This window comes from Melozone crissalis, unplaced genomic scaffold, assembly GCF_028551555.1.
Source record: "Melozone crissalis strain CALT ecotype California unplaced genomic scaffold, PUWL_Pcris_2 ptg000006l_1, whole genome shotgun sequence".
NCBI lineage: Eukaryota > Metazoa > Chordata > Aves > Passeriformes > Passerellidae > Melozone > Melozone crissalis.
This window is the reverse complement of record NW_026535784.1, coordinates 51,165,475-51,309,653: the sequence shown is the minus strand read 5'-3', so window position 1 is coordinate 51,309,653 and position 144,179 is coordinate 51,165,475. Positions and strand designations below refer to the sequence as shown.

The window sequence follows — 144,179 nt, the reverse complement described above, 5'->3', positions numbered from 1 at the left end:
TGGTCTGTGATATAGTCACTATTTTGTGAGAAGCTCTATTTTTCTTAGAGCTACAGTTTGCTATCGTTGCATTATATGGGTGTTTTCAGCTAATACAGACATATTTTTCTGTATTATTAATTATATGTAATAATGATTTTTGCAGCTGAGATTTCTGTAAGAGTATATATTCTATGTCTATATTTGAACTACAATCCTTTGACCAATGGGAATATGCTAGAAAAACTGTGAAAATTATAGCACAGCTGCTCAGTTCAGTACAGTATGTTTAATTTAGTAAAGAGATGATCAATATACATCAAGAAAACCATTAAATGCTTTTGGAAATCCAAATTAAATGGATTTTCCTGACACTTTTATTGCAGTGATTAGAGGAGTTTAACAGATTCACTTATTATTTAGGAATGTTATCTATTATAATCAAGAGGTTATTGAGAGATGAACAGTTAAAAAATTCTGAAGCACCTGAGTGACTTAAAAAAAAAAAATCATGTGTAACCCTGGTTCTTTAGTGCAACAGAAAGACTTGTGAATTTGGTTTCTGTTGTTTTTTAAGGAGTCCTCTGGCCATAAATGCCCTTATTTTAAAAGAGACTCTAGAGAAGGATTTACTAATGGCTTCCAGAAGAAGAAGAAGACAGTAAGTTGAAGTTGTGTTGTTTTTTTGCAGTTTAAAATTCTCTGACACATAGCTGTTCACAACTTGCTGGGAAAGTTTCTTGTCCTCTGGGTTAAGGAGTTGTCTTCTTCCAAATGTAGTTTTGGTGAAAAGTCTTAACTCAAGTTGAAATAACTCTTCAAATAGTGTGAAGGATTTTGGATGTGGCTCTCAAGGCCTTTCATTTGTCTGTATTCAACAGAAAGCTGGTGAACAGAGAAGCATCCTTGGTGAGGTTTCAGATCTGGTTTTATTATCTTCTAGCACAGCAGTTTCAGTGACAATAGCTGAGATCAGTGCCTGAGAATTTTTCCATCTCCCCATGCATTTTCTCTTCAGAACAGTCCTTACCCTGAAGATCCTGTAACAAAAAAAGGGGATCTTATAATGTACAGAGGAGGAATTTGGGATCAAAGGATTTTCCAAAGGCCATAAACAAGTGAGGGAAGATATTCTGTCCTTCACAGAGGTGATTTTCCAACAGCAAAGTCTAAGTGCATCACTGGGCAGCCAACAGAGGAATTTCTAACACTGGACATTTTTCATCTGCATCCATTTTTCAGACTAACACATCATGAAATCATTACTCCCTGTGGATCAATGGGTATGCTGCCACTGATTTAAGTGGAACCAAGATTTCTATCTAGAACTGTTAGTCTTGTCCCAGCTTTAAAAATAGAAGTAACTGCTTTAACAAAAAATTGGGTTCCTTAAACATTCTTTATTTCTTCCTGCACATTAGGACAACTGATTGATTTTTACAGAAGGGGTAACTGCAGCCAGCCAGTTGCACTGATAGGTAACTCAGTTTTTAATGGCCTGAAGCTCTTGGTAACCTAACCTCAGTCAGAAAGCTGCAGAATCATGAAGGATCAGTGCAACTTTCCAGTAAGGTTATACTTTCACTAGTAGTTTATTTTCTGCTTGGTGGAACACAACAGTAAATCTAGGGCATGGGGGGAGGTTTTTGGTTTTTTTTTTAATTAAAAAATATAACAGGTCAATAATATCGTGGAATAAGTAATGCTTTTCTTCAATACCTCTGTCAAGTGAAATGAGTGATACTTTACCGGCAGTTTAGATGAGTAACTGCTAGGACAGGATCAGTGTCTTGTGCTTTAAAAATAAACTTCTTTGCTCTGAGTCAACATCTGTTTTGCCTTGGCCTTCATTTAGCAGCAGGAGACCATTATCCTGTGATGACTTTCTATTCCACTGACATCTCATCTGGTGCACCGATATTCTTAGAATTTTACTCCCCTGCTGTGCCCCTTCCCCTCAGCCACACACACACAAACACTCTTTATCTCAAGCCTGTAGTATGCTGTGTTCTGCTGTTTCCATGAATAGGAGATTGCACATAATGTAATCAATCAGTTGCTTCTACCACTAAGGAAAAGTGTGTCCCTCCAATTAACTTCTTACATCCCAATAACACAAACAACTGTCCTGGATAGGTGCCTAAAATCAGGAACATTTATTTAAACTGCCCTGACATTCAGAATCTAAGGTGGTGGACTAGGCCATCTGAGAAGGCAATCTTGCAAAAGTTCTGGCCTTTCAGATCTGGTCTGATCATTGCCAGGGTTAAGAAAATGAAAAATAATTATGGAATAAACCAACTAAATTTTTACAAAGACTTTGCTTGTTTTGGTTTTGGGGCAAATATTTGGAATCAAACTAGTTTCCCCTGACTTACATGAGATAAATTGCTATTCAGAGTCACTAAATCTTTTAAGTTTATTGTTTTGGGACAGTTAATTCCTAATGCTGTGTCCTTTACTGTAAGAGAATACATCAAAGCGGGAATTTCTTCACTTGATGCAGCCGGGTTTTTTCCTCCAGAAAGGGAAAGAGAAGAACATAAAATCAAAATGTGGAAATGCTTGTATTGGAGCACTCCAGAGGTCTATTTAACCCAAGATGTCAACAGAAGATGCAAAGGGTTGTGTGATTCTACAGCTTTCCTGCTTTTACGATGGTGCAAGGACTGGATGAACCCTGGGGGCAGGGCAGGGAGGGAAATTGCTGTTATGGTTTGCAGAGCTTCTGGAAGCACTCAGTGCCTAATGGGGTGAGAAGTTTCCTCCTCCTGTGTCTTTTTCCCTGTCTCCTACACAGCCATGCATGTCCACACATGCACTAATGTAATCGAGGACCAATATGTGATGGGAGCAAGGGCATGATTTTCTTTAAGTTGGTTTTTAGGATGCACCCAGAAAACCTTCTGGATGAGTCAATCAAATTCATCCTATTTCCCGTATGTCCTTTTCAAGTGCCTGCAGGGAGTACCAAAGCCAAAACCTATCCTTCAGTATTATTATTTTAAATCTAAGTAGGACTAAAAGAGGATGTGTTATATGATGGGTTTACAGGCATGGTTTGAACCTGTCACCAGCAGCAAATTACATCTCTCACATTAGAATAATACCTCCTCAGTACTGTTTATTATACCTGAGTGTAAGCTGATTGTGATGGACCACGATTGTCAACTGATGCAAGGAAGCAAGACAAAGATGGCTTTGTCCAGTTTTCTTTTTTTCTGTGAGAAGTTTAAGCTAATGTGTCTGTATGTGGCCAACTGAAAACCTTCTCCATTTACTTTTCTCAATGTGAAAGTATGATCTGTACGTTTTCTCTTCTATCCTACCATCTTAAAGGAATGACTGTGGGAACTTGGAAGATAAAGCTGCTATTGCTGCCTACTGCTTCAGATTATGTAGTGCACACTGCAGAACCACTGTGTGTATTTTTCTTGTTCATGGGTTGTTTCACTGCCTCATACCCAAACAACTAGAATGAACTGGAATTCAGGGTTAGTAACTTATTCTAGGTGAAGTTAACCTACAAGTCTTTGCAGTAATTTTGACGAGTTTCCTTTGAAACGGCATTTTCCTAGTTCAGGTTTTTGACTGTATTGTAGATTCCTACTTTTCATCTATTGGCAATTGTAATTTATACTTTTGCAAAGGCAATTAAATGGGAAAGGGGGGAAAAAGTACAGGCTTTAGTACATTTCTCACAAATGTGTCCTGGATTTGTTTGAAATGTTTTCAGAAATGGTATTTTCATCTCGTGCTCGAGTAACTTGTAGTTCAGGATGTTTGCAGTCGTGCCATGGTGCATGTTCTGCCACATTAAGTGACCACATCAGGAGGAAGATGACCCTTTCTTATCCCTTTTTATGCTGTACCTTGTGGTAGATGTACATGGTATCTTTTGAGATACAGGGAAAACTGTTGAAAAGTGCTGATTTAAAGACAACTGAAGCAATTGAATCAAAGTCTATATTAGAACTCCATGTGGAATGCCCTAATTTTTGAATAATTTAAGAAAATCCCAATGAAAGTATTATTTCTGATAGTTGTCAGTGGGAAAAGGGTACTCTAAATTTGGACTGAATTTGAACATATTGTCTTGCAGTTCATTGCCATGTTGAACACATTTTCTGAGCTTAACCTACATGTTTCAGAGAAGTGAGCTCCTTGAATTCATCTTGGGATGAAGTTCTAATACTTACTGCTCAGTCATCTGATTCATAGGGCTCCCAGCTTTCACCTCTACTGGAGTTTTCCATACAAATACCAAGCATTGGTAAAGTGTATGTGGCAAGTATTTGATTCAGGACACAGCAAAGACTTGCACATGAGTAAATCTAATGTGTTTGAGAAGCAACTTTTTATCCTCAAATATTTAGGTGCTAGCGTATTTCATTAGGTACGTGAGTCTATACTGTTCTTTTTGAAAGTAAGATTTAATATAACCTTTGATATATTCATTATTCATGGACTTGCCTAATCCTTCCCTTTCTTGAATTCCCTGAGAATGTGGTTATTTTAATTAAGCAATGTTGCTTTTTAAGAAGGAGGACATCTTGAAAAACTCCAGCAAGCTCTTTTTCTTTAAACTTGGGATGGGACAGTCAGTGTAGGAAGTGTTAAAAATACCAGACCTGTGAATCCTTAATTTCAAAATGTATCTGCATAGAAAAGATATATTTAAGGACCCCACAGTTCAAGGAATCAGGCCCATAAAGTTCAGGGTCCCATAGCCACAGTATTCCTTGTCAGATGTGTTTCAATAGCTCTGTTAATGCCTTTGACCTTGAATTTGGGAATGAGGAAGACCTTGCCAAGTCAATAAAGCACTGGATACCCATTATTGTTCTTTGAATGCTCCAATGAGGCTACAGTTCTCTCCCAACAAGTAGTAAGCCTGCAAGTATGGAAGGTGAAAAAGTCATCAATATTCACAAACTTGCAGTCTTTCCTGACATGCTTTATAAACATAGTTATTGCATCTTACCTGTTATGTAACTGTAACTTCCAATCACAAACTTCAAAGGTATTATTGTGTGTTTCATTCTATGTAATAGTCTCAAAAATATTAATGGAGAAATTTTCTTCTCTCTGCAAATGCAAGTAATTTTCATTATTTAGAGTGTGAATGGTGAGGTAAACCAAATACCACCTAAAGCACTTTGTGGTTTTATTCAAATGGCTGTTTGTAAATACTTCTTGCAAAGGGTTTCTTTACCCTGTATTTGCTCAGCATTAATCCTTGAAAAAAAAATCTTGTGTGGTCAATGAAGACATTCAGTTGAAAATTGATCTGCTGAAGTACTTCTCTCAGAATGAAATTTGCTTATATGACATGCTTCTTTAAACTCTTTTTTCTTAAAATCATGCAAACCTCATATGTAATTTATTCATACAACTTCTCTGCTATCTTCCATGCTTTTATTTATCTGCCTAGTTTGTTTTCTCTGCCCATTTTTGCCTTCATGTTTTTTTCCATGCTGCTGGTTGAACGCAGGATATCAGCTAATTCATGTGCAGTTGCTGTGCCCTAGCTCAGCACTACGTAACATGCATCGAAAAACGTATTTTCCCAGTATTTTCCTGCGCAGATTCTTTTCCAATGTTGACAGTATGCTAAAGGATGTGTGTAAGCAACAGCTCTGCTGGGACATTTAATGGCCTGTCTGGCTACAGCTCTGTCACACACACAGACACACTCACACACGGCCAGCAATCACTCACAGAAGTTTTAGTCTTCTTCAGCAGTCGTCCTTTGATGGGTCTGGAATGCAAAGGATTCATTTCTAGTCCACACAAGATATATTGCAGAGTATATAGATGTACGGAAATCGGAGCTTAGCTAGCTGTTTTTTGGGACTGCCAAAGTTTCACTGTAAACACAACTTCAAACAGAGCTGCTTTCTCTAGACTTAGGTTTATCCTGAAATTCGCAGCTTGTTTTCATTGTGAGTGTGCTTGTGGGAAAAGTCTGTTATACTGTAGATAATTTGCACGGCTGCCCAGAAATCACTGCTGTACAGCTTGGTACGAGAAGGCTGTTTGGGCAACACAGGCTGTTCTCTCTGGATTTTATTTGAATATGTTGGCACTGGAATGGAGCCTGGAAGGTAAACTTGATGGTTGGTGTTATAAAGGCCTGTTCCTGCTTTTGCTGAGGTTGCAGCTGAATAACTGTAGTAGTCTGTAAACTATTGAAACTTTTAGCAGTTCCAACTCCTGGATCCCTGGGTTTGCTACCCAAAAAGTTCTTCCCAGCATAGGAAGAGCAGCATTCTTCCAGAGCCTGGGCTGCCGTGTCGCTAGCTTGAAGCCACCCGGATTTGTGGAAGTCCTGCCTCTGTCACTCAGCATCACCAATCTTTGCTCAGAATGCCCTTCTCTGACCTAAATTTCTCTCTAGTTTGTCATGCTATGGTTTTCATTGAGACTCAGGTAAAAGCAATCCTTTCAACAGCTTGAATTCTTTGACTTTTTGCAGAAAGGGTAAACAGAGACAGCAGGCTGAAGATAGTTTTGGGTTGATATGCCGAATACACCTGTATTCCAGGGAGCTCAGAATCTTCTGATTGATTAACAACCATCATTAATCTTGATAAAACCCCTAATGGACCTAGTAATACTTGAATTTTGTCCAATCCTATTACTCAGATAGCTGCCTACAGTCAGACAGTACTGTGTTATCCCAGAATTAACAGATAAATCTTCTCCATGCGCTAATGCCTAAGTAGCTGGAGTTTTAACAGAACAGTTAATGTGACAAGTCTTATGATGTTAATTGGGGCAGAAAATGAAATATTTCTACTTGGTAGAAAAGAACAAATATCCCAATTTAAGATGCAGACAGATTTCTGAACTTGCCAGCAACTTAAAAAGAAATGCATATGGTCATCTTTACTGTTGTGTGTGTCTTAAGCTTGCACTGTGCAAGTTGTCAAAACTGTTTTTCTCAGCATGGTTTTTAAAGGAGGGGAAATAATAATTACCAAGAAAGATTTTGCCTCACACAGTATTAATTTATCTGAGCAGCTTACACATGCATTGGATGATCTGTTCTTCTAAAAAGAATCTGTGATTCTAAATATGATCCTTCTTGCTCAACCATGGATTTGAATTCCTTGCCCAAATATGCATGTGAATGTCAGAACCTAAAGTGCATTCATGTAGCATGTAATTTTCTGTTGATGAGCAGTGACGACTCCACAGTAAAAATCCATATATACAATTTTTTGTAATATATATGTGCATTTGTAAAGCTTTTTAAACCATGAATTCTTTTAAATGAAACAAGAAAAAAAACATTTTGCTTTTAAGCTAAGTAATCTTCAGAACTGGAGGTGCTGATAGAGTAATTATGTTTATTCTTCCAGTTTCACAATTTCTGTCTTATAAACATTGTTTTGCATTATTGGGCTCCACATTTCCCCTTCTCATCTGATGTTTTACAAATATTTTTCTAATTGCTTGAGACAGTGTGGTCCAATAAAATTACATCGACTTTCTGCTGAACTTGTTTGTCTGATCCACTGCCAAAAGTTGTAGGCAGCTAGGCAGAACACTTGGTCTCACTTTCTTTCACTGCCCCTCCTCTAGGGCAATGCTCTCAGTCAGCCCTCTACCCTTAAAAGAACATGCATGTGAAGGTTTAGCATTGTGAACTGTGCATTTTACACTTCTAAGCCATTAAAATGTTTCAGCAGGGCACTACATCCTAGCAGATTTTCGGGACTGAAACAGAATCTCTTTCTCTCTCTGTAGATTGTTACATGATGAAGTTAATAGAGATAAATCATATGTGATATTTTAAACAGAAGTACCAGTTTTGGCTCTGTGCCTATTTAGGCTTCAGCATGGGAACTATCTCAGCCTCTATTCAGTATTTCTTCATCTGATAAAGAACAAATTACAGCTTGAAGTGTCCAGAAAGTGAGGTACTGTACTGCCTTATCATCCTGAGAGCCCACATAAAGAAGGTACAAGGGGATATAACAGCTGACATACATAGCTGTAAAGCATTCTATATTTTTATGGTGACAGGGATACTCAGAGGAGAAGTGCAATCGTGTGGTTCTGAGTGTCTGAAAGAGCTAACAGAACAATGAACTATTATTCTTGGGTCTTGATAACTGAGTGCCTTACAATGAGGGATGAATTGTAACTAGCTGTGAACTGAAAATAGACCCTTCCCTTTCATTGTCATGAGCATGTTGCTGTTTATGATCAGTTTGGCAGACACTTTCTTCATGACATTACATCTCTTCTGGTTTGTTTTTTTTTTTTTTTTTTTGCTCTCATAACGAGATGAGACTGTAATTTCTTTATTTGCAGTACATAGATTTGTTGGGTTTTCTTTTCAAAGGACAACATGCGTATCATACACCTCATTTCAGGTGCATTTTTGAGTGTTTGCTCAGTGTGCCACATTTTGTGTAATAGAACATGATCAGGTCTGAGATCCCTTAAAATAACTGACTGCTTGATATTTGGAATAACTTTTTTAAGTACCTTGAGGAAGAAAAACAAAGCAAATAAGGCTGGTTTGCCACAGTGGAACAGATACGGTATGTGATCAGTTAGCTGCAGCCCTCAGATAAACACAGACAGACAAGCTTGCAAGCATCAACAGAAACCACATTATTGTCCCACTTAGACTTCTGGCCTCATGTTTGTTAAGTGATCTCTAGAGTCTGAAAAGCAAACCAAAAATTTTCAAGTACAGAGAGCTGAATTTGACATTATTTGATATTAGGCGTCTATGGTTCTTTTAATCTTTAGCATCAGTCATTTTTTTAGTTGTCTTTCTCTCCACTTAGTTAATAAATACATCGACTGTATAATGGATGGTATTTATTAAGGCAACCTCATTTAATTTTTTAAGAGCTGCATAAAGCATAAACATAATATCTCTGGCTTGGGCAAATTACTTGACATCCTTAGTAACATAAGAATAGCTAATAGTAATTTCAGAGAGTTTGTTGAAGCCTCCAGATGTCAGGGGCTATGGAAGTGTAAAGTATTATTACAGATGTTTCTCATAATAATAATACATCTGATAGCAGGGCAGAAAAAGGAATTAAGGGCCAAGTACTTCAGTCATTAACTGAGCTGAACTCCCACTAAGGTCTATGTGAGTTTTGTTCAAATAAGGATTACAGAATTCAAATGTAAGTAATTATTTCCAATATGGAATGATTTATACTGCTTTTCCAGCCTTGTCTTTCTACAATCTTGAAAACAGAGTCAGAGTATATTGACTCACTGTACACAGAAAGAAAGTTTGCCAGTGTGGGGCTTGGTAGCACGAGGAAAGTTTGACTCAGCCACAGATACACAAAATCAAGGGGGGTGACTTATGTCTGCAGAGCAAGCAGGAGTGTGCCTGCGGCAGAAGGAGTCATAGCCACAGCCCCACGGGGTTACAGAGGAGCCCTGTGCTGCAGTCCTGGCTGCTCACAAGGTGGGGGCTCCAGCTCAGCAGTGCCTAACAACCTCAGGCTGCAGCACGGGCTCAGCTGCCCTTACAGACCCCCCAAAGAACCCATGGGGAGGGAAGCTGCTGTCCTGGTTGATGGAGGGAATTTTTTCACTGAGTGCTTTCTTCTTGGGCTGCGAGTTCTAGGTTGTTTGTTTGGGTTTTTTAAAAGTTGTTTATGAAGTAAGTAGCGTTAAATAGCCTGTGTATTTGTGGGAAACCACTGCCAGTAAGTGCTTTGTTGCAGAGAGCAGGTACTGTAGCAGTGCTAAACACATTCAGATGCAGTTTGGTCCTACAGTATGGACAGCTCTGACCTTGTTCAAATGATGGCCCTGAAATTCTGATAAAATGCAGATGTTTAGAATTGGTCTGAAACTTAAAATACGATTAGGTACATGTTCACTGTAGAACTTGTAAGTGTGCCATCTTTCTTGAGCAGTCAAATCCTGCAAAATCTGGATTTTTCTTCTACTACACAAGGAGAAAGTTGCTGTGCATATGGTACACAAGTCTTCAGAAACACTGGTGTGCAGGATGATAGGTGGAACACTATTTTTGGCAACCCTCAACTTTTTGAAAGCCTCCATATTGCTCCACATCTGTGTCTGGGACACAAAATTGTAGTTGTTTAGTGCTGGTATATCTGTTTATACACATGGAGAACAAAAAGAGGACTGGCATAAACAAAATGTCATATACATTCAAATTTTGATTACAATAAAATAATCATTCTGACATCATCACAAAAACGGAGTGCCAAAAATAGTAATCTGCCAGCTCATGAAGGGCAAGCCTCAGATTTCTGTGGTTTGGTTCATTTAAGCACTAAGAAATTTAAGCATGTTCACAAAACTTCTCTGTTCCTACTTCTTTGCCAAGTGCTAGAGGCTTAAATCATCATGTTCCTTTCTGTCCCCCTGTAGCTCCAACTCTGGTATCCTATGTAGGATTCACCTTGGTTAACTGGACATCAGCAGTATAAGACCAATATAATAACTAGTCATTAAACTTACTAAAATCAGTTTAAAAAAAAAATAGAGCATTTTGAAACCCTGATTCATCAAGCCCATGTAGCCTTGGAATGTGATGTCTCACACCTTAATAGTCCTGATTTTTCTCCCCAGGCTTAGAAGGGATTCTTGAACTGTCTCACACGTGACAGTCTAAGTCCCACTCATCTGCTGTCTGTCTTTCAATACTCTCAGATTCAGCAGCCCAATAGTTGACTTTCTCTCAGTTTTGCCTTGAAATTTTTACTGTTATAGTGGTGATGATCAGCAACAGTGAAGCAATTTGAATTTTAACATCACTGCTGGAATGATTTTTTTTCCTAATGTTCTAATATTCTCAAATATTTAATGACATTTTGAATTTTTATTCTTTTCCACCCTAAGTACTCCATGCCCCGTGTCATTCAGTGTAAAAAATAAATAGCCTAGCATTGTGATATTGTGCATTTTGACAGATATATAAATAAATATATTGGTTTGTATATTCAGATATTTATTATATCAGATATTGATATGCTTCTAGTTAAATAGATGAAGATTTTTGCCTGATCAACTAGAAGGCATTTTTTGTCCAAATAGTAGGATTTGCACTCTTTCTTTTTGGAGGTAATCTGCTCAAAAGCAAGCCAGCAGAGACTCAAAAATTTACTGGAATGGTGATGCAAGTTGGAGGATTCTTAATGATCAAAACTTTGAAGTACTTTGAAGCAAGACTCAATTCCCCAATAATGTTATGATATAAGTCAGATGACAAGACCAAAGAGATGTACTTGGTTGTTTCATGAGCAGTGCTGAAAGAAGCTGTCATTAGTTCAGGAATGGCAAAATTACCCAAAACACACAATCTGAGCAGAACTTGCTGTGTCTGAATTACTTCATGGGTTTTGCTAAATTAACTCAACAATATAAAAGTGAAATATGAAGCTAGAATATTGACAGCTGTGATGTTTGATAATATTTGTGAAAAGAAAGTGGTGATATTTAGGCAAGATTTGATATGGGGGAGCAGAACTAGCACTCTTCACTGAAGAAACATCTGGAAATTTCAGCTACTTTCATGAGAAATTCTGGCAACCCTAAAGAAAACACCAGTCATAGGTATAATAGAAAACTCAGTGGAAATTTTGGTTCCTCAACTTCTAGCAGCTGAAGGATCATAATTTGTCAGAGAGCTATATGGAGTCAAAAATGAAGATTTCTAATTGTAGCTCTTGAGTGATCTAATATATCTGTAGTATATTTTCATTTTACTCAGTTTCAGATTATTTTTGTGTTTCAAATGCTCACACTGAATGGTAGCATGTGTCTTATTTTAATAAGTATACTCATAAAATGAAAATTGCCAACAAAATGAAATTTTCTTGATGGAAGATGTTGGACCATGTAAAGAAATTTGGATGACAAAGTAATTTACAATCATTAAAAGAAAGAAATCATCTTTTATCAAAATATTTTAAAACAGGTTTTGTTAAACACTGCAAAATACACTAATTTCATTTAGATTTCCATATGTAGCATCTGTAAGGTAGGTAGTTTAGCTAGGTGCTAATGTTTCTTAAGTGAGAGCATTGGCCTCAGGATTCTTATAATATTTAAGAATAAGTTAATTTTCTGAGAATTACTATTTTCTAAAGTAAAAATTGCGTTTTCAGTGAAATATGAAGAGTTTTACAAAAACCTTTTTGAAGGCTATGTTTCAGTTTTTTATATTTCACCAATAATTTCAGGAGAACAGCTCACTCAGAAAATCTGAGGTCTTCTGTGAGATTTTTCCCCGTACCCTAATTCACTGCTGGTTTTAACCTGGATAGCTATTTTGCCTGTTTGTTGACACTTTCTCTTCCTTTTTGACTTCCAAATGCAGAACCTTGGGTAACTGTGTCACCCCTCAGATTGTCCAGATTTTGTTTCCCACTGTAAATAACTTTTGTTACATGAACATGCCACTCTTAGAGGTTTTTCTGCATATCAGAAAATGTTCTCAGAGCAGATTTCACTGAGTCTTTGGGAATGTCTGTAAGCATTTTTAAACTAATCAAATGAAGTCCTTTTATTTGTTCTGCTCCCTGGCAAAGGAAGGGACCACCCCTCAGTAAGTTGTAACTGTTTTTTATATTTGGTGCAATGAAATTAAGATTAGATTCCAGACAAAACTGTTTTACTCAACAGAAATAAAACTGTGATCGTTATATACAGAGAAGTCTGTATTTGTAACTTGACTGGAAATCAGACTAAGGCTTTGAGTCTTCTTCAACTGGCACTTGAAAGACTGTGTACAGCTGAAATTAAATAAGAAATTGAAAGTATTTTTAATATATTTTTGTGGTTTATTGTACCTCTATTGCTCACAGCACTCAGAATTTGGTTGCATTCCTTAATGCTATGGATACTGGAGAACCAGGGCTTTTGATATCTGTTTAAAAACAGTGCTCCAGAGAATCTCCTTCTCCAAAACGTGCAAGGCCAAGTGGGAACTAGGTGGTCCATGGCAGCCTTTTCTAACTCCTGCAGGCTGCAGTGGCACTCCCTCAGCTGTCACTGTGCCCTTCCACAGCAGGCACAGAGCCCAGTCAGTCTGAGCAGAAGGCACTGTGAGCACTGTTTGTGCCCTCCATTGGTCCTCTGGGGGTTTGATGCTGTAATGAAAAGAAAGAAAATGCTTGCTCTTCTTTTGTGGGAAATAAGATGATGAAACTGTAAAAATCCCACTGTAAATATGTAAATATCCTCACTCTGGAGATAAAAATGAGGAAGAATTTTCATTCATTCTATATTAACAAGTTTAACGGTATTAAAATACTGCTTTTCCTCTGACTGGCTTCCTGAGTATAGTTGCCCTGTATAATTTATGTCCTGGAAAATTATATGAGTGGTCAGGGAGAGCATCTTTGATAGAATTGCTCCTGTTTATGGATTATGGTACCCATAATATATTTCTCTTAAGCTAGACTTGGTAATTTCCTGTTTCTTCTTGTGTTATTTCCTCTGAAATGTAAAGAAATTGAAAACTTACTTTTCATATATTACAGTATTCAAGTAAAATGTTTCACAACAAATCACAACTTTAGAATGTCACTATATTTGTAATTTTGTCTCCCCAAATAAACTTCTTGTGACTTTACATTTTTCTGCTCTTAAGAAAGTACTTTGTCCCATGGGGAGAATCTGCAGAATGTAAATCTCAGAGTGAGATTCACATTTGATGGTTTCATTTTACTTTTGGGCAAGAGCTTGAAACCTTCCTTGAGGACAAACTTTTTAAACTGTCATTTTCACAGAATCATGGAATAATTTAGGTTGGAAAAGACTTCCAAAGTCATCGAGTCCAATCTTCCACTGAAGACCACCACAGCAACTAAACCACAGCAGTAAGTGCCATGTCCAGTCATTTCTTGAACACATCCAGGGATGATGACTCCACCACCTCCATGGGCAGCCAGTGCTTAACCATCCTTTCAGTGAAAAAACTCTTTCTGATGTCCAACCTGAGCCTCCCTTGGCTTCAGGCCATTTCCACTTGTCCTGTTGCTGGTTACCTGAAGGAAGAGACTGACCACTTTGCCACTACCTGCTTTCAGGTAGTTTTAGGGAATGATAATGGCTCTCCTGAGCTTCCTTTTCTCCAGACTAAACACCCTCAGCTCCCCCAGCTGCTCCTAATGTGACTTTGTCTTTAGACCCCTCACCAGCTCTGTTGCCCTTCTGTAGACTCACTCTAGCACCTCAATGTCTTTCTTGAAGTAAGGGGCCCAGAACTCTTCTATTCCCCTATTCAGGCTTTCAGGAAAGTTTCAGAAAACCTGTCTAAAGGGGAGAAGGCTAAAAATACAAGTGATTTTTAATTCCTATTCATTGAAGATGGGACTTGAACATAATTCTTGTTACACACAGGAACATAAGAATCAAAGCCAAACCTTGAAATCATGCTTAAGGCAGAGCAGCAAAGTGAACTCTGCATTATTTGCTATATCTAGGAGCAGAATTTGCTAGTAAAGAACAACTGAAGATTTCCTTCTAGAATGCTGTAACTGACATTTGTGACAAATGTCATTTTACAGATACAGAAATACATGCCCACGCACATAACTTTCCTTGACAGTGGGGAATTTATCAGGATCCTATTTCCATGCTTTCACTAGATCTTTTAAAACTAGACAAGGAAACCTACAGAAACATGCCAAGGCATAGCTGGCTTCATGCTCTTCAAGAGGGATAATATGTTAGCAATATAATACAGAGGATCTCTGCCACATGATCCAGGAATTCAGAACACAAACCATCCGGCCCACAGGAGAGGTTTGTTTTATCCGAACTTGGAAGAAATGGGCCTATGGAAACAAACCAATCCAAATGATCAGCTGGAGGGATTCTTCAGCAAAAGACTAGAAACAGATGTTGATGCCTTTTCTCAGGAACTGCAGGCCAGTCAGTTCAGTTTCCAGTTTTCTTCCTGTATGATAAAGCTTCAGGTTCTCATGCAGGTCAGGCAAAGGAAAGCCTTGAAGTAATTTGACACACCTTTGGCTTTTGTCCTTCCTGAAGATGCTGAAGGAGTTACCAGTCATCTTTATGTGGCATGAATTTACAGTATTTCCAGTAAATTCTCTCATGAGGAAATATTTTCTTCCTCTGCAAAAAGAACCTTTCCCCACAGAGATTTGAGAATTACATTCCATGGAGGGTAACAGTCTCTGGCACAAATGTGTCTTATAGAGGATCATAATCCGTATGGCATGTAATATATTACTTGGGTTTACAATGGAAGACTTTAACTTCTAGACTTCAGACCTTCAGTCTCTATTACTGTGTTAATGCACTGGCTTTTCACCTTTTAAAAATTTGGTTAAAACTTATTTCACTGAAAAGTGAAAATGAGTTTAGCAGGCTGGACTGGCTCTGTTTTCTCTATTACACCATGTAGCACAATGAGCACAACTGGCAAGGCAACAGTGGAGAAAAAATTTGGAGACTGGAGCAACCTCTTCCCTTCAGAAGAAGTGCCAAAAACCACTCCTTGGTATTTAAAAGTGAGCAACAAAGGGAAGAGATACTTGATGCAATTTCAACTGCATGAAGAGCTGAAGTTTTACTAGTGTCAGTTCATTATCTTGATCCTCAGTTCTACAAGTGTATAATCCTTGTTGTGGAACACAGATTCCAAACAACAAAATGGCTCTTCATAAATAGCTCTTCAAAAATTGGTCACAACTCTGGTTCTTGATGTTTTGCATAGGAAAAGACTTTCTGTTTTAAAAACTGGTAAGGTAAAAAGACATTCCTTAAATCTTTTACTTGTTGTAATAACTAAGCTTTAGTTTAATGTGCTTCCAGTGAGTATTTTTAAAGTATTGGTGTCCAAAGTAAATTTTAAGAAAGAAACTTTTATCCCTGAGAGATACTAGGAACACATTAAATTAGTAGGAAATACTGGCATTTTATTCAGTGGTCTGATTCACATGTACTTCTTATGATTCTAATCATAGAGAGAAAGGCAGTGGAACAACAAAAATGTTTGTGTTGTAATTGTCAGGTTTGAATATTGGCAGAGAAAGAAATGCAGATTTTTATTAGTGTACAAAAATCTACCAAATTCTAGAATTTGTTTTATAAAATGTATGTACCATGAAATACATGGAAAGAAGAATACATTTTCATGTGTAGATCACTAAATACTCTGAAAAGGCAGGAAAGCACTTTTGAAAACTCCTCCTGTGAGGCACAAATTGGGGTAGTTTTCTAAGATCATAGATGACCATTGGGTATCCAGCAGCAGAATCACCCTAGGTCCAGTGCAGTACTCAGTGAACTCTTGTGGGAATTTTGTTGGAGTGAACAGAGTGTATTACATTAGCAGGATACAACGCTGATCTTTATTTCATTAAGGATGTGCAAAAATTGCTGTAGTCTAGGAAGAAATATTTTTACTTGCTCTACTTTTGAGTCTGTGGGTGGGCCACTGAGGATCCACAATTATTTTCAGGTTTTGGGCACATTGCTACAGGAGATCTATCTGGTTTTCTGTCTTTATTTTGTTCAAAACTAGTACAGTATCTGTGACAGCTTGTAACCTCTTTAGAATCATCTTGAAGTGGCAAATGATGAGAAATGTTTTCTGCAAGGTTTTTCAGAGATAAAAAAAATTGGCCAAGTGATTTTTCTTTTGTCTTTAAGGCTTCAAACAACTTAGTATCTTCAAGTTTTCTGTGTTCTCTTTTTAGTGGAAACATGCTTAGTATTTTGATAGATTCAGAAGGAAAATAATAGTCTTTCAACACCTTTGGTTTTATCTTCCGCTGTGGTCATTGGCTAAGTTCAGTGGCTTTACTGTCACTCTTTAAGTCTTAATTGCTGCAGATTTTGTCTGAAACAAATGCCTCATCTAGCATATTGTATTTTGAGGAGTCCTTGATGCCATATGAACAGCAAATCAAATATATATTAATGTCCAAGTATGATATTATCATATAAATGAAAGAGGAAAGCAACAACGAAAATCTAGAAATATTTGTTTCCTGTGGAAATGAACAGAAGTCCCCTAAGGCTTTAATTCTTGGAGAAATGCTCTGGAGAAGGCAAAGCTACCCAAGCATCTCTCTGTACAGTTGGATTCCCCTGGAGTAGGTTGGAAATGACAGACAGACAGCCTGTAGGGGCGTCCCCTGAGCCCAAGAGGAGCACAGAGACACAGACACAGAGAGCTCTGGCGGAACTGTTTTGTCTGGTGAGCTAAAATCCAGCCTAGGAGGGAATGAAGAAACTCAACACTGAAAGGAAATTAAGGAAAAGCTGTTATTTCCCAGAGCTCATCTGTAAATGGGTCTTCACCAAGTCCCAGCTAGGGACTCCCCAGAGGAGTTTTGCCAGATGGCACAGGGAATGCAGTGGCTGACATTTTTTCTCTCTCTGTTCTTGTGTCCTCCCCCAGATATTCCTGGATTGTTTCTCCTTTGCTGTCCTCTCTGTCCTAATCACTGGCTCATCTGTGAAAGAGCTGGAAGAAGTGCTGGGATGTTATTTAGTTAGGAGCCTGTCATGTGAAATGTCCTCAGCAGGGAGCTGGGGTGCTTATTTAGGAAGAGTTAGAGATGTGAAGGAGTGTAGGAGAGCAGCAGCAGAAGAATGGGATAAACAGCACTTCTCTGTCTCTACCACCAAGCAAATCTCTGGTTTGTCAAGAATTTTGTGCCCACAGCCAATTTTAATAGAAATTAAAATAGGTATAATGTGTTTCCAAAGAAATCCATCCTCCCCTGCTTATGACCACTGTTGTTTACTGGAGATCTAAAATGAGCTGGCCAATAGATTTGTCATCAGTTTAGATTTCCTGTGCTAATAGAAAAAAAAATTAATGAAAAAATTTCTCAGGTGCTGTGTTGCTCTGCTTCTATGCTTTTACTTGGCTCAAGTTTCACAAACACAGGTCTTGCTCAGCAAATGGTGTTTGCCATTTTATACCTCACAAATAGGTTTCTTGGTGAAAACTTTCAATTTTGGATGTTGCTGTAATACAGTAAACTACATAATCACTGTAGACCTGACACTGGCCATCTTCAGAACTGAGAATGTCATTCTTATTTTCTGTTCCAATACACCTTATGAATCAAGATGGTTCTTTCAGAGAAGCTGTGGGTGCCCCATCACTGGAAGAGCTCAAAGCCAGGTTGGATGGGGTCTGAGCAACCTGGTCTAGTGAAAGGTATCCCTGCCCATGGCTGGGAGGTTTTAACTGGAGGATCTTTAAGTTTTTTAAAACCCAAGCCTTTCTATGATTCTGTGATTGTATGATTTAAATCACCTATTCAAAGAGTTGATCAATATGAACAATTAACTTATCAGAATTCACCAGCTGAGGCATATAAATTTATGCATACATTCATGAAAATTATGGAATTCATGACATCTTTGCTACCATGACTTCTCTATTAGAAATCCTAAGGGCTGTCAAGTACCAGCATAGGAAGGTGGGTTTTGGCTAGCTTTGAAGTAGTGCAGTAATTTATCTAATTATAAACTAACTGTCATGTTCTGAAACATATTTTCCAGTGCAAATAGTAAATGGAGATGATTAAAAAATCTGAATTTTTCAATTTTATGAGTAGAAGATTAATTATTTGGGGAAAAATAGTCACCTTTCCCTAATTAATTCAGGGGGAAAAAAAGAAGTAATATTAAAAGTGAATCAATAGAAATCTTTTGGGTAAGTATATTTCCCATTTAGTTGTTTACAATTAGTGATCATGATCAGATCTTACAATTTTTGTGCTCAGCTTGTTTTAATTAGACTCAAAATGGAAAAAATATTTCATATAAGAATTCTGCCTTCCTTTCTGATTAATTAATACCACACAGTTTCAGAAAATATGAATAATAGAGTCTGCAATGATATTGGTTTTCTGTTTTCTTACAGACAGTGTAGTAGTGAGCCAGCAAATGAAATATTGCATGTCATGCCACTTGATGGGATATAATTCTGTTGTGGAGCTAAGTTTAAATTCAGCTTGGCAGATCCATTGCTCACACTGTCATAAACCAATCTATTTTTATTCTGTCATTGTGTGAAGTAAAAAAAAAAAAATGTTAAGCTTGAATCTGTGTGTGCTCTACCTCCCCATTAACTCAGTGTCTCTAGAACAGTGACCTGCCTTTCAGTCTTTTCTAGCAGGCTGTACTCTTATTTCTATATATAATGTGGGATGTTTCTAGCAAAAGAGGAGATTTTAGTTTTTTTCCAGTGTTATTGCTGATTGAGGCCTCAGAAATTTCCCTACTCAAAGACAACAAAAAGCCCTTGAAAGGTGCCTGCTCTGTGCCAACTGCTTTTGCCTTGGCCCTCTCAAACGAGGAACTGACATTTTCATTCTCGTAGGAGGGAATGAGGAGGAGGAGAGAAAACTAAAACCCTGATGATAATTCCTAACAAGCAATTGTAATGCTGTCTGTGAGAGGATGTCCAGGCTGGCCCTGCTGGCTCCTGCTGTGATGCTTCCTGCCATAGCCAGGGAAGTCAATAACCAGCAGCCCAGGAGTATCCAGTTGTGGCTGGTCAGTCAACACGGTCTGGCATGGAAGATGTGCTTGAGCTTTTGAGTAGATAATTCTACTTTATCTTTTTTGGTTTTAAAATTTTCCTCTCTTTTTTTTTTCTTCTGAACTTATTACTTTGCCATGCATCTCCACATCCTCTATTCCCACAGTTTTTGTTTTTCCATGAGTGCTCAGCTGCTCCTTCCTGGGTATTCTGAACAGTGCACAGGGCTGGTCACATTGCTGCCTGGGTTTTATTTCCTGTGAAATCTCTGGCCTTTTCACTACAAGCAAAATCCTTTGGGACAGAGATTGTCTTTTCTATCCCTGGCCTTCAGTAGTTTCTGTTCCCTTGCCCTTCAGTAGTTTCTATTCTGCTGTGAATTGCAAGACAAAACTCCAGAAAACTGCTTGCACCTATTCAAAATTAGGATGGATGAAGGATCTGGAAAATGACAGATGTAGCAGAACAAAGAGGAGAAAAGATGAGTAATTTGGCCACAGTCACACAGCCAAGTGCTGACAGAGAGAGGAATAGAAACCAGGAATGCTGGTTCTCTAGCCTGTGTTCAAAACAGTAAACCATGCAATTTTTCCACAGTGTTATCTAGAAATTTCAAAGACAGAATGACATGCTGTTGTAAAACTGATAATAGAAGACTACCATCAGCAAAGCTCTATTTATAAATGGGAGGGTGGGAAGGAGCTCTCTATGCTGAATGCCATAAACAAAGAGCACCAAGGGACTAAGGAGAATATTTTTATGTTGGTGTGCTGTGGTTAGCTTTATTTAAACACAAACATTGTTAATAAACATGGATTTATGTATTTTCTTTGATCAATGTAGTCTGATATATTTTAAACATCCTGAATATCTCATTTCTGTGTGTCCAAAAGGAGAGGAAAAAAGACTTGGGAGCACATGCTTAAATCTGTTGCAGTCCCATTTTTGTACAAGTTTATGCTGGTATTAAATAAACAGATATTTCAAGGACAATGTGGAACTGCCTTTTCAAACAAAGGGGACCTGAGTTGCTCCAATTAAAATGTGTCTAAGGACACTTTTTTACATTTTACTTTCCCAAAAGAGATAAATAAATAGGTACAGAATGAATGTTTGGTTTTAAAACTTGATTCAAAGCCTACTTGAAAGGTCTCAGCATAGGTGCTATATGAAAAAAATTCCGCCTTGATGCTGTATTTGATATGTGCTAAATCAAAGTGAATAACTAAAACAAAATTTTCCCCATACAGTATGTCTTTCTCTCAGTTTATCCACAGAAGCAAAACACAGATGTATTTTATTTTAATAAGTCCCTTAACTTTCTTTTGTATATATTTTTAATGACTCCAGACCAGTGGATATTATATCCCAGGGATGTTGTTACTATTTATTCTCTGACTCTCACTCACAGACCTTTTATTCTTTTGCTTAACATGCTGCAAATTGCCTGCTCATCTGTGTCCTTCACTGCCTGGATTGCTTCGTGGTGTTTACATAGCAAAGCAAACTCTACAACATCCCAGGGGCCCAATGCTGCTGCCCTGGAATACCGGTGAGTCTAATTGACAACAGGATGTGCCTGTGCTTTATGGCAGGAGAACCAAGCCCTCGGCACAGCCAGCCAAGCTGGAGCTGTAAAACCCAGACTTCATATTCTCCCACTCCTTGGTTCTTGAGAAGCAGAAATCCCTGGTTGGCAATATGTCAGATTACCTCTAGCATGATTCTTATTGTATAAGAATGCAAATTAGTATCAGCATTTATACGTGTTCATTAACGTCACTGATCCCCTTGAAACTATTTTCAACAAGTTTAAGGTTACTTGTTAATTTCTAAGGTTTAATGAGAGGGTGTCACCTTATTTTGAAATATTGCATGCTGCGAGTGATTCCAAAGTGCCTTGAATGAAATCCTTGCTTAAGTCTAGTGTTTAAAGCAATTTATAGCTGAATTTTTTTCTATTGTTCTTGCAATTTCTCCTCTTCTCTGTGGAAGGTGAGGGGAGTCTTGTTTGCCACTCTGTTGTTAATGAGGGAACCAGAAGATAATGAACACTATCTAAGCAGGCAAAAGCTGTTGAGCTCTTTCCCTGAAGTTCTATTTAAAGAAAAATTTTTTATCTTTTTGGGAAGAATGATCCTCAGGAGCAGAATCTAAAAAGAATGTCTAGTTTAAGCCTGTGGCTATTACCTAGCCGCAAAAAGGAGCAATAACAACTGACTTTCTTGTTTGGGTCACTTCTGCAGAGGAAGCAGCATTTTATTCCCATATGAACAGAAAAGGGCAAGAGTGGGTGCACAGACATGCAGTAGATATCAGACTGCAAGAGACATCCAGGAAAATCTGCATTAGTTGTTTGGAGGAAACCCACACCATCCCTCATGGGCCTTTGGAAGGCAGCATCACAGCCTGACACATAATCCTGCCTGACTGCACCAGCGCTGCTTTAGTCCCTCCAGTCCTTCCTTTTCTAGTTTTCTGTTCCCTCCCACCCATAAATTTACTCTTCTGCCCAAGAAAGCTGCAAACTTCTGAGATGTGAGATCTGTCTCCCAGAGGGAGGTCAATAATAAATTATAAAAAGTGACCAAGCAAACCCAGTTCAGCATGCTGTATGCCACATACAGGGGGAACAGGGCAGCCTGGAAATATCACTGACTCAACTGTGACAGATTGCTCTAACATGAGCTCTGACCTTTTGCATGGAAGAAATCTCCTTTCAGCATTCACAGCTTGTTTCTTTGAAATTAAACAGTGAATTCCGTAGACATTGACTGTTTACTCCAACAAAATTGCTATTCACATGTAGGTGATGCAACAATTGCTTGGAATAACCTCAAAATAGCATAATTAATATTAATCTTTTCTTTCAGTGTGTTTGATATGAAAAAAAGGCATGAGAAAGTGATGGTAGTGGTGTGCTCTGTATAAAATACTGCTTTTCTGCTCCCTAGTAAGAACCTTCCCTGAAAGTCTAGTATTTCATCTCATTCTCTCTTTGCAGCACTAGTGGCCAGGCATGTGGTGTAATGATAGCAGTTTTGCTGTGCAGACTGCCGTGATGGGCAGTGTAAGACAAATATTCCAAACCTTTTTGAGCACAGGAGCAAGTTTACCATGAGAGTAACTTGTGTGTGTCACTGTTTACTGGCTATAATGGCATTGTTTGCTGTAATGATAATCCAGGTGGGTGAACTGCCCATAAGTTGGGGCCATTTCATCAGAGTGAGGCTAAACACTTCCAGTTTTCTATTTTGACAGCAGCACTGACAGCGCCCTCTGTTTCCTCTGTCTGCCCTCCAGCCTGGCAAATGACACCATAGCAGCATATATGAACTGTCCACGGAGAGACAGAAGTAGGGAGGGCTGCTTCATAGCCTGAGGAACACAGCTACTGAATGTGTAACTAAATCCCATGCCTGAATATGGTAGGTCCAATTTAGGGGCTGTGACAGTTGTGATGACAACCTTGGTATGAATTGTTTCATTAAAGATGTGTTGGATGTGTGTTTCATCCGCTCCTTGTGGAAACAAAAAAGGCACGGTGAAATTGTGTAATCCTTCCCATCCTGTTTTTTGGCCTTTGCTGTTTCTTCTGGAGAGGATGAACTTCCAGTGCCTAGGAATGAGCAAGCCCATCTGTTCCACCCTGCTGCTTAATACCCAGTCTAGCTTAGCAAGCCTTGTTTCTAGCAGCTGGTGATTAAACTGTACCAGTCTGAGGTTTTGAGGGATGGTGTCATGATCTCATGCCACATGCGTGTTAACATGTTCCTTTTGTCCCCTGATCATCTGTTCTCCTGTTCAGCTGTGTCAGAGATGACAGAGGTGTGGGTCCACAGTGGAAAGGGAGCAATAAGAGTTGGAGGGCAGCACTTTTTAAAATTTCGGTCCCTTCCGTTCATAGAAACAGAGCTTGTGTATCAAGGTAATGCATCACTTAGTGGCTGGCCCATTGGGCTATGACTGAATGGAGGGATTATTGCAATAGTTTTATGTCTTTACTTCACAAAATCAAAAATACAAGTGTACTCTTCGTGCCCTCCTTATTTTGCCTGTTGAGAAAAGCATATTCTGTCAATCAAGAAAAAAGCTTCCAATTGTGTAGCCTGTTAGAATCATTTCATTAATAACATGTGTTTACTACTGGGAGAAGCAGGCTCAGTGTGCTAAGATTTTGTTTGTCAGTCAGTCATTGGAACCCCACTGTTAATCGCATACAATGGTTTGTGGTTATGCCACAATTTAACCCAGGTTTAAAAATACAAACTAGAGCCTTGGTGGTCTGCTGAGAGCAGTGAGTGGAGCAAAGGTATTGGTTGAACCTGCCTTGTGGGCTGCTGGCTTGGAGAACTGTAGGAGCTAATCAAATTTATTAACTCGAGCCATGACCAGAATGCGCACACGGGTGAGTGTGGGTGGGTGCACCCAGGTTAGGCTACATTTTGGCTGCATTCTGCAGCGAGGAGGAAAAGCAAGGCTTTGGCTTCCCTTCCACAAAGGCAAATTGGAACCAGATATCAACTAGATTTTGGGATCTCTGGCAGTCTAATAGCAAGAAGGTATTTCTTTTTGTTGTTGTGGGTTTTATTTATTGATGGAGGGAACGGCTTAGAAAAAAACTGAGGGAGTTTCAAAACTGAATGCTGGTGGCATTTGATGCATGTGTGTATCATTGCTAAATTGCCCCCTGCGTGCCACTTTAATGGCAATATTACAGGCACAATCTCTGACTACACAATAACGAGGTCTGAGTGCGGTTGCCAGAAAAGGGAAAGGCATTTGGCTACAAAGAGAAAGAATACTGGAGAGGCAATTGTGTATCTTTATGTGAATCTTGACCTTCTGGCAGAGGTAGGAAGACACAAAGTGACTAAGCCATCTTTCTTAATTACAGCTAGAATATGGTAAGTGAAAATTTCTGTTTGCCACAGCACTGTAGAAAGTATCATTCATAAACTGCAGGACTTGTAATACTCTGAGAAGAATGTATTCCTCTCCAGAGATAATTATATCCATTTCTCCACATTACCCTACAGCCCAAGACATTTTTTAGAAACCTCTTCCAGATTTAGGCAATGTAAGTGATATTTTTATTTTTAAATAGCAGTGTTAGGATAAAGTCAGTTCCATACATTCTTATTCAAATAAAACGGCATTAGTCTCAATTATTTTATTCTAAATACAGATTTCATAGTTTCATTCATCCTAATCACTGAAATTATAACTGGCAAAATTACTGTAATTTTGAAATGCCTAAGCAGATTCATTCACAAAGGCAGTGAAAAATGTATACTTCTTTTAAATTTATATAGATTTGGTTTTTTCACATTTCTGATTAACATGCAATAACCCCTCACTGCTAAGTTTTCCTACTAAGAATTTAAGTTAAATGGATGGAGATTTGCTGAACATACTTATACTTTAAATGCATAAAGCTTCAAAATGTGTGTAATATTCAGGGCAACATTGGGTTTAACTCTAACTAGCAGGGAGTTGGAACCACCCTTTGCCCATCAATATTCTACAGAGAATCCTTCCCCTTTGGCCTCCTGCCCCAGCTCTACCACTCACAGTGTACTCCATAAGATCCTATTTTTCTGGTTTTATGGGAGCTAGAGGGGAGCTTTGGAACTGCACAGCATCTGGGACTATTTAAACTGTGGCAAGGAAGCAGAAGACAAGTGCTAATAAGAGGTGAAGAGGTGAAGACTGAAACATCCTTATACCCAACCATAAATCTGCACCTCCTATAACTATTAAAGTCAGTGGGAATATTGTATCTATGGTGGCCTTTAGGATAAGACGACCATAAACATCTCCTCCCTCCCAATTACAGTGAATTATAGTTTTAAAAATCTGGCTCTTGGAGCTTATTTGCATTTGTCTGCATTACATCTATCTGAATGTCCTTTCCACGAGTATTTAACTGATTTTTCTGTGTTGTGATGATGATGTTTCCAGTTCAGTGACAATATGCTGGTTAATTTCAGACTTTGAAGTATTTCTGAAGGAAAGTTTTTAGTAATATGGAGAAGGTACTTCGAGGCTAATTTCTTTCAGAGGTGTAATGCTATTTGTATGTCACACTCTAACTTCAGTGTTTAAATGATGGCCTAGCCATGGATGACTGAAATGTAGTAGTGGTAACTCCAAGTTAGAAGTCAATCAAATATTTGCATATCCTGAATGCACAGTGTAGTTTGGAAACAGGCTGCCTTGGGCAACATCATGAGTGCAGGGTGATAAGAGGTGACATGCAGAGAAATTCTTGTCGCCAGAGTTAGCAGTGGTACTTAGATATCAGGAGCCTTTATTCACCAGTTCTTGAATTAAAGCCCCATAGTTGAAAACAGATGTCTTGCCAGTGAGCAGTGTACAGGATCTCTGGTACCCATTCCACCAGGGTCACTCATTCTTTCCATAACATATGCTGACCATTCCTTTCCTTTTCTTGTAAACAGTATTAAACCAGGAGCAAGGCAGTGGCTTGTAAGCAATGGCTGCTAATGTCAAATTTAGGAATTTTTGTATTTTAGATTCTGTGTGCCTCTGTCCAGTCACGGAATTCCCTTTTTAAGGATTTAACTTGAGGGTTAGAGCACGTTCTAAGTGAAAAGAGGAGAGAGGTTGACAGAAAAGAAAGAAAATAAGGATCATATAGGCTTTGCCAGACATGGATAAATGTGGATGCATTAATCACGTCTACCTTTGACACTTGAGCTGAATCCATACTGCAGAGAAACAGAATCTTAACTTGAGCTGACTGACTGAGCTGAACAAAACTGTGAAGATAACAAAAAAAAAAAACCAAAAAAGACCAAACAAAGCAGGGAAATATTTAAACCAAATGGGCAGCTCAAGTTCAGCCCTGATCACAGTTTTTGGCAGTGTGTCTTATGGTCCAAACTCTGAAGTCCATGAGTTTGCATTTTTCAGCAATTTAGGTTTTTCTTTTTTTATTATCACTTTTTTAGAAAAATACAAAATAATGCTTTGTGACTGCAAATGTCTTTAGATTGCACATTGTTAACACTTTGGAAATCACGTGATATTCACAATGTGTACCTCTGAAAGATGCAAATGAGTGGCTGCTTAGCCTCAGTTAAGTTGTAGCTGCAGACAAGTTCATTTGCATGGTAGGATGTGTGCTAGGTTGGTACTCTGTGCATACTGTCTTACTCTGCACATGTAGAGCACAGGCTCAACTGCACATGTTTGTCCCCTGTTGATAGGTTTTATTCTAGTCTGCACAGATGTGTCCTTCAGAATGTTTGATAGCAAGGAAACATGAATGTTAATTAGAAGATATGAAGTGTCTGTGTTGCAGATCATACTTCTGGGGGCAGGGGTTATGTTTGAGAAGCTGAATACATCTCCACTGTCTGCCATCACACAAAATGAACTCTCTTAGTTGTGTGTCATAACTTGCCTTTTGATAGTGCTAGATGAAAAAAACATTGAGTATGAGTAGGGAGAGACTGTGTTTCCTTCTTTCACACTGCCATTGCCCAGGAATCCAAGGAAAGCAGATCTCCACTCAGACATATGTGCATCTTTTAGAGAGGTAACACAGTTCTGACCATCCTTTCTCTCCTGAGAGGTGAAAAGAATTAAAAATGGTGTGGGGTTCTGGTTATATAACAAGGAGAAGGTTCAAGTCATTGCTTTAGCACCCTACTCTATGTGAGAAGTTGCCCAACAAATTTTGGCAAGGAAAAGTTGCCACTAAAGATTTACCACTTGTTCAAATTGCCTTTTAGCCTTGTTTCTATCAGCTGCTCTAGCAAATGCTCCAGAAGAGCTGTAAACTGACCTTGTATACTTTTTTTTTTAAATACACACACACCTACATATGTATATAGAAAGCTAAATGGAGAACTTTTGCATAAATTCCAGGCAGTTAGCAGCTGTCACACACTCTCATTCTAATGTGACTGTGAACAGCATAAACATTTCTAATATTTCTAATATCTTTTGCCAAACACACAACAAACAACATATTCAGGTTGCTGTGTTAAAGAGAGTGAAGTCCTTTGGCTGAAAGACATATCAAAGCAAATATATTTAGTTGGTTCTTAAATAAAATTTAGTTTGGGGGATGGCAAGTATAGTTCTCTGTGGTGTTACACTCAGTGCTAGAGTAAACAGGAGTTTGGCTTTAGTTTCCCCCCCCCCCCATTTGATCTTTAGATTTGTCCATTGATTTGCACATTGTATTAATTTTGTAATTATCATTCCTTGGAAAAGAGCAGAATGTACAGAATTTGGATTCTATCACCCTAAAAACTATGGGTCAAGGAAGTCATTCTAGCAAAGCTGGGAATTTAAGTTTATGTGGATAACAAAAAAAACCCCACAAAATTATCAGAACCAGTCTGATGCTACAGGGACCGATTTTCACATGGCACTAGTACAAAAGATACATGTTCCAGTTGAAACATCATTCAACTGAAAGTGGCCTCATTTCAGGGCATCAAGAGCAGCTAACATGGTCTTTTTATTTCACATTTGATGGCATTGCTCATTCTGTGTTTCAAACTTTGAATTTTGGAGGTAGAGAGGAACACTGGCTAAAAATTCCCAATTTTTACAAAACTTAATCCAAATTGGGTTTACATTAGTCCTCCATTCTGCATATCCCCAGAAACATTCTTATGCATGAAAATGCATTCAAAGAGTGGGCAAAGAGGCTCTGAAACTCAGCCAGGTGTGGAATGACAAAAAAATACAGGGTTGAAAACATTTGAGCCATTTCTGCTATTTTGAATGTTCTGCAGTTCTAGACCTACACCTGTCATAGAATTTAGCGCTATATATATTTTTATGTCATTTTACTCATGCTAATTGGATGAACAAGGAATTTGGAAGACAAAGGGAATGAGGGAATCTGTGACATCTGAGTTGAGTTAGCACAGCTGCACATGGATGTACATAAGTGCCTGCCAGCTTTCATTTTCTGATCATTTCAGGCTATTGTCAGTAACAGAACTTTCCTGACTCGGGATTTATGGCCATGCACCCATGAAGGGCTCTCCACCTCTAAATGCTGCTTTCAGCTCACCCCTAGGGTGGGCATCCTGAATGCCTGGGAAGGCCAGGCTGCAGCACTACTGGAGGACTCGTGCTTTGATTAAGGAGAACCATCATGTTCACCTAATTTTACCTCTTTAACCTTTAATTTGTTAATGTGTCCCAGTTCTGTTTAACACAGAAAAAAACCACAAGGCATTTGCCACAGAGATACGACACATTTAAATGGAACTTGCCAAAGCCTTGAGATGTAAGAAGTTCACTTTTATTGGAGATTTGTAAGTGTTCTGTGGACAACACAATGACTAAGATATGTTAGAGTGCATGTCAGGGGTAAATTGCTTACATACCCTTCTGATTTTGCTCTGACTGCTTCTCCCCTCTGTCAAAACAACTTGCCATAGTTAGAAAGGTGGTTCCATGCTGGCCCTATAGCCCAGTCTGTAGGAGTTTGCACACACAGAGCAATGTTTGACTAATAATTCTAATTTATAAACCATCAACAATCCTAAAAACAGATTAGCCAGGGAGGACTTTTTGTGACAAATGCCATGGCACTTTTCCATACCGAACCACATTAAAGGACTCTGGGTCAGAAAAATGCATTCATTTAGGATCAAGTCTAGCAAAAGTCCCACGATTGCCAATGGAACAAGAATAACACCCCTGTTGCCAGACTTTTCCTAGGCAGTGGGTGGCCATGGATAGAGTGCTGTCCCTTCCCCCACTAACATAGTCTGTGTGTTACAAGTTGATTTCTGTTGAAGTCCAGCAGCTCCACAGTCCCAGGGTAGCTGGCTACCAGCCTGTGCTTGCATTCCTGCCTAGACTGCAGGGGCTCTGACAGCAAAGGTAACCGTGATGGTTAACTTCACTCCTGGTATGGCACAGGCCTGGTGGAAAACCCCGACAGCTTTGGAATTGCACGCTAGGCTTCAAGAACAAAGCACACAGGGAATTCTAAACCGCCTGTGCCACCTCGCTGACACCGCTGTGGGCTCAGATCTCAAGATTAAGCAATTTATCTGTGCCAGGATTGAGCCTGAGTTATGCAGCAAGCCAGAGCTCTTGAGAAACACGAGCAGCCAGGTTCCTCTGAGCCAGCGTGGCAATGGGTGCAGCCTCTTTTCTTTGGGCACAGACCTGGGCCTGGGTGAGGGAAACCACTCACGGCTACAGGGAGACCCAAATGCCCAAGTGGACTACCTTGTCCTGCAAGGTCACCCCAAAGCAGGTAGAGCAGGACTGTAAGGACTTGAGAAACACAGCGATCCTGTCAAACCAATGAGGGTTTCAGCTGCTTAGAGAAAAGGATCCTATCTATCCTTGGCCTGTCTGGTGGGTTCACCAACCTGAATGTGTATTCTACTGATGGGAATGCTGTTTTCCAACTAAGCAGAGCTTTCTCACCAAGAAGACATTTTTAGAGGGGGAGAAAACAAAGTGCAAAACAACAAAACAACTGAATAATTGAAATAGAAACATAATTTTGGAAGATGATGAAAGAAAATGGGAAGGGACCAGAGGGATAAAATATTATATTTGCCAGTTGCAATATTTATTTCCTCTAGTTACAGAACTCTATGATGGGTGGATGAAGGTAAATGTGACTTGTTTATAGTAGATTTATGTAAATACAGGAGAGCTTTTCCAGGACCTACATATATCCACCAAATATGAAAATTGTAATAAATTATTACAGTAAAAACATCAGAAGCTTCCCTGAGATCAGCAAGAAAAATTCCTTGATTCTTCAAACCCAGCTACACAGCCAGTCTCGTGTGCTACTACCCTTACCCACATCCACAAAGGCATGAGATGAGCTTAGCAGCATACCCTGAATATCAACACCTCTGGATGTTTTACATTAAAGGGGAAATTGAAGGCCCTCTCTCATGCCAACTTCTGTCTTTTATGTGCATATTCATAAAATACATGCTGCAGTTCAGTGGTTGACTTTTCAGTCAAGCTAGTTCAGATTTTTGCTGAAAAGGTTTGTTACACCCTGTGTTTGCTGTCTCATGCCAGCACCAGCATTTTTGTCTGTAGAACACACACTTCCCCAAATACAGGGTGCAGGCAACAGAGAACTGAGCCAGGTGAAAGCTACATCTCTGCAGAGCTGTATCTCATAATCCAGTATCTAAATTTCTTCACTGGTACCAGCCTTTTCATAAGTGCACACTAAGTGAAAAAAAAAACTTTTGTTTAGGTGAGTCCAGTTCAGAGTTACTGGGTAAGTCCTCTGGGCAGTGAAGACCATATCTAACACGTATTGATGCTGTGCGCAGACAGGGTGCCCAAAAGAAGCCAAAAGCAATGGTGAATTCCCCCAGTTCCCAGCTATCGCTGGTGCTTTGTTCTTCCAGTGTGTGTTGGTGTAAGGGATATCCTGGGCTGGGCTCAGGCATGGCAGTACTGTAGGTGTGCTCTGCTGATGCTCAGCTCCGATTTGCTGTGAGCTTCTGAGGGAAGGGGGAGGAGGAGAGAAGGGAAAAAAAGGCCATGAGCAGGAGCTGCAGGGGCTCACAAGAAAAGACCCTCCGCAAAGTTCTGTGTCCCAGATCTGATGCCTGACTCACAAAGCTTCACAAAACCCCTTGATACTCCTCCCTGCTGAGCTGAGCTGTCTTCCCTGCTTACCTTTGATCATAAGTAGTGCATTAACTTTATATTGCAGTTTTCTGGGTTTGTGTCTTGCTCATACAAGAATCTATAAGATGTGGGCTAGACTCACATGTGCTCTCACATTCCTTCCAGAAGAATGTAGAAAAATCAGAATGTAGCCAGAAGTCTCCATCTAGTTGGATTTTTCTCTTCTTTAGCACTATCTAGGAGTTACTACACGTAGGGTATTGTAGGGCAAAGTTTATAACACTGCATTTAATTGCACCTTTCACACAGCTCATAAACCAGATTTCCAATAGCTGTAATTTTAAATTTCTCTCCTTGGATGCAGTGGAAAATGTGACTTTCATGCTTTTCTGTATGTTTACAGCATCATAAATAACACACAGATCTGAAGTGTTTTAAGTACATCAATATGCTGTTTTAAACAAAGTAGTGAAAATATGTAGCATATAGTGTCTAGTTATTTTTATTTCTTTCAAGGCTAAGATTCCTCCTGCCTGCATAATTTTTAACTTTGCATGGTTCAAGACTTCTCTATGTGCTGCACCTCAAAGTAAATGGAATTCAAAGTCAAATGAACTTGGGTGAAGAAAGCAAGTGTGCAAAAAGCCTGTGTGTTATTGCTACTTATTTTAAGTTTTAGAATTTATAGAGTTCTGATAGACTTTTTCACCAAAATTTCAATCTGTGATAGGTTTGATATCCGAAATCTTATGAAATCTTTTGACAAAACAATCCTTGAGGTGATATTTGACACGATAATAACTTTCAATGAACCAAGAAGTCTTTCTGTTGGCAGAATTTCTTGATTATAATCAGTTTCCATAACTGCAGCAGTAAGTTTATTACAGATTATGTGTTTATTGCACTGTACCAATCCAACACTTTTATAAAATGAATCATTTCTAAGAAAACCTGCTTCTTATTTAGGATGATATTAGTATTGTGCATTATATAAATAACTGGTAAGTATATAAACCTGGTTGTTAAATTTAGCTACTGATCTGATAGAAACATTTTAAGCAGATTTTTGTCTTTTAGAGGTTAAAATCTGGATGTATTTTCTCTAAAGGAATGGCTGTGTTCAAACATGGATTTCTAAGCATTTCCAACCCTCTTCATATGCAAAGAGGACTTTGGGGTTTTTTGGTCATAAGTGTCACTCATAGAAATGGAAGGCCTTGAATGTATTAAAAGATGGTGTGGTCTCTTGGTCAAAAAATGCAACTGATGTTCTTGAACGTTCTGCTTCAGTGCACCCCTCACACACCACACATGGAACCAGTAAAGGAGCACTGTTTCTTCCTTGAAATGGGCCATGCTGTTTCGTTTGAAACAACATGTGTTTCTGCTGGGTGTTCTGTGGTTCTGTCTCAACAACATTACTCAGAGCTCAAATACAGCAGGTATCAGCCAAGGAACTCTCAAGTATCAGAGGGATGAATAAATCATATTTTCAAGAAACACCCATCCCTTTCAAATAGATACACAGCTATACATCTGAGACATAACTTGCTTGAAAGAAATATTTTTATCTCACTCTTCCAAAATCCGAGTTGCCAAAGGACTTCCAGTAACAACTTAAATGAAAATCTCAGGAGAGGGATTGAGGCCGCAGTCCTACTGGGGACTATAAAAACCAAACCCTTTCCTCGTGTCTGTTCCACTGGTGACCTCTAGTGCTCAAGGACAAGAACAGGTATTCAAAGTTTCTCCAGAGCACTGCTTTGGGAGAGCGGGCAATAAAGCAGACCTTTTTTTTCAGTGTTAAAAATTCTGACCTGGGCTTTCAATTCACGGTATTTTAAGTGCAAAATAATAATATATAAACTTAGTGTATTAGAGGAAACAAAATATTTATGCTAATTATAATACTAGAAAGCTTCTTATTTGTAAAAATGGATATTGTGCAAGATTATTCACATTTGGACCATCTGTTTCAGGCATTTGTCTTTTCTTCAGGCTGTGAAAAGGAACTAAACCTACATTGGAAATGTTGTGCTTCAACCAGCACATACTACTGAGTAGAGGACCTTCAAGCATAAGGCCTAAATAGGTAACATTATCAACTAACTGGAATTTAGCTGAGAAAATGGGATGCCTAGGTACCCACTCAAAGACCACAATGGTTCAGATCTTGATTTTTTCATTATTATGGTATTTCTTTTAATGTAGCACACTCTGACATGAGACCAGGCTGTTTTCTATGGGAAGGCATACATTTAGGAAAATGTATCTTGGGTATTTCCTTCACAGCAATATTGTTGAATGGAGATTGAAGAGAAAAGCAGCTCTGAACTTCACTGCTCTCATGTCAGCTCTGGAAGTGATGGGCAGTTACAAAGATCCAGGCATTCCATGTTTCTTGGGCAGAATGCTTTGGTAGATCTGACTTCCATGAAGTCCATCTCTGCCTGTGACTCAGACTTTAGGTAATGAGAACCTTTCTTTGGCTAATGTGAACTCAGTGATGTGCAAATAGCAGATAGCTCATGTTTAACAGTGTTAACAGGAGTAGATTAAACTGTGCTCTGAGAGAAGCACGCTGGAGAGAAGTGCTAGAAATTTGTGTATGAAGGAGCTAATAACTGAATGCATGCTTTAACACTTTGCAGATATATTTTTTAATAGAAACAAGACAAAGCACAGCAGTCATGCTTACAGCATGGCTGGAATCTCAGATCTCTCCTTCCAAGACCGTCCCCTAACCAATAGCAGGAATCACAGAACTACAGAATATGCTGAGTTGGAAGGGACCATCAAGTCCAACTCCTGGCCCTGCACAGGACACCCCAAGAGTCACACCATGTGCCTGAGAGCATTGTCCAAATGCTTCTTGAACTCTGTCAGGCTTGGTGCTATGACCATTTCCCTGGGGAGCCTGTTCCAGTGCCCAAGCACCCTCTGGGGAAAGAACCTTTTTCTAATGTCCAACTCAAACTTCCCCTGAGGAGTTTTGCTCTCGCATCCTGCCCACCACTCCCGAGTATTTTGCTGCACTGTAATTGAGTTTTAAAAGACTCCCAGTAGTCTCCCAGTTAGTGGTGAAGGACATTGGGAATGTGAACTTGAGCCACTCTGGCATTCACACTTGCACAGCCTTAGCTGTGCCTCTGCCAAGGCCTCTTCATAGTGACACTCCCCAGACTCACAGAGACAGGTTCCTCAGCACCCCCAGGTTTCCCATAGCAGAGTCTCAGATCCTTAAATTGCTTTAAGGACCACATCTGGATCCTTAAAGCAATTTAATCGTGGTGCAACAACAAAATAACAGCTCAAGCTGGCACCTCCAAGGAGGGACCCTACACAAAGGAATCCCTGGGCTTTTATATTTCTCAATATTTATCATATTGATGAAGGAATTGTATCTCTGGGTGTTCTGAAATGTAATCTCTTACAGGAGAGATGGGCAGTTGTCCTCTTCTCTGATTGAGTTGTAAAACAGAAGGATGCTGCAATGGATTCTAAATTGAAAGTCCTGGATGAATGAAGGCATTATCCTGCAGCTCTGTGCCAGGAGTCTGTGTCACAGGGAGCTCAGCATTGTAGTGCTGTTGCTGTTGCAGAACAAACCTTTGCTGTGGTGTGGTGGCACACAGCTCAGCCTGCAGGCAGGCTCTGCTGGTTGCCACTGTGACCTGCCTTCCTCTCACTCATCACTGCAAGGACATCTTCTGCAGAGTTCTGATGTTTCCTCCAGAGATCAAATGCCTGAAGCCCTTTGCTGTTTCAGTTGTTTATTAGGTCTGTCCTGAGAGGGCTAATGGCCTAGGGTGGAAGAATTCAGCCTTGTAGTTATTGAACATCTCCTGAGTAAAAGCATGTGTATGGATGTGTAAGAGACAGAAGAGAGTGTGGGAATGGGAAGGAGAGGAGGTGTGTACAGAAGCTGGTCTTCCCTGTAATATAAACCATGACAAATCCTCTTACACATAGAGAGATGTGAGTGCAGTCTTAAAACCTGTGTGTTGGGTGGCAAAGCCGATTACATGACTTCATTCCTGATGTCATTTGATGGCTGTGGGCAGTGAGCACAAGCCCCCTAGCTGCAACCTTGTAAGCTTTCTGCAGCTTATGTGAGAACTTGTCAGTAAATTGCAGTAGCTGACTGCATGCAAAGTACAGCAATGCTTCAGAATGGGGAGAATTTTTGTATTTTAATAAAGGCATGGGAAACAGCTGACATCTTAATTCAAACATGAGCAGAATACTCTTAAGGTAAACAATTCTACCCTGTTACCACATTGGCTGTCCAGCAGCAGTCCTCTGGCCAGGATCTGTGAGGTGTTAATGATGCAAAGTGCTGCACACACTGCCTGAGGAATGCAAGCAGCATTGGTACTCAGTGAAAGTGTAGTGCTGGTGTTTTAAAGAAAGCCAAAGCATTGCTCTGCTGGAGGCATCACTGCTCAAGCACCTAGAGGCTCTGAGTACCTTTCTGACAACTGCAGCCTGTTCAGAGGATTCAGAGGAGGTATTTCCTGCCTTTAAGATTGTTTTTGTGGCTGAATCATCCATAGTCTGAGCCACAAAGAGAGTAAAAATCATAAGATGACTCATTATGAGTGTAAGATCTACCAGTTCGAGAACCTTTATATGTTTTCAGTTGGAACCCAATTTTCTTTCAAGTGCAGTTTGACAAAAGAAAAAAGTAAGTAAAAAATAACAACTTCAAATGGCATAAAAAAAGGGTCAGTCAACATTTTCAACTAGCATAAAAACTGTTTCTAAGTATGTTCAAACTATATTTACTTCTATTAAAATGTATAACTGTCCTCCTACTTGACCAGAAAGTTGGAGATATTCAGTTACAATTAGCAAAGTAAGATAAACATTTCAGATAAATTTTCCTGCTTGAAATTTTTAATCATAATTAAAATTTTTTGTATAAATCAGGGTGTAGTTTCTGCTCTCCTCCCCTAAGGCTCAGAGCAATACAGACCCAGTATTGCACCCCAGGCCTCTGAGCACTGGGGTGAGCACACATGAGCAGAACCCTTTCAGGGGTTCATTTTTTATTTTTTTTATTCATCTGAATAATAAGGGTACCAAATAATTTGAAACAACAACTTTCAGGCCATCAGGAACTATGTAGACTTGCTAAACATTGGTTTTATTATTCTATTCCACTGATACAATTGGAGAAAAAAAAAAAGGTACAACCCTCCAATTGTGAATAGTTTAAATTTAAGAATCTTGCACCCATCAGAAAAATGAAATGCTTTACTCTCTAAACATTTCTACTAAACATCTGGGAAATCTTAGCTTAAAAACAGTGCAGCAGGCACAATGGAAAATCCTTGAGAGTGATGACAGCTCTGATTTCACATGTATTTATAATCCTGCTCTTCGTTTATTTTCTTGAGATTTCTGAATTTGACAGAGACAGATATGTGAAAATAACTGACATGCTAGCTGTCAGCCTGTCCTTAAAATGTGTGGTCAATAGATCAAGGGAACTAAAACACAGGGGGCACAATGTTATTCTCTGTTACAAAACATAGAGAGGATGGAGCATTTTATAGTTCTTGAGTGAAATGTTCATATGGGAAAAAATAAATAGCTGACAGTGTCTCACTTCAGCAACTTGTATGTGGTGCTGAAGGCTAACTTCTACCTGCAGTCTGTGAAGGAAGGACTTTGCCACTTCAGCACAAACATGGCAGCACAAAAATGAGAGCTGTTCCTACAGGGGGCAAACTTTTCACCTGGACTGGGGTGAAACCCGGTCTGTGAAAGGTCCTTCCTCAATACATGGGATCATTTTGTGCAGTAGCTTTGAAATAATTCAAGTCAACGTGCAGCTCCATCTCCTTTGCTCCTGTAGGCATTAGGGGTAATCCATAGTTTTGGTGAGTAGGGAAAGCAGGAGAGACCTAAATGAAGCTAAAGCTGCTTGAGACAGGAGTTTTGTGTTATACATGTCTGCAGCTCCCAGTACAAAGAGGACAGTTTGTTCAAATTAAACAACATCCCATAAAGACTGCTGTGGTAATGAGTTAACATAAAAGGCCAACGTCTTACTTTTAATGCAAAAGGCAAAGATAATAAGATTAATTTTGAAATTCTCCAAATATGAGGTGGAAGACAGCAGTGATTGCTTGCTGTCCACAATACTGGAACTTCTTGTGTGGTGTCAGTAGTTCTGCCAAGGTAAGCAGGAGGAGGAATGAACTACTTACCTCCACTTCCTATATCTGCTAGGCACTGCAAAAATTTCAGAGAGAAAACCTACCAGTGAGTGGCTGCAGATCAGACTAGACAAAATTTCTTCCATATGTTACAGCCACATTGCTCATTAACCACAGAGATCCATGAAATCTGCCCTGTTCAGTTATCTCAGTTGTGGGTGATGGCTTTGTGTAACAGGAACTGTGCACAAAAGGCAGCTGGGCTGGGAAAACCTGCCAGAGAGGGATCCTGGCAGCTCGATCCTCAGAGGGATAAGCCCTGCTTTTCCAAGGAAAATTCAGCAGGGATATTCCTGGAGCACCTCCTTGCCTAGACAAAGAGCTGTAAGTGTGGGTGTGCATTTATATATGTATAAGGACCAAAAAACAAGTGGTAGGCTGCAGTGCATATGACTGAATCTGCAGGAGCAATGATTTTGAGTCCCCTTAGAGTAAATATCTTGTTACAAAGGCCTTTTGGCTTAGGAGATTTGTCACTTACTATTTCATAAGTAAATAGAATCTGTCTTGCAAGGAGATAATGAAACATAATGGAATTTTAATGTAATGATTATTATTAATCATTAATTAATCAGTCATAGTTCTCTGTTCATACCACAGCTCCTAACCAATACAACATTGTAGACATGAAAATTAGTGCGTGTGACTGTCATGTCCCACTCCTAAAAGGAAGGGACCCCGCAACGTTCCCAGATGCCAGTGGTGGAAAAGGAACAACAAATTTCAGAGGATCTGAAAAAACTTATCCAAGTATTTTTAGTATATTTGCTGTCACTGCAGCAGCCCTGAGGTGCCTCTATTTGGATGTGCGAGGACAAGAATAGGACTGCAAATTAGAATATGGAGTTGAGAGAGATTGTCAAGGGATTCCAGATATTTGTAATTTCCCTGGGGAGAATTGGGCTGACAAAATCCTTCTGAATTTTGCAGTTTCAGCAAACCTGTTTATAGGTGTCTTTCTAAATTTTCTCTTCTACTTCCACTTTTTTAATAAACACTATTTTTTGTTGTACAGTGCACCTATTGCTGTTGTGGCACTTTGTAAAATTAGAAGACTGGATTCACTCTGGCATTCTTGCTAGCAATGGCAATGACAGCAGATTTCAGAAATGCAAAATATGGCAACCAGGGCAGGGAATTCCAGAGTATTCAATTGAGAATATGGGCTCCTCATACTTGTCTCTTGCATGAATACTTTTTCTGTGTACACAGGAGATTCATGATGATATTAATTCCTTACTCTAGTGAAAATGCTTGTAAGAAGGCAGAGAAAAAATGTAATTGTTACTGGAGATAGTCTTCAAACAAAGTCTGAGATGAAAATGTCTGTTACACAAGCAGTCTTTGGGAGAAAGCCTTTGAAAGAAAAAGGATGCATAATTAAGGTGGTTTCTTATGCTGGTTAGCAATGGACTTGGAAGGCAGAAAACATTGTACTAGCATTTCTCACTGCAAAAGTCTGCTGCAGCCTGATAAATGTTCTGAATAAAAGATAAGGGTGTGCACTGAAAAAAAGCTGTTAATGACACATGGCTGCAAGCATTATGCTGTCCTGTGGAATGGAGATATTTGCCCAGATGCTTGTTATTCCTGCTTGCTTGTCACTCCTTAAAGTCCAGCTGGTATCTTTTCATGGGTCCAGGGGAACACAAGTACTCCCTGTTGTACTGCTGAATATCTCAAAAGAAATCATCTCAGCAAAGAAAGAGGGTGAAATTTTGACAGCAGGATGATAGTTTGCCAAGCAAATTCCTTTTTCTTGACAAATTTATTTCTTTTAAATTCAAATTATCAGTGGTTAACTCAGCATGTTCTATAGTATATCCTCTGATGAAGTTGATGTCAAGCCATTTGGAGCACTGACCATCAGTTTTGAGATGGTCTTGGGAAGCAGCTATGGAAAGCATAGTATCATTTCTTTAAATGATCCTAAGTATCTAGGTGTGTGAATAGTCATTACACTTTACAGCTGGCACTGCTTTTGCTTTGAATACTTAATTTTATGGTGCACTAAATATTTGCGAACATATCATGATCTGTGATCAGTGCCAAAGAAAATGTGTGGCTTTTGTGGTCAACGGGCATTTCATTTCCATGTGTCCAGGCTTTTCCATCTGGATGCATTTTCCATATTTACCAAGAGCTTTGAGATCTACACAGTCTCTTTGCAGGTGTGAGATACAAGAATATCCTCATCAAAACTGGAGTGTTTTGGGAAATGAGCAGTTCAGAACTTGTCGTACATATGAATAGGACTTGCTGTTCACCTGTTGGTCTCGTAATTTCTGTGCTCGCTGACCACTTGGTGAAGTGGGAAGATTCTTTTCAGCAGATCCAAAACTGCTGGAGTCACAGAGCCCATTTGGCATCCCAGCCCTTACAACAGCTGTTTCAGGAGCCAGTCTGATTGAGCCAATAGGCAGCACAGCAGAATGATAAGCACAGCAGGGGCAGGCTTTTGAGGTCTGTGGCTCTTGGTGGCACTCCTTTGCTGTGGGGACAGTGACCCGGAGATTTTTCCCTGGTGCTTTTGCCCTCTTGCAGGCACAAAAAGAAAAAATGAAGATGTTTAAGACAATACCTGTGTTCATTCTGTTGTTTACAGGTGAGTGAACATTTCTTTATAATTTTTCCTCAGCTAATACTTCCTCTTTAATACTTGCAATTACTTTTTGAAAATATCCCTAGTTACATTTTAAATGTTAATTCATATGGCTAGATCTATAAGTACAATAATTGAAAGCATTTTGTCTGTGTCTTATTATATTGTACCACATGAATGATTACTTTAGTTATATCTCTAACAGCAAATTAAGCTTAATCAGTAAGCTAATGCTTAAAAAGCACACAATTGTTTTGCCATGTAATATAGGCACTCCTAATAATAAAACCTCAAAAATAATTTAGGTTGTATTTTAAAGAAATCCTCTGCAGGTATAGAATAAGACAAGTGTCAGTGTAAAAGGTAAGACTTGTTGCAACATTAGTCATCTTAGACTCAATAATGAATGACAAAAATAAATGTTAATATCAGTTATGATCAATATTCTAACAATCAACAATGAAACTAGAGAAATGACAACACCTACAGCTCATCCCTTTTTACTTGCCTGCACTACTGGTTACAGGTACAGTGGCAGTATCTCAGTGATGCTGAAATGAAACAAAAAAAATTAATTATTTCAGACCTTTTAACAATAAGCACCAGGCTTTCCCACCTGCCCCACAAAGACTTTGTAAATTTACTGAGTAGAAGTGAGAATGGCTGCGATCTTTCTCTGCAAGTGTCATGTCCCAACTGCACCATTTGCACTACTCAGGACCCCTTGTATCAGTTCTGTCTAATGAAAATGTTTTTGTTTGATACTCAGAATTTGTTACTGAATGTTGTATTAGAGAGACCTTACATCATTTGAGTATAATACTAGACAGTAATGAAAGGGATTTTTGTTTCTCTGTTGGAATGTGTGACTATTAGTATCAGTTTCATAAATTTCCACCAGAACACTGTTTCCTTGTGAGAAAGAAAAAGAATAGGCTCAGTCTGGTGCAAAGACTTTCTTCTTTACACCTTGAAGGGCAGAAATAGAGGGAGAATTAGAGAAAGTGCAAAGAGGTGGAGGGGGTTGACTGATGGACCTTCTTATCATGAGGGCACACGTGTTCTGAAACAAGCCTGGCTGAGAATTTCTGTCCCTCTTGTAAGGAGTCCATGGAAATACATACCTCACCCCTCTCTGCTGAGCTGTGCCCTGCTTGGCAGAGTCCTGGTGACAAAGCAAGTTTCTCTCCTAACCCTGGAGTAACTTCAGTGCATTGCTAACAGGTGCTGCACATTCTCAGAGAGAGGCAGTATCTGCCCAATGGTACTGCTGGGGGCACAGGTTTGCTCTCTTGCAGAGGAGCTGTGGATGCATGTTATGTCTGGAGGGGATGCTATCCTTCTAGGAAAGACTTCGTAGATAGCAAATTCAGGGGAGACCAGAATTAAATGAGAGGTTTGATGATGCTGATTTTTTTAAACTTGTGCGCCCAAGAATCTCACAGGGCAGAGCTTTGCCCCCCTGTGATGTTTCAGAGTCCATGTGGAATCTCCTGGAACTTCTGCTTCAATAGGAGAGGTTTTGTTTTGGTTTGTTTTTTATGTCATAACTGTGGCTGTGAAAAGCATCTCCTTAATGCTCCAATAACTTATAAAAGGGTATAGTTTTCCTCTCTTCCTGTCACTAACAAAAAGTTCAGGAAAAGTATCTTTCCCCCCTCCCCAATTAGTTTTCATTAATTTGCAGTTGAAGGGGTGAATAATGTGAAATAAGGGATGTTAATTAAATTTGTTAATTAATGCAAGCAAATGAGTTTTATCATCTCCATCAATGTGGTTGCTTCCCATTTGAGAAGCATGAAGAGAAAGAGGAAAAGTGAGAACAAGGATGAGCATACCAATAAACATCCCAGGTGGGCTGAGCTGCTATATCCTATCAACCTCCATCAAAGCTAATGAAAATGGATTTGGTAATTTTCACAGAGTGCCCAAATCTAGTAAAGGCTCTGCTACTGTTCCCTTATGGATTTCAATTTTTTACTTTAGAGCAAGGAAATAATAGCTGAAAAGAATATCTGTGATTTGTTTGTTGTTTTTTTTGTAAGCTGAGTAAATGGCAGTGAGGGGGGTTTTTCTAAGCTTTTTTTGAGAAATATCTTAACAATTTCAACTGAAATGTTCACATAAAATAAAGGGAGGGAGGGAAAAATTCCAAATGTAAAACAGCAAGCAAGATTGTCCAAGTTACGAGCATTTGAATCTTATAACTGAAATTATCAAACAACCTTATTAATAAAGGGTATGGCATACTTCAGCAATAATTAATTGAAATGTTTTAATTTTAGGATATCTTTGTAATGCTCAGGATGAACACACAACACCCACAACACCATATCCTTCAACTGTTATGGAACTTGGTAAATCAAGTCCTGCAACACGCTCACTGGGGAGTTATCATGATCCAGGTCTGTTTTTTAAGTTGTTGCTTCCTTCAAATCCTGAGTCAGCTCTTCCCTCAGGTGTGCACATCTGAGTCTTGGGAATATATTATTCTACTTTTGTGCTGTTGTTTTCCATCCAAAGACTCTCCTTAGAAAAATTGTGAGCACAAACCAATTTAACAGCAATATAAGCCTGTGATTGTTTTAAACAAGTTTCCACCTTTTTCTACAGAAGTGGAAGCTGAAGGACAAATAATATTTCAGACATCTCAAATAACACAGCCTAAATAATTGTCTGTCAAGGGACAGGAAATGTATCATTTAATATAAAATGTCAGGCATTTTCCATGATCAGTGGCTAGCTATTCTGTGCCAAGAAAAGAACACTAATGAGGACGATAAGAGCAGAAAAGGTCTGGTGGACCTGTGAAGTGTCTCAGTTTTTTCTGTGACACCTCTCTGTGCAGCACCTGCTTCTGGGTGTGTCTCAAACGCCACGCTGCTCCCTCTGGGCTTCCTGGAGTGACTGCTTTCTCAAGCCCACCTGTGCTCTTGACACCACAGCTACAGACTGCATGACACTTCCTAGCTGCAGGCTCAGAATGCTAATGCTTTCTCAAATCCTGCTTTTGTGGGGCTTCGGGTGGTGGTGGTGGTCTCCACAGCATCTGCTGGGGTAGTGTCAGGAGCTGAAATGCCAAGGATTTCACCTGCTCTCCCTATTTCCTCCTCCTGTAGTCTCTCTGCTTCTTATACTGAGGTAGGAAAGCCAGTTTTAGCTTCATTGCACATGGCTGTGCAGTTTTCTCGAATTTCTAATTTTTATTATTTTCCTTTTGGCAGAAATAAGTCAGCCAGGTCGAGACGGTAAGTTGACAACTTCAACATATTGCACTTTTGTTAAATATTTTTTCTTTACCTAAGTTTTGAATTTTTAACTTCTTTTACTGCAGTTGGTTATAGAATACAAAAGCTATGTACGGACTTGTCATTAGCCTGAAAAGCTCTGTTTTCATATAATAGTGTTGAAGACACTCATTAATGGCAAGTCATAGTATTTCTCTGCTGATTTAAGTAATGACAGTATTCATTACACATGGCTGTGCAGTTTTCTCGAATTTCTAATTTTTATTATTTTCCTTTTGGCAGAAATAAGTCAGCCAGGTCGAGACGGTAAGTTGACAACTTCAACATATTGCACTTTTGTTAAATATTTTTTCTTTACCTAAGTTTTGAATTTTTAACTTCTTTTACTGCAGTTGGTTATAGAATACAAAAGCTATGTATGGACTTGTCATTAACCTGAACAACTCTGGTTTCATATAGTAGTATTGAAGACACTCATTAATGGCAAGTCATAGTATTTCTCTGCTGATTTAAGTAATGACAGTATTCATTACACATGGCTGTGCAGTTTTCTCAAATTTCTAATTTTTATTATTTTCCTTTTGGCAGGAAGAAGTCTGCCAACTCTAGTAGGTAAGTTGACAACTTCAACATATTGTACTTTTGCTTAAATATTTTTTCTTTACTTTAGTTTTGAATTTTTAACTTCTTTTATTCAGCTGATTATAGAGTACAAAAGCTATGTATGGACTTGTCATTAGCCTGAAAAACTCTGGTTTCATATAATAGTATTGAAGACACTCCTTAATTGCAAGTCATGGTATTTCTCTGGTGGTTTGAGTAATGACAGTATCACTCAACCAGACTAAACCAAAGTAATTTGCTTTCCTATTACTATTACTTTGGGCCTTTTTCTTTTAATAAAGTCCGTAACACAAATGTTAATTTTTGATCAGCAGTAAAATGCTCACAAAAAAAAAAAAAATTATTGGAAAATAATTATTTGGAGATTAATATAGCACATATTTGCACTGCCAAAAAAAAAAAATACTGTAATGATCTGTGACATGATTGGCTTATTTCTGTACAAACCCAGACTTGAGTGAGATTTTTGTTTGTAGGAAAAATCAAGACATATTTTAGTACCACGTACAACTATTTTATGCTGCATAATTACCCACCACAAATGTAGGTATTAATTTTTTCCTTGTCTTAATGACTTAGAGTCATGCTTACCTTTCTTTTTGTTCTTCTAGTGGCAGGAGTCAGCATTGCCCTTGTGTTGCTTTGTATTCTTATAGTTGCTATTTTTTGGTATGGATGGAAAAAATCACAGGTAAGTCCAATTTTTTTTATTTGGGTATTTGTCATTGTGTGTATAATATGTATATATTATGGAACACAAAATTTCAGCTTCCCACTTGTCACTCGGATTTCTGATGTTCATTTGCCCTGTCATTGTTTCTCCATCGGGAAGGGGTTTTTGTCACCACTGGATGGCATTCTTAAAATTAGGCAGCTTATAATCAAAAATTAATTTACCTCAGCTGCCTCCCTTCCTGGATAGGACCTGCTCACATTTTTGTAGGAATGGTTTCTGGTCTGCAGGTTTTTTTCATTGAAGGTCCTCCATCAGCAATGATAATTGAAGTGTTCAAGTGAATTGTACCTGTCTGAATTATTTTAGATCCTATAATTACTTATTATCATTTATGCTATAATAACTTATCACAGACAGTTTTATCTGTGATGAGTTAATATTGATAAAAATTAAAATACTAGGTAACTTATAATAAGAATAAATGCAGTAACACTATAGAAACAGATATGCTAAAATAATCTGTTACTGAAACAATTTAATAATAAGGAAAAACATGAGAAGAACTAGTATTACATTGACATCACTGGTTTTCCATCTGTGCAGCTCAGTGATGATGATGCATTTGTGTTTCTTTCCCAGGAAGGTTCAATTGAGCTCAATCCCATCCCCTACGGCGAGGCTGGAGTGTCCCTGCGAAGCGTTTCGGTGCCTGAGAACCAGCAGGAGTGGCCTTTGGAGAGAGCAGGGCAGTGACAGCAGGGCAGCTGCTGCACCACCCCCTGGCAGGAAAGGAAAGCGCTCTCCATTGTACAGAGTTGGACAGCACTCTCAAAAGTGCAAAGAAGTTACATTCTTGAAGTTATAAATGTCCTGGTTAGGGAAAATGCCACACTTCGACTATTTTCTAATAAATTAATCCTGCACATGAACATGACCACTGTTGAGATTAGCTGGAACAGCCACTGTTTGTGCTTGTATACCTGTGAATTTCCTATTGGAAATGGCTCCTGGAAGGTTTTAGCTTCCAAAGTCTGGCTTGCGCCACAACTAGTCTACCAGCGTAAACAATGCTGTTCCAGAGCCTGGGAGTTTCCTAGGCATTGTTTCATTTGCTAGTCTAGATATTGTTATCATTTACAGTTTATTTGAAATTACACAGTTGATACAGCCAGCCACTCCTGGTCAGGGATTATTCAAAGATGGCCACTGCAAACCTTTGCTTGCTCATTGTGCTACTCAGTGGAAGAAGTAGTGGAAGTGTGACAGTAATATCCAATAAAATTCAGGGTTTTGGGCTTAACTGATTCTTAAATTTAAAATCAATTTAATAATAATCAAGAGTCATTCTTCCGCTGTTTCTTGCCCTGACTGAGTGGCACTAATGTGTGCCAGGTCCCTTCAGCAGCCAGTGAGTGCTGTGGGGCTCTGGCTGAGCAGGAGCTGGGTAATGTGGGGCCCAAAGGCTGCCCTGCAGTAACTTGGTATAGGCAAGGGGAGCAGAGAGGCAAGGGGGTTGTCTGAGACGGCTCCCTCAGAATATTCCTGTGTGACCTTTGGCAAGTGACCCTTGTTCCCGAGACTGAGCTCCTGGTCTGCAAGACCAGTAGTATTTCCTTAGCTTATTTTTATCTCTGAAGATAAATATATTTCAAAGCATGCAGTGTGTGAGCCCCACAGCAATGAAGGTACCCTAGAGCTCTAAATTGGCAGGAAGGCACAGATTCTGTTTTTATGTAAATCATCTCAAACCAGCATTAATTTACCCAGTAATACAGAAGAGCTCTATGTCAGCTTTCAAATTCAGGTGCCAGCTGACATTTTCTACAAATAAAGACAATTTCTTCATGAAACTCAAGAGATTTTCAGGTGACTTCTGTGAAATTAAATGCAAAGGAATATTTGAAAGCTCATCCCTTTTTCCATCAGCTCCATAGTTGACAATATCTTTTTCATTTCTGTTCATTTACTCTGAGTTTAAGAATGTGGTAATTGTAATAATTTTATATGTTGCAATATTATTTAGGGTGGGAGAGTTTGCTAAATCTGCTTGTATGGTATATTTTTTTATTGTGCATCTTCTGTTTTTATTTCACTTAATAGAAATTTTGTAACTGCTTAAATGCTTTTTTAGATATTAGCTTAAGAGTGCCCTGGGCAACAAACAGTATTAGTTGAATACAGAGAAAATAAGAATAACAAATATTTGTGAGGAATAATTCATATAAAAGATGTTTACAGTGCTTTTTAATTGAAGTTTCCAAGCCTCTTTGTGAATAACTTTGCTTTTAAAAACACTTTCAGAGTGATTGTATTTTTTTTCTGAGCTTTTACAGAACTTGTGTGCTAGAAATTATATTTAATATTTGTTATTTGGTGTTCATGTTGGTTATTGCACTGTTGAAGAGGTTTGTGATTGGTGAAAAAATTTTCCTCTACCTTGGGTGGCCAGTGCCAGAGGAGTGGATGCTGAGTACTTAGGAGACAAACTACTTGTGGGCTTGAAATTACCTGTGTCAATGAAGCCTGAGCAGCAGGTGCTCACAAATTGGGGAGTTTTGGCCCACAGCTCTGCAGTTCCCTGCACTTCCCTGCTTGCCAAGCAGGGGAGCAGCTCCTGGGAATGATGGAGCCCTGGAGGAGACAGCAGTCCCAGCTTTCTGGGAAAGGGGGGAAATGGTATGGCAAAACTTGAGAGACACGTTCTGTGGCTCTGATTTGGAAATGAGAGAGGAAATAAATGAAAAGGGAGAGCTCTGTGGAAATCAGGAAAGCCCTGATGAGCAGAAGCTGTGGATGTGGAAGTCAGAGCAGCAGCACATCCTACCTGTGTTTTGTTTTTCCTTACACTCAGTTGAAAGGTAAGTACATTTTAGTTTATTCACATTTCTTTTCCGCTATAGGAAAGGTGAGTAGGAATTGCCTTGATTTGAAGGAAATTAGTTTTGTATAATTTAGAGGTGAGTCTTTTTGAGTTCAAGAAGAGAAAAGCAAACTACTCAAAGTGGTGTTGGAGCTTTGCCAACTGGGGATTACTTTTAAAAACAGATTACCCAAATTACCCTTATTACCAGCGCAGTGTGAAGAAGGTTGCATTGAATAGTCTCTGCAGGTCCCTTCAAGCTCTGAATTTCCAGTTCCCAACAACCACCACAGCTAGATAGCTGTGTTTGTACAGCAGCTTGTGTCATTTGTGGGTAACTTCCAAAATGCTGTGCAGACAGCAGCACTAGGAACAGGTACTACCTTAGCAAAAAAATAAGCATAGGGCAGATGTGGGTGATCTTCCTAAATTTGCATTCAAACCTTTTCAAATTTACTGCCTTTCTAAGCAGTGCAGACTTGACCAGTACAATGTGCTGAAAACATCAGTTACACCACTAAAGATCTCTTCTCCCTCCCTTTAAAAAAATCTTATAGAGTTGTTCATTGTCCTCTTCATCTTTTTACTATGAGACCAGTGGACAGTTCTCTTTCCTTTTCCCCTGTCATTCATATTACAGAACCACTAGCACAAATGGTTTGGTCTTCCAAACTAACAGTGTAACTTATTCTTCATTGATTTCATGTTTAGCACTTCAAAAATATGAAAGCACATCTGCTTTTAATAACTGGAGGTTAAAAATAGAAAGCTTACTGTACTTTCTGGGGTAATAATGGCAATTTTTACAGTTTCCACAAAATTTTTAGAAGCTGGTGTCTGCACTTATGATGTGATACACGAGTTTGAAGCCAAAATTATATGTCTGACTAAAAACATGGTCACTATTTTACATAGTCACTGGTATTAGTTTTGTACATCCCTGGATTTATACACATCAGCCATCTTGGTCACAGCAAAAGATTTACTCTTGCTTACCCTAAGGATGAACATAAATGGAAAGGTTCACCACAAGCTGCATTAACCTCTGTCTCATAAACAGAAGAAGAAGAAACAGGAAAAAAATTTTCAGTATGATTAAAGCCAAGCTGTAAAAACTTAGACATCCTTAACCTTTAAAACCTTTTTTATGCAAAGTCATCCCTCAGGCCTTTAAAATTTTATTTGTATCCAATTTTTTTCTATTCCTCCTCTGTATATGTTAGAAACAAACCCAGCAGCAGCCAACATGCTTTCCTGCCTATAGAGGTTTAACTTATAAAAGAAACCAGATATAATATTGTAAAGGAGAAATATGATAGGGGGTGATAAAGGATGTTATTAACAATATGTGTCTTTATTTAGACAGAGAGTAGGTGCAGCCACTGCTGCCAGGCCATTTCACACCACCTCAAACAAGAATGTCCAAGCACCTTGCAGTGAATTGTCAAAACTCTGTAGGACTGCTCTGTTCTTCAGCAGTCCTTGCCAAGGAGCAGAGCATCCAAGGGGCACACAGACCAACACATGCAATGCCTTTCTGTCTCACAAACCTTCCTGCTAGTGAGCTCTGAGCCAGGCTGAATGCCTGGAAGCAATGGTGCTGGCACAAACTGGATGCTTTCTGTTGACAGCACTTTTGATAGAAAGACATCAGTCCATTGGCAAGGAGTTTCCAACCAGCTGATTTCAAAACACCAAGTCTTGCTGTCAGACACCATTTCAGAATCATGTTTTAATAGTATTCAAACAATTGGCCATGGCTTTCTGTTCCCTCCTGTGTGTGCCCAAGCACAGTATGGATGTGTGACAGAGGAGGACATCTGTGCTGTCTGATCTGGGGACTCCAGCCCCCATAAAGAGCGGGAATGGGGTGTATTCCAATGTGTGCCAGTGATAAAGTTTGTGTGAAATGCCCCTGCAGAGATAGGTTCTCCTGTGCCCCTCCCTGGCAACACCCTCTTTTTAACTTCATGCTGTTCCCTAGCTTCATTCCTTTGGGGTTTGTTTGTTTGCATAAAAAAGGTGTTTTGAGCAAGAAGCAGCAGAATTTCTTTTTCCATGTTTGTGCCATCTGAAGTGCACCAGACAAGGAGAACTTTTTCCTGCAGTTAGTGAGAGATCATTTTGTGTAGCTGTAGTGTAGCCTTAATAGATGGAATTCCTGGGCTGATTTTAATGGAACAACTTTGTGCATATTTCAGGTATACCTTCCTCCATTTAAACAAAAATTGAAAAGAAATTTCTGGAGGACTATTTACTGAAAATTTTAATCAGACTAACTCTTATACTTTGTAGCAACCTCCAGCAAAAATTCTGAAAATTTAATAGTACAGACTGGACAGGTAAACATAAAGATGTATAAGCCATGTAGAAAAAATTGTGTTTCCCATACTCTGGTTAACATAGTTCTTGAGTATGCAGAATTATAGACTGGTTTTAGGTGGAAGGAACCTTGAAAATCATCTATTTCAAACCCCTTGAAGGGTAGGGATAACTTTTACTAGGCCAGGCTGTTCGCAGTCCAATCCCACCTTGTGCAAAAATTTTGTTTTTTCATTATTAAAGACAGCAAAATCAACTCTGAAACAAAGCAAAGGCCAGCTCCCTCTCTTCTCCACAGAAGGCAAAAGAATCACTGCTGTTAGTAGAGAGTAAAAATATTCAGAGGAATCAAACCTGTTTAGCCAGTGAGTGACTGTGACAGGCTTTCAGTAACTACTAAGGAGGCTGTTGTTTTCTAGGGGGAAATAAAGCCATTTTTACATGGTTTATTCCATCAGCTTTAATAGTTGATAAAAATCTGATCTTTGCACAAGGAGCCCTTCTTCATCTTCAGCCCAGGTTTTGTAACATTCTGCAATGCTGATGTTCATGTAGGCTGTTGTTAAGCAACTTTGTGACATTTTGAGAAGTTTGCCATGATGCTTTGTGCTTGTGGAGCTCAAGCCCAGACCATGCAGGAGGTTTCAGAAGTGTTGCTGATCACCTCTAAACCAAATTAATTTTCGTTATAACTGTGAGCCAAATTGTGCAAAATTTTCTCACACCAGTAATTGACAGGAGTCGTCAAAACCACGCACAGGAGCAATTTACTGATCTTCATTTCACTTGCTCTGTGCTACAGATACTGTGCTGCTATTCTCTTCTACCATGCCACTTCTTTATAACTAAAACTCTAGATTCAGATCCCTTTTGAGTAAACAAAGGAATTCCTTTTACAGTTTCATCCAGTTTGGCATATTCCTTTACCGGCTATAATTCCACCAGTGCGTGTTATTCTGAGCTTGCAAAGTGCCTTCTGAGAGTAAAAAGTTTCTCTGGGATTTTAAGAGAGCAAATGAGCACAGACCTAGCGCCTGCAAGTTGTGTCAGAAGAGAAGTGCTGTCTGAATAACAGGAGAGGGAAATAATCTGGCATTCTTCAGTCCAGATCTGCAGTTTCAGCAGCAGATGGCTCAGATGCTGCAGGGTCTGGGTATATGAATAGGGACATTGTTATTGCTCCCTCAGCCTCATTACACCTAGGCAGTCTGTCTGTGCCCCATTGTCACCCCAGAACAAGCCTTGGTCCAGATGTATGATCCTAGTATTAAATAAGTGCATTTTTAAATGGCATTATGATGAGGATGATTTAAAAATCCCAAATTCGGATCTTACTGCAATTAGAAGAATTTATTTATCACCTCTGCATTTTGAATCTTAGCATCTTGAGACATTCTAGTGACTCAGGAGGAGGGAATTTCTTTCCTAAGTGTATATTGAATTCCAAGATAGGCCCTGATGATAGAAAAATACTCTGTAATCATCAGAAAGATTCCCATTATAATAATGGCATTGCAAAAAAAAAATTAAGCAAAAAAAGGAAGTATCAACTTCTTTAAGGTGCATAGATTTGGCATTAGAGAGAGAAGGTTACAGAATCATGGAATGTGCTGAGTTGGAAGGGACTCATCAGGATTATTGAGTCCAAATCCTGGCCCTGCACAGCACCATCCCCAAGAGTCACACTCTGTGTCTGAGAGCATTGTCCAAATGCTTCTTGAGCTCTGTGAGGCTTGGTGCTTCCCTGGGGAGCCTGTTCCAGTGTCCAGCCACCCTGTGGGTGGAAAACCTTTTCCTGATATCTATCTGATATCCCAATACCCAGCTTTAATTTAGGAAGAGGACTGAAAGGAAAGCAGGGAACATACGCAACCAAAATTAGGGCATAGCATGTTTAAGGTTTTCAAAGAAGATTAAAGATATATTCCATTCAGGATTTGTGTTTTTTGTACCATCAGGAAGGGTCTGGAGCTGGGGGGAGGAGTGGGGAAGCTACCTTTCACAAGGTAAGGTAAAATAACTGCTGCTTCTAGATTTTATTAAACCCCTCAAGTTTCTGTTTCAAACATATTTGTAATACTTCTGTTTAAGAAGCTGAGTCCATTTCTGGGATTTGTGGTGACTGAAGTTTTTGAGGATTTGCTTTCAGACATGTACTTTCAGGAACACTCATCATGGGTGAAAAGCAGCAAATAAGAAAAAGACAAAGACTGAGGGAAGTGTTGCCGTGACATAAAAGAGAAGGTGGCCGCCAGCTGCAGTAGAACAGAACTCTGTGGACTATTTGTGTCTGCTGTATTTGATATGAGCCATCACAGGACCTAGAAATCCTTTATGGATTCTTTCTTTGCAGTAAGCTCCTGATCAGCTTGTGCTGGTGGACCTGAGATGAAGAGACTTTGTTCTACACATTTTATACTAACCAAGCAAAAGAGAAATGTGACTCCTTTGTCACAGGCTACTTGTTTATCAGGAAAATTAAACTGATTCTGGAAACGTTAGCAGGAATTGCAGTATCTTTGGAAAAGTGGATCTTATTTCACACATTTTACTAACAAGCATTTTGGTTAGTGCCAATAAAGGCCACATTTTTTTCTCCACTGTGCAGGTATTTGCTAGGAATCCAACTGAGAAAATGAAGCAGGTTTGCAAGTACTTATTACAAATATGATTGGACCAAAATTGGGTTGTGTGTTGGGGGGGGGGAAATAGCTGAAAATTTGACTTCACGTGAAAGTTATTGAGAACACCAATAGATGGTTTGGCACCTTTTGATGGCCTGCTGGTTCTGCTGCTCAGTTTGTTTCCATACCAATGCCAGCTAAAGCCACCAGTTTCTCTCTGATGATGAATTCATGGCAAACCTGCAGCTTGTGAGCCATGCTGAGCTGTCTGCTCTTCTCTTGACATGCACAAAAATCCTGTCTTGTGCTGCAGCTCTCATTTCATGGGCAGAGAAAGGGCATTCGCTGAGAGTGCAGGAGCTGAGATGGAAGCATGAGTGGAGGAGCCTAACAGGAAGGTCTTGAAAGGAAATTGTGAGCTCAATGACAATATTGTAATCCCTATCTCTGTTTTTCTGCAAAATATTTGCATTGGATTCAGGGATTCTGACAACTGAACAGGTGATGTTTGATCCCAACCTCCATGGACTTCATTAATGTTACAATTAGTGAGTTCTGTTTATTGATCCATTCAGGCCAAAACCAGTCAACGAAGAAAAATAAAACTCACATGACGTAGTTCATCCTTATTCATCAAGGATGAATATATCTTTATATCTTCCCCTACTAAGGCACTTCACTCTCTGCCCACTGGTGCACATGGGAGGAGAACACAAGGAAGCAGTCCAGGCTCCTCCAAGGCACTGTCTGGTGGCAGGATCTGTCTCTCTGAGAACATATCTGCTTTTCACAGAATCCTCAGCTTCCTGTCTGTAGGATATATTAGGCAGATTTTAATGACAACTCCAGACTAGTGGAGGCTGATTCTCAGCGTTTTGCAGCCACATAGGTTACGCCAAATTCAAAGAAACCACAAGTCTGGAGCTCACTGGCAGGTTAGAGGTAGATGTGGCTGGGCTGATTATTAACCAAAGAAAGTGGATATAGCAGCAGCCCTTTGAATACTAGGTTGGCTTTTACTACAAAAAAGAATTTCGTTTGGATTTCACAGCTAAAAATGACACTGTTGTGCGCACTCACTTCGGCTCAGAACGAGCTGTCAGTGGAAAATACGATCTTCTAAAAAAATTCCCTTGTGCTTTCTCGCCACACAGAATCCTGGAACCCTCAGAGGTGGTGCAGAGGCACAGAACAATGAGACTTTTATGTAGTCACACAACGTGCATGACCAAAATGTCTTCTGCATATAAATAATAGAGATACAGATGCCCCCTTTGTGAAGATGTAAGAAATAAAGAAGTGCAGTTCTGAAATGCTGCAGCAAAAAGCTGTATTTTCAATTTGGAATGAGAGCTGGGAGCATGTGAAGAATAAATGAAATGGAGAGATTAAGCAAGAGTATAAGGCTTTAGTGACAATGTCAGATACCCAGGGGACAAGAATGAAGCAAGGACAGAGATCAGGGATAGAAATAGTTTACATAAATTGAAGTAATTTGTCTAAGAAGTCCAGAAGATTGTAAAAGCTAAAATAGCAAAAAAAGTTTTGAAAGATCAGTGACTGGAAGAACAGATGGGGAATTGAGATTTGAGGGCTGAAAGCAGCCAAGATAATAAGCAACCAACAATGATGAAGTCTCTGAAGTGAGGGAAGACAATTGGAGGTGGTGGCTTGGAAGACTGAAGACATTGGATTAAAGGAAGTGGAAAGTAAGTGCTGAGATTTAGAGACTGAAATCAAGAAATTCAATGTTCAGCCTTGTGAAACCAAAGGTGACTACAAACCAAAGTCACAACTATTGATTGAGGTGTCCAAATGTGAGGAAGGACCAGCATGTTTCAGAGTAAGAGCTTATGTGTGAGCTGAGTACTGTAACCAAGGACTGTCCTTATATAGGGAAAAAGCCCCTGCAGCTTGAAGCAATCCTGAACTCAGTGTTTTGGCCCAAACATTGATGATGTAAGCATTCTTCTTTTAAAAAAACCCAGTATTTTGTACCTTCAGCAGCTTTGCAAACAGAGCTGTTGGGCACAGGCTTTAATTATATTTAAGTCAGTGTGTTGGTACCAGCTTGATGGTTAGAAGATACCAATTAATTTTTTTTTTTATACTTGAAGACCTTTTAGTTAACAGAGAAGTCCAAATGAACTGGTATTTCCAGTTCAGACTGAAATCAGCTCAGTAAAACTGTGTCCTTTCAGGTGTTTCTTCACAAGATAGAATAGAACATCTTGCAGTCTCTGAATGTTACATAACGGGTAAACAAAGAAAGAGGAATTTTGTCTGAAGGACTGGACGGTTCTAAATATGAGTTGTTTTTCTCCTAGTGATAAAAGCCCTTCCTATATTAATTCCTACTCAACAGCCTTGCTGTCTGGTTGTGTGAACACATATATGGGTTTCAAAAACTAAGTGCAATGCAAGTTAATGATGCACACTCTAGCCCTAAGGGAAAGGTCAGTAATAATCTTTTGTTTCTCCTTTACAGGATAATTCTTACTGAAACTTTGTATTTGGGGGTTAATGGGGCAGGGTTTGGTTGCTGTTGGTTTTTTTGTGGGTTTTATTCACCAGGAGCCAGCTTCTGTTTCATCACTCATTTCTATGGTAACCTAACAAAAATCCCTCCCAATGAAAAGAGTTGAACTCCAGAATGTGCTCAAATTTTGGGAAGCAGTGTCCGAAACAATTCCAATATGCATGGGGTTTCAAAGGGCTAATAAATTCTCTAAAAATTGGAAAATTACCTTTTAATAGAGATTTGTATTTCACCTGCTGAGAATTCCTTAACAGAAGCACCCAAAGAAAAATGGGCTTGAACACTATGACAGTGCATTTCCAGCAGCAATTAAAGCACCATGGTCTTCTTCAGATGACAGTCAGGAAAATTAGCATCTCCCTTCAGAAAACCACAGTGAAACCAATGGACAGCCAGAAATTTCAGGGAAATCTAATTTTATACTCCAGTATATGAAATACATTTATTTATAGGGTGTGTGATGGCAGTGGTGAGAATGACATCAAGGTGACACAATGCTGAGGAAGAATTCAGAAAAACCTGACTAGATGTTTGGGCAAAACACTCCTTCTTTGTTTTTAATAATTCTTCCCATCAGCCTGGTGTGAACTTCTGTGAAAATTTTCAGGGGTTTTCAGAGATTAGGAAGTATATCTTTTTTGCTTGCAATGGGATACATAAACTATCTCTTTATAAAAAGAAATAAACATCAAAATTATTCCTTGTTTTTTCCAGGGAAAAAACAGTCTTCCTCTTGCCCCTACCCTCCAGTAATTCTAGAATAAGAAGCTCTTGTGTCTGTTCTACCTCATCTGTGATATCTAATTAATGGGGTGAGAACAAAAAATGAGACTCTATTGTAGGGGGGCTTCTTCCTAGGCATGTAGTCAGATGCCAGTTTCTGCTTCAGTAAAATGAAATAAGTTCTCTCAGTGTTTCCACTGTTGTTCCAGTCAGCTGCTGGAAAAAAACCCTCTTGGTTTTAAAAGGTGGGGTGAGTACAGCAGTTTATTCATAACTGCCCTCCATTTTGGTGTTTGCCCACTAACACTCTGCCTGCAGATGAAGTTTCTCTTATTCCCAAAAGAGCTGTAGGCCTCCTGCTAAGGGACCCTGACTCCCTTTAGGGGTGGTTTGACATACAAGTGAAAAACATTAATAACAACTAGATAATACTGGGTTTGTTTATAAGACTCATTCCTCAAAAATAACCCACTTTGTGTGCTCTGAGACAGCATCTCCTGTTCTTCTCTACCAGTCCATAGCCTTTGACCATGTGAGACAAGATTTCGTTATTAACTGATCATTCCCACTTCTGGTCTGGGAAAGGGTAGTGGACAATAAGAGTAAACTAACTACATAAAAAGAAGTTTTAAAATAATAGAAAATAATATCTGAAGAAGTTGTGTTTGCTTCATCTTAACTGATTCTTAATTGCATTTTATTAATTCAGGTTATTTCACTTTCTAGTGTGAAAAATGTCTTGCTTTCTTCTGCTGCTTCCAGCATTTTACCATCACTGTGAGACTTTTTGGTCATACATTAGGGTGATGGAAGTACTTGCTGACATGCAAAACCATGCTCTATATGTGCTCTGGAGGATGTCTGCTTTAGAAGATGCACTGAGGATGAGACAATGATACATAATTGCAGCTCATTTTTTTGGTTGTCAAGTTTTAGTGTCTCCTTTTAGGCTATTGTTAGAGTTTTGATATATTTCATTGGAAGATTACAGACTGGTGCAACAGCTTTTTGATCAAAAATTGTCTTTACTTGGTTGGAATGGAATTCAGGGCTTAAGCAGGCTAAAACTCAAATTCCAAGACAAGTTCAGAAAATCATGCAATTCTGCAGCTATCACACTTTAAGAGTTTGAAATGATAAAGACCACACAAATAGTTCCATGAAAGGTCTTCAAGCAAAGCCTAATTTTTTCCCTTTGGAGAACTGGAATTTCTTCATCTTAATGAAATCCTGGTCTATGGCACTGGTCTTTTTCATTTCCTCCCATAAAACAAAAAAATTACTCCTTTTTTTTTTCCAGCTGTAATCTACTCTGCAAATACAAACAAATGCACATGCTTATTGAACTCCTACCAAAGTTAAAAACCCATCTTTCAACTGTTGTAGCACTGGAATCTGAGGTGAATGCAAGAAGGGAAGACTTTGCATCCAAGGAGGCTGCTTGCAGCTGTGCTGGAGTTGTCCAGCAAAACAGAGAAAATCATCTTTTGTTAATACAAAATATGAAGCCACTCCTTCCAGTGTTTGGTTGAATCTGAACTGCTCTAACAGTTGTACAAAATGAAGTTTTTATGCATACACCAAAAATTCAGATGGGAGCTTGGGACAAGTTGGGGTTTTTTTTTCTATCTGACCTCAGTGATTAACAGGTGGACAACATCTGACTTTCGTATATTTTTAAAAAATCTAGAAATGTTTAGTCTATTGGTGTAGAGTCTTAAGAAAAAAATCCCCTCATTTTCAAAAAAGGTTTCTGCATGAAATTTTGGTGCTTCTGTATATGTGCTGTTTTGGGGTTAGGCAGAGCAATTTAGCTTACAGCTGCCAATTGAAACAAGAAGTGTTTAGCAAAAAATGTGCATCTCTGGTCTGACATGGTTTTCAGAGAAGTGTCTGCAGTTTGTTTTGTCGTGGTATTTAGATACATATTCCACTTCTTTCCTCAGCAAGTCCAATTTTTCTTTCACGGTTAAAACTGGCCTCTGAGTTAACAATATACAGACTGGTCTGGACAAGAAGCACTCCAGGTTAATCTGGACTGGAGATAGCTGGATCTGAAGAGATAATCATAGAAATGTGTAGGTAAACCCCCTGACCATGGGTAGGATGCATATTTTCATTTGGTGAAAAAAGCTGAATGTTTCTAAATGTTTTATAAATATTTGGGACTTCTGCTGTATTTTGCAAAACTGTTTGTAGAAACTCTCCACAACAGACACACCCAGATCACCAACCCTGTCTGCTGGACCCAGAGCCAGGAATCCTATGCTTTTCCTGCCTGTGCCCTACTTTCTGATTAGTTTTACCTTTTTTTATTTTCCTTGTAAATCTCCCCAGACCTTTGTGTCCTGTGTCTTAACTCATTGGTAATTTAGGACATACCTGCCTCACATAAAAATCCAGCAAATGGGGTTAATTTTAAGTAGTTTCTTGGTCCTCAGAACTCATGGTTGCAACAACTAACACCCAAGTGTGCCCACTTAGCTTTGCTTAGCACAGGAGGAAATGCAGCAAGCAGTGTGGCACTGGCTGCAGGGATGCTGTGGGTCCATCACTGCTGTTCAGCAGGAATCCCTTTTCTCTGCTGTCTCCTTTGGTGTGGAGCTGGAGGCCGCTGCTCCTGCTGAGGGCGAGGGGCTGCTGTGTGGGCAAACACGGAAAGCTCCCAGCAGGGCAGGGCTGTGGGGAAGGAGGGAGGGCACCACAGAGCCTGGAGGGCTGCCAGGAAAAGGGATGGGGCAGCTTTGGATGCCCATCAGCTTCGGATGGGGCAGCAGTGTGGTGGTGTCCCCTACAGCACAGAGCAGCAAGGCAGGAGGGGTGGAATGGGGAAGGGGAAGCCTGCAAATCTTTCATGGAAAAATATCCTGTTCTTTCCAGCTAATGAAGCTCAATGGCTTCCCCTCATTAACTTGGATAATTTGTTTTATCCCATGTGATTTTGAAGATGAAGTGCGATACCTGGACTCTAGCTCAGTAAATCTCAAAGTTATCTCAGTTAGACTTGTGGATCAAAATAATTTCTACATAAAGCAGCATTTTATGTGCTAACACAAATATGGAAAGCTGAGGAAGGAAAATATGAGTTCTGATACTTGATCTCCTTGAAATCCTTCAGCTATAGCTGTGGTGTATTTCAAATAACTGCCTTACTGAGAAAAAAAGTCTTCTATTATTCAAACCCTTGCTACCTGATTTGAATTTATGACTGTCTAAATATGCTGTGTGGCTGAATTACAAGGCATGTGTATGTTAAACCTGGTGACTGTGGGAAGCAAGCAACAGTGATATACAAGGTAAAGAATGATCAAAACCGGGAGCTGATGTGACCAGTGGGCTGTAATAGATGTTAGCAGTTTGAGTGCTTGTCATCTGTCCACATGATCCCTAGTGCTGGCAGCCTGTGGAAAGTGATGCGTGGGAAACTAGTGCAAAGTGCTGATTTATTTTATGCTAATGGGGAGAAGTCCATATTGTTCAAATTAAATCCTAAAGCAGAAACAAATCATCCAGCCAAAGCCCATCCTATGGAGTTTCATTGAAACAGTTAGTGGTCTTTTTCATGACCTCAAAGTAAAAATTAAACAATGTTAGGGACTGCTGTTTTCAAGTGCTTCTGGCTGCTGAAAGCAGCTGAGATTCTCCTACAGATGGCTATTTAAGTTAAAAGCCAAATGGGGGGATCACAGCAATTAGTGTGCATTGGCTTCTAACTGCACCAGAGTGAATAATGTGGGAGAAGGGAGCCAGGACTCTGCCTGGCCCATGCTTTTTCCCACCAGAGGCTGAGTACCAGCAGTTCTTCTCAATTAAAAAAAAAAAATAGAGAGTGGGGGGAATTTCTTGCTGCTGCTTCACTTGAACAAAATAAAAGAGATTTGGAACAAAATAAAAGAGATTATGCAAAGATGGACTAAAGTGGGAGTGGGAGGAAAGAAAAAAATATTTCAAAGAGAACAGCCCACTTCAGGGCTCTCCAACTGGATCTGTAGTACAATGTTTCTCCTACTTTTGCCATAAACTGCCTCCCCAGAGGCTCACCGCAGGCTTGTTGCTCTCCGAGGCTTTTTTTTTTTAATGTAGCCTGAGGTCTAGAAAAGTGTAGTAGGACTTCAGCATTTTTATTTAAAAAGAACTGAAGGGAGAAGTGATTTATCAGCTTGGAGATTTAGAATTTCCTGAGGAAAAACAGAGGGTCAGAAGGCTTATGAATTAAATTTTTTTTTTTTTACTCATTTGTGCAAGAGATACAGAACTATATAATAGTATAACTCTTGTTTCACTAAAATTCTTACAAGGTTGTCCTGTACTTTTACCCTCACTCCTGAACATCCCTGAATGTTCATTTTTCCAGAAGTTTCTAGCTGTCCACTGGAATGGCTTGGAGCAGTGAGATGACGTTGGAAGATACTGATCAGAGAACTGTCTCAGATTTCAAGTCAGAAAATGTCTCTGGAGAATGGTGAAGAACAAAACCAGCATTTTTTCCTTCAGGTCTTTTTCATAGGGTGAATGGAAAACAATGGCAACATGTTTGTGTGCCATGGTCTTTGTTGAAGCAGACACTCAGCTTTTGCCTCTCCCAGATGGAGTGATAGAAATGTGATTGCCTTATGCTCTTTCCTGGCTTGTCATTGCCACCTTGGGACCAGTAATCTGTAAATTAGAATTTATTCTGTTGCTGCTCCAGTGAAAAGGTTTATTGGTGAAAAATTAAAAATGGGGATTGCTTTCTACACTGCTATTATAGCCTCCTTAAAAATGAGGAATGAGGAGCCCACAGCTAATAAATCCAGAAGAGGAAGGCTCCTAATATTGTGTGAAGGGTGGCTAGGGGCCATTGCTCAGTGATCTTTGAGTGGTCATGGTGATGGGGTAGATTCCTGAGGACTGGCAGCCAGCAATGATTTATTACAAGCCAACCTTCACCAAGCCATCAGCCTTTTCCCTGTAATCTTTGCCACAGGGGAGGAGAGCAGAGCAGTGGATGTTGTTTACCTCAACCATAGCAAGGCTCTTGCCTCTGTCTCCCAAACCATCCTCATGGATGAGCTGATGAAATACAGACTGAGAACCAGCTGGGGCACCAGCCTGGAAACCAGGGGGTACCCCAGGGATCTGGGGCTGTGTCGGTGCAGAATTGAAAATGTGGCGTGTCCTGCCCCTTGATGGCATCTGGCAACTCGGTGTCCCTACACAAGGGTGGTGCAAGGGGACAGAAACTGAATCAATGCCCAGGGCACAGCCAAGCTACCTCAGGTTTTACCAGCACAGATCATTTCAAGTCAGGGTTGCTGGGGTCACAGGGGGAAGCAGCATTTGTGCAGCAGAAAGTCTCAAGCTGATTGTAAACGGAGAGAATAGAATAAATGGATGCCAGCCAGCTGTGGGAGCTGGTAACAAAGACAAGAGGCTGTGGAGCTGACCCCTGACACTGGCAGTCGCAGTTGCCTGGCACAAAACCTCCCCTATTGCTGCAAGAGAGAGACTGGGAACAACTGCTGGTGCCAGCAGGGGTCTGGGGAGAAGCCAAGCCGAGCCATTTCCATCGGAATTTTTGTACTCACAGATACAGAGCAGGGAGCTCAGTGTGGCAGTGGGCACTAGCACTGAGGGGTTTGCACCACTTCTTGCAGCACAGGAGGCTCTTTGAGACCATGGCTGCTCATAGGGGCAAGTACAGCACCACACACCAGCTGCTTGTAGTGCTTGGAACCAAGGGGATCATTCACTGGTCTCAGGACAACCAGAGGTGCAATCCCAGCCTACCTGCCTGTCCTCTAGATTGGAATGTTGGTGAATGAAGGGCCAGCCACCTTCTCTAGTATGTTTGGGTAAAGAATTACAGCACCTTGACCTTGACCTAAACATTTCTTTGAATAATTCTGGGAAGTATCTTAATTTAGGATAATAGATGCTTTTTTATATTAAAAAACATCCCATGTTCACAGAACAGTGCAGTGAAATGTTTGCACAAATTCTGCAAAAAGCAGTCCCTGAGGTGGACAGTTTTGAGCAGGAATTGTACATGCACATTTTGGACCAGAAATTATTCTCTACAGTGCAAAACAAACACAGACAAACAGACACATCCCCCAGCCCCCCACCCTTTCTTTTTCCTATGAAATGCAAACTCCAGTGGCTGTTCAATATGCTAACAAATTTACAGAGAATCTGGGGTTAAATAAACCTTTCTGCAACTTGGTGTTTGGGAGTATTGAGCATCCTCTGTGTTAGCATTGAAACTCTCTTTTAATGCAATTTGGTATTGAAATTCAGATGAATGATACAAAAAAGATAATTCAGTGATAAATTAAAATCAGCTATGCCTGTGACACCAGTTGTTTCTAAATGAGATTGAGGTGTTTGTGCATATACAAGCAGTGTGTTGCCTATGAGATGAATTGTAGAGATTAACAGTTCCTTATGCTTTGAGGGTGTTGGAGGGAATTTTTGACTTGAAATGTAGATCCTGTTTTTATAGATATATATATATACTACATGGACTATCAGAAATCTGCAGGGAGAACAGTGAAATAATATTGACTTCATTATGTCTGTTATAACTGCAGAAAGCAAATCTACAACATGTTACACATCATCTGTGAAGGAGATCTGGTGGGTCTGTAGAACTTTTGAAAAATACTAAATACAACAAAGCAAATATAAATTAGAGATCAAATAATAATGTATTTACACATTCATTTTTTTATTTTTGCACTAGTACATAAAAAGGAGAGCAGCAGTTGATAAACAACAGCTTTTAAAATTATTTTATTAAAATAAAATCAATATTTATTTTAAGACAAAGTTAAATGAAGTCATGGGATGGCACTTCCAGCAATGCTAACTGAATCCATTTATTAACCCTGAAGAAGGAAGACACTGCAGAAGGAAGTTAACACAACCCACGCTGGAGGGCAGTGTTGGCTGCCACAATTACTGTCAGTTCCTGTTAACCCAGAAGGGTTTGTGCAGCCTGGGTTTTGGAGAGGCTGGGTGTCCCATTAGGGGCTTCTGTGTTTTGGAAAGTTAAAGAAAGGCATCTGTGAGGGATCTGCCTCACATGCTTAGACATCATATGTAAATTTTATTTTTTTCCTTTTCAGGAGGAACTTTGGCGCGAGTATTGTCATTATCCAGGGCAGTATTTGAAAGATTTTTGTGAAATGTGGCATAAGCCACTATCTTATAGCTTCAGTCATGGACTTCAACCTATGTTTCACACAACTGATGTATGGAAAAAATAGCTGCCAGATGCAAATGATTTTGAGGGTTGATGCAGGTGAAACACAGATTGTAACAACACAATCCCAGGTTAAATGGATAACCCTTATTTGTTCTTGCTGAAACAAGTTGTTCTTCTAAACATCAAATGTCTGCAAAACAGCTGAAGACAAATATCTTGGTATATAACCTCATGTTTAAAGGGCAATGCCAGTGTTTAGAAGAGGAAATAAAAATTCAGTAATATAAATGTCTTTATTAGAGGAAAAACGTGCAGCAAAAAAGCAAATTGGTTTATTAAGCAAACATTGTTACAAAAGTAGTAACTCTCATACTAAAAAAAAAATAATCCAGTAACAAAAGAAACCAAAATGGGAGTAAACATCTTGTTCTGTGGCTTTATCAGCTGATGACTGGTGGTTGATTTCCTCCTCCCTAGACATGTCACACATGATTTGCACTTCTCAGCCTGGAAGTCAGAGGCAGGTGAAAGTCTCTGCTGAACATGTTGTACTTAGATATTTGTCAGAAGCTCTCTTGGCTGCCTCTACCAACAAACAGAAATTGGCATTTCTAGGAAATAGGCCAGCATAGCTTTTGCAGTATTTTTATTACTTGTGTAAAGAGGTTGAGAAGGATATTCTCAGTAGCAATAACAATTTTTCCTTCAAGCATTTGGCATCACAGTGATACAGGAATATACATATTTACATATCAACCTGGCAGCCAGTTCTACTTACACCTTCCCACAGCTGTGATGTTGTTGGTTCATTTTTATCCTTGGTAGCATTTTGTGAAGGTGTCAGTGCCAATATCAATTTCCCTTAACAGCAGGATTCTCTGTAAATAGAATCAAGCAGAATTTGTCATAAATCAGGGGAGTTTGGGATTTTTTTTTAGAAACAATTTGTGAGATTGTGACTCTTCTACCCTTTTCCCAGTCAGAGTGTTTTGGGACCTATCAAATGAGCCGTGGAAAAATACAGGCAAGGCTTTCTAGGCAGCACTTTATATTCTGTTAATACACAGGAGTTTTGGTAGCAGTTATCATGATAAAGAGGCTTTTAAAATAGGTTTTTATATATATAACAGAGCCCAAGAGATTACCTTTCATGTTTCCATGTTCTTGTTGCTTTTGGTGGGCATGGTAGTGTAAGACCTTAAAGATCTGTGTCCATCAGGAATGGACAGAGTGCACTGGTAGGTTATTCACTGGTTTAAATGGAGATTCTCTCTTCCCTAAACTTACAAGAGGTGGTCTCTGTCCTCCATGTATTAAACTACATTTCAGGTTAGGGTTAGGGCTGCTTATGCTCATTTGGAAGTCTTTTCCATCATCTTCACACAGACCCTGGTCCTAGCCTTGGACTGGATCTCTGATTTCTCTCCTCTCTGATCTTAATTCTTCAGATGCTTTTGCCATTGGAAAGCCCACTTTGAATTGTGAATGAAGGTGAATTTCCTTACCAAAAGAAACTTGTGCTCACAAGAGGACCCCACACGTGAATCTCCTCACCAAGTTCATCCTTATCTCAGCACGAGCTCTGCCCCTTCCCTGGGGCAGAAGGGACAAGTTCTCTTGGTCTTGGTGTAACCCCAACTCTGCTGACATCTTGCTTATCTCTTTCCCAAGGCCACTGACTCAGGAATAACACACCTCTGATCCTGGGGTCTGATCAGGAAGTACAAACTTCTCTCACTAAATTAGTCCCGAAATAGGTCTGAATTCCTTTAAAACAGGTTAATTATCTATTAAGTGCCTTAACCTTGTCCTTGTTTCAGTCTTGGCTTTAGTTCATCTGAGTAGATACTCATCCATCAGAAACAGGACTCACCATTCCTAGTCTGCCACTCCCTCCTGTGTTCTTCCACATGGGATCCAAATGCCCTTTTCTCAACAGTGGACATTCTTAGCTGCTTGTATATCCTGCTGCTTTGTGTTGATGTGCCTTTGAAAATAACAAAATATAGTAAGAATTGTTAGAAGACTCTTTAGGGGAATTCTTCTCCATTTCTATACACTAAAACATTCACTTCAGATCCTAAGAGCAGGGAAATGTCATTCCAATGGAGTTAATTCAAATGGAGAACTAAGCTGAAAACGTTTTTAATCTGTTTCACTCTGTTTTGTCCTAGTGCTCCATTTGGATAATTAGGTACAGCTTCCTGAAGGAAATCAGGTGCAGTCATTAATGGCAATCTGGGTGTCTGCTGATTTCCAAAACAGGTGTAAAAGAGTAAGAATAAACTGAAGTTTTCAGTAAAGAGAGAACTTTGTTTTTAGATGAAATCAAGCTTTCTGGCTTGTACTTACAGAAGTTGTTTCCGTATTGAAAAAGCTTTCCACTCCCTGTCCCTCTTGTATGAAACAATCTGGAGTTTGCTTTAATTACTGTGTAATTTATTCCTAAAGATAATACCTCCTTTATGGTCACTGCCTCTGCTGCAAGTCAGAAAGAAGCCTTTACACTAAGCTACTCCTGCAAAAATCTTTTTGATCCTTCTCAAGTCTAGCTGTAAACAATGAAAGAATCAAATACTCTCAGACTTCAAATGGTCCAGGCCAACCTTCCTTTCCTTCATTGTCTGGAGACAAGGCTTTCATTTTGTAGCCAAATAAGCATCAAAGCATCACAAACTTGGAAACAGCAGGTTATGGAGGATTATGTGGAACGATTGCAATGAACCCTTTTATTATTGTTATTATGAGAGTCAGTGCAATACTCCTTTGGCAGCTCCCAGTTCAGCATTTGTAATAGACAGAGACACTGGTAAGTGAAACATTATGGGATTCATTAAGTGTAATTTTATAGGTTGTAACTAAAACCATTGACACTCAATAGAAAATTTTAATACAATGCCTTTTGTTGTACATTATATTGAAAAATGTATGTATATCCAAGAGAATTTGGTCACGGTTATGTTTCTGTTAACAATGATTAAGGGCAAAATAACATTTCTTTTACCACATAGTTCAACAAATTAACTGCAGAGAGAGACTGAATTCTAATCCAAGAACTAATTCCACGTAAGCAAGGAACAATTGCTAAATGCTGCTGAGCCAGCCAAGAGAGAATGAGTGTGTGCCAGAAAAGCAACAAATGAAAGCCTGCCCTGTACGCTGCTGCAGGAACCACTGGGAACATCTCAACTCTGGGTGTTCCTAATGGGGTGCCAGAAATCTTTCTTCTTGCCTGGTGGTCGGGGAAGATGCAGAGCACTGCCTCGTTGGTCTGTAGAACTGAATGAAAATGCAATTTTTCTCCTTTAGATAAACTGGGGAACACATGTTTTGCAGAGGTAAGAAGAGGAGGAAGAAAATCAGCATGGGAGTAGACAGAATCTTGATTTATGTAACTCCTTTTTGAAGAACAGGAACCCCTTAGGTTCAGTCAGGGCCTTGAAGTAATTTCTTATGTAAACCAACCTGAGCTCAAAGCCAATAGAAAATATTTCTTTTAAAAAGTCCTCTAGCTTTTTTAGTGGGATCATGACATTTGCAGGAACAGGTGAGTTGATGTGAGAAGAAAACAGCTTGGTATCAATTGCTTTGGGCTTGTCTCTCCAAGTGCAATGTACTGAGAACCTGGAAAAAGCATCCTGGCATCTGCAGGGAGAACATTTCATTCCTCTCTAGAAATTTGTGATATTTTAGCAAAGCACAGTGCAGAACTGAGGAATGTCTATACTGTAGCCTGAGACCATTAGTGAGGATGACTTGGATTAAAACCTTCCTCTCCCTGTTAAGCCAAGCAAAATCTAATCAGAAGGGCAGCTGAGCCTTTGCCCTACCACACTGCTTCTTATCTGTAAGAGCTGGCATTTGTTGGACCTGCACTGAGATGGTTTGTCTGCTTAACAAGATGGCAGATGACAATTTCTGTAGTTCCTAAGCTTTTAAAACAAATAATTATTACAGCATCAAATCCCGTTGAAATGCTCAAGACTGCATCTCAAAAAAGAAAGAGGAAAGATTGGCCCTACACAGCAGAGCATTTGCAGAAATACCATAAATAAACCCCTGGAGGATGAAACAAAGCCAGCCTGCCTGGGAGAGACAGTGCTCCTCTCCTGACCACGAGCTGCTGCTGATAATCCACCTGCACTGTACCTGGTGAGCCAAGTCCTGTTTGACACACCTGGGCACAGATTAATCCAGACATTCCCTAAGGCTGAGGAAGGGGACACCTGGCAGCACAAGAAACTGTCCACACGTGCTCCTAAGCCTAGGTGAGCCAACAATGCCTCCTAATCCATGGGGCTGGGGATGGTGTTTACTCAAATTCCAACCCCTAAGGTGCAGACCTCAGGAAAACAGACATGGGAACTCTAGCACTTTCTCTTCCAAAGACTCTCCCCAGTTGTTTTTTTTTTGACAGTTCTGTATTTACCCAAACTGTTGGACTTATCCTTTTGTTGGATTTATTTGATTCCTTCTTTCTGCCTTTCTTCACCAAGCCCCAGGCAAACAACTGCTCTAATGTAACATGGAAGTTGCTTGCACAAGTTAAACCTTAGGTACCCTCCTTTATGAGCTTCCCTTCCTTTCAATGCTGCTGTCACTAACACTGAAATTATTGTGAGCAGAACTTGATGTCTTCACATATATTTAATTATTTGAAGAGATACCTCAATGTACAGTCACAGAAAACATTGGATTATTGAAACTAATAATAACAATAACAATAATAATAATAAATAATCAAAAATTTTGGCTTCACTTCTGAAATTTGGGTTTTTTCCATGGCGGCTTTGCCATCTTCCCCTAGAGTCACTGGAGTCAGGAGTTACCTCACTGAGGGTGAGCTCCCTGTCCCAGCAGCTCTCACCTCACACCCCTGTGCAGACAAGGCTCTCCTCAGCTCAGCCTCTCCCAGCAGCTCCAGCCTTACCTGCAATTTCCCTGGAGAGAGGACTTCTTACTCGCAGCTTGCAGAGGCAGAAGTAAGAATTGGGATTTGAAGCTGTTCCTGTTGACCTACAAGGGATGGAAGGGAGAGGAGACATCAGTGCCTGCCCTTTCCCTGCCTTTCAGACAAGCAGAGAATTTCCTCACACAGACAGGCTTTCTGACAAGGAAAATCACCAAACCCCTGTTCCTTGAGAGGGAGCCACTCAGGGAGCCCTCAGGTACCAGGGCCAGACCGTGCAGCTGCTCTGTCCAAAGGCTCCAGCTCAGGCATTGAATGAAAAAAGGTGGCAAGAAATTCAATTCTGTGACTTGCGCACTTTGAGCAGTGATGGAAACTCAGGGAGGCTCTTTACCAGTCCAGGCAGGAGAACTCCTGGAGCAGGGCCTCTGCAACAAGAATTTCACATGTAGATTATTAGTTAGTGGGATGAGAAAAGCAAATTGACATTGGAGTGCTGTAGCAGCCCAACTCATCTCTATGACTCACAGATTCTTTACATCTCCTTCAAAGTACAGCTGATTCCTGAAAGAACGCATGTAAGAAAAGGCTCCTGCCCATCAGATGGTGAATGAATGTGGTATGAAATCATCTCAGGCAAAGAGACACAATCTTAAAAAAAAAATCAAAACAACACATCCCTGATAAGGTACAAACCATCAATTCCAAGAATTTCTAATTTGTGAACAAATCAATGAGATGATTTGTTCACCTCCATGATGAAAAATAATCACCAGATGATTTTTTCCATGAGAGCAGATTCCTGCAGCTCTGTTGCTCAGCCCACCTGTCAGCTGCACAATCTTCTTTCACATTTGATTGCTATGCTGCAACTCTATGTCCTAAAATTTTCTGTGAGAAGAGGGAATCCCTTATTAGATTCCTATTTAGGTGAGTTCTCAATCACAACAGTAACAGCACATTTTGCTACCTGCCCTCATCCAAAACACAAGAACTACTGCCCAGCCTCCTTCCACCTAACCCAGTTTCCCAAGCCTGAACTTCTATCACTGGAAATAAAACCAGAAGTTTAATTTCATTTCACATACTGTTAGTTTTATGATAGAATTTTCTACTTCCTCAGCTTTAAATGTACGTTTGTGTTTTAAAGGATGTAAACTTTTATGTCCCATTTTCCCATGCTTACTGCTGGATTTATTGGGAGAATTTATTTGCCCTTGGAGCACTTTAAAAAAAAAAATACTTTAAAAAAAAAATTTCATATTTATTTCTTTACCAATATTCTTGCAAACAAGTTTGCCATTTTCCAGTTGCCACCAGTCACTGCACTCTTGTGGTGCATGGTCTGTCCCACTCACACAGTGCCAAGGAATCATGGAGAGGAACAGGGATGCACCAGGACCATGTCTGAACTGTGCTGGGTCAACCACCAAATTGCAGCGTGGGATTTTCTGTTTTCCAGGGCAACTCTTGCCCTTACACAAAGTAACAGCAGGGGGAAGTAATGCCTCTGTCTAGAGTGATTCTTCTCCTCCACTGGCTACAGAAATTCAATGAACCCTTTGCCTCTTGTTTCATAATTATCACAGAAAACCCACTGGCTGTCAAGAGACAGGTTCAGGGTGCTAAAAAAAAAATGCTGTGCCCATGATCTGCAGATTTCTCTTCCCCTTCTACCTCAGCCAGACTGTTTATTGTCATCTACTCCCTTCACTCACCTGGCTATTCCACTTGGCACTGAATAGAATCAAGGTAAAAGGCTCATTTCTCTCAGCTGCGTGGGACAAAAATCTTAGAAAGATTTTGTGCACTGACTGCAAGGTTTACACCCCTAATGCCCCCCATGTTCTGACCTGCCTGCCATGTCCTGGGATAGAGCCCAGCAACCTTTTGCCCACAACCTCCCTGGTCCAAAAGATTCCGACTTCTCTCAAAGCACTATATTGTCTAAGTAATTACTCCTTCACAGTTGTTAAGCTGACAGGATTTTCTGATTCTTTCAAATGAAAATTTAAACAAAGACTTGACTTTACCACAGTTGTATTTTCCAAGTAAAAAGGTACAGCAGGCATCTGGGAAAACCTCACATGGAACAAGTGAAAAACAGATGCATTTTATTACTTGGAAACTGAAAAATAAAAAAAATCTGAACTATTTTTTTCCATTTACAAGTATTTCTTCATATGGAACTGGCCAGCAGTAAAATCAAGATTTCACTAAACAATCTACAAGTTTTGCAGATGCCTCTAACAGTGTAAAACACAGCTCCTAATGCTGCAACATGAAGGGCTAGACCCAAAAAACCCCTCAGCAATACTGAGCAGGAGAGGAGGAAAACCCAGTGGGAACTCTGAGAACCCCACACCTTGACAAAAGACATCACAAAGCAGCAGTGAGTGCACACTGCAGCATGCACAAGTTTCAGGAACACAAAAGTTATGGAAACACATTCAGAAAGGTTGATGATAGCCCAGGAGCAGAGTTGGTTTTTTGAGACAGGGGTTGCTGAAACTGCAATTAATGTAAGGAAAGCACAGGCTGCCAAGGGGCTATTTTAGTGCTTGGAGAGCAGCACAGGGCTGAGAAAGAGCAATCGACTTTAACTCAGCTGTTTTGCCAAAAATGACATTTGTTTTTGAAAAGGATAAGCCAAGCCAAAGGCAGAACGCAAGCTCATCTATAATCAATAAAAAAATCTCAAAATAAATTAAACAAGATTGCAAAATTAGGCTTGGGCAATAAAGACTCGATAATTAAAGGAACGACAACAAAGTATTATTGGAAAAATATTTTTGGCTGTGTTAGCCCAGAGGGGCCAGGGCTCTGGGCAGAAAGCCAAGCTGGGCAGCCAACACTTGCCACAGCCCCACATCCTGCCTGGCTTCTGGATGCCCTCCCTGCTGGCATGTTCCACCCCATTTCCATCCCACCCCCAGAATTACCCCTCCCTGCTTTACCCCAGCCCTGTCCCGACCACAACCCAAGACTGCATTTCTGTGCCCAGCACCTGGAACAGCAGTAGCATTTCCAGGGGCATTCCCAGGTGTCAGCATCCCCTACAACTCACACAGTGCACGAGAAAACCACATCCATGATCAGCAAACATCCTGGGGGCAATGCCTGCTGCAGAACAGACCTGAATCCCAAATTGTATCCCAATAGTGCACAGAGATGCCAAAACCATTCTTCCAAGGAACAGCTTGGAAAACAAAAAGTGGGAAAAGCCTCCAATGAGAAGTACAAGGCCGTGGCAGAGATCCCCTTGCACAACCAATGAGAGCATTGCTACCACAGGGCATGAAATCCTGTGGGATTCCCTGAGGGAAATCCTCCTCATATCCCTTCAGAAACCAACCCACAAACTGAGCCCTGCAGCACCTTTGTGGCAAGCACAGAGCAGGACCCTTCAGCCACCACTTGTGTGCCTTGTCTCCTGCTTTCCTCATGTACCTCCCTGAACTGTCCAAAACCAACCTGTGGGATGCTCCTGCCAGGGAGGGCTCAGAGCCAGGCCCTGCTGGCTGCAGCAGCTGGCCCAGCACAGCTTCGCTGCGTCGGATTTGGGAGGGCAGGAGGAACACGTCCCAAGTCATGATGCTCCTGCCACTCTGAGCATCTACATTTGCACCACTTTTGGTCATTAAGGAAAGGGCAAGGGGTGACAAATGGGGCAGCAAAGGGAACAAGAGACTTCTTGTACAGAAATTCATACCTAAACCTCATTCAGAGGGGAAACACTGAGTCCATTCAGAGAAAAGCTACACTAGAATTTCTCTGCAAGAAGTTGAGAACACAAGGACTCTTGAAACACCTCATAACAAACATTCATTTATTGTTTATTTCCCCCATATGAATCAACCATCTCAGAAATTCCATCACACACAGGGCAGAAAAAGGTTATATACAAGAGGGACATACATCCCCAAAATAAGATGCACAAATTTATCGTGGAAACCAAGAGGGAGGGGAGAGGACAAAACCAAAACCAAGGACATTGCAGTCAGACTTTGACTTTCAGTTACACAAGAGATCTCTATCTCCATGTAAGTGGGGTTTTCAACTATTAAATAAATGGCATCTTAAAAATAGAATATTTGACAATTTCAACGCATGTATTATTATTTCTTTTAAATAAATATTGCATGGATATGATGCTGCTTTGCCACCATAGCTGCCTCCGTTCTTTCTGGGATTAAACAATCACCCCTGGTTTTCCTTGGATTAATGGTTTGCTTCTGAATGGCAAATGCTATTTCCCCCACTGCTACGTTTTGATTTGTGTTTTTATTTAATTTTTGTTTGTTTTTTTAAAAGGCCTGAATAGGCCCAGGTGAAAATTATGAGCTTCCTTCCAAACCCTCTGCAGGCCTCTGACCTGGCTCAAGGTTGAAATATGATGGCTTTTCTTAAAATTTCCTATTATGTGAACAGTCTTTCTCTGTGTCCTGAAACAAAACCTAGCTTCCTGCTGTGGAGTGATGCTCCCACAGATTGCTTTTGAACAGAGAGCCCCCACATGCCTGTGACACAAACTGCCTGTGATGCTCTTCCCCTGAAAGCCCAGGGGGTTGGTGCTGGAATGGGAGCAGCCCTCACACAGGCACTCCTGCACAGCAGCAAGCAGCTCTGCTGGCAGCAGGGAGGGACATGGATGCACACAGAAGGAAAGTACCAGGGCACCCCTGTCCCTGCTGCCCCTTATGCTTTCCCCTCACACTCTGCTATGGCTCCTGCAGGCCCCCACAGTGGTTTCCAAGTTCAATAAAGCTTTCATCTTTCCTCCTCCTCCTCAGCTGGTGACCCTAGAAATAGCTTTGTCTGAAGACAAAGTCCAAAGGTGGCATCGATCCACCAGCCTGGGATCAAGTTCCAAAGTGCACATCAGCCTCCAGGCTGGCTGCCCATCCCCACACTTCCTGAGAACACAACAGTTAATGCTGAGCCCTTCTCCCACCCTGCTCACTCTGAGCAGTTGCTGCTCCAGGGGGGAGGAGTGCAAGCAAAGCTTGATAGGTAAAATGGGGAGGGGGGACATGGATCTTCCTCCCACTTGTTAGGACAGCTCATCCCTGAAATGCTCTGAGGCTTTTAACAAAGTGAACGTGAAAGGCCAATCCCTTCAAGGTGCAGAAAGGCACAGCCATGATCCCGGTGGTCCTGCCCTGCCAGGGAAGGTGACAGGAGAGCTCCCCTGTGCTCAGGACCAGCACGCTCCCATCACCTCTCCCAGAACAAAGAGCCCAGGCTTCCCCACGGCAGGGGCCACTCCTACAGAACCCACTTTTGGAAATGCAAACCTTTTGCTGATATTTATTCACTGTCCATTTTCATGAGTCTCACACCCATGAGCAGGTATTTTACAAAGGGGGTACTTCTGTACATCTGCAGGGCTGTTCCGCCCTAACTGTGAAATTATGTGGAAAAGGGAGCTGATTCTTTCTCACAAACACAATTATTTTGGGATACCATCCTTCTCTTCTCCAGTGCCAGGGGTCTGTGAGAGAGGGCGAGGGATGTGAGAGGGGACCAGCGGGCTAAGGCACACTATTGTGTATGAGGACGGCAGGATGCTGCTGTCACACCACAGGGAATCTTTGGGGAGAGAAGGGTGTCATCTCACTGAATACACAAATGCCATGGCTGCTGCCCTCACTGATACTGTGACAAGGAAAATAATGCTTGGAAATAGCTCATTATTCCCTTTCTTGTCCCCTTGACAGGTTTCTAAGTCACTAGGCCCATCCTATGGCATGGCTGATAGAACACAGGAGTTGTCTCCCACACAAAGACGACTCTACTTTGGAACAAATCCTGCTCTTAGATATTCACCAAGACACTCAATGGTTTCAGGCAAATATCCAAATGCAAAATTTATCTTATGTTCCACACTCAGCCACTTAATCCCTCCTTAACCAGAAGCAATTCCTTCCCATGGAAGCTCTTAGAACAATGTCCAAGCAATCACAGTGAACCAGTGCAGCTTTCCACCCCCACCCACTGAAATGACAAAAAATCAGCCCCACAAAGAATCCTCATGGTGACATCTCTCAGCAAAGAGGCAGAGCTATTCCAAACACACCATGTAGTTTTGCCACCCCAGCTGTGTTTGGCTTGCAAGGCTCGAGCTGAGCCCTCACTAACACAGCTGGAGTGCCTGGGGCATGGATGACAGCACAGCAAGGAGGACCAAAGCAGTGATGACTCGAAAAGAAAACTTGCAGCACTGAAGGCAGTGGCTTCCTCAGTTTTGTCAGCTGGCTGACAAAAGCAGGAGGGTGAGGCTGGAAAGCAGGCAGAGCAGATCCTGTTGCTGCTTTTCCTGTAACACATCGCTGTTGGGTGCTTGATGAGGCTGCTACTTGCTCTCCGAGGAACAGAGACACCAAAGATTGCAGCTGTGCTTGCAAAAGCAACTCCTCTGGCATGTTGTCTGGGCACACAACTGCTGCAGACGGTGGGATGTTGCATAACCACCTCTGGAGGCAAATTTCCTTCTTGTCAGCATCATGTGCAATTATTGTCCTGCTGGTTATTTGTAAAAGAAATGTTTATAGACCATCAATACATCGGGCCATTCAGACAATTCATTGCACTTCGTAGTTTTAAAGGAAGGTGCCATCCTCTGTCTCTTCTTTTTCAAGGTAGCAAAGTGCTACCCTAGAAAAACACAGTTCAAGGGTTTTCCAGTGTAGCCAGATAACTTCCAACTTTATTTAAAATATTTTCCCTTGCAGGTGCTTTGTATTGAACAATTAAAACAAAAATTAAACTGTTTCTGAGGCTTCAAAAGTGCAAAAAAACTTCAAGGTATTTAACCACCTGGAGAACCAGTTAAGGCATATTTGCTTCCAGTCTCAGCCACTGTAATCCCTGTCTGATGTAGTGTACCAGGTCCGTCAGGCTGCTGGTCAGTGCCAGGGCACTTGTCGCTCTGCTGAGTTCAGCAAAAAACTCTGGGAAGAAAGGGAGAGAGAAGAAAACATTTGGTTGGTTTCATACACCAGGCACACCTGACAGGTGAGGAGTGACAGCAGCAGCACAGCCAGCTGGCCAGTCCTGTTAAACAGTGCAGTGCAGAGAGCCCAGCAGTGTCACAGGCCTGGGAAGGGTGACCAGCACAGCAGGCAGTGCAGGCAGCAGGAAAACATTTACACACACACTGAAACACCTCCTCATGTCCTGACTTTAAAGGACACAGAGACTCCGTGGTAGGACAGCAAAAGTTTGGGTGTTTGCACCACAGTCCCTGCTTCAAATTTCTTCCAAATTCTAAACAGGACAAATCTGAGTGTCTTCCTGAGCAGCACCCAGAAGCACACACAGCTGTGCTCCCTTTCCTTCATCCATCCTCAAGCCTTGGAGATATCAGGATTTCTCTATTTGCGCAGCTTGCCAGGCTATATACAGCTGTGGTTTGGATTGCTGTAGCCGAGCATGTCAGGCAGATCTCGCATTCCTGCCATCCCATGCCAGCTCCAGGCCTCCCACTCCTCCTCCTGCACAGGAGGTGGCTCTGGCAGCACAGCTGACCCTGCTGGGAGGGCTGGCAGGCTGCAAGCCCTGCTCTGGGCTGGCAATCATTGTGCAGGTGATCTGTGACCATGAGCTGTGGGACATTCCCACCTGCTCCTTTGCAGTCTCCTTTCCAAGACATTCCTGCAAGACCTGCCTCCCATTAACACAGACCAAATCCCTCTCTTCAGCTCAACCATGTTGCTAAACAGCTTTTCAGAAACTGGCCATTCTCAGCTCTCCTTTCTGACATCCAAAGATTGAAGCTAGAGGTGGAAAAATTCTACTTGGCTGTGCAATGAGCTCTTCAGAAGCAGAGTGCACAACACTTCCTTTCTAATACTTGCCAATGCAGAAGCAGGGAACGCATTCCCTCAGATTTTCCTGCTTTTGTTTATAGAATCCATGCCCTCCATGGGGAATTGTAGGAATTGAAAGCCCCTGTCTGAGCAAACAGAAGATAACCTGATCTGCCAGCACAGCACCGTGTGAAAGGAGAGGGACTTCACGTCCATGCCTGCAGCCTCAGCTTGTCCTTGCAGGGATCCACAGTACAGCCTCGTGATCCACAGTGCTGCTCTGAATTACAGTGAGGAGCTGGCACCTGGCAGGGCACCCTCCAGAGGGCACTTCAGCTCTGCACCAGTGACTTGGACAGCAGTTACAGCTCACTGCTTCCCAATAGCTTAGGACTTCCCTGCTTATAAGATCTGGATAGCTAAAGGCTGCTGCTCTTTCTTCCTCTTCTTATGCCCTATGAATTGCATAAAAGAATCAAGGATGTGGCCTTTTTTGCTCATTTTCTGTTTTCACTCTCTGTACCTCTTTGTATATTACACTGATTATCAGTCAGTTCCAGGTCTGAAATGCTCCCAGCTGTCCTGAACAGTGACACCACCACCAAGCCTACATGAGTATTTACAGGTCTCTGCACAGATCCTCTCCCTACAGAGTATTTAGTCCCCAGTCATCATCCCCCTACCCCAGGACCAGCCAACAGAGCACGTTTTGAATTAAGTCTTGACTGATGCAAGGCTGTGCTCAGGCTGCCCTCCCACACATTTTCCTCCATGACTCACTCCTCTGGCTTATTAGCACCATCCACTGCTCCTATGTGCCAGTCTTTTATCAGCCTTTTGAGGACAGAATCACACATGAATTGCTGCTGCAGGCACAGATTTGCTCAGAGGACAGCCAACAACCAGTTTTTTATTCAAAGGTGACTTGGAAAGCCTTTTGATTTTCAGCAACTGCCTCATTAGTGTGAGGATTTTTACAGCCTTCCAACAATTCAGCCAGGCACATTGTGCTTATTTTCTTTTGCAGGTTTGCCAACAGGTCATGGCAATGCATCTCTTCACCCACACTGGCTCACAAAACTTTGTGTTGTGTGGAAAATGACACTGCTGAGGCCACGTGGGATGACAAGGTCACAGGCTGGACTGCACCCACCCTGTGGCTTTTGTGTATTCACCACTGCTTGAATCAAATGACAATACAACATTTTTAACAACAAAACTGTAAAATAAAAAAGTTGCAGCAATTCTAGGAATTGCTGCTGGCAAATACTGGGCACCTGCCCAGCAGGGACTAAAATTCAAGTGATGCTCAGCTTCTCTGTTAGGCAGAAAAGCCAGCTTCACCATTTTCAAGACAAAATGACCTGGAAATTTAACAAAAACTAAAACACAAGGCTACAGGCCAAAATGATACTTTTAAACCCACTCAGAAAAGCTCAGTGCCCCAAAGAGAAAGACAGAAAAAACCCAAACCCTTTACAGTTCTTGTGTTACCACCAAGCAAGTTGGCTGGTTTCCTGCACTCGACACCCTCATGCCTGAGCTCTTGGACATTTGAGGATGCCAAAAAAACCTTTTAATGGGAACACTCATCAATATATCACCATCAAGTATCTCTGCCAATATACTCTGGCAGAGATATTCAACATATTTCACGCTTTGAACTTTAGGTATGGTGTTTGCTGCACTGAGTGTCAGGATTGAGGCAAATACACACATAACCATGACACATTAGACAGAAAAGACAGAAGGGCAAAAACTTACCTTTATTCTTCCTGGCCAGTGCATCAGCCTTTTCCCAAATTTCATATGCATGGAGGATATAGGAGGTGATGTTGACATAGGAAGAGGTGACACTGGAGATATGACAGGAGACGGTGACAGTAGAGCCAGCACTGTTGCCAATGATGCTGTGGCCAACGCCGTTGCTATCATTTGATCCTGGCTGAGAACTCACAGATCCAGCAGGAGAGGGTATTGGAGAAAGAGGAGAAGGCAAGCCTGTGCTTCTGCAGCAGAAAAGAAACACCATCATAAACATTCAGCTTCAGAGCTAAACATCTTTCCACAAGGCTGCCTCATGCCAGGAGCTATCCGGTGTCACCCAAGCCTGCAGCATGGAGTGAACTGCTGAAAAGTGAGATGTGCTCAGCTACAGCACAAGCAATTGTACTTTGTGCAAGGCCAAGTTTTTGGAAGTGATTTAGAAGGACTCTACTCAACAAGAGAAAATGTGGGACCAGACACTGAAAAGGGCCACCCATCCATCTTCCAAAATCTACACCTGCTTGTGAAAGTCCTCACCAGATTACCCAAGTGTTTTCCCTAATGCCTTCCAAATCAGGCACACTGAAGCTCCCCTCCTGAGGAGGCTGGAGCTTTTGGCAGCTCCTTAGAGCAGCCAGGTCAGCCTACACACATTTATTTATAGACCCAGGGCAGATAAATGTGGTCAGCCGGCCGCCTTCCAGACACAGCCTGGCTCAGCACACCCCCACCACTTCAACCAACCTAATTTTAGCCTCTGGTATGACAGGGCTTCCACCACTGCTCTCAAGAGAACACTCACTTATCAATGAACTATCCTATGCAAGGTGGGCAAAAAAATGTAACTGGAATCAGCACCACTGTCAAAGTCCAAACAACCTTCTCTCCACCACAGATTTTGAAAGACAAAAAAATCTTTCATTTCCTCTCTGCCACATGAAATGACCACAGAACACAGAAAAGTCCCTACTCATTGTCATTGAAACAGACACATGACAACAAATTTTTAAATCTTACCTTGCAACACCTGGAGAAGGTGCTTGTATTACTCTGAAATTACTCTGCAGCAAGGAATAAAAGTCTAGTTAGTTTTGGATTGTTCAGCTGACATCAGTAACCACCACAGCCATCCAGCTGGCAGCTTAGTGATACCTGTGCCCTACCTTGAAGTGGTCATTCAGGAGTCTGGAATACCTCATTGCAGTGTCCTTTTTGTAACCAAACATTGCCATGTGCAGAATGGACTGGCAGCGCATGCTGTGGACAGAAACACACCCGAGTGTCAGTGCTTGTGCCCAGCCCTCATCAGCCTTGAGGGATGCAGGCAGGCACACCTCAGCTCTACTGCAAGGTCAGGAAGGCTCAAAATTTCTCCTCCTTCTGATCATGATAAAAAAAGACTTTATGAAAAGAAACCTCAAGGGAAAGAACGAAACAAGGAAGGGCCTTCTCTGGTCTTTCATACAAACAGGTGCCCAGCTCTCAAAGGTGCCAAAGGCTGAGTAAGTCCCCTTCCAGAAGTGCCTCATCCATGTTCAGCTACAGTTTCACTTACACAGCTCAAACATGGACAGCCAAATCACATTCTTTCACCTTAGGTGAAAGCCCTTATGTCCTCTCAAGTTACCAGGAGATCAAATTTTAAAGTCTGTGCCTTCTACATGTGGTCCCTTGTGATCTCCCAGCTTACTTTAGAGATGTTTAAATTCATTCTGGTTTTTATACTGCTTTTTTTTCTGTTCCTTTATATTGTTGGGTTTTTTTTCCCTTGCATAACTAACTCCCATTTAACTCATTCCTTCCCCCCTGGAAGCAAGGGACCTTTCCCTCAGTTCCAAAGCAGTGCACAAAGGAGCAGAAGCACAGTTACTCACCGTAACACAGCAAAGATTTTTCCGTGTGAAGAGACTGAGGAGTCTGCAAATGGTTTCAAAGTCATGATGAATCTAGGGAAACAGAATAAACAGGACCTCTGAAGCTCCACAGTTCGTGAAAAAACTCTGCATGCCATTTTCTTTAAAGCAGTTGGAAAGAGAGGAAGCCTGCCCCAAGTCCTTAGTCCTGGCACAAGGAGCTTTGTAACATCTTGAGCAGAGGACTGTGTGTCAAAATGCCCTCACCTCCAAACATGCCCAGCTGTCACCCTCTGAAAGCCACTTACTTGATGAGAACTATGGTGTCACTGAGTATGCTGTAAGCTGATTTTGGTTCCAGCACATCTGATTCCAAGGCAATCCCATATTCAATGAATAAAAGGGCAGCCTCCAAGTAGTGAAAGGCCTTTCCAGTCTTGTCAGTCTGTTGGGAAGAAAATTCTCACTTTTTTACTAAGACCAAACACACTTCTCTCAAGTATACTTGAACTCTCTTTTCTTCCCAGATAGGCAGGATTTGAAGAAAGAAAAAGATTTCGGTCTGACCTGGGTGAAAATTAAAGGGTTCTCAGCAGAACCCTTAATGTGATCCCAGTCTTCAGCTTTGTGGGCTCCCTTTGTCTCTCTTTGCTCAATGGTTTCCTTGAGTAATTTATTATCTTCACTTTTTCTTAGATACTGTTTCTGGTCTTGGAGGCTTGCCTCACAGGGGGGTTTCCCACTGCAGCATTCCCTCACTTCATTTTCACAGGTAAACAGAAAGTAGCAAATGGACATTATCTGACTGAGATAATTATCTGCCATAATTAGCAAAGCAACATGTTCACTTGTGCACACTGTTAAACTGCACAGAGCAGAAAAAATCAGATCTGCCAAGGCCACTTCCAAGTCTCAGTCACCAGCAAATCAATAACTGCCTGACTTTTCTGACTTTTTAAACTGTCTTAAAACTAACTGTTCCATCTGTTTTCCAAGGATGCCTTTAGAGCTCTTAGCAAAGCCCTTGACAATGCCAGATCTGAATCCCATTTTCTAGATGTGTTTGCATCCCAGAGAAACATCTGACTATCTGGCAAATAAAGACAGCCTCCCAAGATGTGACTGACACACTCCATGTATGGAGTATGGAAGTCCTGGTAGCCAGTGATCCTCATTCCCACCCACACAGGTACCAGGGCTGAGAGCAGAAGCTGGTCAGCATTCCCAGCACAAGGTCAAGACTTACCATTGCATCAGCTTTGTGCTTCAGCCTCTGGGCCTGTTCAATGTAGTATTCCTTTGAATGTTGCCTAAATTGGGGACAGAGAGAAAAAACAGATGAAAAAGGGTAGGATAATTATCAGTTTTACTTTCCTATCTAGATGATGCTATGGGGTGATTGATTTCTTAAAAAATATATGTTGGAATAATATTGAAAATTTACATTTAGAAATAAAAAAATACTAGAGGTAGGGCTTCCATGGGAACAAGTTAAATTCCTCATTTTCGGGGAAAGACAGTAGTTATATCATCTATCATTCCTCAACTACAGACCCATAAATAAATTTTAATTGAAACAAAGTAAATTTGGCAGCAACCACACACTTATCTGAGACTAAAACTTGTATTCAAGTTACTTGCTTACATGAGAGAAGGTCCCTAATTTACAGAGCAGCTTCCCTCAAATCAAAACTGTTGTAAAACTCTGCTTTCTTGTAAACCTTTACTTTGTCATGGGTGGCATGAGAAGGTAGTACAGGGCAGATCTCACACATCTCTTGCCTCTCTTTCCTCCCAAAGAAGTGCTCAGGAAAAAACAGAACCCAGAGTGGCCTCATGGCCAGCCCTGCCTCATGCCTTCAGGAAGTAAAGAGGAGGGGTGTCAAACAAAAACTTACTTTTCAAACTTGAGCAGAGGTCTCCTTGGCTTAGAGGTACCATTTGGCATAGAAGGCACTGGGAAAGGCTTTGTGACATCACCTGCAGATCCCTGGAAAAGGACAGAGATAAAGCTGGTTAGAGAAATATGCCTAAACCAATTCCAAAGTCCAGCTTCCCAAATTTCAAGTGAAAACGTTTATCTGTCCCAAGCATAGTCTTTTCTCCAGGCTCTCTTCCCCTTGCTTCTCACCTGACTGCTTGTCATGCCTAACACCATTCAAAGTTCTCCCAAGCTCAGAGAAATTCAGCAGCAGGTTTCCTTGCACAATGACTAAGAGAGCAGTGAGGCTGCAAGCAGCACAGTTTTCATGTCCTCTAGCCAAGGCAGAATGATAAGATCTATTCACACTTATTTCCACCTTAACCACACAACAATTGCTGGTTCCCCATTACTAACTACAGGGAAAAGGAAAAAGCAAACAGTTAGAGCTAGCTAATGCAGTGTCCACAGTCTGGCTTAACACACACAGAGTGACATCCCAGACCACACGCCCGAGCCTCCAGTAAACTGCCACATAACCAAATTTTGTAACCCAGAAATGCAAATAATCAGCTGCAAGGATCATGAACCATTTTGTAAACAAGCTATAAAAGCTTACACCTGGGTTGTAGTCAATGCCATAGGTTGCTTGTTTTCTTATTTTTAAGCAATTCCCTCTTTCTTTTTGTAAGCACACTCTTTTTTACATCAATACATGAGTATTGTATTAGTAGTTGCCTGCAGTCTGAAATGGTAATTAGCATAAACATGACTGTCATGCATTTGGAGCTTACAGAGTATGTTTCTGAAGAGAATCACATAGCACCCATGTTGGAGGAAACATCCCACCAGTTATCCTGGATACCTACTTTGATGCCCTTGGACAGTTCCGTATGATTTCCCTCCACTTTCCTGCGCTTGGCAAATGAAGGATCCTTGTGGTTGCTCTTGTTCTTGGCAGGGTTATCCATGGCAGGCAACTCAGTCTCATTTCTGGGTCTCTTTTGGGTCATCTTGGCTGACTTTGGGGCAGGTTGTGCAGCAGACATGGATGGCAGTGGCAGGAGCACATCTTTCTTCTGGATTTCACAAGAAGCTTTTGATGCTCTGGAAATGGGAAGCAAATTCATTAATATGGTGTACATACATTGTAGGGATTTTTTACAAACTTAGTTACATCATGTGCCAATTCTGTTAAACTCCTCTGGAAGTGGGAGATGACTTGTTAATACATAGAATTCAACAAAAGTGAAACAAAACTTTAGGGTCTTCATTGTGCTTTAGACAGCAAATGTTCACCCACCATCAACATACAAGCAAGCTGCTTTTCAAGTAGGAGTAAGTCTCAGAACTTGTCCTTGGAGCAAACACTTGTAACCAGAACATCAGGACATTGCAAAAAAAGCATGCCTCCAACACAGCTCCTTTTCACTCAGTGAGGGAGGTGATTACAGCAACTAAAACCCCTGGGACAAATCACCCAACAAGGCAAATGAACTGCAGCACTGCCTGCCTCTCCCCTTTTTGGCAGATGGTATTTTCTATGGTCAGAGATACTCACCCTGACACTTGATCCTCTATGTGCTTTGACAGCATTAAGCTAAGTTCCTCCTTTAAGACTTGCTAGATCAACTAGACAACACTCACAAAGTTGAGAGAGACTTAAAATGCTATGCTTTTAAATGGCAGAGATTATCACATTTAGTAACATTAGATTTCTGATCATCTGAAGTTAGGATGAGCAGCCCCAAGTACCACCAAATAGTTCTAAACTTTGTTCCACCACTGCTCATTTACATAATTTCTATTCAGTTTCTCAAAGTTTCCAAGGAAACACTGAGCAGGGAACCCCAGCTTGTGGACTGAAACATCAGAAGAGGAGGAAATAAAGTTTAACCAGCGAGGAGACTGAGGTGTGATGGTGCACATCCTGCCTCATTCTGCTGTGCATGGGACAATCCTCTCCCCTCTTCCACCACACACTTTTCCCATGGTTTGGTCCCCACTCACATCACACACTTGCTCCCAAGCTTCTCCACCTGGGCACAGCTGATGCTCCACAGAGCACAGAACCATCACCTGACCCTCCCAAGTGCACTCCCTTCCCAAAAATGCATCCTATTGTTATCAGTCCAAAAACCAGAACACGACTAAAACAGATGCTCATTTTCACTGAGAAAAAGAGAGGAATAAGCCCCAGAATTAAAGCTCTTACATGACTACCACAGTTCAAATATCCCTTCACCCAACTAAATGGCAGTCCCAACTCCTCAGTGCTTCCAGAGTGAGTCAGTGTTTTCTCTTCAGAAAAGCAGTTTACATCTATTGTCAGGACACAAGCCTCAACACTGCATACCAATCCAAGGCAACACCTCAAATTCAAGCCACAAGCAAGCAGGAATTGAATGCAGTAGCCCATGACTGAGGCATGAGTCTCTCCTCTTGGGAACACTGCCCAGTTGGAAACATGCTCTTGGAAGCAGTCACTGCAGCAAAGGGCTAGCCAGAATGCTGGCAGTGCTCTGCTATGCAAATTACAGGGGAAGCTCCAGCAGGGCTACCAGAAGCACTGCAAATGCTGCTCTGGGAAAAAAGAGGAATTCCTGGTCACAAAGGCCACCTGAAATTGCAGACAGTCAGGACTCAAAAGGCACATTGGTTTTGTGTCCATTGGGTCACTTAGGAAAACAAGGCAAAGACAAGTGGATGACTTTAGTGGAGAAGGGAAATGCTCACTGCCCTTCCCCACCCACACCTACAGAGCTGCTTTCTGGACTGGTTGCTTCCTGGATGTAAACGCAAATCTGCTGTAGATCAGGTTTCAGAAGGAAAATTATGTTAGAAGCAAACTCATGAGTATAAGGATAGGAGATACACTTCCTTGATCTTAGCTCTTTAAGAAAGACTTGGATTTATGCAACCTTCTGCCATTCCAGCACTGTATACTCACTTCAATTTACTGGAGTCTTTGTTAGCTGAAGACTGCAATGATTTAGGTTTTTTTTCATATTTCATTTTCTTCCTATCAGCCTCCTCCTTCTCTTCCCTCTAATAGGAAGGAAAAAAAAAAGGAAACAAAATCACTTAGGTTTTCAAAGTTCACATAAAATACAGACCAACTCAGCTAAGTTTGATTGAGTCTGGTTAAAAAAAGAAGAAAAGATACCTTACTGGAACCAACAAATTGCAGACCCACAGCACAGAAGATACAGATTGCAAGCTCACTGACAAGTAACCTAAAATGACATTTTATCTAATTTTGCTTGGATAGATTAACTGCTTTGCAGTGGCAGGGATGGAACTGCTAAACCTGTTGCTACTAACAATAATCAAAAGCAAAGCACTTTCATGTGAGATACTCCACACAGGTACTCCAGATGTGCAGAGGGTTTGGTTTTTATCACCAAGATGCTGACATAGGTGAAATTTTAAAGCAGCGTAACCTGGGGACCCCAGAGCTGATGCAGCACTGCAGGTGGGGTGGCACCAGAGAGGAGTAGAGGGGACAATCCCCTTCCCCAGCCTCCTGACCACACATGTTTGGCTGCAGCCCAGGACACGTTTGGCTTTCGGGGCTGCAAGCACACACTGCTGGGTCGTGTCCAGCCTCCCATCCAGCGGAACCTCCCGCTCCTTCTCTGCCAGCATGCTCCCAGTGAGTTCTTCTCCCAGCCTGCCCTCATGCCTGGGACACAGCCAGCTTTGTGCCACTCACAGGGGCGTGCTGTGACACAGAGTCTGTCTCTGGCAGGGTGCTCAGGACAAGGCTCCAGCACTGGGATCACATCCCTGCACTGTGTTCCAGGTTACCTGACCCAGCTGGCTGCTGTGAGACCTGAGCCCCCGAGGGAACTGATGCACGGACAGAGCTGACAGTGAGGCCCTCAGCGGGGTTCCCTGCAGTCAGGCACTGAGATTGCAAGAGAAGACATGTCTAACATCAAATAGCTCCTCTCCTCTGCCTCTTAGACTGACTGACTGCCTGTTTCCCTTTGTCCCATCGCTCTGCAAGAGCAGGAATTTCTGAGGTCTCTCAAGTTTCTTCACAATTTTCCTGCTCTTCTCAATTCTCCCTCACAACTACAGGAAATTCATAAAATTGCAAAACTAAATGAAACCCAAACCAAGGTTATTCAGCCACCCATGCTGAGCCACCTGCTCTGTGAGGGCCAAAAAGGGACTCAGGGACTGAAATACCCAGAGGGAATACCCATTGCCCACAAGGTCTGCAGCCAACTCTTTGTGCAGCTGACCCAGCTGGCTGGAGGTACATTCATAGTCTCCTCTGGGAGTCAGCTTTTCAAAAAACACTTGTGAGCAATGATCACCTCAGTTAAATAAAGGGCTCTCTTGTAATTCAAGGGAAAGCCACTGTTACAACTGGTTTTATTCTCTGAGAAAACCAAGATCTCAAGAAAACAGAGCAAAAATATATTCTAAAATACTAAAACAAGTTAGACAGCTTACAGGGCTTTTCATTTGCTCAGGAGGGGATTTGTGACCAACAAGAAACATCTGCAGACAGTTTTGATTCACATTCCCCTTGATAATAGCTTTACAGAAGGATAATGGCTCTACTCCCAACCTATGAAGAGGGAAGTCCAAAAGGCTTTCCAAACATCACATCAGTCCTTGTACCAACCCAGCTCCCACTCCATCTCTCACCTTCTTCTTTGCAAGGGACTCCTCAGGAGTGTCCGTGGCTTTCCTCTTCAAGTCCTGCTTCCTCACATCAGGAAGGTCCTTGGTCTCTGCTTTCCTCTGGTGCCCATTTTTCCTGGGGGGCTGAGGGACTTTTTCCAGGTAGCAGAGATCTATTTTCACCACGAGGCGCTCATGGCTTGGGGGATCCCTCACTGGTGAGAGCAACTTCTCCCCTAGAGACAAGGGCAACTTCTCCCTGTGCAAATCCTGATGCCTGTGCCTGCTGGTCCTGAGGGGGGCTGTGCCCTGAGGAAGGGGACTGAGAGCATCCCGTGCCTGGGCATCTCCCATGAGCCTGGGCTCCAAGAAAGGTTTGGCTTTGGCCTGGTGGGAGCCCTTGTCCTTTTTTCTCTCAGAGGGCTCTTGAAGTCCTGGTTTTGGGTCTTTTCTGTCATTGGATTTTGTCTTCACTGTTTTTTTGACTTTTGGCTTGTCCCTGAAAGACTGGTCTGTGAGCTCCAAAGGGCCAGGCTCACTCTCCACCTTCAGGCCCCTCCTGGGCCCCTCGTGCCCCAGGGGCTTGCTGGGCCCTTTGATCCCCACGGTGTGCCTGGCCAAGGGCTCCTGGGCACGCACAGGAGCCTTCTGGCAGCTGCCTTTGGTCGGGAGAGGAGCCTCCTGAGGAGCCCTGGCCGCTGGGCTCTTGTGAGGAGGCTGCCTCAGCTCAGGGTGCTGCTGGCAGGAATTGCTGCTGCTGCTGCCCCGCTGCTGCCCCTTGCCCTCCTCAGGCCCATCCCCTCGGGCAGCATCCCTGGGGCTCTCTGCTGGCACTGCTGCTGGGTTCACCTTGGTCAGCCAGTTGTCCAGCTGCCACTTATTAGAAGTTGGTGGCTCGGGCTGCAGACAAAAAGAGAAAGGGAGGATTCAAACCTGATGCCTTTACAGGCTGTTTCCATCCTAGCACAGCTTACCAGAGCCCTGGTTCTGTTGCCCAGAGGTCTCAAAGTGTTTGCTTTTGCACGTGAAGAACTCACTATAAACACACAGGCCATGTGCACTAACTTACTCTAGAGTATCATGGATGAACAGTTGGCTGAATAAAAAAAGGACAAAAAGGTCAATGGCAAGTAGCTAGGACTTCATTAGTATTTTCAGGACAAACCAGGCAGAATTTAGTAAAACACGAGAAGTATAACATCTTCCTTCAAAGACACAATATTGCAGTGGGCACAGTCTGTAACTGAACTGCTGGAGGGAAAAAGTATTAGAGTGAGATGGAAAGATAGGCAGTCTCAAAGCTTGTTACTGGCTTCTCCCTGTTCATGCACTTCTAAGGTGAAAAGAAAGAGAGCTAGAGCTGAGGGGAGAAAAAATAAATTACAAGGGTCTTTGTAAGAGGAACCTCAAACGGCCAGTGGATTGTTTTGCATCAGCTGTGGTCTGCAGACACAGCCATGTACTTCCCAGTACCCTGAGAATGTTGTGCAACCTGAAAGAACTGTTTGAAAGCATGGGACATGAGCACTTCTGCAGCAGATTTTTTTTAAAAATGCACGGTCTCACAATTATGAAAGTTTCAGGCACCAAGTTCTGTTTGTCTGCTTTTCCCAATAAAAGCCTCAGAAATGCCAGTGCAGCAGTATCCAAGCCAAATTCAACAGCAGCAAGGCTAAGCATATTCCAGCCCTTTCTGCAGGTCTGATCCCTTCAGCTGCAACCTGGGAGAAGCTGAATCTGTCACTCAGGCACAGGAGCTGCAGGGAGGCAGCAGCTCCTCTTAAATTATCAGGAAACTGGTCTCACTCTGACACTGCCCATAAAGGCAACCAGAAATCCTGCACAGGCAGAGGTGGGCCCCACACAGCCCAGTTGTGCTTTCCCTCTGTGCCTTCTCTTGTGTCCCCAGTGAAGGCACTGATCCCCCCAGGAGAGCTAGATAACTGTGCCAAAGGACATGGGGGATGCAATGCCCAACAAAGGCTGGGCATCTGAAAGTCTCATGTTGGTAGTGAGGGTAACTAAGGTTGACAAACTCTAGAATGGAAGCACAGGGTAAGAAAAGTCGAGTGATGCAGCAAAGATGTCAAGGGGACAGCTGATCAATGAGAGTGCTGCAGGTCTCCTGCCCTGAGTGCATTTGACAGCAGAGTGGGGCAAGGACTGTGTGAGCCCCTCTGCCTCTCGTGTGCATTCACCTCGGGCGCCGGCGCTCGCAGGGGCTCGCTTGTGTCACTGTCACTCGAGGGGCTCTCTGTCTCCGAGTCTGAGGAGCTGTCTGAGTCACTGGTGCTCCCTGACTCCGAGCTGCTGGAATGTACTGATGCCACACTCTTGGGCTGGGACTGTAAGGAACTGCAAGGCCACCATGAGATAAAATTAGAAAGCAGCATGGCTGAAGGTTACTTATTATATTGACAGTTTTATTCAAAAACAAAAACTCAAATCCCATTATTTTGGCACTGAGATGAGAGGGGAGAAGGCCAGAGAAATACATTAGCATACTCAAAAAAATAAAGCACCAGAATACAAAATTGCTGGAAGTAATAAAACCTTTAACTCCAACCCAGTCAAATATGTAGCAAGATGCCACTACTACAATGAGGAGCTGCATTTTGCCAAACAAAGTTTAAAAAATACTGAAACTGCCCAGTGCTTTTCTGAAAAACTTCCAATAAAAGTGAACAAGGCAGGAACATATACTTCAGGATGGTTTCTGTTTTTTTCTGTTCTCCCTCTTAAGTTTTCACTTCATCTGTGTTACTTGGTCATGCTGCTGTAAGCACTTCATTAATAGCCCCATCAGGCAGCAGCATTTCTTGCAACACTCTGCTCTAACAAAAAGTGTTTTCTCCACACTGACAATGGAGTGGATGGAATCAAGGAAGAGCTCTCCCTCTTATGCACAGTGTTTTACTTTTTGAAATGGGCTTACAAAATTAAAATGTAGATATTTTAATTTATTTTTTCTACTTTGGTTTCCCACATCAGTATCAACACATTTGTATGAGTTGGAGGCAAACTCCTTGCTGATCCAAGACTGATATCATGAGAACATTCCTATTTTAAGAGTTTGCAGAGACACAGATCATGGCAATTGTGCCATTGGTGTGCTCTGCAAGTCTGAGTATGTAGCCCACTCTTGTGCTTGAAGAATATACGTACCAAGCCCAAAAAAAAAATCTATGTCAGTGCTCTCATACAGGAAAAATTTTGAGCTTTTCCATCTTTCTTCCTCAAATGCTGGCATATGGCTGTTCAGTCTACCTTGAATATTGCCTCTGAGTAACAATACATGACACGAACAGCTTACAATCAACTTCCTTATCAAGAGGAGCTGAAACAGCCTCAATGAGTCTTCCTAACCCTTTCCTGTTCTTTACCCACTTGGCTGTTTTGGGCTTCCTTCTGAGCTAAAACTAGACCCACATCTCACCCATGGCCACTACAGCTGAAAATCCCATTAGCTGCAGTGTGATCCATGGACACACTGGTGGAGGAAAGGAGGAGAGGAGAAAGAAGCAGTTGAGGAAATACAGTTCTGGTTCAGAGGGAAGATCCAGCACACCTGAATAACTCATTTCTAATGGGAGCTTTCCAGAAAACCCCACACAACTAAAGCTGACTTTCAAGAGCAGCCAGAAACCAAAATCTGTAGCTACAGGAGAAACCAGAAACCCTTACCCTCCCACCCCACATATAAAAATGAGTTTTGTTTTTCTCCTTATGTGGTCTAGCTAGTAGTTTGGGAACAAACCTGTACCTTGGAGGAGCAAGTGAAGAAGGTGACTTTTCAACAACCTGTTTTGTTCACAAAGACAAAGAGGAGAGGGGGAGGAAAGGTTAGCTCAGAACTCAGAACAATGCAACAAGTGGTGATGTTTAAAGGGAAGTCTGTGTGCCTAGTGTATAAAACAGCTAAAACCGACTTGGTCGTCACCACTCTCTTCACTATCACTGAGCTGCAGGTCGTCCTGGAGCATTCTGAAAGACAACCAGAAGATAAATATCAGCCAAGGCAGACACATTTTGAAGCAGCAGGCAGTGATAAAGATTTGGTTTGTACTTGCCAAAGCAAAACAAACTCCCCCATCTTTTCTGAACATTTGGCATGCTCAATCTACTAAATGGTATCATTACTTGAAATGAATGGTTAAAATGTTTTACTACTTTTTTTTTTTTTTTTTTTAACTGGTACAGTAAGAGACTGTCATGCTGTCAGCCTGCACTGGGTCTCCAAGAAAGCATCAGAAGTACCAGGAGATGTGCAAGTTCACACACTCTGCTCTCAGGGACTGTGAATTTTTCTTCTGTCCCAGGGGCTCTCATTCTGCTGCCCAAGTCTCCTATCACACATGTGTAAGTCAATGCCAAGGTCAAGCCTATCTCCCATCTCCTCTCTACTCAAGGAACTCCATTCTCCTGCACATTTCAGCAGTACTGTCAAGCAGTTCAGGTACTCAGAGCAGTTTACAAGTGGAGAGGCATGAGCTCTGTTTCACTATTGCTAGAGAAGAGAGCAGGCTGCCCACAAACATTTCCAAAAGCATCGTTTAGTCCTGTGGCTGCAGGTGGTAACTACTGTTGGCAATTTTTAATTAAAATGCTGGAAGGGAAGGAGAGGAATTCAAAGCTCTCCCAGATTGTTATCCCCCTCTCTGGCAATTGTGCAGGCATCCCAAAGGAGTTGAAAAATAGGCAGGTAAAACCTGGCTATTCAAAAGTATAGTTATTCAAATCTTGAAACTAGCTGGCAATTGACTCCTCAACCCAGATTATTATTCAAGTGTCCTTCCAAAAATGGGATCAAAAGCTTGGGAGCTGAGATAGAGATTTTAATCAATCAGGACAAAACTTGACTCTGCTTATTTCAACCTCATTTCAAACCAAGGGCTTTCTGTGAGAAATTTTTTTGCGGCCAAAAAAGAAAAATAGGACTCTGACCCCTCATGACAACATGTTTTATAGCAAGAAAATAACTATAAATGATCCCCAGTGAACCACATCACCCTGGAAAAAGGGGGAGAAATTAGGAAAAAGTCGTTGCTTTCTTTGTTCATTTTGACTGCCATTCCCCTGTGATCTACCCTCCACTGCCTCATTTCCTCACACACCTTCTCACTGGAAATCACCTCTTGCCTCTTCATTTAGAGTAAACACTGAAGGGAAGCACTATGAGACACCACCTTGGAAAAGGAGAGCTCCAAATTTCCTACAGAAGGCAGACAGCCTGCAGTAATCCTGCACGAGCCAGCTCTGCTGTGGGCCAGAGCCCGAGCTCACTGCCAGACAGATGAGGCACAGAAATGAAAAAAGAACAGTGACAGCACAGGCACTCTCCAAATTCCGGGCAGTTTGGCTAACCATCTACTGGTATCTCAATGAATCCTTTTTATTTTCTTTTACAGCTCCTAGGGGGAAGGAGTCCTTCAAAGATGGTAGTGAAGAAACTTTCAGGGATGCTAAAACATGCTGAAAGGTTTTAAGTTTGGTTTTGGGGTGTTCTTTGTTTTTTTTAGTTTTGTTCCGTTTTATTCTGCTTTAAGAATTGTGGACTAAAGACTTATTTAATTTAGAGGTAAGAGGATAATCACAGAATCATAGAATGGTTTGGGTTGGAAGAGACCTTAGAGATCATTTAGTTTCAAACCCCTGCTGTGGACAGGGACATGCAAAGACACTACCTAGATCTCTTTAAATCTGATTTAACTGTTTGTAAAAAAAAAAGTCTACCTTTTCTACATGAGCTGCTAGTAAATAAAATACATCAGCATAAAAGAACACTGCAACTACTTATAGTCTATTTGGGATCAAGGAAGAACTCTGAAACTTCAAGTCATACTTCTGCAATGGTAGAAAAAGCCAGTTTCCACAAAACAAGATTTTGACAAATTGTTAAATAGCCTAGTTAAAGACAATAAATCTGCCTTAATAATTTTAATGCTCCAGTTAGCTCAGGAATAATAGATGCCAAGGTTTCATGTGCAGGACCTGTTCATTTGCAGCTTATGTACACACCATTAATCTCCCTAAAGCTATTTAAAAGGAGTTCTTTTAGTGAGAGAAGTGGCACTAAAATTATTATCACTTGCCAAACAACCTCACTGAAAGCACAGGCTGGCCCCTCCCTGCTAGCCAGGTTAAAGATGCATCACCAAGAATGAGCTGGCATGTCTCCTTTTCAAAGAAGGGCTGCTTCCATTCCAGCACTGCCAGGTGCAAACTTCAGGGCTGCATTCAAGAATGAAATCCATCTGGGAAATCCCTGCACGCTCTGAAAAGCTGAATGCTTAATTTGGGCACACAGATGCCCTGGGATTTCATCTTCTAATTAACCAGCACAATCACTGTTTGTTTTCAGGCAGCTACACTTTGCAACACAAGCTACTCCAGGCAGCTGAATTTTCAGACAGTCACGTGCGCTTTGAACGGCACAGAAAGCCAGGCCTGTTGTGCCAGAGAAAACAAACACAGAAAAGAAGGGATGGATCACTTCAAGGGAAAGATGTAGAAGAAATCCTCGGGCAAACTTCACTCAGACACAAACCCAGGCCACCCTGTTCCTCCTCCAAAGGCTTCCACTGCCTTTGCCGACCATGGGCTCACACATCCCTTGTGGATGAGCACTGGCTCTGAAGTGCCTGGCAAGGACACTGAGCAGAGAAGGGATCAGGGCTAAGGACAGAGCTCCATAGCGTGCTAAATTTACAAATCTGGCCCTGTGGGCTAAGGAAGGAGTCCCTTCCAATTCCTGTCTGTAGGAAATGTCTCTTCTCTCTCTGCTGCCTCAAAAACTGACTAAAGGGCTAAAGGGATTTTTACAAGCAGCTGTGAACTGAAATAACGATGATGGTCATAGGGTAGCTGGGGAGGAAGGCAGAGCCTGGAGCAGTTGGAACTACTAGTTTTAGTAGTGCAATGAAAATTTTCAGACATCATTGAGGAGGAACAAACTGGGGTGGATGAAAGTGAAGCAAAATAAGGAAGAGATTAAGGGAGTAGGTGACTGCTCAGCAAGACACTATCCCATACTCCCAGCAAGTGAGGGCTCCTCTGCATTATGCTAGAACAGTAGGAAAAGGACGTTTAACAGACCCTACAGGGCTTAGGTGAAAAATTCTACAATCTCAGCCAAGATGGAGACATGGTTTTGCTCCTACTTGTGACTAGCCCAGTTTTGTTTGGTTTTTAATTAAATGATTTGTGATAAGGAAAAGGCAAACAAGTGGAGTAAGCATTGTAGTCTGTACTTTGCAGCCTTCCAAGGATGAACATATCATGGAGTAACAAGATCTTTATGTATCATTTGAACTGACAGACATTTAAATTTAATGGTTCAGCAAGTGCCTTGCACACGGACCCCTGAGCCTTTCAGACATGGAAAGATTTCTGTTTGTTACTGAGGGCTCAGAACCTAGCAATGCTGCATTTGGCCAAGTAAATCCTGAAAGATTAACGTCAGCCCACACAAAACTGCTTTCAAGCAACTTCTGTAATTAACCTAATTAACAGATAACCACTCTCACCTACAAGGACAGCACCAAGTTATCTGCCTTTTTTTTTCTCTAAAACTTCAGCCCTATTTTTTATAGTTCTTGTAGATGTGGCTTTACTAGCCCTCCCAGGCTTCAAAACAATATCCAGGATCAATCGCATTCAGTTTGGACCTTTTGTAATTTATGTCAGTTGGATGCATTATTGTAGGTTGAACAGCACAAAACTGTGATGTTAAATAGCCACAGATAAAAAGAACAAAATACCTTTAATCTGGTGCATTAATAGTTGGGCTTTTTTTCAGTTTTGTTTTGGTTTTTACACAGTCATTGTAATCATGATAAGAACACTTGGCATCGTCAGGTTAAGAGTTGGACTGGGTGATCTTAAAGGTCTTTTCCAACCTAAATGATTCTATGATTCCATCACGAAACAATAATGTTTCTATTGGTGAAAATTCCCTGTATTGGAAGTTTTCTAAGAAAAATCAGACTGATAAAACCGTAATCTTCAGAAACATCAAGTAATTCAAAATTTAGTTCTTTCCAGGTTCTTTAATTAAATGCACAGTAAAGATGTGGGCAGGGTCTGGTTACTTACGATGTTCTTGGCTGAGAACCTGGCAACGTTTCTGAAGGTGCTCCATACTGCTCTGGAAATCAAAAATGAATAGGTTGGGTTTATTTGCCTCCTTTGTAGCCTATTTTATCTTATGTTCTCTGAGCACCAGATTAGACTCATCACTTTCTTCCAAAACATAATTGTCATCAGATTATTCATCATTCCAAATGGGATTTTCTAATGAAATAACAGCTGCCTTAATGTCTGGGTAATGAATGTACACAATCTCTTATGCCATTTCTAAATTCATCACTGTTCAACACAGCACAAGAAATCACACCTCTTCATCAACGTCAATCAATTGACATGTCATGTATAACACACAGCACACAAAACTATCTGTCAATAAACATATTGTGTGTGCTTCCTTTGGCTATCTACTTACTCTGATCCTTTGCTACAGATCCTTCAGGTTGCAATTCCTAGGAAAAAAAGACAAAGTGCAAATTGAGAATAAAATAAATGAGCTCTCTCATAAGAGTTGTGTACTGACGATTTGTTTTCCATGTGTCACTTTACTGTAATAAACATTTTAGCTAGCTTGTCAAAGTGTCCAATAGTCTAAGGTGGCCTGACATAGCTTAGCATGGACAGAAATGATAACGTGCTATTGTCACCAAAAACTGGTTTTTAGCACATTAGGGGTATGTGCATTCTTGAAGAAGTATTTTAAAATTTCATAAGATCTGCCAAGCACATCTGTTTAACACAGTCAGCAAATATTTCTATTGACAAAAAGATAAAATATATTTTGTGCTTCAGCAGAGATACTTAAAATGTCTCAGAAAAGTAGTTGTATTGGAAGACCACAATTACAACAAATGTCTAAGTTGCTGAAGCACCTTTTATTCACCCCCATTGTGCTTTAATTTATCTAACTACTTCTGAAGGTAATACCCCCTAACAGCCCTTATTTATAGAAGGGGGACAAAATCGGATGGAAACACATGCAAGAGCCAGAAAGCTCTCTTCTAGTTTATCAAAAGTCCTGGAAGAAAGAGGGTATCTTACCTTTGTAGGGAATGGAAATTTTGAAGGCTCTGCTTTAGTAGGTGTGTTAAGAGCTGTCAGGGGAGGTGGCCAAGAGCGGGTCATTTCCTGGAAAGAGATTGAGAGGAGCAGCTATCAGGAGTTTTGCTGATAGGCACAGAGACTTGGATCTACCTCTTCATGCATTTGGGCACGTTTCCCCATGGTTGCTACAAAAATAGTGATATGCATTACTAGCAGGCCAGAACACAGGATATGCCTGGTGAAACACAAAAGGATGCCAGACTTCTAGGAGGAGTCCTTGTGCTACAACCCCAACCAGCACAGAGTAGCCAGTGGGCACCTGCGTGCAGCTCCCCTCCAGCCCCAACAGCAGCTTCTGGAGAGCTATCGAGGCATCAGGATTTTGCAACCTCAAGCAACTGCACAGGAAGTGAATTGCAGAAACCAAACTGTTCCACCAGGACTTCAGCATCTCAGAACAGAGTTTTACATCAAGGAACACTCTCCTCAGGATCAGGACCACTGGCTTGGGAATCCCAGAGCATTTTCACACTGTGCACAGGGAAGGGATTCAGCCACAGCCTGTGCTGCTCACAGAGACAGTTCTGACACAAGGTTACAGCATCAGACTTGGCTTTGCTCTGCATGAGCAGACTGGAATTACAGTGAGGGAGCAACAGTGCCATGCACAGGCAGGTGAGAAGGACACAGGGGTGTTCCTGCTCAGAGCCACACTGCTGGGGCTGGCAGCACAGACATGAGGCAGCTTCTCCAGAGCCTTTGGAGGAAGGGCACCTGGGAATGGCAAACCACTGACTTGATGCAGGAGTAGCTCTGGCTGTCTCGGATGACTTGTCAGTCTTGAACTGCACCAGACTGTATTACACTAAGGTACTGATAGAAAGACTGATCTTACAACTCCAGCTGTATTCGAGGCTGACTCTTATCTCTACTTCTCCTCAGCACACCCCAAAAATAGTGACAGCTACATCTGCTGAGTGAACAGTAGCAGAGAGGTATCTTTTCCCCAACCATTACCTTAAGGCATGCAAAATCTAAGCAAAGACAGAGATTTATTATTTAAGAGTACCTACCCTCAAAATTTCTTCAATGGACTGCACATCAATGGGGTTGGTTTGCTGTAAGAAGAAAGAGAGAAGCAGCATGAATTTGTTTGGGTTTTACCAACTGACATGAGATAGGCACGCACTCAGTGAACATTTGCTTACCAACAGCTCAATAAATTTCATGGAAGCCCATCAGTAATAAAATGCTAGTAAGGATTAAAATCCCCATCAGAAGGACAGTTAATAATGCACTTCTAAAATGTCTCATTTTCAAGTCCTGGGCAGAGGTGACTGCAGATTCCACCAGGACACTCTGCCTGGAATGAGGTAAAATGACTCAAGCAATGCCACCAACGGCGAATGGCATTTGCAAAGCTACTGTTGGTAAATGGAAAAGGGAGCATCACAGGACTTTCGGTGTTGAATAAAGCTGAAACCAGTCTGACTCATCAATCCCAAAGTTAAACATACTGATAGTGAGATAAAGATGTGGTAGACCTGGTAAAATACTTGATAAAGGAACAAACATTCTACTGATACTACCAATAACTTATCTAAGCTGCTCAGCTGACACAGCTGGCCTGAAGAGATCTGACAATCAATCACTTGATACTATAAAAGCCCAGTCCCAAATTTTAATGGCAGGGTCTTCTAATGTATCCTTTCTCAGAGTGTATGTTTGCTTCCACACACTGATGTGCTCCAGACATGGGGAACACCACTTCCCTTCCACACATCAGCTTCTCTTCTACTAACAAGGCATGTGTTTTTAAAGTATCTGTCATTTACATGTCCTTTCCTAAGTGATATCATTAAAGGAGGCTGAAACAGAAAACAACCAAAGAGCTGAGTAGCTGTGACAAGCAAAATGCACACCAGATCAGTTTCTTGTCTATAAACAAGAAATTCTATGGAAGTGTTCAGTCATCAGAATAATTGCTGAAAGGGAAAGGCCAGGAAGAATTTATTCACATTTAAGAAAGTGGACAGTGAGCTACAATGCCCAACCAGAAGGATCTTCCCTAGAAAAGAGTAAAGAGCAATGCAAGCAAACACTTCAATAAAGTCCAAAACTGTCATCCTTGGCCCTTTCACAGGAAGTCCACTCATCTGTTTCCCACATGCTGCACTATTTACATTGGAAGGAGAAAAGGAGATGAGGAATGCCTTTTCCTTGCAACCTCATTTGTCTGAGTCTACATAAAGCTCTCATTGAAGCAGTGCTCATTTGACAAAGCCTTGAATTTCTTCAGAAAATCACACAGGGAGAGCTGCTTCTGACCTTACACACCCAAACAAATGAAAGCTGAGGCATGGCCAGATTAGTCACACCAATGAAAGCAAGGCCTGCAGATGCATCCCACAGCAGGCAGGAGGAGGGGACAGGGAGGGCAAACTGCAAGGAACTACCACATGGCAAGAGACTGCAATGCTTCACAACTCATGGTGCCAAAAAAGGAACCCCATTTCCTCTTTTTGTTCTCAGCAGGCTTAACCCAGTAGCTCAGCCTAGTTTACTTCTTAATTCAGTAAGTGGTGAACAGCAGACACATTCACTTGCATCCTCCTGTGCAAAATGCTTCAGAAACTCCTGAGAAATCCCATGATAACACCACAGAAAAAAACTTCCCATGAAACTGGTAAGAAACTAAGATCCTGCCTGGACAAAGTATTTCAAAACTCTCTTTATAACAGATTGATTGCAACAAACCAAAGTCAGTTTACTTCACCCATTTCTGAAACTTAAGTTTTATGAGGTGACAAGTGATGACAGAGTGGAATGCAATGAACCTGAGAATAAGAGAATATCTGCAACAGCCAGTCTGGGCCTCTCTTATCCTTGCCAAACAACCCACATCCCCCTTCCTGGAGTTCCTTCTGATGAGCCTAAAAAGACTTTGACATTGATACAGGTTTACATACACAGAGTATTTATAGTTCAATTGTCAGGAGGATTTATCATAACCCCCAAGGGCTCAGTGACTGGTTCTTCACAGGTCCAGGGGCTCAGCAGAAACCACTTTCTTCCTCATGGCTCAAAATTTAAAGGAAAACAAACACACACCACTGAACAAGCACTACACAAGTCTGCATCGGCAGCATAAGGACCTCTGTCTTTGTTGGGTTTTTTAGGACACCATAAACAAATATATGGTGAAATGATTGCTCTAGAGATTTCAGTCACAGAGTATTTGGAACAAGCACAGGGTCAAAACCACACCAAAACTGGTCAGAGTCAGCTGACTGCACGTGGGTTGTGCTCTCAGGTAGGACTGTGACTGTCCCTGTCCCCCAAACCTGTGGGGCACACCCCCTTTCCCTCCATCCCAGCTCCAGGGACTGAGGACACTTCATCTTTTACAAATCTATCCAGTGTCTGAAGGAGCTGGGCTTTTCTGCATCCTGAATATTTTTCCCCCTTTTGTTTGTTGGGCTTTTTTTCCTTCAAGTCACATCTTGGCTGTGTTTCAGCTTGTTAAACCACTAAACCACCATTAAACCACAATTACCACCCAGCAGCAAGGGCTGTCCTTGTCAGCTCTAAGAGAAGGGTTCAGGGGAAAGGAGAAATACAATGCTGCTGAAGGAAGAGCTACAAAGCCATAAAGCCAACGAAATCCCTGAAAGAGCTCAGCTCCACTGAGGACTGTGGGTGTGGGAGACCAAATATTCCACATTGGTGTCTATCCCTGTTAGCTCTTTTACAGCCTTTCCTGGGAACACTGTAACATGCAGACAGGCAACTCCAGTTAAGCCTGGTGCATATTTGGTGGCTGACACTGACATCTGTACAATCCCCAGCTTGGATTTCCTTATGCCACACCCACACTCCTGCAGTTTGGGAATGACACAGGCCCCTCCAAACATCGCTTACAAAATATTTTGATGGCCGTGATCAAGCACAATCATGGGACATCCAGAATTTTTGGCTTTCTGGGTTTGATATGGTGTTTTAGAGCCAATGTTCCCAACCAAACTGATACTGTACTTCTATAACAGCTAGTTCCTGCAGCAATAATACTAATTTAATTACTAATAATATTAATAAGAATACTGATTTAAAAGTAAAAAAAGGAAAACTGAAGGATTCATTACTACTTTGATTGTGAACTGAAAAGGACTTCAGGCCAAAATAATTTCAAGCATCTACACAAACATAAGAAGCCCTAGAAGTTACTTGAGGAATTAGTCTGTCTTTACTACAACAGGCATGCAGAAATGCACAGGTGCACATACCCACAAAAGAAGAGAGGGAGCTCTTAATTTAGAAAACAATTTAAAATCTGCACAGGCACTCAATTCACACTGCATAGCAAGTGTGTGATGAAACTCTCAGAAATACTTCCATGTCCTCTCCTCATGAGCAATTCCAAAATCCACACACTGTCATGAACTCATGCCCCGAGCCTCGCTCTGCTCTGTTAGGGAATAAATAAGGAAATCAGCATAATAAACTAAAAATCAAACCCAAACTAAACTGCCTAAGGAACCACCAGGCACACAAAAGAGATGCCCCACTGGCTGTGATATTTTCTGGGCCTTAGATACTAAAAAGAATAAGCAGTGGTTGATTTGAGGTTTTTTTGGTTTGGTTTTTTTTTTTTTTTGTAATGAAGATGGGGTTAGAGAGCTTCTAAGGTTATTTCTTTTTTAAAAGATATTCCATTAAAAATTACAGCACACATTTTCATCCCACTCTGCCACATGTGCCAAGTGGAGCTGAAGGACCGAAAGGCTGTTGTGTGTGCAAGAAGGGGGCTGAGGCTTTCTCCCTGGTCTTTAAATAGCTTGCCTCAGGAGGAGGCTGTGACAGAGGAGTTTCAAGCAAGATGTCAAAAAAATCACCTCTCAGAGAGAGTTGGCCGTGCATTATTTCAGAAGCCGCCGTGTGACACCGCTGAGATGTGTGGGCTCAGACAAGGCCAGGGGCAGTCAGAGCACACAGAGTGTGCAAGGACAGGGACAGGAGGTCTGGAGCAGGCATTAGCTGGAATGGATACAGGCAGCCTCTCAGGCAAGTGTTAAGGTGTTGCAGACCTTTCTGTTCCTTCTCATCTCTGTAATTTCCACCCCACTGCTCATCCCTGCTATTTGCAAGCCTCTGCTGTCACAGCCCATTTGGAGCTGCCCCCTGACATCCTGTGCACAAACAAGCCCCTTGTTTCTCCATCTCCATCTTAAGTGAAACTGGTGCTGCAGGTACCCAGGCAGCGTAGGAGAGGAAGAGCTACAGCACGAGTGCATTCCTGGTATCTCCTCCTAATTAAAACTGAAATGTGTGTGTGTACAGCTCAAGCATGCCAGCTCTTTGCCTGATCTCAGACTGAGTTATTAGCACCAACAAAACCCAAGCAAGTGGTGCAGCAACAATGAGAAAAGCCAATTATGAGTTCCATGCCCTTCATTCTGCTGTCAGGTTTTCTTTGTTTCCTAATGAGAGCTTTGCCCCTGCTACTATCAGCAGAGAAGGTTGCCAGCTCTCAAAACCCAAACAAACAAACCAATCACATTTTCAGCTGCTTCCCATTTAATACCATGCTTTAATATATTTGAATAAGATTATCTAATTTTAAATTTATTTTTTCATGTACACTGCACAGTCATTGCAGCTTGAACGCAGTGAAGACCACAAAACTGCATACATCACTGCATGAAGGTTTAATTTGAAAACAACAGGCAGGACAAAAATCAGACTGAAACCTACCATCCTGTCCTCACTTCACCCATCTGTGCTCAGCCAGTCAGAGCAGGAGATGTTGCACATTAGATGCCTTCTCCTCCTCGCACACAAGTCACGCTAGTGATATCAAGCCATTCACTCTCCAAAGCAACTTCCCACCTGGATTTCCGTGCAGTTAAAAATCCATCCTCTCTGTGCTACAGACAGATGCAAGATGGACACACGCAGGGCATGTTTCCAAAATGACCCAGCCAACAAGAGACAAGGCATATTTTAACCAAGCCTCTGCTAATCCTGATGATGGATGCAATAATGTTCTGCCATGTATTGAAAGAGGCTGCCAAAGCTTGAAGCTCAAACCATACTGTTGATTGACACAAATACATAAACATGAAAATTCATAAAGGCTTTCACACACTATCTTGAGGAACACCAGACACCAAGCAGATTCTCTGCCAAGGCTATTTAAGTGTTCCATATCACAGAACACAAGTCCTACAACTATTTTCATTTTACAAATCTGTAATGCCTCTTATATTGCACCCAATATTTGGTAGAAAATAACTGCTAAGTAACCCATAACTAGAAAATAATAATTTAAAAACCTTTATGAAGTAGGTATTTTAGATTATGAGAAAAAGACAAATAAAACCTGTCAAGCAATCAATGTATGCTTTGCTACCAGCAAATTTTCTGTTCCCTAGCAAGCACACAAAGTCCATGTACAACATGGTATTTTCCCATGTGCACTAACCCAGTCCATGGCCTTGTATCCCCTGAGCTATGGATCAGGGATATTTTAATTGCTTGTAAGGACTGGAAACAATCGAAAACTACTTGGTTTTGAAGCACATCCTGGTGAAACTTAGTAACCACAACAGCTCCCTGAGGCATAAAACCACACTTTCACTTCCAGCCCAAAGATGCCATCAGCACCCAACTCTTCTAACAAAACAACTTCCTCAGCTCTGGCATCAACAGCCACTTGGGTGAACCTGGGAAAACATCACTACTGCAGCTGCTGTAACTAAGAAAAACCCTGCAAACCACTGGAGAAGTGACTACACAGGGATGAAAAGCTAACAAAACCATCAAACTTGTGTCAACTAAGAAAGATGCAGGCAGATAGTCAACACAAGATTTTCTTCTGATTTCTTTCATGTTAAGAAATTGCAGGGATTTGGGCTTTTGCTTGTTTCCTTTTTAAAGCTCATGCAAAAAGTATTAGTGCTTTTAAAAGGAAAAAGGTGGAGTTTGAGCTAAAGCTTACAAGTGTAAGTCTTTGCACTGTTGCCTGTGAGCTTTGGATTAAATCAATAACAAATCAGGCTAAAGTGTGTGCAAACACTTCAAAGCAAACTGTATTTTAGGGATGAGACCATCCCTTCCTCGACTTCACACTTCCCTCATATGCAAGTGGGGGAATACTTGCATATATTTAGGTTTTCCTTAGTGCTATTTTTCTATTAAGCTCAAAAACATTTCAGAAATATACAACAAGAAGGGACTTAAATTACTGTAATGAAACCTTTATAGACATAATTTGTTTAAAATCTCAAATGATATGGAGCTCAGTATGACTTAATGACCGACTTCATAAACTATGGCCACAGATTTTAAAGGCTATTTTATTACAGGGAATATTGTCTGAGGTTTCATTACTACTGTAAAATAACACAGAGGTACTATTTGGCAGCAGAGTTCCCTTAACAGCAGCTTGAGCTGTTCCAGAAAATTCAGGAAGCTGCTGTCACAGAACAACAAATCCGTGAGAAGGGAAGGCAATTTTCTCAGCAGGTTGCCCAAGACTAGAATTAATTTTCACAGGAGAAATTACTGCAAGACACATCATTTTTGGCACAGAAGAAGAAAGCTCACTCCATTTCAACAGAAACATGACAACCACAACAACAAAAAAACCCCCAAACATAAGGTAAAATACAAAAGGACGAAAAGTGAAAATTAAATACAAATAAAATTGAAATAGCTGCAGTTTTATAAAAACCTTATATCAGATTCTCTTTGTGGAAAGCAGTAACAAGGTAGCACCCAGGGCAGCAGCTGTAAGAAATACATGTTTGGGGATGCCCTTGTTTGAGTTTTGTGCCAGCTGCCAGATAGGTGGGTTAAGCTATGGACAATGAGCAGCAACAAGCAACACATCCTGGGTCTCCCCTCTCACCAACCTAGTTCTTCAACCTCACAGAGTGAGACTGGAATAATTCCAGCAAATGAAAGCAAAGCTGAAGTAGATCTGCTTGACCTTGCTTCCAGTGCTAAGTTCCACTTCTGTAGTTCATGACAACCAAAACCTATTTATGCTCTTTGCTGTATGCACACTAAAACAATGCTGAGGCACTACAGAAATGTACAGAAGGATTCTGTCTTATCCAGCCAGATAAAGTCTTTGAAATTGCACTATAAAAGCATTTGTTTTCTCATTTGTGTCTATGCTGCTTGCTTGACATCACAAGACTTCATCGTAGACTACAAATCCAATCTACCAGTCTCAGAGTCCATAGGAGCCTTCTAAAATAATTTCTCTGGGTTCTATTTCAGGTCCTCTGTGGGCACCAGGGTTTCACCAGCAGCTCCTGTAGCCAAGTTCCCTGTGGACAGTTCCACAAGCACACTTAACTCCTTTGAGTCCACAACTCTCTTTGCCAAAGCAACACCAAAGTCATTCCACTAGAAAAATGCCACACCACCTTCTCTTCTGCTTCTGCCCACACCTCAACTCAGCAGCCCAGCTCCAAGTAAAGAGAGCAGCTCCAGCCTCTCACTGCCATCGTAGCAGGTTTGAAAACAAACCAAACCATTCCCATGAGCTTTCTTCAGCTGACACTGAATGATCCTGGCAATTTAAGCATTTTACATCAAAATACTCAGCAAACAATGGTTGTACTGTCCTGTTCCTGAGTGGGTGCCTGCAGGAAATAAAACATTCTTTAAAGATTTTACACGCTTTTCTAACCCCGAGATGGATTATTTTGCTCAATCTAAAAATAAATACAGGGGCCTCCTTGTGTTCAAACAGCGTAAGAAAAACAAATTGCTGTTTTGTCTTTCTTTGACTGAAGCAGCCAAGGGGGTTGTGTCCTGGGGGAACAGACTGTTGATATGTTTTAATGAAGGATTCATTACAAATCCTGAGCTGCTGGCAAAAATTTGTGCATCTCTTGTTAGCCTCCATCGAATAATAATATATCTGAAATCCAAGCAAAGTAAGCATGGAAGTTAAGTGCAGCATCACCTGTACATTGCCATGCAGACCAGGACTCCAGCCAAGGCTGATTCTCTCTCTAGTAAATGGCTCTGCATGAAGAACCTCCACACAAGAGCACCTCTCCACTGCAATGAAAATCTGTACAGCAGCTCTCAAAAATCTAGTTCTGACCCCTTGATTCCACAAAATTTTCTTACCTGCTTTCCCTTTAAAGGTCTCTAGTAAATAATTTTTAATACAGCTTAATGTGAATCTGTAAGTATTGTGTCCATAAAAGGCCAAGGTTGTGTCCCCTTGTTCCCTGCAGAATGAATACACATTTTCTTTCAATGGAAGCATTTGAGTGAGAGCAGCAAGCCACTGTTTCAAGTATTTTCTCATGTCCAGTACCACCTCATTGCAATTTGTGCTCATAGATATACTTTTACAGTTTTTTGAGTAGCTTGACTCTAGCCTACTCCAGAAAAAAGCTGGTCACTACAGCTGAAACAACAAAAGATAAGAAAATAATAACTATGCTTGTTAAGACCATCAAGGAAATTGGGGCTTTTGGTGGTGAGAAGTATCCTGTGGCTCTGAGGATCACTTCAGATAATTAACTGCTGCTATCTCTCAGAAATGCTTTCCATTTCCAAAGACCACTTTCCCCTTGGAAAACAAGCAGAGTTAGATTTATGATGGCAGTGGTGGCACTTGGTGCACCTCCCCTTAAAGACTCAGTAAACATTCTTGGAGATGCAGCCTCTCCCAGCTGTTTGAAAGCACCCTCAGCTCCTCCCTGCATTACCAACACTGCCAATAAAAGTTTGGGAAATAAAACAAATTGAAGAGGCATGCTGGAGCCTGGAGCAACATCACCAGTCCCCTGCCAGCACCCAGCACATCTCTGCTTCTGCTTGGGACAGAGCACACAGCCTGGGGGAGCTAAAAGGCATCAGTCACCAGGACCAGGGCATCAAAGGAGAAGGCAAGTGGGAGGGACATGAATAAAGGGATGCTTGTTAGTACATCTAAGGATGGTATTCCCAAAGGAAAAAAGAGAAGAAAACATATGTGTTGAAAGGATAGGAATTGTATCTCTCTCCCTAAGAAAATGAAGTTCTCAACTCAGAAAGAGCCTACATACTATTTTTACATTTTAATAGAAATGGAAGAAATATCTTTAAATGCTTCCAAACTAAGGAACTTAACTGGCAAAGGAAAAAATAGCAGGATATCCTTCTGCTTGCAAAGGCAACTATCACTATTGTTTTATAACTGAACTAAATGCAAAGAAAACCTATTTCTAGATTTTATGTTTTGTGGATGGAACAGCAAGGTGCCTTATTATTATCACCATTATCATGTCTACACAGATGAAAGTTATTCTCCTCAAGACAAATATTGGACAAGTCTCTTGGGAGCTCCCTGTCTTGCTAAAGACAATGGGAAACCAAAGCAAGTCCTGTCCACCTGGTCACTCTTCAATTTAGTATGCTAACCAGTGACCCGGGAACTGACGGCAGCCTGACTTGGAAGCAGCTTAACTTACACTTTCAGCTGTAAAAGCAGCATCCGAGGCTGACACAGTCTGCTCCCAGGAGATGTTTGTTATCACTCAGCTGAGCAGGCACAGACACTGTCATCCTCTCCTCAGAAAACAGCTTTGTGCACTCAGCAAAAAGCTCACGGCACCCTGAGCTTGTTTGCCAGGTGGGAACAGAGGCCAGGGCTGGACAGAGCCTTCTAGAACCTTCTTTGCTTATGCTGTGCCTAGAACAACCAGTCCACAATATTTTAGATCTGTATATAGAAGACACTTGCCTTTGTCATGATTCAAAATGCAAGGCTCCTTAAAATACATTTTTATCATCCCCTAAACTCTGCATTAAGGGCTGCAGACAGTGTGCCCCAAGTCTCAGAAATTCCTTATGCCAGGCTTACACTCTGCAGAGCTGTCACACACAATTTTTACCTGCAGCCAAGCGAAGCAGGAGGTGCTGAGCTAAGGTACCTGGCTGGCATTTGAGAAGTGATCCTTGTCACTCAGGAAGGCTACAGACCATCAGCCTCCCTGGCTCAAAAAGCTATCAGAAAGCAAAGCAATGCTGAGAGGATGGGAGAGGATCAGTTCACTGTTTCTCTCCTTGTTTGTATAATCTGGAGGGAATAAATGGCTTTTTTGCTCATTTAACATACTGTCTGAATGGCTTGGAATTAAATTCCAAACAAGGAGAGATGGTAACAAGAAGTACCAAGACACCAACCAACCTTTGCCTAAGGAAAAGCTTTCTCCATCTTTTTCTGATGCATCCTAGGGACAGCAAACTGGAGAAGACTACAGACATTTCCAGATTTTCTGTATCACTGTTTCACTGCCCATAATTTCCTTCATGCATAATTGCTCAAATGATGCCAATGTTTGTGAAAAGTCCCCACAAACCAAGGGTAAAATACTCAAATAATTTAAAACACCTCAGGGATGTAAGCAGGCAGGTTCATAATTTGTCACCATAATGGATAGGGCTCACCACCTTGGTGTACTGTGAATTTTTTATGTCCTCTCAGGCAATGTCTCTACATTGTAATAGTTTCACACACACAATCCTTAGACTCCTGAAAGCTGGACAAACATTTCCCTACATGTGCACCACAGAGGGCTCTGAGGAAATGTCTAAGGGAAGGGTAGGACATACCCAAGGGGTTACTGCTACCATAGCAAACAGAAAAATAAATACCACACTGCTTCTCCTCTTGCTCTCATTATGAAAAAATGTGCAATATTATTGTGGTAACATCAATACTGTGTTGGCAAAGAGGGGCAGGAATGGAGCTGACCTGCACCAAGGAGGCAAGGGATGTCCTTTGCACTGGTAAAGCACAGATGGCATTCCTTCAGCACACACAGCCAGAGATTAACAAAGCAAAAATACAAAGAGACAAGCAATGTGACAGCCCAAGAGCACCTTCAATAAAATGCCTACTTCAAGTGAAAACATTCAGGCTGAATATACCAATACCTTTCACCTCTAGAGAACAGATGGTGCCCAGCCAAGTCTGAATTACAACTTGGTCTGAACAGCAGTGAGCTGACAGGCTGATGAAAGAAACCAAAGTATTCCTTGTCTGAGGAGGAATAGGTTGGATCTAACATAACTTTGTCTCCTGTTACACAAATTCACCCTGTATCTTCCCAAACCTCTAGCATTCTTCACAAGCCACTGCTATTCAAAAATACAACATGCATAAGTCATGTTTAAAAAAACTAATGTTCGTAAACCAAGTTTAAAAAATATAAGCTTTAGAAGAAATAGATAGCACAGAGTTAATAGAGAATCATTCCACACACTATTTTACAACAAACTTGTAAAATACTCAGTCACTCTGCCAGTGTGCTCGTTCTACAGACACAGAAACATACTTGTAAACACATACAGCAGTTAACCTTAAAAAGCATGGGGAAGTGCTCACTCACTTTTCCCCTTGGGGTGCTTTCAATTCAATAGTGTATTAAAACAAATACTTGCATTTAGGCTCTAATTCAAGACAAATGCTCTTAAAATTATGCTAACAGAGAAACTGAATTCTCTCAAGAAAAGGAAAAAATAAATACTGCTATGTTGTTGCTATTCTTTCTAACTCTGAGCAGTGAAAAAGATCTGAAAACTTTAAGTAGGTTTTTTGAGTTTTTTTAGTGGTCTATTTTTTTTTCATTTAGTGAAGCTTAGTAAGCCAGCCAAGATAACATTTCTGACTGTGGCATAACCTAAGCTACATGGCAATCTCTTGAATAGCAAAAGTTACTGCTTGTCTTCAAAGGAAAGTGCACATTTGAACAAGTCACCTAAACTGGAGTTTCTGTAAGTAACGGGAGTTTAGGTCAAGTTTCGTAACTGGTTAAAAATTAGTCTACAAGCCAAGTACTATTGAGCTCTATTTCCTTAGCAGCCAAAGCAAACATTACCCTTGTTCCTTCCTCCTTTGATTCCAGAAAAGCTCCATCCGAAGAACAGGCAGAAAGGCCAAAGTGGTTGAATTTAGTATCCTGGAAAGGAGGGAGTCATAGAAGGCCAGAGTGTCTTTTATTAGATGGAGGAGGTGTGGGGAAGGGAGGGGACAGAGGACATTTCCAGCACCCAGCCCTTGCTGGGTTTGAAATGAGAACAAAGTGATGCCAGCTGCAGTTTGTCTCCCTGGGGTTGGGTACATGAAAAGCAAGCTGGGCTGATGGCAGAGGCTCTCTGGGAATGCACCCAGACCTTTTGCTTGGAGTACACTGGACTGCCAAGATACCCCTAATTGCATGCAAAAAGAACATCTCAATATCTAATGACATTTATGAACCATTTGACTCACAGAACAAATTGGCAAGAAAATGTAACACTGCTAAAGCAGTTTGGAGGAGAAATTGGTGTGTCAAAAAGCAGATCAAACAATTAGGACTATCACCTTTTCCAACAGGGAATGAAAATATTCTCTTGGCTTAAAACAATACAGCACTATTTTATTGTCTAAGTAATAAATGCTCATCATTATGAAGATAAAAACTGGCATCTAAAGCTTGGGAGGGAGAAGGATGTTAAAGACAATTCAGACAGCAACATTGTTAGACATCAGAGAAAATGAAAAATGAGACCTGAAACTTCAAAGCACAGAATAACAACACAAGGAAACAAATAAGAGAGGCATAACTCATATAAAAACAGACTGCACTGAGTAGTGTGCCAGGGCAGGAGCACTACTACTTGTTGACTTCTTTTCAAAAATTACCATTGCTGTAGTCAAGCTTTGGTGAGCTCTGGCAATCTCATGCCCTACTCAGAGCCATCAGAAGCCCTTCTCCAAGCAGGACTGTACCAGCTCATACAAACAGCAGGGGAACTCCTCTCCCCTTGATGCTGGTGCTGGCTGAAAACCACAGAGCTGACCAACACCTCAGTGAGGCACCCTCCTGCTGCAGCACCCACATGGGGCAAGAGCACTGCAATCAGTGCCCAAGAAGCAAAGGCAGTACCACCAGACTTGTCATAACCCATGTGCTGATCCATATTCCTATGGAGCATCCTTAAGCTGCAAAATGCCACTTCCACTGAGGCTCACTGGTGGTCAGTAAAAAAAAAAAAAATCCCATAAAGTAAGAAATACAACACAAAGCACATGCTAGCTAAACATTTCCCTATACTCAAACAAAGTAAAGAATCAGATCAAATTCCAGGAGGTGCTCAAAGTAGCATTAGGAGAGTGCTAATGTGATGACCAATGTAGGAAGATAAATCTTGTGTTTCATTCCTGAAACACATCTCTTGAACCAAGAGTCTACAGTCAAAATAATTCAGAAGCTTGAAACAGGCAGATTCACTCTCTGAGGAAACATCTCCAGTGGCATTTGTGAGCACCAAAGCAAAGACCTCCAGGCTGGCACTTACCTATGAAGTACTGCTTGGCCAGGGAGAAGCACAACCACACACAGGTTGTTTTAAGACTTGCCTTGTTTCTAAGCTTTTTTCATCCTTCAGTAACTAGAGAAGTTCACTCCATTTACATGAGGCAGCCTGCAATTATTACAAGACTCACTGGAAACACCCCCCTCTCCCTGCCAGCCCGTCCTTCAGCGACCTGCTCCCAGTCAGATGTGAAAGGCAGACCCAGACACAGCCTCCCCTGGACTTCACGGGGCTGGGTGCCTGCCTGGGTTCCACCTGGTCCCGCTGAAGCCAACTGCTGACCCCACCCTGGCATCGGCTGTGTGCTGCACTTACCTCTCTGAACATGTCTTACTGCCTTCCCACATGGCAGGGCAGATTTCCTGTTTTCATACATTGCCTTGTCAGCCCTAATCAGTGTCAATAGGTTATGGTGTCTTTTGTGCTGGCGGCGTCAGCCCTGACAGGAAAGAACTTTTAATCTCTTCCCTCACACCGAGCCATGAGAAGCTGCAGGCGCTCCCAGACATAACTCCCTTGGCTCCTCTCCGAAAAATTCTCTCAAGCACTCGGTTGCTTAGCAATATTTGCCTTCCCCCTGTACGGTTCAAATTGGCAACATCTGTCCCTTTGGCACTTTCCACTTGTGCAAGAAACAGCGCGGAGAGTTTCAGAAATCTACAGAGAGGTTGATGGAGGATGATTCGCGTGAGCCATCAGAGCTGCTTTGGCATTTTATTACTGGTTTATTTCAAGCCTGGATAGAAAATGTGGCTTCTTCCAAAGAAGATGCACACAAGGGAAAATCCTCTTTTGCATCCAGTGGGACTGACCTATTAAATCAAATACAAGTAACTTTTTCTGTTTACATAACTACACCCGCACACTCTGGCTTGGTTTAGCTGAAAAACCCAAAACACAGCACTGACATATAATTCTTTCCTGTCAACTGGGATTGACTGTCACTTCTCCTGAAATATTGCATGCTCATCATCTGAGGGAAAAAGAGGAGAAGCCAAAATGTGTTTATGCATTTAAAAAGGCAAAAGCTGTGTGCTATCTTGACCTCATAACCACTAGTCAAACCCTCAGTCTGCCTGTGGTCCATGCAACCATCCCAAGAGGCAGCAATCAAGGTCATTGCCTATGGATGTACCAGCAACCCAGTGAATGAGGGGAACAAGAAATTAAAATAATGTAAGAGCATAAAAAGTACCAACTGCTTTCACTTCTGAGCGCCAAAAGGGAACATGGAGAAGACCCAAGTGAAAGAATTTGTCTTTGGGCACTTGGTATGACAATGAGCAGCAGAGAATCCCACAGTTCCTCTGGCTGGAATTCATTTCTGCTCACACCACAATGCCCAAGACTTGTGGGAAAGGCCTTGGATGGCACAGCTTCATATATTTACATGCAAGCTGTTAGGGAAGCCTACCAAAAATGACACTGTCAGTTCTTACGGTGAGGTTGAAGCTTACTTTTTTTGCCTTTAAAACTTTTTGTATCCAAAACAGTCAGAAAAAGTAACAATTCTCATTCATGTTTGATCTGCTTCTTTAGCAGTCACACACCAGCAGCAAGACAAATTGACACAATGCCTGTGGGGAAGCATGGAAACCCTTCTCCAATCACCTGAGGCACTTCAGATTATAAAAAGGGCAGCAGAGGCAACACAGAAGTAACACCTTGTTACTTGTCCTGGTGCAAAGCAAGGAAAATAAAATAGTCAAAAAAGGAATACAAGGGGTGAGGGAAAAAAAAACCCCAAACAAAACACAGTCTCCTTCTATTCAGTAAATGAGAAATACATAAAAGATTGGTAGGAAGATGACAGTAGCTTAATGCTGACTACTGTGTATTCATCATATAAGGCCAACAGTGCTACACGTGTCTTTAAAAATTTTCATTTTGAAATCATGCAGAATTAAAACAACATATTTATTTCTACTTTACAGGGTTCACCTGTCTGACAGCTTCTGCCAGTAGAAAAACTCAGGTGCCATGAAGAGAAGTCCAGTGAAATATTATTTACCTAGAACAGACTTTTTATATTTGCCATCCAAACATCTTCCCTGGTATTTAGTAATTCTTATCTACTATATACAACAACCACATTTTAATTGGTTGTTATATACTGTTAAAATTGATAAATGTTTACTGAGGAAAACACAGCTCAATGACAGCAACTTGTACACAAGGATAATACAGTGTTACCAAAATGACTTTACACATCTGGGCTGCTTCATTGTTGCTGAGGGGTTCTAAACTGGCTGCTTCCCTTTTTGCTTCCCAGTTCACAGGCAGGGGAGCCTGACGAGGCCTCATTACACCAGGTAGAAGGAGCTATGCCCTAATACCCCCAAAAATTTTGGGAAAACAAAGCCAAACCTTCAATGAGCATCAAGGGCTGTACATTCCTCCATACATTATGTCCTTAATAATGCTTGAGGATTTATAAACACTCTCCCTCAAAACAGCCTGGCTGCTTCTTCCCCTGCTGTCAAACTGATTCCCTTTCACACATCACAGTCTGTGTCAATGGAGGCAATACAAGGGTCTTTGTTGGTGCTGCAGCCCTCCTAGAGACATGGAGAGGGAGAATGGCTTTAAAAGCATCTTTGTTTAGGTGCTGGAGAAGAGGAAAAACCTGGCACATGAAGAGAAGGGATACATCCAAGCTTCTACATGTGTGCTATATTTTTAAATCTTCTCACAGCAAATTTGGGAAGATGCCTTAAAGCAACAGTGATGACATTTGAAAGTGAAGGCTTTGATTTGGGAAGAGGGGAAAGAGCTGCTCAGTGTCTCTGCGAATGCAAAGTGAGTCACTGCACGGCTATCCACTGTGGATTCATTCACTCTGCAGTGAAACTGTGTGTCTATTTGGCCTGGAAGGCTGAACTTTTCAGGGTTCCCAGGAGTAGGAGCTGTCAATAATGAATTCACAGCTGCAGGTGAAACATGCCTTAGAAATTCAATTAACCAGAACACATGTTGAGGAAATGGCTTTCCTAAGTCATGTCAAGGGAGATCACAGGAAAAACTGTATTTGGCATGCGGCTGTTCAGTAAAGTGGGGCCAAACCGTTCAGGGAAGAGGGAAGAACAACAGAGTTTCTGCTAGTCTAGAACTATTCACTGTCAGGGTCCTTGCAGGGCAGGAGCCTCCCCACAGCTCCTGCTTCACCAGGAACTAAAGAGGGGGACAACCTTCCAGCCAACAGACCCCCAAGCAGCCTCTTGAACAGGACATCCAGCACACAGGCCATATACCCAGGGGTGCCACCTCACTGTTTCTTCCTCTTCTCCCTCCAGGCTTCAGCCCTGGAGGGCTTCTATTACCAAAGAGATGCTCATCACTGAGACCAAACAGAAGTAAGCAAATGTGACAGTGACAAGACTGAAAAAAAGCAGAAATCAAAGTAATGTATTTTTCACTAGAGCTTACAGAGCCATTATCCAAAATGCCTGCATTCCTGCCTGCCTATGCACAGAAAACAATCAGGAGCCACAGCCCAAAGATCCCTACTGCAAAGCAGGATCATTCAGCATATTCACAAAAAAGATTCCACTATCAGCTTCAAAATGGACTAAGCATATAATTAAAACCAGGGTCCTGGCCTGTGCAAAAACATTTTTTTTGTTATCTTCAATTCCCTTTTTACTGCATTCCTACTTTGCCACAGATGAAACAGAAGGAGCATGAGCAATGCTACTCCTGCACTGGCAACTGTAGGATTTTCATGGGCATTTGGACTCAGACTCATGTGCTCAACAGAAAGTGAGAAAAAGGTCTCATTCAGCACACAGCACCATATATAATGCTGCCCTATCAAAATCTACATTAAACCAGAGTTACATGAGATGACAGAAGAAGGACGGGGATGGGAAAAGAGATAAGACAATAGTAAAGGATGAGACAATAAGATAACGTAGAAGGTGATGCCCTGCACTGCTTTCTTTCTCTCCCAGGAGTAAAATCTGGTTAAGCAAATAAGGTAATGTGACCTCAGTGAACTTCCTGTTTTGAGGTGTGATGTGCAATGCCAAACCTACTTGGTAGCAAATAAAGTCTCTCAGCATGAAAGTATTTTCACAACTTCTCAGCGTTGTCATTTTGACAGTTTCCTCTCATTTCCCACAAGATACTGCCTACAGCCATTTGCAGCTGATCCACACCCTTTTCCATGAAAAACAGACTGCACCCACACTCTTTCTTTTCATTACAGAGGTGGCAAAACACAAATTGAAACAATCTCTGAAACCCTCCTTGCCCAGCTGCTTTAGGACCATGGGTTCCTACATCCCATAGGGCATAGCAACAACATCAGGGCTGAAGGATGAGCACAGTAAATCCCCAAATTTAGGCACAGGGAACCAAGTGCTTTTGAGCTCACAGGAGGCCAAGTCCCGAGGCAGGCAGAGTCAGCGTGCTGGTCCCTTGGCACAGCTGAAACTGGGCTTCAGGGGGCACAGGAAAAGGAGCTGCATTTGCTGAACAACACATGTACAATGCTGCTCCTCCTCTCCCATGGCTTTACCAGCTTTCTGCCTCCATCCCACATGACAAACCAGAGAGGTGGCATTGGGTCAGCAAAAACAGATGGAGTACAACAAGGAAACTTGCAATATCAAGTCATACTTTCCTGTGGGTCTACAGTGAAATGTTACAAACTTACAGAGGAGAATCTTTGCTGTCACAAAAGCCAGGTGACCACAGAATCCACTGCACTGCTGGCTGTCCGTATTCCGTGAGGATCTGGGGCCTCCACTCACCACCACTGAGTCCTGACACTCTGCATCAACACTTGATCTTCTCACCATATCATTTCCCCCTTCTTTTCAACAAGCATTAGAGGAAAACAAAAATTATGGGCGCAGAGGCAAGTTCAAGCTATAAAACCTGCTGTAGCCTCACTGAGAAAACAACAGGAAAATCACAGGAAGTGTCACATTTTGACCATTCAAATAGGTATCTTACACCCAGGTCAACCTGGAAATGCACCTTCCAAACACACACAGTCATACCTGCTTCTGGCAGTCACTGCTGTTTGATGACCTGTTCTCCCACAGCCAAACTTACCCTGCTCCAACAGACATGCCCAAAAATTGCACTCACCTCTATGGGCTCAGAAGGGGTTTCGAATTTGGATAGTTCTACTTTGGCTTTTGCCTTCAAATCTGACAGATCTTCATCAGTCTCTTCCTTGGGCTCAGAGAGGGTTTCCAACTTGGAGAGTTCAGCTTTAACTTTGGCCTTCAAATCCGAGACATCGTCATTGGGTCCTTCATGGTATTCCTCCAGGAGAGGTTTGAGCTCCAGGGATTCAAATGATGCCTGATCTTGGCCATCCATGGGTCTGACATAGGCAGTTGGTTTCTGCTGCATTGCACTGGCTTTTGATGTCAAAGAAGGGGGAAAAGTCTGAGAGGAAGGCTGAGTGGTGCTGGTCAAGGTAACGGCTGGGCTGTCCCGACTTTCCTTCTCCTGTGATCCCGTCACCAAGTCCTGTAATGATTTGGTTTGACTGTAGGTTGACCCATGACTTTTGCTGCTGTTCTGTGACCTGGAATTGATATGCTGGCTGGAATGTAGAGGTGACAGGGGTGCCACGGGAGAAGACAACAAACATGGCAGGAAGGGAGAAAGCGCCAGAGGGGAGGCCTGCAGGCCGTGGGCCCGACCTTCCCCACTGCCAGGCTTGCCATGGTGGCTGTGGGGAAAACCTGCCTGCACGTCCCGGCCACCGCGGCCGTGCTCGGGGCCGCGGCTGCGAGCGCTGGCCGAGCTGCGGCTCTTGCTGTGCAAACCCAAAGCTGGCTCTGTTCCTGGCTGTGCCTTTGGGTAGTGGCTGGAGTGGCTTGGAGGGCGAGGGGGTACAACCATGGGTCCCACGGGTGGACGGCGGGTCAGGTGCTGGAATGAAGATGGCAATGCACGAATGGCCTTCTCAGGTGGCCCGGGGGCAAACTGAGGGGCAACGCTCTTTGGAATCCCTATAAGGTTTTGACAAGATTTGTTGCTCATGAACTCCTTGACCTCCTCATAATTGCCCAGCATGTTCTGAATTCGGCTTGACAACTCATCTCCTTTATTAGTCTGCAACAGAAGAACAAAGAGGTGAACATTTCAAAAGCCCCCCAAGAGATGCAGCTCATGGAAGAGACATTCTTCAGGTCTTAACTCAAGCACCACACATCACCATGAGAGAAGTTAGGTAAGCTCATCTTGATCCTGCAAATCTCTTCAAAGCAGATGGGACTGCTTGAGCCACTATCAAGCCAAGCTTGGTGCATCTGCAGCCTCCAGAAGTGTTAACATCAGATTCATTTGTTACACCCATAGCTGCAGACAGACAGGCAGCCAAGCTACTCCTGAGCACCCTCCCTCAAACTACATGAGGCCAGCCCAAAGTCCATACTGCTCCTGCACAACCAACTGAGATTCAAGCACATACTCTGAGGAATTGAAATTAAGCAGATGGGATGATGCTGCGTTTGTATTTACCATGCTCAACTCTGCTAACATCCTATGCAGAGCCACAGCTCTCCTCTTCTACCCCACCCCTCTCTCCTCCTCTCTTCCCTTCCCAGCCCCCCATACCATTACCTTGTAGGGTTCTGCAAAGAGGGGAGTTTTCTCAGAGAACTGTTTTTTGTCTTCCAGAACCTCCTGACTCCGTCTCTCTTTCTCTCGAATCCGCAGCAAGTTTCTGTCCTCATTGCACAAGCTTTAGGAAGGAGAGAAAGGAAGGATGATTAACATGGTGCACCAGTGTTATCAACAAGTATCTACTCTGTACAGAAACCCTGGTTTCAGACAATGGCTTCCATCCAGAATGAAAGCAACTTTAAAATCCATGGAATGATTATAGCTGACAAATCAGTTACATCAAGAATTTGCTGCACAACACAGTAATGTGGCACACAAGGTATATGCATCCTTCTCAGTGATTTCTATTCCTGATACCATCCTTAAAGAACAGTGGGAAGGAAAAAGCTATCCATCCATTTCATTGTGAAACAAATTGAGGAGCAGTCAGTGGGGGTGACAAGCACACCAGCTGGCAAATCCATTTGCAACAATAACTGTGAAAAACTAACATTCTTGTTGTTCAGACTTCCACCCCAACTCTTCACTGAGGAGTAAAAGAATCCATTATTTTGAAGGTGTAGCCGCTTTCAAAGAACAAACTTTGCCTACTTGACAAAAAACAAGGCAATGCTGCTTGGCAATAAACAGGCTTGAAAGCTGCTCACCAGGAAACCCAAGCAGCTGCAGTTAAAGCAATTACACAAACATATTAAAAAAGGTCTCAAAAACTCAGAAAACACCAGGTCAAATCCCCCTGTTCCTCCTCAACCACATCTACATGCACTCAGCTCCAGCAGCCCCACACCAAAGCACCAATAAACCCGTGTCACGTGCACAGCAGAAAGACCTCACGGCAAGGCAGACCCTTTAAACTACACCTTGCCTCTGAAATTCTACTGCAAAACAAGGGAACCTCTTGCTCTAATCTTTATAGACAGTGGGGAAGGAAAAGCATGCAGGCATCTCTCTCCTGCCCTATTTCTACTCTACTGCACAGTCTACTGCATACATACAATTCCTATATTCTTCTTCATACTCGCCAATCCTCAAGTGCCCACTTTGCAAGGGAAGAGCCTTGTCCTCCCCACCAGTGACATCTTCCCAGATGCTACACCAATAGCCACCCTCTGAAAGTTTAATCATCCCTAGAGGAGAGGCAGAGGACTGGCTTTGCTAGCAGTTAACCAAGAGGTCTGACTGCTGCAGAGGGGGTTTCCTGACTCAATGGGAGCTCTGGAAAATGATGCTGACAGATGGCAAATTTCTATATACGGAACTGCAGTAAGGATGTACTTGTACCACTAAGGCAGAAAAACATATTCAGGGGTTAGACTGTGCACGTTTAGCATAGTTTCCAACTTTGCTAGTGTCAAACTGTTTCCAAATATAGCAAAACAGAAGTGTCCAGTAATAGCTATGTACCCTACTCCCGCAAACAATTTTAAACATTCATAAAACAAAGAAGAAGAAAGCAGGAATCACTGACCACTGCTTCAGTAAATACCTACAATCCTTCTGTAATAAACTGCATAATAGAACCATTTCCCCTGTACATCTGATGTAATTTTGCATGTCAGCAATTTCCTATCTATAAGCAGTTAGCTGGGCAGTTACACTGTGTGCGCCAGAAAAGCTTTGTGCAGTCAGGTGAGGGAAACACCAGCTGCAAAAAACAAAAACTTTGGAAAAATTATAAGGCAAACTAGAAGCAATATTGGCTAGATTTGCTATCTAAAATGGTATGCTTGCAAATGATTTTTTTAAGTGAATGTATTTCACAAAAAGGCAGGCCACATATTATGACCCTGAAAATTGCTTTTTACTAAAATACTGTGCTTACATCCATGTGGATTACGGATGTCCTTCTATTTCTAGGCTGGCAAGCACTCAAACTCAAGTAATCGAGTTGTTTTGCTCAGAGGTTCTGATTACATTCAAACAAAAGGAAAACCCTAAACCACTTGAGTCTCTCACAACAATAATATTTATGATGAGAAGTAGCTATGTTTCCTATATGTACCCTGACACTGAATGTAAAGCAACTTATGTGCTGCTTGCTGCAAAGACAGCAGCTGTAATACCTCTAAAGGCCTTTTCTTCCCCTGAACCTTCCTTGACCCCAAGCTCTCTTCCCAGCAATAAATTCTTTCTAAAGAGTGTGGAGGGGGGGGTAGAGGGGAAGGGCAGGGACACTGCCTATCTGCCATAGCGCCAGTTCCTGAAGGTTTAAGAGGAGACAAAGGTTTCAGCTCAGGACCCTCCCAGCAGACAGGGGTGCTCACACAGGTACGGGAGCACTGGGCACTGCTCAGTATTCAATACCCTCACAGGGTACCATGGCCCAAGCTGCTGGCCATGCACAGTCGGCTGCCCCTGCAGCCAGGCCAGGGGTCACTCCCCTCCCCTTTGCTGCTTGGGATCACCACCCACCCTCTGCCTCCCTGTCTGAATCGGGTCAATGTAATTTTCATTTCGAGTTTTCCTCCAGCTTCACTGAACAGAAGGAGCTGCAGTTTCAAAAGCAGAAGGATAAGGGGAAAAAACACTAAGTAGCTATTTATTTAATAATGCAGTTGAGAGCAGCAGCCTTCCCCTCTTGAAGCTGCAGACAAGACCTTAAACTGCCTGAAGACAAGAACTAAAACCCCTTCCAATTCTATTTTATCATATATGTGTCACAAAAACCTTTTGAAAACCTGGGCTATGCTGTAACTCACAGGGCAGCTCCCTAAGGTCAAGAGTCAGGAAGCCAGGCAGAAAGCCTCTGAGAAGCACGGTCAGCTCAGGCCCTGCGTGGCCCTGTGCCAAGAGGAGAGGAGGTCTCCATGTCCTGCCAGGCGCCAGCAAGGAAACCCACGCGGAGACGCCGTCTGCCAGGCTCCGGCAAGGCGCCCCTCACACACCCACTGCCCCAGCCCTGCTACTGCCCAAGCTGCGGGAGACCCCCAACTCCTGCTCCTCAGGAACCTCTTCAGAGTCACAGCTCGGACACTCAGATTTTCCTAGAACGAGAACTCAAGAAAAACCTCAAAACCACCCCCAAGCTCTTCCTTACCGGTTTGCAAATGAACCTCGAGGCATGGCACCAACACACCAAGCACATGGGAGCCTGGGAGTTAGGGGATACATACACAGATCACCCCCATCCCCCAAAAAAACCCCAAATAGTGCTGAATTCTGTAGAATTCAGTAGAATTCTGCTAGGCTCAAAGCAGTCCAAGGTTAAGGCACTGCACTGGCTCCCATAATAAGGGATTTGGTTCAGGAAGTTCAGCAAAGCACACGCCCTGATCCGCAACATCACCCAGACTTGGGTCTGTAACAGAAGCCATAAAATGCTGACGTGCTCTGAAGCTGCTCTCAGCAACATGCCAGGCCTTACTCCATAGGTTCAAATGCTGATATGTGACAATCCAGGCCATGACAACATTTTCAAAAAGTAGACTAGTGCAGGAAGAAATTGTGCCTCTTATGTCCCCTGTGTTCTCCAAGTGAAAATGAAATGAAAATAAAAATTTGCTTTAACTGTAGTAAGATATAGTACTGGCTCCCAAAAGGACTTATCCAGGAGCAAGGAAGGAACGTGGAAAAAGGCTAAAAAGGAAACACACAGAGAACACTTCCCTCTCAACATGCAGAACCTCTTCCTCTGAAACACTGAGACACAACATTTCATTTTAGTACAATTGCAGGAAAATATAAATTTCTTTAAACTGTTTTGTTATTAACATTGACACTTTTTTAATGTGAGAAAACACTAATCATGATTGAGAGACATATTTTTGCTTAAGGTAAGACATCATCCCTGAAAACAATTAAACAGATCACAAGGATGCATCACAGCAGCCTTCCTGCAGCACCCCAGCTCAGTTCCTATTAAAATCTCCACAGAAAAATTACCATAATTTATAGAGCCAAGATACATCTGCAAAGATTAAATATGCAGTTTCCTTCATCAGCCCATCAGCCTGAAAAGAAGCATGGATAAAGTCATGGCACAGAAAGCTCCTGAGCATCACAGCTGTGCTCAGCTCCCACGCTGGTATCACCTACACAGCCTCACAGTGAGTGCAACACAAGCAGATGGAAGGACAACACTACAGCTAATACCAAACAGCATACAAAACTCCCTGTCCTAACCTTTGCTTCCTTTCCTTTATGGAGACATCGACAAGTTGTGACTTGCCAAATCTTTTAAGTTCTGTTTCACATCAAACACTATTTCTCAGAAAATATACAGTTTGAACACACATAAGTGGTAAGAGAAAAACATAGGGTAGAAGTACAACAGATGGTACAGTTAGTCAATCATTTGCTGCATCATCATCATCAATCAGCTTTGGTACATGCTTCCCAAAAACACATATCTTCACACTGAAGTGATATGAATTGGAATTAGCTTTTCAAGATTTTTCTTCCTCTAGCTCCTTCAACTCATCACATCTATCCAGCCCTGTTTCCTGACTATATGACGGGGTATCAGACCCACTGAGCAAGATATCAAGGCCTCACAGCCCACCTGTTTATCTACAATGACTGTAAGAAACCTCCTGGCAAAAAATTTTGGACAAAAAAATGGATTCCAAGAAAATGCAGCATTGCTGCAACCTTTCCTTCAAAGCATATTTAAAAATGACCCTGAATACACCTCTTTTTATGTTTTAAACACATAGCCCCCTAGGTTACACAAAAAAAAAAAAATTGAAGCAGAGAAGGCTGGGATGTTGTAACAGGCAGAAGGGAACTGCCACTTTGCTTAAGTAGAAGCTAAGTTGGCCTTTGCCAGAAGAAAAAAAAAAAGTTCTACTCTTGTAACATTAATCATCTTCTCACTCAGCCTCTCCTATGGTAATCTTTGGGTTCAAATTCTTACTTATTTGTTTCCTCCCACTGTTGCCAAGTTTAAAATTATATTCATTACTCAGCCATTAAAAGGCTTTTGCTTCCTTTCAGCATCAATAGGCCTTTGATCATCAAGCAGTTCCCAGGAGTAAGCCTGATCTTTTCCTAAGAACTGAGCCCCTGCAGGGCCCAGCGACTTTTGCAGGAACTGGGAACTCTCAGATGTTCTTCAAACATGACAGATCCTTCATAGACTCAACTTAAACCCCAGCGCAAATGGCTACGCGCTTAAAAACACACCCCAAAATTTCTCATCCCGTGGTCCACGAACCACTGAAGTCTCAAAAGAGGAAAAAGCAGATTTGTCAAAAGCAGCAAATATCTGACAGTAACAACCTTTTTTGTGTCTACTCAAGAGAGGCAAACAAGTGAAAAGTTTATGACTTGGACTTTCCCTCACACCCTGAAATGCTTAAAATCTATTATTTGGTCATAAACTGCCATGTACAACAGCAACTTGGGAAATCTGAAAAAAATGTGACAATTATAGAGCACATAATTATGGTGCCATAGCCGAAGACCTGAACAAATGAAGAGGCAGCATCTGCACTTGTGCTGCTGCAGAAATGAAGTCTCCAAAGTAACCCAGGCTTTCAGCCTCTGCCCATGCAGGTGACGTTAACAGAACAGTCAGAAAAGGTGTTAATTATAAGTTAGACGGGGAACACGAAAGCTGTCATTCTCCATTTAAATGCAAATATATTAGAAGGACTTTTAAGAAGGTGTGATTGTGTGAAGTGTAATTACAAGGAAAGCAGACAAGGAGTTGATGAATTTAAGGCTTTGTTTGTTCTGGATGTGGCAGGCAAAGCAGGAAATGTGAAAAATTTAAATCACCGGGTATGTGCAATGAAAAATCCTGACCACTTGGCCTGTGCAAGGCGTTCTGTACGCGGCAGGCTCAGGCACACATCCCAGGATTTCCTGCAGCCACGTAAGTGCTCTGACTGCCATTCAGCCCCGAAGGCATGCGTGTCTTTGTGGGGAGGTGAGTAAAGATCCGCAACTCCGGCGCTATTTCAGGGATCGGGTATGCAAGAAAGAATCCAAGCTGCTGGCGCCTTGGCTGCGGCTGATGGAGCAGCTCTAGTAGCGCAGTCTCGGACGGGACCCGAGTCCAGGACGAGTTCCCCAGATTTTAAGAGCCCTCTCATGGCTGCACACCAGGCAGCCTTGATTGCGGTGACCCAACCGCGACAAGACTGAACTTCCAAGTGAGCAGCATTTGCAGGCAAGGGGAGCCCATCCAAGTCTCTTCTCACCTCATCAGCAAGGATCAAAAAGTTACCTTTGTCAGGATACAGATAAAACAGCTGCCCCAATGGGTTTATTTTGCAGAGGTGACAGTGAAAAATAAGTTATTCTAAACTTCACTCTCTGTATCAAAATGGGAAGCATCAGTTTGCCTCTAACGCATTTACAGTGCTCTGTTGCACAGCTGAGCAAACATTTTCACACAGCCCCAAGCGCCTCCTCGCACAGAGGAGCCAGGGCCAATCTGGCCAGGCTCAGCTGGTACACCCAGATCCCTCTGACAGCCTGCTACATCCTGCCTTTGTCTGAGAATCCGCTTCCACGGAGAATCGGCATTCCCTGCTGAGCAGATCCTGCTCCAACCGGGCGAGGACTTTGACTCACCCACGATTTTCTCAGAAGTGACCTTTTCCCATTTTTATGGATTTAAAAGCCAGCTGCAGTCACGGAGTCTCTCATCCACAAAATGCAACCCGGCATTATTCCCGACTTGCCAGAGGGCGAGCGCAGGGCTGCTGGCACAGCAGGGTCACCAGCCCTGTGCCCCAGCCGCTGTTGCACAACTGTTCCAGGCACCTTCCCTGCCTCTGCAGCACCTGCAGCTTGCTGCGAGCTGCACTTCTCCCTTCATCAAAACGGAGGTAAAGCACTTGGCAAGTGCCGGGAACTGAGCGTGAAGACGTGAACTCACACGTGGCCGTGTCAGAGCAGCACGGGGGCGATTTGGGTTAAGTCAGTGTTCAGGTAGTAGGCAGGCAGCAAGAAAAATTAAGGTGAGTAGACCCGTCAGACACTCAGCTTGACACATTCTGCTCTCCACCAGGATCAACAGCACCTGGAACACCTCTCACTACTTGGGAATGGGCTGCCCTGCAACATTACTCCCTCCCACAGTGCTTCTTCCTCTTGATTATCTACATGTCACTTACAATAAAAAACATCATGCGTTTCTCCTGATTGTTTAAGTCAGCCTGGGACATGTAAACAAATTTAACTCATTGTCTTACAAACCCCAGCCCAGGAAAATTATGTGATTGAAGTAAAATCGGTGGAAGAATGCCAAATCTCAAGTTTTGTTAAGCCTGGCCAGATCCTCCAGCACTCTGCACTTCAGTGCCCGGTTTCAGCTGTTATCTCTAAGCCAAATCTTTCTGGCAGGGCTCTTTAAATCAGCAGCATGAGCACAGGAGCAGGGTAACCACCACATGGTGAGCAGCAATCCTTTCAGAGCATGTACATGTGTGCACAACTGCCCAGCACGGGGAGAAGGTGTTCCCCAGTGAAAACAGAGGCAGGATGGTGATATTTTATTAACTCACCCACCAGTAGCAAAATATCAGCGTCTCTAACGCTGACAAGGCACACTTGAATAGTCAGAAGTGGTTATCAGCTGCTGCCCGAGCAGTCTGAAGGCTTTCTTCAGTGAAGTGGTGCATGAAATCTCCCAGTGTACCCATCTGCCTCTGAATTCCTCATCTCAATGGCAGGAATCCAGCACCTGGGATGAACTGCTGGAGGCTTGCCTGGGAAAATGCATAGGGTACAACCTACATTCTACCTTATATAAAACCTATCCTACCTGTTCTTTTGGTTTTGCCTTGAAATTCCTTTTTTGCTGTTCTTGTTGTTCAATAAAATCAATAGATTTAAAGGCAGCAAGAGAACTGTGTGTTTGCAGTAGTAATGCACAAAAAGCAGAATGCAAAAATGAAATCAGGTTTCTATTTCTTTAAAGTATGTTCTAAAACAATGTTCTTTACTGGCAAATCATGAGAGATTAGGTAAAAAGGCTGTTGCAAAGCCTGAAATCTGAAAAGGAGCCAAATAATTAAGGGATCATCAAAAAGCATTTTTACCTTTCATATTAATTTCCCAGACCTATTTTAATTCATTTTTTCACACAATTGCAACGTTTTGGTTCACACATATTTCCACCTTAGTGGTTATAGGAAATTAAGCCATGCTTGCTGAGACCTACTGTTTCTTCCCACCTGATATCCAAATATTTTATTCCTCATGTAGCACAGAAATACTCAGTCAAGCAAAGCCCAATGGTCCCCTCCAACCTAGTTACAGTTTCTCCAGTATCCTCATAAAAATGATAAAGCTTTGAAAGAACTCTCAGCTAAAAGGCCTTAAGATAAAAAGCAAGTTACAGCAATGTAAAAAAAAGAAAAGTAACAATCCAGGTGATAGCAGCTGTTAAATTTCAGAAAACAAATGGTTAATTTTCTATGTTAAATAATTTTTCAAGTTAAATCAAGGATTGAAATCTTACCATCTATTTTACTGCCTTAGTTCTTTGAGAGGATACTGAAATGCTTACTGCATGTGCAGGAAGTCAAAAGCAGTAAATTTTCTATTTTAGGACTACATTAAAATTATTAAAGTGGACATGCCTTTTGTTCATTGATTTTATAGAATTTCCAAAATGCCACTAAAAACCCCCAACATTACTGTTCTCCACTACTGTAAAAAAAGAATTTCAACAAGATACACAGTTTGTAGAAGAAAACCCAAAATGTTTAGTGAGCAGCTGCTTCATGTGTGTGCATTTTAAATCCCTTCTCACACAACACTTCTCCCCACACAGCTACCATCTCTGCACATCTGGCCAAGTGAATCTATCACTGGTTTTTCCCCAGGAGCCTGCTATCAGCTGACCTTGTCCATGCTCTGACAAGCAGCTCCTATTCCATCAGTCACTCTGCCATGTGGCCCACAGGTGCCACAGCCTACACGTACTGTACTGCCAACATTCTCGCTTCACACACAGCTCAGCTGAGCTTGGCTCCCTTCAGCCATCCCCAAACCCCCGTTTCTTAAAGAGCTGACTCCATCCAGCTTGTTGTAAATGCTGTCAGACAGCTTGAAAGAGCTGGCAGTGAGAGCTCTGCAGAGCCCAAGAGCCTTTCACCTCAGGTTTCCTGCACAGTCCAAAGGGTCCTCCTTTCTTCCCTCTGTGGCCATCCCAGCTGAGGGCCAGCACAGGCTCCTGGAGCCAACAGCTCAATGCAGCTCAAAGACCAGCGTGTAAAATGTAACATCAGCCTGAGAACTTGCTCCTTTCCCGACTGCAAATTCTGAAGCTGTTCAAAGAATTAACTCCACATCAAATGCTATCAGTGCTTTAATTTGCTGTGAGGCATATCAAAAGCAAAACCTGCAAATATGAGCATTTGAAACTGTCTCAGAAATATGGATATGTGCAACTCTGCCTCCTCAATCTTTAATCCCCTGCAACCTATTAAACACAAGAACAACTTCTTGTGAAACATTCTTACTGTAAATCCTTCCCAAACAAGTGAGTAAATCAAATCTAACATGCTAAGAACAGGATAGTACTGTCACTAAATTGAGATTAAAAAAAGTTTAAAAATATGAAAGAGATGAATTCTTTCATACTTTCATAGAAATTAGCAGCAAACACATCATGCATGAAAGAAAGGTTTCCTATCCTTTTGAGTTTTTCACTTACATAACAGCATGTACCAAGTAACAGGTTGGACAAGTCTTATCTGCATAGCAAGGACTTCGTAGAAGCATAACAAGATTAGCAATGTTTGTTGAAAAGATCTGTTTATATGCTGAAAAGCCTATTTAAAAACCTTTCCTGCATTCTCTGCCAGATTCTAATTATTCCAGAAGTATTTTCTATTTTTTTTTTCATCTATACACAGAAGGGCCTGCTAACTTTCCTATGGTTTGTATCTGTTTTTCCATTTTATTAAGAGGTGCACATGCTCTGTAGCTGACTACCTCTCTGTGCTGGAGTTTCAAACTGCAATCGAATCATCAGCCTGAACAAAGCAGCTCATTGTCATTCTGAAAGAACCTGGCAAGTGTTCAATCTAAGCAAGAGCAATAATCCATGACAGGGTGCATTAGGCAGGTACTGATGCATGCCTAATGTACACTGCAAAGCATATACCCCTCCAAAATACACTCTGAAGTATCTTATCTCTCCTTTTTCCTGCTTTTTAAGAACGTTTACATAAGCTGTTACTTTTAGCAACTACAAAAAGCTATCCCTTTAAAGAATAATAATAAACTGGATACAAATACTCTCCCACTGCAATTCTGTACACAATTACTCAACATATTTCTGTTTTTTCCAATGAAAAAACAAAAAACAAACCAAAACAACAATAATAAAAAAAACAAAACAAAACAAACACAAGCCACATTTTCACCACGTGCACCTCTGTTTAAAAAGCACCTGTTTTCCCCTGGTGCTGGAAGCAGGCAAGTGCTCAGCTCCAGCACCATTAGCCACACTTCATGCAGGCAGTGGGAACATCACCCTCTGGCTCGCACCAAACCAACAGCCAGCTCCCGTTCCCACGGGACAGCAGCACGGCTCTGGCACTGCCGGGGCCACTGCAAACACTGCAAATCCCCGAGCTGCCTGCTGCAAGCCCGCTGCTGGGTCTGCCTCTGTGTGTGCCTGGCAGAGCCCAGCGGGCACCGGGCATGTCCCAGGCGTGCCAAGAAAGGCCAGAGCAGCACAGGGGCTTCTGCAGGCAGCTGAGCTCGGGCATCCTTGCCTAAGGCAGCACCGGGAATGCAGGAGCTGCATGTACAAGGAACTACACCTTGGGAAAGGGGAGTGCTGCTGGGAACCAGCAAGGCCAATTCCAAAGCACTTACCTCCCCTCCCTGAGCAGCACCTGAGTGCTCCTGGAGAACTGCTCCCTCCTAACCATGCCCTATTCTGGAAAGCACACAGCTGTACACCACATCCACAGCCAGCTCAATACCCAGCTAACAGCTGTTTCACCTGCTGCTCCTAACCTAGGTGAGACATCTGAAGGATGGACAGGGTTTCTCCAAGGACTACTGTATCTTGAAAGGCATTATCATTGACATGATCGTGGTCAATGTACCACATCTCCTTGGCTGCCTAAAAACGTGAGGTATTTTTTGTGAACCACGTAACACAGCAACCCCATGATTTTTACAGGGAGGCAGAGGGACAATGTATTTTCTAGCTGAAGTAGCAAACTAGTACATACCAGGAGTTATCTGCCAATAATTGGGCAATGTGCTGATTAATACTTTTTCTGGGTTGCCTAAGGACACTGCATGCATGAGTATCTCGCCACTATTAATTAATCACTCTTTGTGCTTTTATCCTGGTAGAATTTACATGTTGCACACAGTGAATACCCTGAATGAGGCAATTCCTACTTCCAAAAGCACTTACTATTGTCAGTTTATTTGCCCTGCTTAGCCCGATGCTCAGATTGGCAATAAATCATCATTCTTAGCAGCTGAAGTGTTTAGTGTCTTTCATTCAATATTCAATTTCTTTCCTCCTTGCTGTTCCCCCTGGAAGTACAGTAATCATGTGCTGAAAAGTCATTTACAGCACTGCAATTAAGAGATTATTCCATTAGGCTTTGTATTTCTATCCGGTTTTATGTTTCCATTAAAAGCCCTTTGTTAAACAATTGAGCAAACAACTTCATGCAACAGCAGGAGCCTCATGAGCTGATGCCTGTCAGGCAGAGCCCGGTGAAGCAGCCCAGGATGGGCAGGAGGGGCTCATGGATCCACAGAGACCCTCCTCTTAGGCAGGATCCCCAAACCAGGGACAGGACAGGCAGCATGACTGCAGATGGGCCAGTGTGGCATCAGGAATTGGGGGAGTGACTGCTGCCAAGAGATTGGGTGGAACTGGGGAAGAGTCCCTGGCCAGACACCTGGCCAGGAGTGGGTGCATTCCCCTGTAAACACAGCATCATTTCTTGTACATCTAGGAGCAGAGCAAAAAATGTCAAGGAAGTTCTACTTCCATAAAAACTGACCATCTCTTCAAGGAGCAAAACCTGAGAGCCAAAGGAAGTCACACCTGCCCAGACAACGACTGTGGTGATTTCACACCAAGCTTGTGACCAAGGCTGAAAAATCCCACCAAAATGCCTCAGAAATACACGTGAGGAGTTTCACCAGGCACATCCAGCATTCTGTTCACTCAGTGGTGACTCAGGGCACTTCCAGGGAATAAACCGCCTTCTCTGATAACGCCCTTCCAAGCCCTTACCAGTATTTTCATGGCAGCAGCCAATGAGTTCCTGCCCTCAACACCATGGTGGCAACAGACTTGCAAGGAGAATGAATCAGCACTGCCTCTCCCCGGGGTTCCTCATCCCTGCCCTCCCACACTTGATCCCAACAACAGCCACTCCCTGCCCTCAGGATGAAGCAGGAGGTCTGTGCTCCGCTCACCGAGGGACAGAGCAGATGCTCTACAGGAACCATGCACCGAGCTCCTGGCAGAAGGTTTTCCATTCTTACATGCAGGCTGCTGGACTTTTCCTCACCCCCGAGTGTCTGCCCAGAGCTACACTCAGTGCCAAGCACAGAAAGCCCCTCCATAACCCGTGTGCCAGCAGCCAGCTTCCCGCAGCGTCACAGGGATGCGCTGACTCAGGATTGCTTCATCTCTCTGTACTCGCTCGCTGGCCCCGAAATTCATTCATGAAACATCCACAAACAGAATGAGCAACACCCCCAACAGCAGCTGACACCTCGCATAACCCAGGTAACATCCAGCCAAGCCAGCTGTAGAAAGCTAGGTATTTTCAAGAAAATGCAAGTTGATCACAGTAATTTGGAATCACGGGTTAACCTTCTCCACACACACTTTTTAACACATTCAGTAACTTTTCCATCTTGCCCAATTTCTTGGTTAAACAGTGACTAAAACACAGGCTGAAAAAGAGTAAAATTCTGCAAAGCAAAACTTGCCATAAGTATTTCTGGAAGCCACTTGAAAAAAGGGAGTAAGGAAAGAGTCTCACTATTTATGCATTTTTCTATTCTTCTTGAAACTTCCATTAATCCTCAGAAGAGCTCTTAGAATCCTTCCCAACTAGCAAATGGTGCCTTAACTCCCCATTTTTTCACTTAACAGCCCTGCTTAGAAATGTGGAGCTTGTAGTAATGCATACAACAGGGAAAGAACACAGGAAATTGTAAGGTTAATATCCCTCCCTTTTCTACATCTCTTTTTCTGTCACTTCTCAGTTTCAAGCTGTGAATCCATTTTGAGCACTTGCTTTTACACATGCAAAACCCATTCTCAGTGTAAAAGCTCCAGGTCAAGAATTCTTTTTGAGCACAAGCTCAAGCAGAGCTCTTTACCAGGAACACCCTTTTGAAGTGGACTTGAAAACTTAAAAGCCAAAGGAAACTAGAAAATTAGATACTAGCATAAATTCCTCTTTTCACTAAAGTACAACATTGCCTTATAATACACAGTTTAAGTCTCTCAAAAGATATGGAAGGGGTAGACCAGCTGGAACCCAGTGCACAAGCTGAAGACTACAATTTGGCCCCAGATGAGAACAGCATAGAGAAACCCAGAGGAACCAATAAAATTTGGAGCAGCAGCTGTAACAACACCTTGTGTGTTCACCCTGCTGAGCCCTGGCACATCAATTCTCACCACTGCCTCAGTTTTCAGCACACCCTTGGCCAGCTGAACTCACACAAACCATTTCAATCCTCCTCTGGTTTCTACTTTCCATTGAGACTCAGCGGTGTGTAAGCAGGATCCTAGATCTGTATCTAGGCAGTGCCTGCACCTCCCTTGCACTCCCATCTCATTTGCACTCACCCACGTGAAACAGAAGAGGAAGGGGTGAAAGAATAGTTCAAGGGCCTTCTAAGAAAACTGCATGGCTTAATTAAAGACCTTTTAAATGTATCTTATTAACCTCAGCAACTGCTACTGGTTGTTCAGACCTCCCCCTCTCTAGGGGAAAGAAAGAAATATTGAACAAGTAAAACCAAGCCATTATTCACTTGGCAGATTACTGTACACAAACAGCCTTTCAAGTTGTTACATTAAAGTAAACACAGCTTGTATCAATATCATCTGTACTTTTCCGTCATTAGGCTGCCAGGGAGGAGATGGCCCACTTTCAAGGAAGCAATTTTTACAAAAGGAAACCATTAACTTGATATTTAATCGATGAACAAAGGAACAGGGAAGTGAAGAAGAAATAGCCCAGAAGATGGGGATGGGACACAGAAGAGAGTTTTCTTCACAATACCTTCTTTTATATGCCATTTCTATCAGACTTTTCCATGGGGACAGGGGGGATACTTTCAAACAGGATTTTGATGTTTTCTCCTTCTATAGTTGAAAATAGGACCTTTTCTCCTATTTCTACTGTTTTGACTGGCACAAATGATGGCCAAATCAGAAAGTTACAGGAATAAGCACTGTTAAGGGAGCTGAGTGGAAACAGTACTGAACACAGGACCCCTGGCTAAGACACTGTGAGCTCCATACGTCTCTTTATAACCAAGTACAGCACAGACACCAAAGTCAGTTCTAGCTAAGAACTGAAACCACTGTATTTGGCCAATGTTCAGCCTAAAGAACAGAATGTCAACTAAATGTTCATTAGATTTAAAAATTAACCCAGACTGCATCTGGGTTTATAAGCATTACAGGATGAGGGGTTGTGTGTGTGTGTGTGTGTGTGGTCAATATCTTCTTTGATTTGGGGTGTTTTGGTAGGGTTTGTTTAATACGCACAGCTCCTCAGTTTTCACAATTCTCTCACAAGTTGTTCAAATAGTAAAATAGTAAAACAACATCAACACACACCAATACAGCTGCCAAACCAGATCCCAAGAAGGTTTTGGTTGCAATTACCAGATTGTGCAATAATTACAAACTGCTTTCATTTATTCAAGAAGTACAGAAGGAGGTCCTGGCTGTGAAACACAGTGCCACACTACATCAGCTGTCTATATTGCAAGAGGAAGAAACAGCAATAGGTTCCCTGCACATAAATTCTGTCTGTCCCTCCAAACATGCAGGAAAAAGGGATGGGTAATGAAAGAAACCTATTTACTGTCAGTCAGTTCATCCAGTTTACTTAACTGACTTGGAAAGAAAACACCCTTTCCAAATCATTAAGAACCAGACCGATTCACATGTTTAAGTAATGGAAGAACCAGCTTGGGAGCCAAGTTTTAATGTTATCAATTTCTGCAGACTGGCAATTTCATCCATCTGTTTTACTCCACTGTGGTCCCACTTGTGCAGAGCTGCACTGTCAGTGCACCATGGCACCAAACAACAGCAATACTCATCAGTGACATGCTCAGGTAGGTACAGAAACTCCACTTTGGGGCTCGCTCACTTGGAACCAAAACCAAGGCTGAAGTTATCCCACCTACCCACTAAGAGCTTGGAACTGGTTTGGAAGGAAGAGGGAACAACAGCAAATAGTTAAAGGCATCTTCAGAGGGAAATTCTAGACTGAAGCTGCTAATGTTTTTTCTTCTCCCATCTTCATTTTGATTACAAATAAATAGAGAGCTGCAAGGGAAAGCTTTGTGCCACTTAATTCACTAAATGACCAAGCCTTTTTTCATATGTAAAACACTGAGTTACTGAATTTTCCCAGTCAATTTAGGTCTATTGTTCTCAATTCCTCATTGCACAAGTCAACTTCTGCAATGGCAGAAGTATCCCAGGTCCCTGAATAATAGATCTCATTACAGTGTTTCTAAAAGCAGATTAGACCTTCTCAAAGAACAGCACATGATTTTACCTATTTTTCTCTCTCCCCAGTATGGGTGATTGCAGAGAATGTTCTTATGCTCTAGGACTAGTTTTTTTACCCCTGTAGTGCATTACACAGAACCAGGCATCCCCTCTACAGAGGGCCACAAACCCAGCTAAGCAAAGAGAGCCTGTTAATAGTTTGCTGAAGCCAGTCCATGTAAAATGGATAGGGGTTTGCAAACAGATAAAGATCACCTACAGTGTTCCAAAACCTCAGCAAAGTGATCACATTCCCTTTAAATATTAAGGCACTTGTTCATCTTGCTTCCAGAATGAAAGCTACAGAATGTCATGCATTAAATCAGAAACCCAAAAATCAAACCAATGACCAATTAAAAGTTAACTGCTGGATAAAGCTGAGCACTCTGCTGCAAGGGAGTTGCAGGGTCTCAGCAAAGAAGGGAGACACAGTGGTCCAGAAGAGCTCTTTGGCCAGCACAGCCTACACCCACCATCACACAGCCATCCTCCCAGAAGCCATGTGCCAGAAAAAGCAGCCTCCTTCACCAGTATCATGGAGCTCACACTTGGGCCAGCACAGTTATCTCACCTCTGCAGTGCACTGCTGCCTTTCAGCTGTGCCAGCACTTTTCACAGTAAAGAAGGTCTGCAGTGACAGACAGACAGACACACATGGCAGCTTCCAGGTAGTGACAATTCTAAGGGAGTCTTCTAAAAATCCGAGCAAAGCTCCCTGCTCTGCAGCACAGAGGGACAGACCAGGCTCTCTTTCTGTTAGCACATGTTATTTTAGTAAAGCCAACAAGAAAAAGATCTCTAGACTGACAGCCTGTTCTCAGCAGCGCCACAGGTTTACTGACATCAGGAAAACAACTTTTCCTAGAACAGCTTGTTCTGCCGAGGGCTTTGGGGACAGGGAAAAGAGAAGAATGTCACCAAAGCACTTCTAAACTGCCAGAATATTCCCTGCCTTCAGATTAGGATGATTTTTCCAAAATAGCCTACGGGGGGAGAGGTGTATTGAGAAATAGCTGCATACCAGTTATGAGGGAGAGTTTCTGAGCTCTGCTTGAAAAGACTAATTATGCCAGTAATATCTTTTTAAGCAAAACCTTACAAACTGCAGAAGAACAAAAAACCCAAAAGCAATTTCTTATCACGTCTCCAATTCTCCAGAGATGTAAATATCCCTTTACTGCTCCACATTTTAATAATTCCTTTCCATTTCAGATGCAAGCAGACAGCTGTATTTCAAAATGCAGTGCCCACAGCTCAGCTCAGGGAGGAGGCACGTGCACTGGAGCTTCTCACACACCTCACATGCACACACCACCTGCTAAACACCCTGCCATGAAAGAGCTGATCATATGTTGCTGAATACATCCCTTGCTGCTTACAGCTTATACACTATTCTAAGAAGCAAAGATATACAGAATAAAAACACTACCATATGCTCAAGAGTTTCCTCTTTTGTTTCTTTTTAAAATACTTCTTACTCAGGTTTTGGTTGAACTGGTGATATAGGTTTTTGTGGTTTGTTATTTTTTGATGAGCTTTTGGGGTTGGTTTTTGTTGCCTTTTTTTTTTTTATTTGCAAGTACAGAAATGAAACCCACAATTCTTGCAGTTCTGAAAAGGAGTTTTGCTGTTGTCTCTGAGGTTAACCATTAACAATTTGCTTGTTGAACTTTCTCTAAAAATTACAGCAGGGACATTATTTTCTCTTAACCTGATGGTAACATTGCAAAAACAACAGTAAAGGAAAACTTTAGGTTGCTAGTACAATAAACATTCAGAATAACTGAAGAAAATGACAATTCTACAAACAACATCTAAGCCCAAACTAATCCAGAAGTCAAACATCTTCCTGAAGCATTTGTGACGAAGGTTGCCTAATCAAGTGTACCAAGATACCTCAGCTTGACAATTCTGAAGCATTAACAGGAGCAGATCAACTTCTCAAATGCAGTTTTGTGCCCACACACCTGCTCTTTCTCCCTGTTTGCCACCTCCTCCTTCCTATGCAAGAATAAGGCAGCAAAAGAATTGCAATTTTTTAAAAAGCCATGCAGTTCAATAGGGTGATAAACAACTTCTGCACCTCAGCAGCAAAAGAGCTGAGCTGGGGGCTGGCTCTGCACACAGCAGAGAGGGAAGATGGGCTACAAGAGTTCTACCTCTCACCACTTTCCACAGCTGCTTGATTCTGTACTGATAGAGAATTCAACTTCACTTCCCTGAATTGTCTATGGATAGGCCACTGTGGAAAATCTTCTCCTAGCACACGCAGCAGCTCTTGTCTGTTCCCCACAAGAGCATTCTGCTGGGGAGGCAGCTCTATCTTAATCCACTATGGTAACACCTCATTTGGGAGTGATAATTGCCCCAGCCAGCCCCACACTCTTCTCTTTTTTATCATGGACACAGATGAACCGCAGCAGCCAAAACTGCAAAACATAAAATAGCCAGTACATTTTCCACTATAACATACTACAGGGGGAAAAAAGCTCCAGGCTGTGTTCAAGACTGAACAGAAAAATACTTTATTTTTTTGCGGCTCGTGCATCTCTACAGTAACTCTTTTGTCATGCCAGGTAAGCAAACTCTGCACCCCCAACCACCCAGCACCCAAGCCAGGCCCTAGGATGACACCTTGCACTCTTCCTCACTTCATTGCCCTCCACCTCACGGGAAACAATGCCATTGTAGCATTCCCACCTAACTTCAAGGGGACACCTTTTCTATTCTATTTTAAAGGCATTTAAAAGCTTCATGTATCATTCACTATGGCTCCTCTCAGAAGAAAAGTGCTGAGGAGTATTTATGCACCTCATTAAAAGCTTGTTTCCTGCTCTTCATGCTGCATCTTGCAGTTGTACTAGCAAATGATTTTCTCATAAAAAGCTGTGAGAAGAGGCCTCTCTTTGTAACACAGATTCAGACACAGGAAAATTACATGACCTAAGAAAACATTCCCTTGTATACCAACTCAAGTATGCCATGACAAATGTACTTCAAAATTTTCAATGGCCTATTGCAAATTGGAATATCCACTGCTAATAAAACCAAACCAACCTGAAAAATTCACTTCCCTGTGAGCATCTCTGTCTTCTGTGTGGGAGTGTTTCAGCCACAGGTCTGCCTCAGAGCAACTCCACGCTCAGAAAGTCCAGGCAATAAGGAACTGCAAACTGAAAATCCCCAGCAGCCCACAAAACATGCCATAGACCATCCAGACATCTGGTTCTGGAGAAAACAGGTCTGTATTTCTAGGCAGGAGTGGTAGCAAGCAAAACCAACAGGGTTTCATGGGATGTTTTAGCTTTCAATAGACAAGTAAACTCCAACAAGATATTGTTTCAGCCTTTCTTGACCTCCATCAGCTGACTGGAACCTAGCATCACCAGGCAATACTGGCATTTGCTTGTATCAACAGGACCCATGAAACAAACAAGTTATGAAAAGTGTCCTTACATCTGGCCTGGAAAGTTGTGAAATGACACGGAATGAACTAAAGCTGCATCATTCAAAGTAGCTTCTCCTCAGGGAAAAGCCTCAGCTTTACTCTCTTCAGAATTTACTGTCTTTTAAATATAGATAAAGCCACATTTTATTTCTGCAAAGCACCACGTTTTTTCTACCAGAACGGGCAGTACAGTCTCCTCTCAAGACTCTTGTGTGTTTAGCTGGTACAACTTGGCTTTAGGGGGTGGAAACAGAGGGTTTCCCAGGTTGCTGCCCATCATTACCCTTCCCTGCAGGGCTGGCTCAGGAGAAAGAGCAGAATGAGCCCAGCAGGGATGACAGCACAACACTCAGGTTTCATGTTGCTCTGACTGTGTACTGTATTCACCTATGTCCAAAGATTTGGAAATTGCATTGGTTCTGCACACCAGAAATGATGCTAACCATGACCACACTGAAAAGCAAGTTATAGATAAGACAATCCAAAATGCTTAGCATCCAAAACAACAAAGTATTTTGTTTATCCTCCAACTGTAAATAAATGTAACCGACAGCACCTACAGACAATTTTAAATGACCTCAAGCAGCCTGAGATAAGCAGCCTGCCTCTTAAAAAAAAGAGGCAGATATTCATCTAAAGATCCTCAGCTTGCAATTGCTGCAGCAGAGCAGGTATTTTAATGAAGAAAGAAGCAGAAATGATGGGCTCTGTCAGTCTGTCCCACACTCCTCCCAAGGGTCCTGCCATATTCCCAGAGCAGCTGAACGGCACATGATGAACATCACACCACAGTCGACAAGAAACTAAATTTGTCCTTATTCAGATCAGCTCTGCTTCTGCTCACAAGTCACTGAATACACCACAAAAACCTGACACAAGCCCTGTTGCCTGGGGACACCACAGGCATCAGATCATCTGTGCCCTCCAGAAGGGAGCACACAGAAAGCTGCAGCTGCAAACCTACGGCTCAGCGAGCAACTTAAAAAACCCCCACAACCCCACATTATACACAAAAAAAAGCTAACTGGAGGATGGTTTCTCCAGCTAATACCTCCAGATGTAAGCTACTTGCAGCAGCTAATGGGAGAAGCTGATCATTCTCAAACAGCTGAAACCAAACCATGCCCAACTCACCCTGCAAGCATTTCTTATTTCTTAAGATCACGATTTTAAAGAATGCTGTGGCATCCATTAGCACATCAGTTCCTCAGTTATCACCACTACAACTTTTAAAATGCTGAGGAGCAGCAACAGGTAGGTTTCATCACCTTGTTTTCCCTACACTTCCACCCCTCAAAACTGTGAAGCCCAAATGCCAGGTGAGCTAGTGAGGATCACAGCACTGAAGCTGAGGAAAGGATGCTGGATTTTCTTGTTTCCAAACAAGCATCCTCCCCTGTGTCACACCACTTTCGCTAGCTAAAGCAAACAGCATGTGAGAAATAGAAAACGTGAGCAGATGGAGGAGAGCCTGAAGGCCTCGCACAGAGTGATACACAAACCACTACTGAGCTCAGTATCACACCACCTCATCAGTAATTTACTGAGCTTGCAAAAATTGCCTGTATTTTTTGCAAAGCACAAATAAACACAGAAAGCTCACCCATTTCTTTTGTCAGATGCCTTGCAGAGTAAACCCTATGACATGTTTTGGCAAAATGAATTCTGGAGACATGTGGCTTCTCAGTCCCATGCAGCAGAGTTCTAATTATTTATTGTGAATAATAACTCATCCTTTACTATTGAATAAAAGCTTCTACATACCCACAAAGCACATTTTTTTTTAAATGGGATGGATACCCCTGCAGATCTATGCCACGGAAACAGAAACATCACAGGCCTTCTGGCAAATGCAATCTCTGTCCTACAGACTCATTTCTGCTGCTCATATGCACTCCTGCTCTCTTTAAATGCCTTAAAACAAACAATAATCAGAGATCTTAACACTGATCTTCAGGCATACAGAAGATCTGTACTCACTGTGCTGAAATGCTCTGACACAGTTTTACAGCTTGAGCACCTCACAGCATTGTGACAGAAGCAAAAGCCAGCACACAGGATGGAGAAGGAAGGAGGGTACAGAATGGCAGGTGCATGTCTCGTCCCCATGCCTGTCTCAAATGGCAGCTGTGGGGCACAGTCCTTCCACCTGCCCTGCAGGATCCAGCCCCACAGTCCCAGCGCTTGGACCATTTTCCTGCCTTCAGCCTGAGCCACTCAGCCTGTAACACTTGGTTCTCTGCACCATTCACCTTAGGGGTCAGGGATGTGGCTCCCTGGCCCCAGCACCACTCTGCCCTTTCCTGGCCAGCTGGCTGAAGCTGGGGGTACTGCTAGGACCCGGCTCCCCCGTGGCCTCCTGCCACCCAGCAGAATGGCTGTGTGACCTCTGAGACATCAGGCACGTCCCTGGCCTTGGAGCCAAGCCAAGCTCCAGGGCCAGCCAGCATCCCCAGGATTTATGCTGCATCCAGCATGCGGTCCTATTACAGCAACGCTGATAATGCAGGCCGGTAAATCATGCAAAGGGATGACACAAAGGAAAAAAAAAAAAAGATGCTAGAAACTCAATCTTTACCTTTTTGTTAAGTACTCTTTATGCAAAATAGTCCCAGTATTGGGAGAGTAGGCCATGGAAGCTGGAGAAGAGCTCAGCTGTTAACCAAGCAATCAGTCTTCCCCTGCTTCTTCCCCAAACCGCAGGGCTCTGTCCTTCTCCAGTTTGTAATTTAAAGCCAGCTCTTGGCTTCAGACCTGCAGAAAGGCACCACTGTGAAAATGCACTGTGAGTGCCAAACTTATGTGTAGGATACACCACCATTTTAATTTTTTTTTCCTGCCTGCAGGAAAGGGGAGCAGGGTGCCTGATTGGTGTGGGACTAAAGAGCAAAAATTAATTTCTCTCTTTGGCATTTCTGAAATCCCCATTAAGGCATCGTAAACGCTAAAAGGCATTTAACAGGTACCTTAAATAGCACTGCTCTATCAAGTACTACTGCTTAAGAAAAGCTGCCTCCCCCATGCTGAGTGTGAAATTAACTTCAGGCAGGACACTCCCCAACTCCCCCAAGAGCAGGCAAAATGCTGCTTCTTTAAAACCCTAGCTGAAAAGTATTTACCGCAGATCGGCGTTTTCGCTTGAATTTTGCTCCCTTACAGCAACTAAGTAACTCATTCCCGTACCCTTCTCTGTTGTAACCATACCTAGAAAATGTAACCTAGCATTTTCTACGCTCGCAGCTACCCAGCAGACACAACCTGCTTCCTTCCCCCTGCCCACTCGCCATCCCAGCAGAACCATTCCCCACCTTCTGAGCCACTGCTGGAGGCAGTGACAGAGACCCGCTCACGCCGGGCTGGTTAGGGGCGAGCAGAAACAAATACACGCGAGAAGAGAATCAATTTCAAAGAGCTTTTAAGCAGACAAGTCCACCGGGGAGAAGGAAATCGGTTTCAAGGAGCTTTTAACTTGTTGGACCGGGAGAGATTTGACGGGGAGCAATTAAGACTTTGTTTTTCCTGCTGGAAGAAAGTTTACGCCGGGAGGAGGGAGCGGGCACGGCGGTGAACAAAACGCAAGGACAAAACCCACCCGGGGCTCGGGGTAAAGCCCCACAGCCAGCTGAGCCTGGGCAGGAGCCAGGGCATCACAAACCCAGCTCCAAGCCAGATGCACCGGGCGCCACCAAAGTTGTTTAGTGCCGTACCTCGACTGGGCAGCCATCGCGGGGTTATCCTGCTAAACGTCCTCTATCCATGAGCTCCGTCCGCAGCTGTCCAGGCTCTATCCCGCTGCCCAAGCCCGCCGTCCCATGTGCCGGCCGCCTCCCCGCCGGTGCCCGGTGCCGCCGCGCCGCGGCTCCCCCCGCCCGGGCGGCCGGCGCAGGGCTGGGGCTCGCTCATTTTGATCGACATCCGGGCGCCCGGCCCTCCCCCGGCCGCCGCCAGGGAGGGGGGCCCGCCCGGCCCCGGGGGACGGCCCCGCTCCGGCCCGCAGCCGGCGAGGCCCGGTGCCGCCGTTCGCTCGGGCCGCGGCCCCGCTCGGTGTCGCCGCGGTGCCCGGGGCGGCAGGACCGGTGGCAGAGTGAGCCCCGCGCCCGCCCCGCGCCCGCCTCCCCCTGCCCGGCCGAGCGCTCGTGGTACGGCCCGGCCTGGCCCGGCGGGCGGCGGGAGGGCCGGGCCCGGCCCGGACCCCTCCTGAGGCGAGCGGGCCGAAAGGGCACGGGCCGGGCGGGACGGGCCGGGGCTGCCCCGGCAGCCGGCCCCTGCCCTCCGCCACGGCCCCGCGGCTGCTCCGGCGGCGTCTGCTTCGCTTATCTGCTGGTTTATTTGGGGTTTATTATTTTATTATCATTATCATCATCATTATTTGTATGGGGAGGGGAGGGGTTGGTTTTAGAAAGACAGAATAAAACGGCACGAATTTTTCAAAATTTCGGGAGTTTCCAAATCTTCGAAGCGAGCACAGAGCCCAGCTGCAGACACCAGACACGCAGCCCAGGTGTCCCCGCAGATGCGGCAGAGGAAATCCTGAGTGCGCTGCTGGAGCCGGAGCTGGAATTGCAGGCTGAGAACCTTTGGGGAAGGGTTTGTTATGGCACATGGAGCTGGTTATGCAACTTCTGCCGGGCTCCGCTCCTGGCCGCGGTTTGCAGACGCGCTCGGAAAGCAGCAATACCTGTCCTTTGCTCTGGGTGTTTCTTGGCACAATTATAGAAACAAACTACTCCTGCAACTGCTCTTAACTAGGAATTAACCAAGCACTCAGCAGGCAAAAAAACATCCATCCAAGATCCCCTCAAATTTCTCCTCGACTGTGTATGGCTAAGGTTTCTACCGACACTGCAACAACATTATGTTCCTCCTACTTTTCTTGTTTAAAGCACAGTTTGTGTCAAAGTACTTGGGAGATACCAGGAGGAGGGTTTGTACTTGATTGTTTTCCTATTCCAGATAACCTTTATGGGAATCTTGAGTCTGAGCTATCTCCTCAGAGATTAAATAAAATTCATATCAGCTCTTTCAGGCAGAACAAAATATAACAGAAAAAAATATTCTCTAGATTTTCCACAACAGCTGAGCTTTCTCCAAGAAGAAAAAATGGTTTGCTTTCACCCAAAGTTTCTAGCAGTTTTCTACCTGCCCCCCTTCAAAAGCACTTGCACATCTGACAAATCAGTGTTTCTCCAAGGAAAGCTTTCTGTCAGAATAGGTCCTGTCACCTGTTGGCTCCTCCTTCAGTTTGTTTCCAAAATCAGCTTTTCTCACCTGGTTCTATTCACCGATCAGCCATGCAAGTGTCCTCTTTTTTTACATTGCCTTTGTAGGATGTATTGCAAATGAAGGAAAATGTCTCCCTTAAGTAAAATGCAAAAAACCCAAATCAATAAAATGAGCTCTTTGTACTCTTCAGCTCATCATAAGCTCAGAAATGCACCACTGAGCTCTCTGTCTTAAAAACCTATCAGGAAAGGCTTCCTACAGGTGATCATCGTTCCAAATGCTATTTAAGCTGTATATAATATTTGAAGATCCATTTGTATCTACCTATGCATTGGATGAGAATGGAGTTCTCCAGAGATGAAGTTTGTGATTTAAACGCCTCACAGAAATGCAAATCCAAACAAAAAAGAAACAAAGGTGTGCAGACAGCCTGGATGCCATTTTTACTTAATCCTGAACTCCTGAAAAAGCCAGACTTCCACCCTCAGGCATCAGTGGTAAAGCACAGGCTCTGGGTACATTATGTTTCTTTTAAGTCCCCTCTCACCTGCTTATAGACCTACCTGTACCTGGACATGTTGTTCAGAAGGATATTTCAATAGAAAAAAAAAAGAAGACCCAGAAGTTTCAAGCAACATTATTTCCAGATAAGGTGCAGATACTGATACATTGCTACAAAATTTACCCACAGCATCTACACCAGGGCCTGTAGAAGGAAAATAGGATCACTTTGCTCACCACTAACAGTGCTGGCCATACCCAGGTGTTGGTTCAGGAAGGGGAATGCAGCATCCCTTAACTCCAGAAAAAAAAAAAACAAACATGACATTATCCTAATAAAGGTACAGTAATTCATTAAGTTTGTGGGAGAAATGCCAGAAGCTTGTGGCATTGTGAAACAATTAATCAGGCATGGAGTACCAATGAAGAAGGAGCGTATACCAAGCAATAGTAAAATCATTAGAATAAAGACATGGTCAGTAAGGTTTCCTGAAACACATTTGCTGTAGAGTAAAACATGTTATTTGTTTATGCACAGAAATAGGTCAAATCCATGCCCTTACCACTGTTGCTGTTCAAAACACCTCATTGCCGTGCACTGCATCAGCTTTTTAAACAGACACACCCCCTTACCTTCACTCTCCAGGAGTCCCTGCTGTCCTTTAATTACCATGTGTTCTCCCAGCGCTGTTGACAAGGAATCCATCTTACCACTGCAGTTTATTGCCCCTGATGAGTCCCTCGCAGTTGGAGGTGAAAAGGGTCCAGTGGATATTGTGTTTCCCGGCCTGAGGGAGCCGTGGGTGGCCTTTCATTTGCAAAGGGCTCTTCTGCAGCGGGTCAGGAGGCAAGGACTGTGCTCCATAGAGGCTCTGCTGCCCAGCCCGGTGGAACAATCCCTCCCCTGAGCCCCTCTGGCTGTCAGTGCCCTTCTGCCTTGCCTCCCCCTGCTGCCCCTACGGAGAGCCAGAGGCTGCACACCTGCGGAGTTGCTTGTGTTCTGGCAATCCCAAACCCTACACAAACCTGCCAAGGACTTGATTCTCATGTGTCTTTGCCCACGGGTAGGCAAAGAGCCAGACACACTGCAGATGTGTGTGTTGGTGCTGTAAAACAAGGGGTACAACTCTAATGCACAGGGTTTCAAGAGTTCCACATATTTGAAGGAGTTTGTTAATCTCATCCTCAAACTCCTGCCTCCAAAGCTGAGTTGGAAAGTGAGCAAAACTCAGAAACCCATCCAGGCAAGCACACACAAAAACCAGTTCAACAAGGTAAATGAAGCTGTGAGAAATGATGAGTCTGAAGAAGGCTGAGGCAGCAAAACTCTCTGCTAACCCTGATTCAGCAAAGCACTTCCCTCTAGACTTGTTTTATTGCACCTCCTTAACCTTAGCACTTTCCAGAAGCAAAGCTGACTGCCAGGAGCACATCCTTGCTGGGCAAATCCTGGAAAGCACTTGCATTTCACTGGGTCTTACCCACACTGTGTAGCTGCACTGAGGTCTTACCACCTGCACAGAGGAGCTGCAGGGCAAAGGAAAGAAACAGCTGAGTACAGCACTGAAAAAGGGGTAGGGAAGAACACAGCCAAAAGGATATGTTGACTTTAAGAAAGAAGACTAACTCGGGTACAGTCTGTTATGCAAGTAATTGCTCTGCAGATGTTAGGAATCAAACTTTTCTGAGAAAAGAGGAAAACAAGCCTTCATCTTTCAATATCTAAATTGAAGAAAACAGATTTTAAAAAGAAACCACCTTCCTGCAGGCACCAGACTGTACTAGAGGCTACGCCCTACTAGCTTTTGGCAGCCAACAGGAGCAATTTCCATCATCTTACTTGGCATTGCTCACTTATCACTCACAATGCCTTAAAATGTTCCATAACGCCCATGAACTTTCACGAGTTAAGGTTCATTCCTTGCAGATGTATTGCCAAAAAAAAAGAATTTAGGTGTACTTTGGAGAGTGATAGCAGGTGGTACAAGTGTAGAGCACACCAGCAGCTGTTAAGATCTAAATGAGAAACAAATGGAAACTGCATAAAAATTATCCTTGGGAGGGTTGGGCAGGAACAGAATAATAAATTTTGTGAGTTATATGTGTGTAAAACCCTCATTGTCCAAACTTCTAAAGAATTGTTCCTGCAAGCACTGTACCCTAAGCATTACATCTGCATGAGGGTGCCACTGAGACCCAGTGTCCAGCACTGATAATTTTTTAACAGATTCAAGTTACAAAAGGCATAAATTTTTTTGTTGTATTTAAACCTCCTTCCACTCAGTGGTTATGCTTCTAGCATTGGGGGGGGGGGGGGGGGGGGGGGTTATTTTGTTTAAACAGTTCCAACATTTGTCACAGCACCTGGGAAGCCAAGATTTCAACAAATTAATTCCTAGTTATAACCACTGTTCTGCATGTCTGTAAATTCCATTTTAAAGGCTCAGTTTGGGTCAGCTTCTCTATAAGAGAAAAAGCAGATATTCAACATCTCTTTTACAAAAGAGCAGCATTGTACACAATAGATGCCACCCAAGCCTTGCTTCAACAGTTGAAAAGGTCAATGCAAAATGCTTTCTTGGAGTCAACAGTGGGAAAAGGGGAAAGTTAAGCAAGCAAACATGAAAAATCTTCAGTTTCCAAAGCAGCAAGTCATTCCAATAATTGCTAAGTGAACAAAAAATGATATCCAAACATTTATTTCCTCCCTCGATGTGTGCCTCCTGTGGGTGCACACTCTGCATTTAGGTTAGAGTGTGTTACATCCGAAATCTCCATTTTAAATTAACTCTCCAAAACAATTTTGTGCTGCAAAATTAAAACACAGAATACTCGCCCCCAACACTCCCACAGAGATTTTCAGAGTTGTGTGAATCCCTAGATTCTCCCTAGCATTCTAAATCATCATTCAGCTATGATTATGTTCAGTGAAATACTACACAACAGGAAGGTGAGATGGAACCTAAAGAACAGATTGCTTACCTGAGGCAGCAAATCATTTGAATTTTTGATGTGTACTAGGTTGACAGCTTTTTCCACACACAATTCCCAATACTGATAGGGTGAGGCACAATCTTTGCATCAAACACGCAGCTTGAGAAGCTGAGTTCAGGAAAAGCTTGTGAATGCTGGGAACTCTCCTGTAAACACTCCTTTTGGTTTCAGAGAGACCTCTTAGAGCCACACACACCCATCAGTAGATCATGATGAATGTTTGCAGAATTTTGCCTTAACTGTCAAGAAACAACAAACCAGATTTAGCGATCGCCTGTCTAGAACTGCGAGGCAGTGGAAGCTGCCATGTGGTGTTGGCTCTCATGGCAGGTTTTTCAAAGGACCAGCAGCTGCCAAAGCCAGCATCTCTGCTGAGCTCTTCAGAACTCCTCACAGGGAACCCAGCTGCAGCTGGATGAGGGACACTGGCTCGAGATCTTCAGGGACATGCCAGTCACCAACAGTGCTCCTGAACATACAAGCCAAACATGTGCATCATATGCAGCTAAGAAAGGGAGAACCAAGAGATCCATTTTTCCCTTCTCCCATTTC

General features: G+C 42.2%; 1 protein-coding gene across 1 annotated transcript; it reads right to left on the bottom strand.

The window, feature by feature from the left end:
• Positions 1-72,168: 72,168 nt before the first annotated feature.
• On the bottom strand, positions 72,169-138,678 carry AFF1 (ALF transcription elongation factor 1). Its single transcript, XM_054295731.1, has 21 exons — positions 138,617-138,678; positions 115,747-115,867; positions 114,256-115,236; positions 95,856-95,900; positions 94,780-94,866; positions 94,154-94,190; positions 93,748-93,799; positions 89,583-89,637; positions 89,417-89,454; positions 87,852-88,008; positions 85,678-86,553; positions 83,963-84,060; positions 81,882-82,119; positions 80,990-81,081; positions 80,338-80,401; positions 79,400-79,536; positions 79,113-79,184; positions 78,402-78,495; positions 78,256-78,299; positions 77,236-77,480; positions 72,169-74,613 (listed from the first exon to the last, which is right to left on the bottom strand). Exons 1-21 carry the CDS (start codon positions 138,631-138,633, stop codon positions 74,492-74,494), a joined length of 3,672 nt encoding a protein of 1,223 aa, XP_054151706.1. The 5' UTR covers positions 138,634-138,678; the 3' UTR covers positions 72,169-74,491.
• Positions 138,679-144,179: the final 5,501 nt, after the last annotated feature.

Coding starts and splice junctions, on each gene's coding strand:
- AFF1 (XM_054295731.1), bottom strand. Junction 115,237..115,746: donor TCTTTGCAGAACCCTACAAG/GTAATGGTATGG, acceptor CTTCTGTTGCAG/ACTAATAAAGGAGATGAGTT. Junction 89,638..93,747: donor GGTTCTCAGCCAAGAACATC/GTAAGTAACCAG, acceptor GTTGTCTTTCAG/AATGCTCCAGGACGACCTGC.